Consider the following 136,910-nt stretch of genomic DNA (forward strand, 5'->3'; position numbering starts at 1 on the left):
TGCTGCTGATTGCAAACTGGGAGGAGTGGCTGATACACCAGAGGGCTGTGCTGCCATTCAGAGAGCCCTGGAGAGGCTGGAGAGGTGGGCGCAGAGGAACCTCCTGAAGTTCAACAAAGGCAAGTGCAGGCTGCTGCAGCTAGGGAGCAATAAGGCCATGCAGCAGGACAGGTTGGGGTTGGGGGTTGAGCTGCTGGAAAGCAGCTGTGCAGAGAAGGACCTGGGAGTGCTGGTGGACACCAAGTTAAGCATGAGGCAGCAATGTGCCCTTGTGGCCAAGGCGGCCAATGGGATGCTGGGCTGCATGAGGAAGAGTGTTGCCAGCAGGTGGAGGGAGGGGATGCTCCCCCTCTCCTCAGCCCTGCTGAGGCCACAGCTGCAGTACTGTGTCCAGTTCTGGGCTCCCCAGTACAAGAGGGATGTGGCACTACTGGAGCAAGTCCAGCGAAGGGCTACAAAGATGATTAGGGGATTGGAGCATCTCTCTTATGAGGAAAGGCTGCGAGAGCTGGGCCTGTTTAGCTTGGAGAAGAGAAGGCTGAGAGGAGATCTCATCAATGTGTACAAGTACCTGAAGGGAAGGTGTCAAGAGGATGGGACCAGACTCTTTTCAGTGGTGCCGAGTGACAGGACGCGAGGCAACGGGCACAAAGTGAAACACAGACAATTCCATCTGAACATGAGGAAAAACTTTTTCACTGTGAGGGTGACAGAGCCCTGGAAGAGGTTGCCCAGAGAGGTTGTGGAGTCTCCTTCTCTGGAGATATTCAAAACACGCCTGGATGCAATCCTGTGCATTGTGCTCTAGGTGACCCTGCTTGAGCAGGGGGGTTGGACTAGATGATCTCCAGAGGTCCCTTCCAACCTCAGCGATTCTGTGATAGTGAATTACCGGGGGATCAGCTCCAATGCAATATGTGGATGACTTGCTGAGAGCAAGTAAAGAAGAAAATACCTGTATAATAGACACTGTACATCTATGTACTGCTTTAGCAGAAAAAGGTCACCGTGCATCTCTGCCAAAACTCCAGCTGTGTCTAAAAGAGATGAAAGACTTAGGGTTCATTCTGAGAGAAGGGCAACGACTAGTAGACCCAGAAAGAGTAAATGCTATAATAAAACTCTCCCATCCAAGAACAAAGAAATTGGTACGAGGGTTCCTTGGAGCTGTGGGATTTTGCAGACCATGGATCCCTAAGTTGGGAGAATTAACAAAACCCCTGACAGAGGCAACTAAGGATGAAGAGGCAGAACCCATTGCATGGGGCCCTGAAAGAGAACAAACTTTCAGAATAGTAAAAGGAACTTTGGCGTCTGCACCTGTTCTCGGGCTCCCAGATTACACAAAGCCCTTCAATTTGTATGTACATGAATGTAAGGGGATTGCCAGCGAAGTAGTAACACAAAAATTAGGACCCCACCAGAGACTGCTACCATATTATTCTGCTCAACTAGATTCAGTTGTGGCAGGGGCACTCGCCTGCAGCAAATTTGTGGCAGCAACAGCAACAATAGTAGAGAGAAGCCACCCCCTCGTTCTGGGACACCTTGTAGCAGTTTATGTCCCACACAAAGTAGAAGTATTGATTAAACAATATGCAGCCCAAGCATTATCGCCGCAGCGAGCACATAGATACGAACTGATCCTTCTAATGGCAGATAATGTAGTCTTGAAAAGGTGTAACGCTTTGAATCCGGCAACTTTACTCCCTTTGCCTGATGATGGAGAGGAACATCACCAATGTGAGCAGGTGACGTGTACCTCAAGCAAACCGAGAACCGACTTATCTGATACTCCTTTGCAAGACCCAGGTCTAACTCGATTTGTAGATAGCTCATCCTACTACCTACACGGGCAACAAAGAACTGGGTGTGCAGTAGTCAGCCAGGGACAAGGAACAGAAGCTGGGTCACTTCCCACCCGAATGAGTGCACAAGGAGCAGAATCGGTAGCGTTGACTCATGCAGTGCACCTGGGAAAAGGGAAGCGAGTCAACACCTCCCAATATGTCTTTGGAGTATGTCATGCTACGGGAATGCTGTGGAAGGAAAGAGGATTTTTCTTATGTTGGCCAAGAAAATGATTGCTAACAGACAAGAAGTGCAAGAATCGTTAAAGGCGCTTGAACTTCCTAAGGATATTGCTGTAATACACTGCCCAGCCCATACTAAGGACACCGCAGAAGTTAGTAGAGGGAATGCTTCAGCTGATGCTGCTGCAAAGGCTGCAGCCCAACAACCTCTGAAGGAATGGATGGTTGCAATTCCAAGGGGGAAGCAGAGCGAATGGCCAAATTTAATAGAACCCCAAACCACGTATGAAAAGGACTGCTCAGCAAAAGAGAAGAAACAGTGGGAAAAGTGGGAAGCAAAACAAAATGAGGATGGAATATGGACAACTGGAGGAAAACCAATTCTACCAAAAAAATATGTAGTTACTGTAGCTAGATGGTTCCATGATAAAGCTCATGGGGGAGCAGAGGCGGTAGCTAACCAGGTACAAAAAGTATGGGCAGCTCCAGGAATTTACGCTCCTGCAAAAAGGATAACCAAGAGCTGCCCAACCTGCCAAAAGTTCTCAAGCAGCAAACCAAGCTCAGAGTTAGGGCGACGACTGTGGGCCTACTTCCCTTTTCAAAGGCTACAAAGAGATTACGCAGATATGCCATCCGTCAATGGGTGCAAACACTTGTTAGTGATAGTAGATCAGTTATCAGGCTGGCTAGAAGCTTTCCCAACAAGGAAGGCCGACTCCGGAGGGGTAGTAAAAGCCTTCCTAAAAGAAATCAGACCCAGGTATGGGGTTCCAGAAGCCATCGAGTCAGACAGGGTGCCCATTTTACAGCAAACAGAATCGATCAATTATATAAATCACTAGGGATAAAAAAGAAACCTACATACCCCTTATCACCCACAGTCTTCAGGACAGCTAGAAAGAAAGAATAAAAGGAAAAAAGAGCAAGAGTATGCACACACGCTAGTCTAAAATAGCCAGAAGCACTGAACTTAGCCCTATGGGATGTTTGAAATGCTCCGCGACAACCCATAGGACTAACACCAGCAGAAATTCTCTTTGGGAGACATTTGGCCATACGAGGGACAATGAAGGAACCCAATGGAGAAGGGGAAGACCCCAGATCTGAATATGACTCTTGGTCCGAAGTCTTGCATGAGGGGTGGGGAACTTAGATTGTAAGGGTATAATTGCGCAGGGCTGTCCTTGTGCGGGGTCCCTCTGCGGAGGCACCCAGCTCGAGCTGTTATTTGATGCTGAACCACTTCCAGTAAACCAGTTTGTGATATTCTGTGTCTGAGACTCTGCTTCGGGAAACCGAGGGTCAAGGAACTTCTTTAAGAATCTCGCACTGACGCCCCACCCCGTGGCTGTGGGGGCATCCCAGGGGGGTCCGAGGGGCTGTGGGGAGGGGGCCAGGGGTTGTGGGGAGCCTTTGGGGGCCCCCTCAGGAGTTGGGGGGATCGCGGGGGGACCCAGGTTGTGGGGGGGGGGGGGGTCCAAGGGGTGTGAGGGGCCTTGGGAGGGCGCTCAGGAGCTGGGGAGGGGTCCGAGGGGGATCGGGGGGGGGTTCTGAGGGTACGGAGGGAGCCCAACGACTGGGGGGATCCCGGGGACGGTCCCGGGGGGTGTTGGGGGTCTGCTGGTGTTCCGGGGGGGGGCTCTAGGGCTGCCGGAGGGGCCCGGACAGCGTCCCGAGAGGAGCCCGGGGGCAGCGCGGGGACTGCGGGGTGCCGTTGTGGCGCCGGGGGGACACGGCGGTGCGGAGGGGACCGGGCCGGGGGTCCCGGGGGGGCCGGGCCGTGCTCCCCCTCCCCCCCCCCCGCCTCACCGCTCGCGCCTTTCGCTTTCGCTTCTCCTAACCTGCCGCGGCGGGATCTGCCCGGCGCCCGGTGACGTCCACGACGGCGCGAGCCGCCATTGGCGGGCGGTCTGGAGCGCAGCCAATGGCGGCGCGGGAGCGAGGCCCAAGTGTGGATCGGTGCTGGGTGAGGGCGATGGCGGCGACAGGCCCGGGCCCGGGGCGGGTGATGGAGCCGGGGCGAGCGATGGGGCCGGGGCTGCTGCTGGCGCTGGCGCTGGTGCTGAGGGGCGGCGGGGCGGCGGTGGTGAGCGGTGAGTGCGGGCGGGGACCCCCGGGCCACCCTCTGCCCCCCCTCTCCCGGGGTCCCCATCAGCAGCCCTCCATGGACACCCCAAACCGCCCCCTGTGCCGTGCTGCCCCCTCCGGACCCCCCCCCGACCTGCCCCGCAGGACCTGCTGCCCCCCCCAAATCCCCCCCCGACCCTGCCCCGGGGGGTGCTGCTTCCCCAGACCCCCCTCGACACCCCACCGGGATGTGCTGCCCCCCTGAACCGCCCCCGACCCCCCCGGGACCTGCTGTCCCTCTGGACCCCCACGTCGTGCTGCCCCCCCCAGACCCCCTCGACACGCCCCCGCGACCTGCTGCCCCCCATCCCCCCTACCCCCTCCATCGTGCTGCCCCCCTAGCCCCTCACCGCCCCCCACCTTGTGTCCCCGCAGGCCCCCACTCCCTGCGCTACTTCTACACCGGGGTGTCGGAGCCCAGCCCGGGGCTGCCTGCATTCGTGGCCGAGGGGTACGTGGACGGAGAGACCATCGTGCACTATGACAGCGAGACGCGGAGGAAGGTGCCCCGTGCGGCCTGGATGGCGGACAACCTGGACCAGCAGTACTGGGATCACAAGACTGAAAGATGTAAAAACTGGCAGCAAATTTTCCATGTGGGCCTGGACACGCTGCAGAAACGCTACAACCAGAGCGGGGGTGAGCGCGAGCCGGGCCAGGGCTCTGCGGCCCCACGGGCTCCCTGAGGCCTTGCCCTGCCGCGGGCCGATGCCTCGGGAACGCCAGCCCTTGCCCGGCTGGTGTCATGGGACGTCCCAAAAGGGGAGAGAGCCCCGGGGGCCCCTCACTGTCCCCAGGACACGGGGGCAGCCCCATCGTGCAGCCCCAGGGTCTCCTGGCCGCCCCATCGCAGCCCCTTGCCATCCTTGGCTGCCAGCGCTGGGGGCTGTGGGGCCAGGGTGCCCCCATCCCTGTGCTGGGTGCTGGGGGATCTGGGGCAGGAGTTTGTGTGACGCCCCGAACGCTTCTGGCCCTGGGGGAGAGGCCAAGCTGCTGCGGTGCCAGCGATCAAAGCCGCGGGACACCCTGTGCCAGCGCCCAGCTGGGGCCCAGCTCCCCTGTTGGCTGCGCAGGGCTGGAGCAGGGGCTGCTGCCAAGGGGTGTCCGAGCCCCTCTGAGGGTCCGGGACTGTCCCTGAGCCCCCATCTCCCTGCTTGCGTCTCAGGGTATCACACAGTGCAGGGAATGTATGGCTGTGACATCCTGGAGAACGGAGGGATCCAGGGGTTTGAGCAGTATGCCTACGACGGGAGGGACTTCATCGCCCTCGACAAGGACACGCTGACGTTCACCGCGGCGGATGCCGGGGCAGAAATCACCAAGAGGGAGAGGGAGGCTGCAGCTGAAGCTGAGAGATGGAAGCGCTACCTGGAGACCGCCTGCATTGAGGAGCTGCGGAAATACGTGAAGTACGGGAAGGCCACGCTGGAGAGGAGAGGTGAGGGCAAGGCGGGCACCCCCGGACACAGGGACGGGCCCTGGGCTTTGCGCTGGGCCAGGGTGACGGAGGGCGCTGCCTGAGCTGGGAGCAGGTCAGGTGCGTGAGTGCATCTGGGGTTGGGCGTGAGCTGCCTGACCTGCCCCCCTGCCTCGCGCCACCTCCCCAGAGCGCCCCGCTGTGCAAGTGTCGGGGAAGGAGAGCCACGGGCTCCTGACCTTGTCGTGCCGGGCTCATGGCTTCTACCCACGGCCCATCGACATCAACTGGCTGAGAAAGGGCCGCGTCCAAGCCCAGGAGACCAAGCGGGGCAGCACCGCACCCAACAGCGACGGCACCTACCACGCCTGGGCCAGCATCGAAGCCCTCGCAGCAGAGAAGGACGAGTACCAGTGCCGCGTGGAGCACGCCAGCCTGCCGGAGCCCGGCCTCTTCTCCTGGGGTGAGCGCGGGCGCCCGGAGCTCGCAGAGCGCCGGCTGGGGGGCGGCTCTGTGCCCCTGCTCACGGCCCCGCTCTCTTCCAGAGCCAGAGAGCAACCTGCTGCCCATCGTCATTGGAGTTGTCATCGCTGCGCTCATCATCGTTGTGGTGATCGCCAGCTTTGTGTTCTGGAAGAGCAGATCGGGTAAAGCGCCGGGGCCAGTGCATCGGGGGGAGGAAGTCCGGGCCTCGGGGGGCTGCTGGCGGCCGGGAGGAGAAGGGGTCACAAGGCAGGGCCCCTGCGGGCGGAGCGGAGCCCAGGTGCGAGCTGCCGCTTTGGCTGACGCCTCTTTCTTCCTGCAGGGAGGAGAGAGAATGGGTACGCACTGGCCACAGGTGAGTACTGGGGGGCAGCCGCATGCCAGGCCGGGCCCAGCAGTGGGGTGGGCTTCGGTCTCTGGTTTCTAGCGGCCGTGGGGCTGGCGTTTCCTGGGCCCCGACTGCCCTTGTTGCTCCTCTCCCGAGCCTGCAGCTTTTACCCCGGCCCCACGGCTGGGGTAAGGGTTCCTGTCCTGCCGCTGGAGGCTGAGGCGCTCAGGCGCTGCCCTCTGCTCCTGGCGGCCGTAAGGCGGCTCCAGGGCTGGGTCCCGGCCGGGGGGCTCTGCCCCGGCCCAGCTCTCCCCACAGACAGCGCAGGGCCCGCGGTCCCCTTAGCACAGGGCCGGGGCTCACTGCCGCTCCTCTCTTGCAGCCCACGATGGGGAATCCAGCAGCTCCGGAACGGGTAAGGGCTCGTGCTGGGAGGGGAGTGGAGGGCTCTGGCCCGGTGCCCTTCCAGGACAGCACCCTGTGCGGGACTGCTGGACGCTCCAGCTGGTTCCCCTCGGGTCTTTTGCCCACTGCCCTGGCTCTGGGAGGTGGGATTGAACCCCACCGAGCAGCCCCGATGCGGGATGGTGACGTGGCGCTGGGACCCGCAGGGCTGGGCGCGGCTGGGGGTGCTGTGACCCCCCTAAAAAACTCTCCCTTATTTCTCTTTCCCCTCTCGTCCTTGCAGGGAGCGACTGATGCTTTTAAGCCGGGAACGAGGCCAAATTTCCTTTTGCTGTTTACTGGGGAAACAGAGAACTGGTGGGGGTTTCCCCTGCCTGGTGTTAAAGAATATTGGAGTGAAGCTGCCTAGAGTTGATCTCTTGGCATATCTTGCTTAGTGTTAGTAGCTGAATTTGCTGAAGCCTTAGGATGCAAGCTGTGAACTTTCTCCTGGATATTACCTAGGTAAGTGAAAGAGGGTCCCGGAGCTGGTACAAGCCGGGAAGATGAAGAAGTTGCAACCGAGAGCAGAAGCTGCAACCTTGCAAATAAGAAAAGCAGCAGCCTGGCTAGAGACAATGAAGGAACCCAATGGAGAAGGGGAAGACCCCAGATCTACATATGACCATTGGTCCGAACTCTGGCATGAGGGGTGGGGAACTTGGATTGTAAGGGTATAATTGCGCAGGGCTGTCCTTGTGCGGGGTCCCTCTGTGGAGGCGCCCAGCTCGAGCTGTTACTTGACACTGTACCACTTCCAGTAAACCAGTTTGTGATACTCGGCGTCTGAGACTCTGCTTTGGGAAACCGAGGGTCAAGGAACTTCTCTAACAGTTTGGCGACCCAGGTGGGACCCTAGGTCACCACCATTGGACCTTCCCGTCTCCAAACATCTAACTGCCGGCAGCAGGTGAGTTCACCTGAGATCTTTTAAGCAGGCGGTGCCGAGTAGGTGAGTGTTAAAATTCCCTGAGCAGATTCGGAAAAGTTATTAGAGAGGGTTCGAGTCCCCCTAGGTAGGAGTATTAGGGCGGGTTCAGGACCCTCCCTTGCTGCAGCCTTAAGGGTGCGTAGCCCGACCAGCATAAGGTGCACTGGACAATGGAAAATGCAGCCAGCGTGGAGAAGGGGACGCCCTTAGCCATGGTACGGGAAAATGGGAAAAAGATTGGTGGTATTCTCTTCAGTTTCCTCTTTCCTTTCACCCTCTGTTCGCTATGTACGGATGACCACCCTAGAAGAAGATGAACTCTACAGAAACGGGATTGAACCGAGTGTTGGAGCCACGGGGTGGTGTAAGAGCCTGAGCTGAAAGAGTTCATGTCTCAAACACCCGGCAGAAGAAGAAAAGAATATTACAATACTCACGAAAGAAGGTGCGGCTAGAAAAGAGGGTCTTGTGAAGGCAGCATAGCGCTTTTCTGGGGCCAACTCCCTTATTTTGGGTAACTGCCTCAAAACACGGCTGAGAGCGCTGTATCTTTTTTGTATGTTATGGGCCGTTCAGCCCTTTATAAGGTTCCAGGTTGAAACAGCTCCTGCCATAAATCAAACTCTTCAATTGATCGTTTGGTGTCATGTCACCTTAATTTAGCCCAAGGGTTTTCTGACCATTGGTTGTCTCGGCGTGGGTTGTCCAGCACAGCCCTCTTGGGACCTGACACCCCCAAGCTGGCGCTGGCACTGCCGCGCTCGCTGGGCTCGTGGGGTGCCGCCGGCGCTGGGGTGGCTCTGGCCCCACGAGGATGAGGACTGTGGGGTGCCGGGATGAAGAGCCCGGGCTGCCGGCGTGAAGCGGAGGCTGAGACCAGGCACAGCTCGGCGCAGGCGTCTCCCCCGCCCTCCGCCACAGCAGGGAGCAGGCTCCCCCAGCACCCTGGGGTGCACACCAGTCAGCACCAGTGCTCCCAGTCCAGCACCCCAGTCCCGGCCCCGCACCCAAGAGCGCACACCAGTCAGCACCAGTGCTCCCAGTCCAGCACCCCAGTCCCTGCACCGCACCCAAGAGCGCACACCAGTCAGCACCAGCGCTCCCAGTCCAGCACCCCAGTCCCGGCCCCGCACCCAAGGGTGCACACCAGTCAGCACCAGTGCTCCCAGTTTGGGCTCCCCGTCCCTGCCTGGGCCTCAGCGAAGGGCTCCGTGCTGAGGCGGCACCTGGAGCATCTCCGCGGGGAGGCGAGGCTGGGCGAGCCAGGCCCGTGCAGCCGGGGGGGCGTGGCCTCGCGGGGAAGGGGCGGGGCCGGGGCGGGAAAGGGTGGGGGCGGGGCCTCGCGGGGAAAACCGGGGCTGGGCCGGGGCCGCGCGGGAAAGGGCGAGGCATGGCAGGGAAAGGGCGGGGCAGGGGCGGAGCGGCGCCGGGCCGGGGGCAGGGATGAGTCAGGGGCGGGGCCTGGCTGTAGCCGGGGGCGGGGCCTGGCGGGGCCGGGCGCCACGCCTCCGCTGCCGCTGCCGCTGCCGCTGCCGCTGCCGCTTTCGGTTTCCGAGAAACGGCGGGACCGGGAGTCATGGGGCCGGCAGCGATGGGGCCGGCGGCGATGGGGCCGGGCCGGCGGCTCCTGAGCTCGCTGCGCCCGGAGCGGCGGCGCTGCGCGGCGGTGGCGGCGCTGCTGGCGACTTCGGCGCTCGGTGGGGGTCGGGAGGGGGAGAGAGCACCGGGAGGGGGGCGGGGGGGGGCGGGGAGGGGCGTAGCACCGGGGTTGTGCGGGGAGGCACCGGGGGGGGGAGGCCGGGGACGGAGGGATAGCGGGGGGGGGGCAAAACCGGCCGGGGGTCTTGCAAGATGGGCATGGTGGGGGGCAGGATGGGCATGGGTGGGGCGGGGTGAGGGGGCGGAACCGGGTTTGGGGGGCAGGTTGGATGGGGGGGCAGGATGGGTGTGAGGGGGCAAGATGGGTAGGGGGGGCAGGAGCAGGCATGGGGGGCAGGATGGGTATGGGGGGTAGCAGGCATGGGGGGGCAGGATGGGCATGGGGGGGCACATTGGGCATGGTGGGAGCAGTTATGGGGGGGCAGCACCAGCCATGGGGGGCAGGTTGGGCATGGGGGGAGCAGTTATGGGGGCGCAGGAGCAGGAATGGGGGGGCAGGATGGGCATGGTGGGTGGGGAAGAACCGGGTATGGGGAGCCAGGACCAGGCACTGGGGGTGCAGCACCCGGCGGGGGGGGCGTTCAGCCGCCCCTGCTGGGGACCCAGGTGTCCTGACTGCCCCACCCCATCCCCGGCGGCGGGTGCTGCAGCGGAGATGGCCATCCCCTACTACACGGGGCGCGTCACCGACTGGATCTCTGGTGAGGACGACCCAGCGGCCTTCACCCGCGCCATCCGGGCCATGGTGCTGCTGGCCCTGGGCAGGTACCGCCGGCGGCACTGGGGACCCCCCCAACCGGCCCTCCCCCCTCAACCCTGGCCCTGAGGCTCCCCGTCCCTCCGGCAGCGCCATCACCGAGTTCGTCTGCGACCTGCTCTACAACAGCACCGTGAACCGGGTCCACTGGCGGCTGCAGAGCGACGTCTTCGCCGCCGTCCTGCGCCAGGAGCTCGGCTTCTTCCAGGCCAACCGCGCTGGTGAGCGGCCGGGGAGGGCGGGCAGTGCGGGGCGCCGGGGCACTGGGTGCCACCCGCCGTCCCTCTCCTCCCCTGCGTCCTCCCTGCCGTCGCGGCGCAGGCGACATCAGCTCGCGGGTGACACGGGACACGGACACCATGAGCGAGGCACTGAGTGAGAAGCTGAGTCTGCTGCTGTGGTACCTGGCGCGGGGCGCCTGCCTCTACGGCGCCATGGCTTGCGTGTCCCCCCGGCTGGCCCTCGTCACCACCCTGGCGCTGCCTGTCATCGTGGCGCTGCCCAAGGCCTCCGGCAAGTTCCACCAGGTACTGGGTGTTTGGGCCCCTTGGGGCAGCCCGCTTCTTGCGGTGGCCTCTGTGCACCCATGGTGGCTTCCATGCACCCTGCTCCCCGTGGTCCCCTCCATGCAGCCATGGTGGCCTCCATGCACCCATGGTCCCTGCTGTCCCCTCCATGTACCCATGGTCCCCTCCATGCAACCTGTCCCCTCCATGCACCCATGGTCCCCTCCATGCACCCCATCCCCCGTCCCCTCCATGCACCTGCTGTCCCCTCCATGCACCCATGGTCACCTCCATGCACCCTGCTCCCCCTGGTCCCCTCCATGCACTCACAGTCCCCTCCCTGCACCCCTCTGTCCCCCCATCCCAGTGCCTGCGCTCACTCCACTGTTCCGCAGAGCCTGGCGCGGCGGGTGCAGGAGTCGCTGGCCTGGGCCAACGAGGTGGCCCTGGAGACCTTCCAGGCCATGGCCACCGTGCGCAGCTTCGCCAACGAGGATGGGGCAGCCAGGTGCTACCGGCGCCGCCTCCACGACACCTACCAGCTCCACAAGCAGGAGGCTGCTGCCTACGCCGCCTCCCTCTGGACCAGCAGTGTACGGGGCGCAGGGGCGTGCTGGCATGGGGACATGGTGGCCTGGGGCTCTGGGACGCAGGGGGCGTGGTGGCACTGGGGACATGGCAGCACTGGGGATGCGGTGGCTTGGGGATCCAGGATATGGGGGGCGTGGTGGCACTGGGGACCTGATGTCATGGGGTGCGGGGATGCGGGGGGGGTGTGGTGTCACTGGGGACACGATGGCATGGAGGCTCTGGGATGTGGGGGATGTGGTGACACTGGGGACATGGTAGCATGGGGCTCAGAGATGTGGGGGACATGATGGCACTGAGGGCAAAATGGCATGGGAGCTCCAGGACACAGGAGATTTTGTGGCACTAGGGACACAATAGCACTGGGGATGCAATGGTGTGGGGACTCTGGGACACAGGGGACACACAGTGGCACTGGGGACACAGTGGCACAGGGGCTCTGGGACATGGGGATGTGACGGCACAGGGGACGTAACACAAGGGCTCCAGGATGTAGGGGACATGATGGCCTGGGGGCTCTGGGACATGGGGACGCGATGGCATGGGGGATGCGATGGCACGAGGGCTCCAGGACGTTGGGGACACGATGGCATGGGAGCTCTGGGACATGGGGACGTGATGGCATGGGGGACATGACAACATGAGGGCTCCAGGATGTTGGGGATGTGATGGCATGGGGGTTCCAGGGAGGTGACAGCAGGGCCGAGACTGCAGTGTCACCACCAAGGGGTGACGGCGGCACTGTGGGGAGGAGGGACAGGGGAATAGAGGACAGACCGGTCCCCACGGTGATGTCCCCGCCACGTCCCCAGCTCTCAGGGCTGGCGCTGCGAGTGGGGATCCTCTACCACGGGGGCCAGCTGGTCACTGAGGGACACATCAGCACCGGTGACCTCGTCACCTTCGTCCTCTATGAGATGCAGTTCACTGAGGCCGTGGAGGTGAGGGGATGGTCCCCAGGCCCGTCCCACCATGTCCCCATGTCCTCCCCTCTGTGTTCCCCCTCCGTGTCTCTGTCCCTCCATGGTGTCCCTGCGCCCTCTTCACCGTGTCCCCATGTCCTCCCCACTGTGTCCTCCCCACCGTGTCCTCCACTCTCTGTCCCAGTGTCCTCCCCTCTGTGTCCCTCTGTACTCCCCACCCTGTCCCCATATCCTCCCATCCATGTCCTTGTGTCCTCCATGCTCTGTCCCCATGTCCCCTTGGGCGCTGACCCCCTCCGGCCTCCAGGTGCTGCTCTCTTACTACCCCAGCGTGAAGAAGGCTGTGGGCTCCTCGGAGAAGATCTTCGAGTACCTGGAGCGGGAGCCGCAGATGGCCCTGTCGGGGACGCTGGCACCCAGCTCCCTGCGAGGCCACCTGCAGCTCCGGGATGTCTGGTTCTCCTACCCTGGCCGTGATGAGCCTGTACTCAAGGTAGGTGGGGGACAGGGACGCCCTGGGTGGCATGATACCGTGGGTGATGTGATGCCCCGGGTGACACCATGATGCCCCGGGTGACACCATGATGACCCAGGTAATGCAATGCTGTGCCACCCTGGGTGCCGCTGCAATGCCCTGGGTGCCACCATGATGACCCAGGTAATGCAATGCTGTGCCGCCCTGGGTGCCACTGCAACACCCTGGATGCCACCACAACACTCTGGGTGCCACCATGATGCCCCGGGTGATGCTATGCCATGCCACCATGATGCCCCGGGTGATGTGATGCCACGCCACCCCGGGTGCCACCACGATGCCCTGGGTGCCACCACAACACTCTGGGTGCCACCATGATGCCCCGGGTGATGTGATGCCACGCCACCCTGGGTGCCACCACGATGCCCTGGGTGCCACCGCGACACCCTGGGTGATGTGACGCCATGCCACCCTGGGTCCCACCATGACGCGCCCCCCAGAGTGACATGGCACCGCCCCGCAGGGCGTCTCGCTGGAGCTGCACCCTGGCGAGGTGCTGGCGCTTGTGGGCCCCTCGGGCAGCGGCAAGAGCACCCTGGTGTCCCTGCTGCAGCGCTTGGGCGAGCCGGCGCACGGGCGCCTGCTCCTGGACGGCCACGACCTGCACGACTACGAGCTCCGCTACCTGCGGGCCCAGGTGAGCGGCGGTGGTGGTGGCCGGGGTGGCAGCATGGCCACCGTGAGTGGTGTCCCCATCCGTCCCCTCTTGGGCGCAGGTGGCAGCGGTGAGGCAGGAGCCAAAGCTCTTCGCCCGCTCGCTGCACGACAACATCGCCTACGGGCCGGGGCACTGGAGCCGCGATGAGGTGGAGAAGGCTGCCCGCCGCGCCAACGCCCATGACTTCATCACCCGCCTGCACCATGGCTATGACACAGGTACGGCCCGTCCCCATCCCCGTCCCTGGTGTCCCCCCTCTCCCCGGTAAGGCGCTGAGCCCCCCTGCTCCCTGCAGATGCTGGCGAGATGGGCGGCCAGATCTCCGGTGGGCAGCGGCAGGCGGTGGCCATCGCCCGCGCCCTGGTGCGGGACCCCCGGGTCCTCGTCCTCGACGACCCCACCAGCGCCCTGGACAACAAGAGTGAGCTCCAGGTGGGACCCTCTCAGGCTCTGCAACTCCTCGGTCCCCACTCCTGGTGGCCCTTGGTCCCCATGGCCCCTTGGTCCCCACTCCTGGTGGCTCTTGGTCCCCATGGCCCCTTGGTCCCCACTCCCAGTGTCTCCTTGGTCCCCATTCCTGGTGGCCCTCAGTCCCCAGTGTCCTCTCAGTCCCCGTTCCTGGTGGCCCTCAGTCCCTATGGCCCCTCAGTCTCCTCTCCTGGTGGCCCTCAGTGCCTGCTTGGTCCCAGGTCCTGGTGGCCCCTAGGTCCCGGATCCCCCTGTCCCCAGTGTCTCCTGGGTCCCCACTTCCTGTGTCCCCTCTGTCCCTGGTCCCAGGTCCCCCTGGTCCCAGGCTTCCTCTGTCCACTGGGTCCCCAGGCTCCCCATTTCCTGTGTCCCCTCTGTCCCTGCTCCTAGTGCCCTCTCGGTCCCAGGTGCCTCTGTCCCCTGGGTCCCCTGGATCCCCATTTCCCATGTTGCCTCTATCCCCGCTCCCGGTGCCCACAGGGTCCCAGGGTCCCGTGTCCCCCTGTCCCCTAGGTCCCCAGGGTCCCCACTCCTGCTGCCCCCTTGGTCCCAGGTGCCCCTGTCCCCAGGGTGCCCCTGTCCCCAGGGTCCCCTGGCTCCCCATTTCCTGTGTCCCCTCTGTCCCCACTCCTGGTGCCCTCTCAGTCCTGGGTGCCCCTGTCCCCTGGATCCCCTGGATCCCTGCTTCCCATGTCCCCCCTGTCCCCAGTCCTTGGTGCCCCTGTCCCCAGGGTCCCAGGTGCCCCTGTCCCCTGGGTCCCCTGTATCCCCAGGGTGCCCCCGTCCCCAAGGTCCCCGTTCCCGCAGCCCCTCCGGCCCCGCTTCCCAGCCGGGTGCCGTCTCGGGGAGCATCAGGCCGGGCCAGGGTGGGGTCGGGGCCAAGGTCCCAGCGTGCCCCCTCTCCCCCCCTGCTCATGGCCAACGGGGTTTGGGGGGGGCCCCGGCGCAGGTGCAGCGGGAGCTGGCGGCGGGCGGGCGCACGGTGCTGCTGGTGACGGCACGGGCGGCGCTGGTGGCGGCCACCGACTGGGTGGACCGGGTGGCGGTGCTGGAGGGGGGCTGCGTGGGCGAGCAGGGCCCCCCCGACGAGCTGCTGCGCCGCCGCGGGCGCTTCTGGAGCCTGCTGCAGGCGGGTGCCGCCGGGGACCCCCCGCCCTGACAGGGCCCCGTGGCGGCGGCACCCGGCTCCGTCCGTCTGTCTGTCTGTCCCATCCCCCCCCCCCGGCTGGGCAAGAGCCCCTGCTTGCAGGCAGCAATAAAGATGTGGTTTTGTACCCCGCGTGGTGCCAGTTGGGGGGCTGGGGGGGGCAGGGGTGCAGGGATGGGGGTGTGGGGCACCCAGGGGTGCAGAGGCAGCAGGGTGCAGGGATGGGAGGGGCGCAAGGATGGGGGGTGCAGGATAGGGGGGTGCAGGGATGAGGGGGGAACCCAGGGGTGCAGGGAGGGGGGATGCAGGGAGCCCAGGGGTGCCAGACAGGGCAGTGCAGGGGGCCCAGGGGTGCAGGCATGGGAGGGGTGCAGGGACTGGGGGGTGCAGGGACTGGGGGGTGCAAGGATGGGGGTGAAGGGATGGGGGGGGTGGGGAACCCAGGGGTGCAGGGATGGGGGGGGAAGGAGTCCCAAGGGTTCAGGACAGGGGGGTGCAGGGGATCCAGGAGTGCAGAGATAGCAGGGTGCAGGGATGGGGGGTGCAGGGAGGGGAGTGCAGGGGACTCAGGGGTGCAGGACAGGGAGCTGCAGGGAGGGGGGGGTGCAGGGGACCGAGGGGTGCAGAGATAGCAGGGTGCAGGGACTTGGGGGGGTTGCAGGGAGGAGGCGTGCAGGGAACCCAGGGGTGCAGGACTGGGGGGTGCAAGGAATTGAGGGGGGTGCAAGGACTTTGGGGGTGCAGAAATGGGGGGGTGCAGGGGACCCAGGAGTGCAGGGATGGGCAAGTGCAGGGGGTGGGGGGTGCAGGGACGAGGAGGTGCGGGGTTGGGGGGGGTGCAGGGGACACAGGGGTGCAAGAACGGGGGATGCAAAGACGTGGGGTGGTGACTGGGGGGGTGCAGAGCACCCAGGGGTGCAGGGACAGGGGGCTGCATCCCCCCCCTCCAGCAGCCCGGGCGCTCCGGGCCCCCCCGCTCTCCGGGCGCTGCGCACACACACCCCCTCCACCGGAGGAGCGGGCGCTCATTGGCCGAGCCGGCGGCGTCACCGGTTGCCGGGCAGATGGGCCCGGAGCAGCTTGCCGCGGCCGTAGCCCCGCGCGGGGGGAGAGGGGCGGGGCAGGGGGCGGGGTCGGGAAGCGAAAGCGAAAGTGCCGCGGAGGTGCCGGGACGCGGGACCGCGCGCGAGCGGCAGAACCGGCCCAGCCCGAACCGAACCGAACCGAACCGGCCTGGATCGGCGGGACCGAGGGGCGCCGGGCTGGAGCGGACCAGGCGGGACCGGGGGGCCGGGCAGGAACTGGGGCCCCGGGAGGGGGGAGCAGAACTGGGAGCACAGGGGAGAGCCCACGAGGGACTGGGAGGCCAAACTGGGAGGACTGGGAGAGCCCGAGGGGGCCGGGTAGGGTCTAGGGGAGCAGGGCAGGGACTGGGAAGGCTGGACTGGGAGCACTGGTGCTGACTGGTGTGTGCTCTAGGGTGCTAGGGCAGGGTATAGGGGAGCCAGGCAGGGACTGGGAAACCAAACTGGGAGTACTGGGGTGTGCCCAAGGCTGGTGGGCAGGGTGTAGGGGACAAGGGCAGGGACTGGGGTACTGGACTGGGAGCACTGGTGCTGACTGGTGTGCACCCTAGGGTGCTGGGCAGGGTCTAGGGGAACCAGGTCAGGGCCATGGCCCCGGAGTCCCTTGCCATGTGGGTGCCACCAGCCCTGCGCCTCGCCGGCGCCCTTTTCCTGGCCGACATGGCGCTGCTGGCGGCACTGGCCCAACTGGGCCCGAAGCTGGCCCAGCTGGGCCTGGCGGCCGCCTGGCTGGAGGCCGGGCTGCGCTTCCCGGCGCTGGCCATGGCCGGGCGGCTCCTGGCCCCCGGCGGGCCCCGGGTTACCGCGGCCTTGCTCTGCCTGGCCCCTGCCGCCTTCCTGGCCCTGCGGGCCTGCCTGGCCCTGCCTGGGGCCCCCCCGGCCCTGCTGGCCACCGCCTCGCCAGGGTGGCTGGTGCTGGCCTACGGGGCGTCCGGGCTGGCCCTGCTGACCTGGCGAGCGCTGGGCCATGGGGCACCCGCCGACGCTGGCACCCCCGAAGGAAAAGCCACCCTGCGCCGGCTGCTGGCCCTCACCTGGCCTGAGTGGCCCTACCTCTGCGGGGCCTTCATCTTCCTGACGCTGGCCGTGATCGGTGAGTGGGGGCTCGCCGGGCGGGCGACCACCTGGGAAGTCTGGGGTCCTGGGTCAGCGCTGCCCGTCCCCTCCCTATGCAGGTGAGACCTTGGTCCCCTACTACACTGGGAGAGTCATCGACATCCTGAGCAACAGTTTCAACGCTGACTCCTTCACCACCGCCATCTGGCTGATGTGCCTGGCCTCTGTGGGCAGGTAGGACCAGCAAAAACCCCCCACATGCCCTGTCCCCCATCCCAGCAGTGCCCAGGTGGCCTCAGCCCCCTTTGGATGGTTTTGGTGTGTTTTCCCCCCCCCCCCCCCATCTCTGCTCCAGCTCGCTGTTCGCTGGCTGCCGCGGGGGCTTCTTTATCTTCATCATATCCCGCCTCAACTTTCGTACCTGCGACCAGCTCTTCTCCCACCTGGTGCGCCAGGAGCTGGCCTTCTTCCAGCAGGTGAAGACAGGTGGGTGTCCCTGTCCCCACACCCCCATGTCCCCTGGCCAGAGGCTCAGCCCCGTGTGTCTTCCCCTTTCCCCGCAGCTGACCTCACATCCCGGCTCGCCACGGATGTGCCCGTGATGAACAGGGTGGTGCCCATGAATGCCAACGTCTTCCTGCGGAACCTGGTGAAGGCCCTGGGGCTCTACGGCTTCATGGTGGGGCTGTCGTGGCGCCTGACGCTGCTCACGCTGCTGGAGCTGCCCCTTGCCATCGCTGCCCGCAAGCTCTACGACGTTCGGCACCAGGTACCAGCGAGGCTGGGCGGGTGGTGGGGCCATGCCCGGGCCATCCCATGCGCCCCTGATGCCCACCCGGCCCTCCCCAGGCCCTGCTGCAGGCCATCCTGGAGGCCAGGGCGCGCGCCGAGGTGGTGGTGCAGGAGGCCGTCTCCTCCATCGAGACGGTGCAGGGCTTCGGCGCTGAGGAGGAGGAAGCGTGCCGCTATGAGCGGGCGCTGGACGAGACGCGGCGGCTGAAGGACCGGCGGGACCTAGAGCAGGCCCTCTTCGTGCTCTTCCAACGGGTGAGGGGGGTGCAGGAGGCGGCCGGGCACCCCACGGCCCTTGGCGCCGCTCACCCTCGGCTCCCTTGGTCTCTTCCAGATGCTGCAGGTGGCCATGCAGGCGCTGATGCTCTACTGTGGGCGCCAGCAGATCCACGAGGGCGTCCTCACCACAGGCAGCCTGGTCTCCTTCCTCCTCTACCAGGGCAACATCAGCCATCATGTGCAGGTGAGGCCCCGCAGCACGGCCTCAGCCTCGCCCTTGCGGCGGCCCGATCGCTCGGCCCCGGGTCTGACCTGCTCTGCCCCTGCCCAGGCGCTGGTGTATATGTACGGGGACCTGCAGAGCAACGTGGGAGCCGCCTGCAAGGTCTTCGAGTACCTGGACCGAGAGCCGGCAGTGGGCACGGCTGGCACACAGGCGCCCACCACACTGCGGGGCCACGTCGCCTTCCGGAATGTCTCCTTTGCCTACCCGGCGCGTCCCAAGGAGCTCGTGCTCCAGGTAAGGGCGCGGGAGGCGCCGGCCGGCCTGCCTGGCCCCGGGACCGACCCCGGGGCTCTGAGCGCCGCCCGCCTTCCCAGGACGTCTCGTTTGAGCTGCGCCCCGGGGAGGTGACGGCGCTGGTGGGGCTGAACGGCAGCGGGAAGAGCACCTGTGTGGGGCTGCTGGAGCGTTTCTATGAGCCTCAGGCTGGGGAGGTGCTGCTGGACGGGGTGCCGCTGCGGGAGTACGACCACAAGTACCTGCACCGCCAGGTGAGGGCAGCGGAGGGCGGGCGGTGTGCCTGTGGTGAGTTGGGCCTGGCCTCAGCCTCCACCTCTCGTGGCAGGTGGCACTGGTGGGCCAGGAGCCCGTGCTCTTCTCCGGCTCCATCCGCGACAACATTGCCTACGGGCTGGAGGGCTGCGGGGAGCAGGACGTCAGGGCTGCAGCCCGAGCCGTCGGCGCCTTGGACTTCATCTCTGCTCTGGACAACGGCTTTGACACGGGTGAGGCAGTGCGGCGGGGCCCTGGGGCAGCTGGGAACTGAGACGTCCATGCTGCCCTCATGCCTGCTCCTCTTCTTCCTTCCTGCAGATGTGGGGGAGAAAGGGGGGCAGCTCTCGGCGGGGCAGAAACAGCGGGTCGCCATCGCCCGGGCCCTCATCCGGTGCCCCTCCGTCCTCATCCTCGACGAGGCCACCAGCGCCCTGGATGGGGACAGCGAGCTGGCGGTGAGCAGAGGGTGGTGGTGGGAGCAGAGGTACTGGGGGGCAGCCAGATGCTGACGGGGTGCCGGTGTCTCCGCAGCTGCAGCAGTCGGTGCTGCGCGGCGGCGCCCGCACTGTGCTGCTCATCGTGCACCGCCCGCGGATGGTGGAGAGCGCCGACCGCATCGTGGTGCTGGAGCGTGGCGCCGTGGCTGAGACGGGGACGCACGCCGAGCTCCTGGCCCGCGGTGGGCCCTACTCCCGCCTGGTGCGGAGTGAGCGCCATGAGTGACAACCCGCTGGGGGGGGTCGGCTTTGGGCTCACGCCCGGCCACGGGCAGGCAGAGGAGCCTTCTTTTGCAGCTGGTGCTGCAATTTGTGTGAAATAAATGGGACTTGCTCCAGTGAGGAGGTTTCTGGTCCTTGGGGGCAAACGTCTTCGTCAGGGCCCTGGATGAAGGGGCAGAGTGCACCTGCAGCAAGTTTGCTGATGCTCCCAAATGGGGAGGAGTGGCTGATACCCTGGGGGGGGCTGCGCTGCCACTCAGAGGGACCTGGACAGGCTGCAGAGGTGGGCAGGGAGGAACCTCGTGAAGTTCAAGAAGGGGAAGTGCAGGGTGCTGCACCTAGGGAGAAGTATCTCCATGCACCAGGACAGGTTGGGGGTTGAGCTGCTGGAAAGCAGCTGTGCGGAGAAGGACGTGGGAGTGCTGGTGGACACCAAGTTAAGCATGAGGCAGCAATGTGCCCTTGTGGCCAAGGCGGCCAATGGGATGCTGGGCTGCATGAGGAAGAGTGTTGCCAGCAGGTGGAGGGAGGGGATGCTCCCCCTCTCCTCAGCCCTGCTGAGGCCACAGCTGCAGTGCTGTGGCCACTTCTGGGCTCCCCAGCACAAGGGAGACATGGCATGACTGTAGCAAGTGCAGTGAAGGGCTACAAAGATGATTAGGGGACTGGAGCATCTCTCCTCTGAGGAAAGGCTGGATAAGAGAAGGGGGGGGGGGGAATCTTATCAATGCATATAGGTATCAGAGGGGAGGGTGTCAAGAGGGTGGGGCTGGGCTCTTCTCTGTGGTGCCCAGTGACGACGAGAGACAACGGGCACAAACTGAAACACAGGAAGCTCTCTCTGAACATGAGAAAAAAACTTTAGTGTGAGGGTGACTGAGCACTGGAACAGGTCACCCAGAGAGGTTGTGGAGTCTCCGTCCTTGGAGCTGTTCAAAAGCCACCTGGACGTGGTCCTGGGCACTGTGCTCTAGGTGACCCTGCTTGAGGAGGGAGGGTTGGACTAGATGATCTCCAGAGGTCCTTTCCACCCTCAACTGTTCTGTGACTATGGGAAATGCAGGCGGTGACGTTGGCTCAACCCTGACCCACATCAATCCCGGGGCTTGGCCCTCGCTCTGCAGGGTGAGACGCACCCGAGTGCGGCTGCGGTGGTGCTGGCAGCATCCAGGGGCTGCCCCACAGGGCCGGGCCTTGAAGGATGCACAGACCACAAGTGGGTACAAGAATTTATTGTGCCCTTTGGCCAATTTAGAAAACTTCAATTAATTATAATCACAAAAGCAAAATATTTATTCTAAAGTGAGGCCTGGAGAGGTAGAAGTGCTGAAAACAATTCTTGCTCGCTTTTTTTTTCCTGAAGCAAACAGCAGAAGCAGATGAGCACACAAACAGGGCCGGTTTAGACACCATAGGGACATCGGGGGGCTGCTGCTGCTCTGGGGCTGCCGGAGCGAAAGGGCCTTGGTGCCGCAGTGAGAACACAGCGAGCAGTGGGAGTGGGCTTGGTCCTGGGCTGCCTGCCAACCGGGTCCAGCTACAGCCCCTGCCCGCACACAGGGCAGCCAGGCCCCTCGCTTACCAAGGCACAGCGCTTAATTGGTGGTGTTGCTCCCTGCAAGGACAAGAGGGGAAAGAGAAAAAAGGGAGAGTTTTTTTTTTTGGGGGGGGGGAGTCACAGCAACCCCCGCTGCACCCAGCCCTGCGGGTCCCAGCACCACGGCACTGCCCCACATTGGGGCTGCTCGGTGCGATTCAATCCCACCTCCTGGAGCCAGGGCAGTGGGCAAAAGCCCCGAGGGGAACCAGCCGGAGCGTCTGGCAGCCCCGCACAGCGTGCCGTTCTGGGAGGGCACCGGGCCAGGACCCCCCACTCCCCTCCCAGCACGAGCCCTTACCTTTTCCGGAGCTGCTGGATTCCCCTGTCGTGGGCTGCGAGAGAGGAGCGGCAGTGAGCGCGGGCCCTGGGCTAAGGGGACCGTGAACCCTGCGCTGTCTGTGGGGAGAGCCGGGCTGGGGCAGAGCCCCCCGGCCGGGACCCAGCCCTGGAGCCACCTTACGGCCGCCAGGAGCAGACGGCAGCACCCGAGTGCCTCAGCCTCCAGCGGTGGGACAGGAACCCTTTACTGGCTCCGCAGTTGGGGTAAAAGCTGCGGACTTGGGAGAGGGGCGACAAGGGCAGTCGGGGCCTGGGAAACGCCAGCCCCACGGCCGCTAGAAACCAGAGACCAAAGCCCGCCCCACTGCTGGGCCCCATCTGGCACGCAGCCGCCCCCCGGTACTCACCTGCGGGGACCACATACCCCTTCTCCTTCCTGCAGGAAGAAAGAGGCATCAGGCAAAGTGGCAGCTTGCACCCAGGCTCCGCTCCACCCGTGGGGGCCCTGCCTCGCACCCCCTTCTCCTCCTGGCCACCAGCAGCCCCCCAAGGCCCGGCCTTCCTCTACCCAACGCACCGGCCCCGGCGCTTTACCTGATCTGCTCTTCCAGACCGCAAAGCCGGCGATCACTGCAATAACGACAAGCGCAGCAATGATAACCCTGATGACGATGGGCAGCAGGTTGCTCTGGGGCTTTGGAAGAGAGCGGGGCCGTGAGCAGGGGCATGGAGCTGCCCCCCAGCTGGCGCTCTGCGAGCTCCGGGCGCCCGTGCTCACCCCAGGAGAACAGGCCAGGCTCCGGCAGGCTGGCGTGCTCCACGCAGCACTGGTACTCGTCCTTCTCCGCTGCGAGGGCTTCGATGCTGGCCCAGGCGTGGTAGGTGCCATCGCTGTTGGGCGCGGTGCTGCCCCGCTTGGTCTCCTGGGCTTGGATGCGGCCGTTTCTCAGCCAGTTGATGGTGATGGACCGTGGGTAGAAGCCGTGAGCCCGGCATGACAAGGTCAGGAGCCCGTGGCTCTCCTTCCCCGACACTCGCACAGCGGGGCGCTCTGGGGAGGTGGCGCGAGGCAGGGAGCCAGGTCAGGCAACTCGCGCCCAACCCTGCACACATGCACCTGACCCACTCCCAGCTCGGGCAGCGCCCTCCGTCACCCTGGCCCAGCGCAAAGCCTGGGGCCCGTCCCCGTGTCCGGGGGTGCCCGCCTTGCCCTCACCTCTCCTCTCCAGCGTGGCCTTCCCGTACTCCACGTATATCTGCAGCTCCTCAATGCAGCTGTTCTCCAGGTAGTGCTTCCAGCCCTCAGCAATGGCCTCATCAGCCTCCCACTTCCTCTTGGTGATTTCTGCTGCAGCATCCGCCGCGGTGAACGTCAGCGTGTCCTTGTCGAAGGCGAGGAAGTCCCTCCCATCGTAGGCATCCTGATAAAATCCCCGGATTCCCCCATCCTCCAGGAGGTCACAGCCGTACATGGCCTGAACTGTGTGATACCCTGAGACACAAGCAGGGAGACGGGGGCTCAGGGGCAGCCTGACCCCTCAGAGAGGCTTGGACACCCCTTGGCAGCAGCCCCTGCCCCTGCCCCGCACAGCCAACAGGGAGCTGGGCCCCAGCTGGGCGCTGGCACGGGGCACCCTGCGGCTTTGAGCACTGGCACTGCAGCAGCTTGGCCTCTCCCCCAGGGCCAGAAGCATTCAGGGCGTCACACAGACCCCTGCCCCAGACCCCCCGGCACCCAGCACAGGGACAGGGGCACCCTGGCCACACAGCTCCCAGCGCTGGCAGCCGGGGACGGCGAGGGGCTGTAATGGGGCGGCTGGGAGCCCCCGGGGCTGCGCGATGGGGCTGCCCCAGCATCCTGGGGACAGTGAGGGGCCCCCGGGGCTCTCTCCCCTTTCGGGACGCCCCGTGATACCAGCTGGGCAAGGGCTGGCGCTCCCGAGGCATCGGCCCGTGGCAGGGCAAGGCCTCAGGGCGCCCAAGGGGCCACAGAGCCCCGGCCCTGCCCGCGCTCACCCCCGCTGTGGTTGTAGCGTTTCTGCGCCGTGTCCAGGTTCAAGTGGAAAGTCTGCTGCCAGTGCTGGTAAAACTGGGTCTCGCTGTCCCAGTACTGCTGGTCCAGGTTGTCCGCCATCCAAGCCGCGCGGGGCTCTGCTCTCTGCATCTCGCTGTCATAGTGATCGATGGTCTCCCCGTCCACGGACCCCACGGCCACGAACGCAGGCAGCCCCGGGCTGGGTTCCGTCACCCCGGTGTAGAAATAGCGCAGGGAGTGGGGGCCTGCGGGGACACGGGGGGGTGAGGGGCTGGGGGGGGCAGCACGATGGGGGGGGCCGTGGGGATAGAGGGGGGCAGCAGGTCGCAGGAGGGTGTCGAGGGGGCTTGGGGGTGCAGCACGGCCCAGGGGGTGGTTTGGGGGGTCCATGGGGGGTTGCTGACGAGGACCTCGGGGGAGGGGGGAGGAGAAAGGGTGGCCCGGGGTCCCCGCCCGCACTCACCGCTCGCCGCCGCCCCGCCGACCCCCAGCGTCAGCGCCAGCGCCAGCAGCGGCCCCGGACCCATCGCTCGGCTCCGACTCGTTACCCCCCGCCGCGTTACCCCCCGCCGCGCCGCACAGCCCCCGCGCGGCCATTGGCTGCGCTCAGGCCCGCCCGCCAATGGCGGCCCGCTCCTGTTGTGCGTCACCGGGAGCTGGGCAGATCCCGCCGCGGCAGGTTGGGAGAAGCGAAAGCGAAAGGCACGAGCGGTGAGGCGGGGGGGGAGGGGGAGCCCGACCCGGGACCCCCGGGACCCCCGGCCCGGTCCCCCCCGCACCGCCGTGTGCCCCCAGCACCACAGCGACGCCCCGGAGTCCCCGCGCTGCCCTAGAGCCCTCCCAGGACCCCCCTCCGGGATCCCCCCAGTCCCTGGGCTCCCCCCAGACCCCCAACACCCCCCTGGATCCCCCCAGACCCCTTCTCGGGGTTCCCCCAGTCTCTGGGCTCCCCCCAGACCCTCGACACCCCCCTAAACCCCCCGGACCCCTTCTCGGGGCCCCCCTAGTCCCTGGGATCCCACCAGACCCCCAACACTCCCCTGGACCCTCCCCCTGACCCCTCCCCAGATCCTGAGTGCCCCCCCCAGGCCCATCCTCAAACCAACGCCAGCCCCTGTCCCCCCCCAGCACCCCCTATGCCCCCAGGCTCCCCCCAACACCCCCCCGGACCTCTCCAGGACCCCTGCCAGGGAGCCCCCCAGCTCCTGAGCACCCTCCCAAGGCCCCCCCACACCCATTGACCCCCCTCACAACCTAGGTCCCCCCGGGACCCCTTCCCCCAGCCCTTTGTCTCTCCCCAGTCCCCCCAAACCCCTTGGAACCCCCAGGATCCTCCCGGCGACCCCCCAACTCCTGAGGGTGCTCCCCAATGCTCCCCACACACCCCTGGGACCGCCCCTCACAACCTGGAACCCCCGAGACCTCCCCAACTCCTGAGGGGGCCCCCCAAGGCTCCCCACACCCCATGGCCCCCTCCCTACAGCCCCTCAGACCCCCCCAGGATGCCCCCACAGCCCTAGCACCCCCTGGCCCCTGTCTTGTCCCCCTCCCCCAGGGTGCCCTGCTGTGGACCCAGGTGTCCTGCCCCTGCCTAGGTCACCCCTGGAGACCCAGGCATCCTCCTCCCCCAAGATGTCACTCGCATCCAGGCAGCTCTCGCGCTGGTGCACAGTGTCACTCGTGTCTGGGCAGCTCTTGCACCAGTGAGTGATTGTTAAAGAAGTTCCTTGACCCTCGGTTTCCCGAAGCAGAGTCTCAGACACAGAGTATCACAAACTGGTTTACTGGAAGTGGTTCAGCATCAAATAACAGCTCGAGCTGGGTGCCTCTGCAGAGGGACCCCGCAGAAGGACAGCCCTGCGCAATTATACCCTTACAATCTAAGTTCCCCACCCCTCATGCGAGACTTCGGACCAATGGTCATGTTTAGATCTGGGGTCTTCCCCTTCTCCATTGGGTTCATTCATTGTCCCTGGTATGGCCAAATGTCTCCCAAAGAGGATTTCTGCTGGTGTTAGTCCTATGGGTTGTCGTGGAGCATTTCGAACATCCCATAGAGCTAAGTTCAGTGCTTCTGGCTATTTTAGACTAGCGTGTGTGCCTAGTCTTGCTATTTTTTCCTTTTATTCATTCTTTCTGCCTGTCCTAAAGACTGTGGGTGATGAGGGGTATGTAGGTTTCTTTTTTATCCCTAGTGATTTATATAATCGACCGATTCTGTTTGCTGTAAAACGGGCACCCCGTCTGACTCGATGGCTTCTGGAACCCCATACCTGGGTCTGATTTCTTTTAGGAAGGCTTTTACTACCCCTCCGGAGTCGGCCTTCCTTGTTGGGAAAGCTTCTAGCCAGCCTGATAACTGATCTGCTATCGCTAACAAGTGTTTGTACCCATTGATGAACGGCATATTCGCGTAATCTCTTTGTAGCCTTTGAAAAGGGGAGTAGGCCCACGGTCGTCGCCCTAACTCTGAGCTTGGTTTGCTGCTTGAGAACTTTTGGCAGGTTGGGCAGCTCTTGGTTATCCTTTTTGCAGGAGTGTAAATCCTTGGAGCTGCCCATACTTTTTGTACCTGGTTAGCTACCGCCTCTGCTCCCCCATGAGCTTTATCATGGAACCATCTAGCTACAGTAACTACATATTTTTTTGGTAGAATTGGTTTTCCTCCGGTTGTCCATTTTTCATCCTCATTTTGTTTTGCTTCCCGCTTTTCCCACTGTTTCTTCTCTTTTGCTGAGCAGTCCTTTTCATACGTGGTTTGGGGTTCTATTAAATTTGGCCATTCGCTCCTCTTCCCCCTTGGAATTGCAACCATCCATTCCTTCAGAGGTTGTCGGGCTGCAGCCTTTGCGGCAGCATCAGCTGAAGCATTCCCTCTACTAACTTCTGCGGTGTCCTTAGTATGGGCTGGGCAGTGTATTACAGCAATGTCCTTAGGAAGTTCAAGCGCCTTTAACGATTCTTGCACTTCTTGTCCGTTAGCAATTGTTTTCTTAGCTGACGTAAAAAAAATCCTCTTTCCTTCCACAGCATTTCTGTAGCATGACATACTCCAAAGACATATTGGGAGGTGTTGACTCGCTTCCCTTTTCCCAGGTGCACCGCATGAGTCAAAGCTACCGATTCTGCTCCTTGTGCACTCATTTGGGTGGGAAGTGACCCAGCTTCTATTACTTGTCCCTGGCTGACTACTGCACACCCAGTTCTTTGTTACCTGTGTAGGTAGTAGGATGAGCTATCTACAAATCGAGTTAGACCTGGATCTTGCAAAGGAGTATCAGTTAAGTCGGTTCTCGGTTTGCTTGAGGTACGCATCACCTGTTCATGGTGGTGATGTTCCTCTCCATCATCAGGCAAAGGGAGTAAAGTTGCCGGATTCAAAGCGTTACACCTTTTCAAGACTACATTATCTGCCATTAGAAGGATCAGTTCGTATCTATGTGCTCGCTGCGGCGATAATGCTTGGGCTGCATATTGTTTAATCAATACTTCTACTTTGTGTGGGACATAAACTGTTACAGGGTGTCCCAGAATGAGGGGGAGGCGTCTCTCTACTATTGTTGCTGTTGCTGCCGCAAATTTGCTGCAGGCTGGTGCCCCTGCCACAGCTGAATCTAGTTGAGCAGAATAATATGGTAGCAGTCTCTGGTGGGGTCCTAATTTTTGTGTTACTACTTCGCTGGCAATCCCCTTACATTCATGTACATACAAATTGAAGGGCTTTGTGTAATCTGGGAGCCCGAGAACAGGTGCAGACGCCAAAGCTCCTTTTACTGTTGTGAAAGTTTGTTCTCTTTCAGGGCCCCATGCAATGGGTTCTGCCTCTTCATCCTTAGTTGCCTCTGTCAGGGGTTTTGTTAATTCTCCCAACCCAGGGATTCATGGTCTGCTAAATCCCACAGCTCCAAGGAATCCTTGTACCTGTTTCTCTGTTCTCGGATGGGGGAATTTTATTATAGCATCTACTCTTTCTGGGTCTACTAGTCATTGCCCTTCCCTGAGAATGAACCCTAAGTCTTTCACTTCTTTTTGACACAGCTGAAGTTTTGGCAGAGATGCACGGTGACCTTTTTCTGCTAAAGCAGTACATAGATGTACAGTGTCTATTATACAGGTATTTTCACCTTTACTTGCTCTCAGCAAGTTGTCCACATATTGCATTGGAGCTGATCCCCCTGGTAATTTGCTATCCTTTAAACCTTTCCCCAATATTCGTGAAAAAATGGTGGGAGACCCTGTGAACCCTTGTGGGAGGTGCGTCCATGTTAATTGTTGCCTTTTACATGTAAAGGCAAATAAGGGTTGGCTACTTTCATCAAGTGGGATACTAAAGAAAGTGACAGTTAGATCAATTACGGCAAAACATCTTCCCCAATGTGGTGTTTGTAAAAGTATAGTGGAAGGATCAGGTACCACTGAGTGAGGAGTCACCACATGTTGATTGATGGTCTGCAAATCTTGTACAAAGCGGTTTTCTGGATCTCCATCTTCGTCTAGTTTGTTCTGTTTTACAGTGAGCATGGGAGTATTATATGGCGAAATACATATTTTTAGAACGCCTTGGGCCAGATATCAGTCTATCTGCTTTTGTATGCTTTTTTCGGCTTCTTGGGGCATAGGATACTGTTTTATAGCTGGTGGTGCTCCTCCCTTTGTTTTTATAGCTACAGGTTGGGCTGAGGCCAACAGTCCAACGTCTGTGCCGGTTTTACTCCGTAATGTTGCTGCTACAGATTTCAGCACTTCTGGTAGTTATTTTTACTTTGGGGTTTGGGCTTTCTGGAATTACACTCATCCCCGTAATTATTAGATCCATTCCTTCAGGCAATAAGCGCAATTCTACATCTAGGGTTTGCAAAAGATCCCTTCCTAGCAAACATGCTGGAGATTCTTCAGCTCCTACAGATTTCCCCTGTATGCTTTTGTTTCCTATCGTTACCAAGAGAGGTTTACTTAACCTCTTTTCCCTTCTTCCTGCAATTCCGTGTATTAGAACCTTATCTTTAGTTCTGGATCTTTTGGGGTAAAATTTAAAAGAGATAATGTGGCTCCTGTATCTACTAAAAATTCGACTTCCTGGCCTTCCACTTTGCCTACTATAAGTCCCTTTTGGTCTAAATGAATTCCCCACATACCAAAAATTCCCAATCCTACTGCCTCCTCAGGGTTGTCAGGGCTCCCTTCCTCCGGTCATTGTGAGTGGTTATCTCCTTGGACTAACTCTTTGCATTGGTAGTTCCCTTCTCTAGTCAGACCTCACGGCCGAAGGGGACAATACAGAATCACAGAATGGTTGGGGTTGGAAGAGACCTCTGGACATCATCTAGTCCAAACCCCTGCTCAAGCACAGCTCACCTAGAGCACGTTGCCCAGGATTGCGTCCAGGCAGCTTTTGAATATCTCCAGGCAAGGAGATTCCATAACCTCTCTGGGCAACCTCTTCCAGGGCTCTGTCACCCTCACAGGGAAGAAGTTTTTCCTCATATTCACATGGGACTGTCTGTGTTTCACTTTGTGCCCGTTGCCTCGTGTCCTGTCACTCGGCACCACTGAAAAGAGTCTGGTCCAGCCTCTCGACACCCTCCCTTCAGATACTTGTACACATTGATGAGATCTCCTCTCAGCCTTCTCTTCTCCAAGCTAAACAGGCCCAGCTCTCTCAGCCTTTCCTCAGAGGAGAGATGCTCCAATCCCCTAATCATCTTTGTAGCCCTTCGCTGGACTTGCTGCAGTAGTGCCACATCCCTCTTGTACTGGGGAGCCCAGAAGTGGACACAGCACTGCAGCTGTGGCCTCAGCAGGGCTGAGGAGAGGGGGACGATCCCCTCCCTCCACCTGCTGGCAACACTCTTCCTCATGCAGCCCAGCATCCCATTGGCCACAAGGCCACATTGCTGCCTCATGCTTAACTTGGTGTCCACCAGCACTCCCACGTCCTTCTCCGCACAGCTGCTTTCCAGCAGGTCAGCCCCCAACCCCAACCTGTCCTGCTGCATGGCCTTATTGCTCCCCAGGTGAAGGACCCTGCACTTGTCTTTGTTGAACTTCAGGAGGTTCCTCTGCGCCCAGCTCTCCAGGGCTCTCTGAATGGCAGCACAGCCTTCTGGGGTCTCAGCCTCTCCTCCCATTTTGCGATCAGCAGCAAACTTGCTGAGGGTGCCCTCTGCCCCTTCATCCAGGTCACTGATGAAGAAGTTGAACAAGACTGGACCCAGTCCTGACCCCTGGAGGACACCGCTAGCAACAGGCCTCCAACTAGACTCTGCGCTGCTGAGCACAACCCTCGGAGCTCTGCCATTCAGCCAGGTCTCAAGCCACCTCACTGTCCACTCATCTAACCCTCTCTTCCTCAGCTTCCCTAGGAGGATGTTATGGGAGACAGTGTCGAAAGCCTTGCTGAAGTCAAGGCAGACAACAGCCACTGCTCTCCCCTGATCTCCCCAGGCACTCATTCCATCCCAGAAGGCTATCAGATTGGTTAGGCATGATTTCCCCTTGGTGAAGCCATGCTGACTACTCCTGATCACCTTCCTGTCCTCCACATGCTTGGACATGGCCTCCAAGATGAGCTGCTGCATCACCTTTGCAGGGATGGAGGTGAGGCTGACTGGCCTGTAGTTTCCTGTGTGCTCCTTCTTGCCCTTTTTGAAGGCTGGGTTGACATTGGCTTTCTTCCAGGCTTCAGGCACCTCTCCTCTTCTCCATGACCTTTCAAAGATGATGGAGAGTGGCCTAGCAATGACATTTGCCAGCTCCCTCAGCACTCGTGGGTGCATCCCATCAGGGCCCATGGATTTGTGGGTGTCAAGTTTGCCTAAATGATCTCTAACCCAATCCTGTTCAACCAAGGGGAAGTCTTCCTTTCTGCAGACTTTCTCTCTTGCCTCCAGGGTCTGCGATTCCTGAGGGCTGGCCTCAGCAGTAAAGACTAAAGCAAAGAAGGCATTCAGTAACTCTGCCTTCTCTGCATCCTTCGTCACCAGGGCACCCACCCCATTCAGCAAAGGGCCCACATTTTCCCTAGTCTTCCTCTTGCTACTGATGTATTTGAAGAAGCCCTTCTTGTTGTCCTTGACATCGCTTGCCACATTTAATTCCAAATGGGCCTTAGCCTTCCTCCTCGCATCCCTGCATACTCTGACAACGTTCCTATATTCCTCCCAAGTGGCCTGTCCCCCTTTCCACTTTCTGTATACTTCCTTCTTCTGGTTGAGTTTGGCCAGGAGCTCCTTGCTCATCCATGCAGGTCTCCTGCCTCCTTTGCTTGACTTCCTACTCATAGGGATGCTCCGCTCTTGAGCTTGGAGGAAGTGATGCTTGAATATTAACCAGATCTCTTGGACCCCCCTTCCTTCTAGGGCCCTAACCCATGGGGTAAGCCCTGCGTGGGGGGAGAGGGATGGGGCCGGGGGCGGGGCCTGGAAGTGAAAGCGAAAGTGCCGCGGAGCTGTCTGGACGCGGGACCGCACGCGAGTGGTGGGACCGGCCCGGATCGAACTGAACCGGCCCGGACCGGTGGGATCGAGGGGCGCCGGGCTGGAGTGGACCAGGCGGGACGCGGGGGCTGGGCAGGGACTGGGGCCCCCGGGGGGGGCCCGAACTGGGAGCACAGGGGAGAGCCCATGAGGGACTGGGAGGCCAAACTGGGAGGACTGGGGAGAACCCGAGGGGGCCGGGTAGGGTCTAGGAGAGCAGGGCAGGGACTGGGAAGGCTGGACTGGGAGCACTGGTGCTGACTGGTGTGTGCTCTAGGGTGCTGGGCAGGGTGTAGGGGAGCCAGGCAGGGACTGGGAAACCAAACTGGGAGCACTGGGGTGTGCCCAAGGCTGGTGGGCAGGGTGTAGGGGACAAGGGCAGTGACTGGGGTACTGGACTGGGAGCACTGGTGTTGACTGGTGTGCACCCTAGAGTGAAGGTCAGGGTCTAGGGGAGCCGGTTTGGGGCCACAGCCCCAGGGTCCCTCGCCATGTGGGTGCCGCCAGCCCTGCGCCTTGCCGGCGCTCTTTTCCTGGCCGACATGGCGGTGCTGGTGGCGCTGGCCCGGCTGGGACCGGTGGCCACCTGGCTGGAGGCCGGGCTGCGCTTCCCGGCGCTGGCCATGGCCGGGCAGCTCCTGGCCCCTGGTGGGCCCCGGGGTACCGCGGCCTTGCTCTGCCTGGCCCCTGCCGCCTTCCTGGCCCTGCGGACCTGCCTGGCCCTGCCCGGGGCACCCCCGGCCCTGCTGGCCACCGCCTCGCTGGGGTGGCTGGTGCTGGCCTACGGGGCGTCCGGGCTGGCCCTGCTGACCTGGCGAGCGCTGGGCCACGGGGCGCCCGCCGACGCTGGCACCCCCGAAGCAAAAGCCACCCTGCGCCGGCTGCTGGCCCTCACCTGGCCCGAGTGGCCCTACCTCTGCGGGGCCTTCGTCTTCCTGACGCTGGCCATGATCGGTGAGTGGGGGCTCGCTGGGCGGGCGGCCACCCAGGAAGTCTGGGGTCCCGGGTCAGCGCTGCCCGTCCCCTCCCCACGCAGGTGAGACCTTGGTCCCCTACTACACTGGGAGAGTCGTTGACATCCTGAGCAACGGTTTCAGTGCCGATTCCTTCACCACCGCCATCTGGCTGATGTGCCTGGCCTCTGTGGGCAGGTAGGACCAGCAAGAGCCCCCTGCGCGCCCTGTCCCCCATCCCGGCAGTGCCCAGGTGGCCTCAGCCCCCTTGGGATGGTTTTGTTTCCCCCCCCCCCATCTCTGCTCCAGCTCGCTGTTCGCTGGCTGCCGCGGGGGCTTCTTTATCTTCATCATATCCCGCCTCAACTTTCGTACCTGTGACCAGCTCTTCTCCCACCTGGTGCGCCAGGAGCTGGCCTTCTTCCAGCAGGTGAAGACAGGTGGGTGTCCCTGTCCCCGTGCCCCCATGTCCCCTGGCCAGAGGCTCAGCCCTGTGCATCCCCCCCCCCCTTCCCTGCAGCTGACCTCACATCCCGGCTCGCCACGGACGTGCCCGTGATGAACAGGGTGGTGCCCATAAACGCCAATGTCTTCCTGCAGAACCTGGTGAAGGCCCTGGGGCTCTACGGCTTCATGGTGGGGCTGTCGTGACGCCTGACGCTGCTGACGCTGCTGGAGCTGCCCCTCGCCATCGCTGCCCGCAAGCTCTACGATGTTCGGCACCAGGTACCAGCGAGGCTGGGCGGGTGGTGGGGCCATGCCCGGGCCATCCCATGCGCCCCTGATGCCCACCCGGCCCTCCCCAGGCCCTGCTGCAGGCCATCCTGGAGGCCAGGGCGCGCGCTGAGATGGTGGTGCAGGAGGCCATCTCCTCCATTGAGACGGTGCAGGGCTTCGGCGCCGAGGAGGAGGAAGCGCGCCGCTACGAGCGGGCGCTGGACGAGACGTGGCGGCTGAAGGACCGGCGGGACCTGGAGCGGGCCCTCTTCCTGCTCTTCCAACGGGTGAGGGGCACGCGGGAGGCAGCTGGGCACCCACGGCCCTTTGCGCCGCTCACCTTTGGCTCCCTCGGTCTCTTCCAGATGCTGCAGGTGGCCATGCAGGTGCTGATGCTCTACTGCGGGCGCCAGCAGATCCACGAGGGCATCCTCACCACGGGCAGCCTGGTCTCCTTCCTCCTCTACCAGGGCAACATCAGCCATCATGTGCAGGTGAGGCCCCATGGCACGGCCTCAGCCTCGCCCTTGCGGTGGCCCGATCGCTCGGCCCTGAGTCCGACCCGCTCTGCCCCTGCCCAGGCGCTTGTGTACATGTACGGGGATCTGCAGAGCAACGTGGGAGCCGCCTGCAAGGTCTTCGAGTACCTGGACCGAGAGCCGGCGGTGGGCGCAGCTGGCACACAGGCGCCCGTCACGCTGCTGGGCCACGTCACCTTCCAGAATGTCTCCTTTGCCTACCCGGCACGTCCCAAGGAGCTCGTGCTCCAGGTAAGGGCGCAAGAGGTGCCGGCCGGCCCGGCCCCGGGACTGACCCCGAGGCTCTGAGCTCTGCCCACCTTCCCAGGACGTCTCGTTCGAGCTGCGCCCCGGGGAGGTGACGGCACTGGTGGGACTGAATGGCAGCGGGAAGAGCACCTGTGTGGGGCTGCTGGAGCGTTTCTACGAGCCCCAGGCCAGGGAGGTGCTGCTGGACGGGGTGCCGCTGCGGGAGTATGACCACAAGTACCTGCACCGCCAGGTGAGGGCAGCGGAGGGCGGGCGGTGTGCCTGTGATGAGTTGGGCCCGGCCACAGCCTCCGCCTCTCGTGGCAGGTGGCTCTGGTGGGCCAGGAGCCCGTGCTCTTCTCTGGCTCCATCCGTGACAACATTGCCTACGGGCTGGAGGGCTGCGGGGAGCAGGAGGTCAGGGCCGCAGCCCGAGCTGCCGACGCCTTGGACTTCATCTCCGCTCTGGACAAGGGCTTTGACACAGGTGAGGTGGTGCGACAGGGCCCTGGGGCGGCCGGGAACTGAGGCGTCCAGGCTGCCCTCATGCCTGCTCCTCTTCTTCCTTCCTGCAGATGTGGGGGAGAAAGGAGGGCAGCTCTCGGCGGGGCAGAAACAGCGGGTCGCCATCGCCCGGGCCCTCATCCGGCGCCCCTCCGTCCTCATCCTCGACGAGGCCACCAGCGCCCTGGATGGGGACAGTGAGCTGGCGGTGAGCAGAGGGTGGTGGTGGGAGCAGAGGTACTGGGGGGCAGCCAGATGCTGACGGGGTGCCGGTGTCTCCGCAGCTGCAGCAGTCGGTGCTGCGCGGCGGCGCCCGCACTGTGCTGCTCATCGCGCACCGCCCGCGGATGGTGGAGAGCGCCGACCGCATCGTGGTGCTGGAGCGTGGCGCCGTGGCTGAGACGGGGACGCACGCTGAGCTCCTGGCCCGTGGCGGGCCCTACTCCCGCCTGGTGCAGCGTGAGCGCCATGAGTGACGACCTGCCGGGGGGTCGGCTTTGGGCTCACACCCGGCTGCGGGCAGGCAGAGGAGCCTTCTTTTGCAGCTGGTGCTGCAATTTGTGTGAAATAAATGGGACTTGCTCCAGTGAGGAGGTTTCTGGTCCTTGGGGGCAAACGTCTTCGTCAGGGCCCTGGATGAAGGGGCAGAGTGCACCCGCAGCAAGTTTGCTGATGCTCCCAAATGGGGAGGAGTGGCTGATACCCTGGGGGGGGCTGCACTGCCACTCAGAGGGACCTGGACAGGCTGCAGAGGTGGGCAGGGAGGAACCTCGTGAAGTTCAAGAAGGGGAAGTGCAGGGTGCTGCACCTAGGGAGAAGTATCTCCATGCACCAGGACAGGTTGGGGGTTGACCTGCTGGAAAGCAGCTCTGCTGAGAAGGACCTGGGAGTGCTGGGGGACACCAGGTTAAGCATGAGGCAGCAATGTGGCCTTGTGGCCAAGGTGACCAATGGGATGCTGGGCTGCATGAGGAAGAGTGTTGCCAGCAGGTGGAAGGAGGGGATGCTCCCCCTCTCCTCAGCCCTGCTGAGGCCACAGCTGCAGTGCTGCGTCCAGTTCTGGGCTCCCCAGCACAAGGGAGACATGGCACGACTGGAGCAAGTCCAGCGAAGGGCTACAAAGATGATTAGGGGACTGGAGCATCTCTCCTCTGAGGAAAGGCTGGATAAGAGAAGGGGGCAGGGAAATCTTATCAATGCATATAGGTATCAGAGGGGAGGGTGTCAAGAGGATGGGGCCAGGCTCTTCTTTGTGGTGCCCAGTGATAGAACAAGAGACAATGGGCACAAACTGAAACACAGGCAGCTCTGTCTGAACATGAGAAAAAACCTGCTTTACTGGGAGAGTGACTGAGCACTGGAACAGGTCACCCAGAGAGGTTGTGGAGTCTCCATCCTACCTGGACATGGTCCTGGGCACTGTGCTCTAGGTGACCCTGCTTTGGAGGGGGGGGTTGGACTAGATGATCTCCAGAGGTCCCTTCCACCCTCAACTGCTCTGTGACTGGGGGAAATGCGGGCGGTGACACTGGCTCAACCCTCACCCACATCAAAGCCCAGGCTTGGCCCTCGCTCTGCGGGGTGAGACGCACCCGAGCGTGGCGGCGGTGGTGGCAGCAGCATCCAGGGGTTGGCCCACAGGGCCGGGCCTTGAAGGACGCACAGACCACAAATGGGTACAAGAATTTATTGTGTCCTTTGACTGATTTACAAAACTTCAATTACAATCACAAAAGAAAAATATTTATTCTAAAGAGATGCCTGGATGGGTAAAAGTGCTGAAAACAATCCTTGAGCATTTCTCTGAAGCAAACAGCAGAAGCAGATGAGCACACAAATGGGGCCGGTTTAGCCGCCATGGGGATGTCGGGGGGCTGCTGCACTGGGGCCGGCGGAGCGAAAGGGCCTCGGCGCCGCAGAGAGGAGACAGTGAGAGGTGGGAGCGGGCTCGGCCCCGGGCTGCCCATGCGGCTGGGTCCGGCCTCAGCCCCTGCCTGTGCACAGGGCAGCCTGGCCCCTTCCTTAGCAAGGTGCAGTGCTTAAATGGTGGGGTTGCTCCCTGCAAGGACAAGAAGGGAAAGAGAAATAAGGGAGGGGTTTTGGGGGGGGGGGGGGGGGGGTGTCACAGCACTCCCAGCTGCGCCCAGGCCTCTGGGTCCCAGCGCCGCATTGCCATCCTGCATCGGGGCTGCTCGGTGGGGTTAATCCCACCTCCTGGAGCCAGGGCAGCGGGCAAAAGCCCCAAGGGGAACCAGTCGGAGCATCCAGAGGCCCCGCACCGGGTGCTGTCCTGGAAGGGCACCGGGCCAGGGCCCCCACTCCCCTCCCAGCATGAGCCCTTACCCGTTCCGGAGCTGCTGGATCCCCCATCATGGCCTGCGAGAGAGGAGCTGCAGTGAGCGCGGGCCCTGTGCTAAGGGGAGCGCGGGCCCCGCGCTGTCTGTGGGGAGAGCCGGGCTGGGGCAGAGCCCCCCGGCCGGGACCCAGCCCTGGAGCCGCCTTACGGCCTCCAGGAGCAGAGGGCAGCGCCTGAGCGCCTCAGCCTCCAGCGGCAGGACAGGAACCCTTACCCCAGCCGTGGGGCCGGGGTAAAAGCTGCAGGCTTGGGAGAGGGGCAACAAGGGCAGTCGGGGCCTGGGATACGCCAGCGCCAGGGCTGCTAGAAACCAGAGACCGAACCCCGCCCCGCCTGGCATGCAGCTGCCCCCCAGCACTCACCTGCAGTCGGCTTGTACCCCTTCTCCCTCATCCCTGCGGGAAGAAAGAGGCATCAGCCAAAGCGGCAGCTCGCACCCAGGCTCCGCTGCGCCCACGGGGGCCCCACCTCACGCTCCCTTCTCCTCCTGGCTGCCAGAAGCCCCCCAAGGCCCGGCCTTCCTCTCCCCAATGCACCGGCCCCGGCGCTTTACCCGATCTGCTCTTCCAGAACACAAAGCCAGCGATGGCTGCAATGATGACGAGCGCAGCGACGACAACCCCGATGATGATGGGCAGCAGGTTGCTCTCTGGCTCTGGAAGAGAGCGGGGCCGTGAGCAGGGGCACGGAGCTGTCCCCCAGCCAGCGCTCTGTGAGCTCTGGCTGCCTGCACTCACCCCAGGAGTAGAGGCCGGGCTCCGGCAAGCTGGCGTGCTCCACGCGGCACTGGTACTCATCCTTCTCTGCTGCGAGGGCTTCGATGCTGGCCCAGGCGTGGTAGGTGCCGTCGCTGTTGGGCACGGTGCTGCCCCGCTTGGTCTCCTGGGCTTGGACGTGGCCCTTTCTCAGCCAGTCGATGGCGATGGAGCGTGGGTAGAAGCCGTGAGCCCGGCACGACAAGGTCAGGAGCCCGTGGCTCTCCTTCCCCGACACTCGCACAGCGGGGCGCTCTGGGGAGGTGGCGCGAGGCAGGGAGCCAGGTCAGGCAACTCGCGCCCAACCCTGCACACATGCGCCTGACCCGCTCCCAGCTCGGGCAGCGCCCTCCGTCGCCCTGGCCCAGCACCAAGCCTGGGGCCCGTCCCCATGTCTGGGGGTGCCCGCCTTGCCCTCACCTCTCCTCTCCAGCGTGGCTTTCCCGTACACCACGTATTTCCGCAGCCCCTCAATGCAGGTGTTCTCCAGGTAGTGCTTCAGTCTTTCAGGCTCGGCTGCAGCCTCCCACTTCCTCTTGGTGATTTCTGCCGCAGCATCCGCCGCGGTGAACGTCAGTGTGTCCTTGTCGAAGGCGAGGAAGTCCCTCCCGTCGTAGGCATGCTGATAAAACCCCCGGATCCCCCCATCCTCCAGGAGGTCACAGCCATACATTCCCTGCACTGTGTGATACCCTGAGACACAAGCAGGGAGATGGGGGCTCAGGGGCAGCCTGGCCCCTCAGAGGGGCTCGGACACCCCTCAGCAGCAGTCCATGCCCCTGCCCCAGCCCCGTGCAGCTGACGGGGGAGCCGGGCCCCAGGCAGGCACTGGCACAGGGCGCCCTGTGGCTTTGAGCGCTGACACTGCAGCAGCTTGGCCTCTCCCCCAGGGCCGCAAGCGTTCAGGGCGTCACACAAACCCCTGCCCCAGACCCCCCCGGCACCCAGTGCAGGGACAGGGGCACCCCGGCCACACAGACCCCAGCGCTGGCAGCTGGGCACGGCGAGGGGCTGCGATGGGGCAGCTGGGAGCCCCGGGGCTGCGCGACGGGGCTGCCCCAGCGTCCTGGGGACGGTGAGGGGCCCCCGGGGCTCTCTCCCCTTTCGGGACACCCCGTGACACCGACCGGGCAAGGGCTGGCGCTCCCAAGGCATTGGACCGCGGCAGGGCAAGGCCTCAGGGCGCCCGAGGGGCCGCAGAGCCCTGGCCCGGCCTGCGCTCACCCCCGCTCTGGTTGTAGCGTTTCTGCAGTGTGTCCAGGTCCACGCGGAAAGTCTGCTGATCGCCCTGTGCGATCTGGGTCTGGCCATCCCAGTACTGCTGGTCCAGGTTGGCCTTCATCCAGGCCGCGCGGGGCTCCACTCTCTGCTCATTGCCGTAGCGCATGATGGTCTCTCCGTCCACGTACCCCACGATCACGAACGCGGGCATCCCCGGGCTGGGTTCCGTCACCCCGATGTGGAAGTAGCGCAAGGAGTGGGGGCCTGCGGGGACACGGGGGGGTGAGGGGCTGGGGGGGGGAGGCAGCACGATGGAGGGGTCCGGGGGGATAGAAAGGGACACCAGCTCCCGGGAGAGGAGGTCGGGGGGTCCGGAGGGGGCAGCACGGCCCAGGGGGCGGTTTGGGGGAGTCCATGGGGGGCTGCTGACGGGGACCCCGGGAGAGGGGGGGGGAAAGGGTGGCCCGGGGGTCCCCGCCCGCCCGCACTCACCGCTCGCCGCCGCCCCGCCGCCCCCCAGCACCAGCACCAGCGCCAGTAGCGGCCCCGGCCCCATCGCTCGCCCCGGCTCCGGCCCCACCACTCGGCTCCGACTCCGCCGCGCGCGCCGCGTTACCCCCCGCCGCGCCCTGCGCCGCACCGCCCCCGCGCGACCATTGGCTGCGGTCCGGACCGCCCGCCAATGGCGACCCGCGTCGTTGTGGGCATCACCGGGCGCCGGGCAGATCTCGCCGCGACAGGTTGGGAGAAGCGAAAGCGAAAGGCGCGAGCGGTGAGGCGAGGGGGGGGGAGGGGGAGCCCGGCCCGGTCCGGCCCCCCCGGGACCCCCGGCTCGGCCCCCCCCGCACCGCCGTGTCCCCCCGGCACCACAACGGCTCCCCGCAATCCCCACGCTGCCCTAGAGTCCCCCCGGAACCGCCTTCCGTAATCCTCCCAGTCGTGGGGCTCCCCCCACACCCCCAACACCCCCCCGGACCTCCCCCGGACCCCTTCTCGGAGCCCCCCCCAGTCCCTGGGATGCCCCCAGACTCCCAACATCCCCCTGGAACCCTCCGGACCCCTTCTCGGGTCCCCCCCGGTCCCCGGGCTCCCCCCACACCCTCAACACCCCTCCGGACCCCTTCCCGGACCCCTTCTCGGAGCTCCCCCCAGTCCCTGGGCTGCCCCCAGACACCCAACACCCTCTTCACCCCCCGGACCCCTTCTCGGGGCCCCCCCAGTACCTGGGATCCCTCCAGACCCTCAACACCCCCTTGGACCCCCCCCCGGATCCCTCCCCAGCTCCTGAGTGCCCCCCCCGGGCCCATCCTCAAACCAATGCCAGCCCCTGTCCCCCCCCCCAGCACCCCATATGCCCCCAGGTTCCCCCCAACACCCCCCTGGACCTCTCCAGGACCCCTGCCAGGGAGCCCCTCAGGTCCTGAGCGCCCTCCCAAGGACCCCCCCACCCCTTGCACCCCCCCCCCACAACCTGGGTCCCCCCGGGACCTCCTCCCCCAGCCCTTCGGCTCTCCCCAATCCCCCAAAACCCCTTGGAACCACCAGGATCCTCCCTGGGAACCCCCCAACTCCTGAGGGCGACCCCCAAGGCTCCCCACACCCCCTGACCCCCTCCCCACAGCCCCTCGGACACCCCCCGGCATGCGCCCACAGCCCCGGCACCCCCTGGCTCCTGTCTTGTCCCCCCTCCCCCAGGGTGCCCCGCTGTGGACCCAGGTGTCCTGCCCCTGCCTAAGTCACGCCTGGGGACCCAGGAGTCCTGCCCCCCCCCCCCAGATGTCACTCGCATCCAGGCAGCTCTTGCACTGGTGCACGATTTTTAAAGGAGTTCCTTGACTCTCGGTTTCCCGAAGCAGAGTCTCAGACACGGAGTATCACAAACTGGTTTACTGGAAGTGGTTCAGCGTCAAATAACAGCTCGAGCTGGGTGCCTCCGCAGAGGGACCCCGCACAAGGACAGCCCTGCGCAATTATACCCTTGCAATCTAAGTTCCCCACCCCTCATGCAAGAGGTTGGACCAATGGTCATATTTAGATCTGGGGTCTTCCCCTTCTCCATTGGGTTCCTTCATTGTCTCTAGGCAGGCTGCTGCTTTTCTTATTTGCAAGGGTGCAGCTTCTGCACTCAGTTGCAACTTAGTCATCTTCCCGGCTTGACCCAGCTCCGGGGCCCTCTTTCACTTACCTAGGTAATATCTAGGAGAAAGTTCACAGCTTGCGGCCTAAGGCTTCAGCAAATTTAGCTACTAATACTAAGCAAGATAGGCTGAGTGATCAACTCTAGGCAGCTTCAGTCCAATATTCTTTATCAGTTCTCCCTTTGTTTTTATTAAGCATTCCTGCTAATATGTTAAGCAGAGTTCCCAAAGTCTTTCGAGGCATACTAACATTCTCCATAATTTTATGTACAATATGATTGTAAATAATAGGCATAAGAAGGTTAAACTTTACACAACTACTGTATGGGAAAGTGCGGAAGAATGTCGAGGAGACAGGTGATGGGAGCTGGCCAGACCATTCCGTGGGAAAAGGAGCATTAACAGGGCATGCTGACCCATAGCCACGTAGCTGGGCCTGCGCAGCGTGGCGCTGCACCTGGACTTTGACTCGAGATTAGCGATGAGCTCAATGTGCTTCCTGCGCGTGTGTATAGTAACAAAACCCACGTATAGTGCCCCCCCCCCCCACAGTGTTCCTCACCATGGACCGACGCTTGGCAGTGCCAGGGACTCTCCTGCTCCTTTATTGCCTCGACCAGGAAATGGCTTGGGAACCGTGGCTCAGATGCAGAGGTAATAAACGTGCAGTATGGACCTTAGTGTGCCTTGTGTTTGTGTATCTGTCCCTGCCGGGAGTGCAGGTGTCATCCCCGCCGGACCCTTACAATTAGCGTAGTCGGCAGGATACACAAAGGACAATGCCGTGGCCGAGGAGAGTGAAGGGGGAGGGCGAGAGCCACGGAGGGACTGCTCACCTGCAGCTGCCAGGATGGCCCCAGACTGAGCGGTGGGGGCCAGTAGCTGCATTGCTTGCTGCCCTGGCAGTCCCCAAGGACTGGCCAGAGTTGGCACAGGGGGAAAATGTTACCACGAAGGCGATTGAATCCTCTTTACAGGCTATGCCCTTCCATGCCACTTCGGAAGCAGCTTGGAAGCTAGCCAGGCAATTAGGGTGGATGCTGTTGACAGGTGTTCGAGCCTTAGTTAATGAAGTATCGTCTTTGCAGCAATGAGTAAAAGATCTGGAGAAGGAGATTGGAGATTGGCGGGACGCGAAGGCAGTAGCACAGGAGTTGATCATGAGCCAAACTGCAAAGAGTCGGGAATTAACCCATAGGGTAGAGCGATGAACTTTACGAGTGGCTAATGAATGCCATGGGTGCTGTGGTAAAGCCCCAGCTACAGTTGCCCAGGTGAGAGCACTAATAACTAGACCCCCCTGGGACCCAGAGGAGTGGGATGGTAATATTTGGAGTACTTCCTCTGACTCGGAGATTGAATTTGGATTGGAAGGAGAACTGGCTACTCCCCAGGTCCCACCTCTTGTGCAATTGAAGGGGGAGAGGTGAGTAGACAGGAATACGGTAGAGCAATCTAGGACGTATACCCTGAAGGAATTACGTGAATTTTTAACTGCTTTCCAGCAGCAGCCCCCATGGGAAGTCTTTGTTAGCCTGGTTAGTGAGAGCATGGGATGCAGGTGCCGGATCGCTTAGTGTCGTAAGAGAGGAGCTGAATTTAATGGGCCCCTTATCAACTGATGCTCAAGTACAGTATTATCTTACTCAATTAACTTCAGCACGGGATGGGGCAGGAAATGTTATTGTAGCTCCAACATTATATCAATGGTTGTGCGCTGCTGTGGTAGGTGCTTCCCCATCCACCGGTGAGTTAGCTGCTGCAGTAGGAGCATGATGTGCTTTTGAGGAAGGGATCAACGTGTGGCGGCAGCTGGGGGCAGCAATTGGATTAGCAGATGGAGAAGGACAGGATGGTGTGGAAATAACGCGGCAGATGAAAACCCAGTTATGAAGGAGGGCTTCAAGTGCCTTAAAGCCATTACTGCTTAGCAAAGTAACGCCTGCAACTGGGACAGCAGGGGCTTTGGTAAACAACACAAGGGCTTTGGCACTTGTTGGTGAACCAGATACTAAGCAAGTGAGAGCAGTTCAGAATTCTAGAGTGAGAAAATTGGCAGGGAACTATTAAATCGAGTGGAAAGGTAACAAGGCAGCAGATGTGGGCTGATTTGCTGCAGGCAGGGGTATTACGTGAGGAGATAAATGGTCTTTCTACTGCTGACTTATTCAAGTGGTGGCGGTGGTTACATGCTGATCAGCAATATCAAACACAAGCTGCCGCCCCCCCTGCTCCAGCCACAGTGTGGAAACTGCCAGCCAAGAGACAACGAGGGGGAGATAGGACCCCCACAATACGAGCATCTGTTGCGGCTTACCATGGGGAGGGGACCGATGTCCTTATGTACCCCTGCAAATTCGCTGGTGCTCTGGAGGAGAAATTGCTGTGCTCACTTTAGTAGATACTGGAGCAGAAGCTCCTGTACTACATAACGTGGTAGCTCTGGGGAAGGCCACTACCCACATACGTGGGTTAGGAGGATCGGCCACCCCAGCGATACAGGCTGGAGTTACGTTAGCAATTGGCAACCCCCCCCCCCCCCCCATTTTCTGCCATGGTTTTATTAGCATCGATTCACGAGTACATCTTGGGGATGGACGTGCTACTGGGCAGAGATATTCAGAGCCTGCAAGGATTGTTCTCCTCTGGAAAAAGTCCTGCATTACCGCAGTTGCGATCCATTACTTTGATTAGAGGGTATCCAAAATGGGACCCAGTGGATTTACTGGTTCCCCCCACTGTGGTGCAAGTGAAGCAATATAGAATTCCTGGTGGGGAAAAGAGATTCAGGAAACTATAGATGCTTTGTTGCATACTCAAATAATACGCCCTGCCCTGTCAGCTTTCGATAGTCCTATTTGGCCTGTTCGGAAGCCTGATGGCTCATGGCGTATGACTGTGGATTACAGGGAGCTAAATAACATTGCCCCACCATTAGCAGCCGTAGTACCTGACATGGTAACACTGCTGGAAGGCATAGGGAAACATCTGCAGGAATGGAAAGCTGTCATTGATTTGGCGAATGCATTCTTCTCCGTCACTATCTCCCCGCAATCGTAGGATCAATTCGCGTTTACATGGGATGATAAGCAATATACGTTTCAAGTCCTTCCTCAGGGCTATAAACGTAGCCCCCCATTTGCCACCAGATGATCTCAGCTGATCTCCCTCCCCTCCTTCCAGAGTGTACCATCCATCATTATATCGATGATATTTTGATAATGGGACCTTCTGAAGAGCGAGTAGGTGAGCAGTTATCATTGCTGGTACAGACCCTACAGGAGTGGGGGTGGGCTGTAAACCCTAAGAAGGCCCAGGGGCCGGACATCAGCATGCAATCCTTAGGGATAGTCTGGAGGGGGCAGACGAAAGCTATCCCTGAGAAAGTGCACAATACTATTCAACAGCACCCTGTTCCCACTGCTGTGAGACAACTACAAGCTTTTTGGGGCCTTTTGGGGTTCTGGCGGACCTTCATACCCCACTTAGCATATTGAATGCGGCCGCTACAGCATTTGTCCAAAAGAAAGTAGCCAGTAGCGATGGACTAAAGAACAGCAGCAAGCCTTTGACCTGTGCAAAGAGGCAGTGGTCCAACATTGTGAACTATTCACCCCGTCTGAGGGACAACCTTTCGAGCTGGAGGTAATGGTCACGGGGGATACGGTGTCTTGGGCAGCAATGTGCCCACGCAAGTTGGGAACCTATAGGTTTCTGGTCCCGTTCCCTCCCTGCAAGGGGCCACAACAAATCATACACGTCTGGAGAAACAGCTTTTGGCTGTGGTGTGGGCTTTGCAGGATAGCGAACAAGTTACAGGAGGTGACCTGGTGACTGTATACACCCCCATCCCCATTCAGGCATGGGTGACGCATGATACCGTCAGGGCCCACCTGGTTACCAACACGGGCCGCCGCACAGTGGAAGATACATGATAAGGAACTCTGGGGGAGCCCCTTGTGGGAAAGGCTTTGGGACACTGTGCAAGCTAAAGCTGTGTCTGTGCGACATGTTGATGCCCATCAGAAGCAGGAGACCCTCGAAACTCAGCATAATACAGCAGTCGACCAGATGGCAACGCCCTCAGAGTTAAAGCAAGCTTGGCAAGTGCATGAACGATCAGGGCATCATGGCCCCATCACAGCTCAGGCTTGGGATCTATCACCAGGCCATCCCATGTTAGCGCTACGCTGGTATAAGGCAGCATGTGTCAACTGTCCCGTTTGTATGAAGCTAACAAAAGTGCCTTTCACCAGCACATATGGTCACATCAAGCGGGGCAAACAACCCTTTGCAACCCAGCAAGTAGATTATGTAGGCTCATTGCCCCCTCACAGGGACGAAAGTGTATATTGACTGCTGCAGACACTTACCCAGGCCTTATGTATGCATATCCTACCTCCCATGCAAATCAATCCTCTCCTGTACGGGGCTTAGAGCAACTCATGTGTACTTATGGTCTACTAAAAGAAATACGGAGTGACCAAGGTACTCACTTTGCAGACCATGTAGTACAAGAATGGGCAAAGGACTTGGGGATCACCTGGCTCTTGCATGTACCGTACCACCCTCCAGCTAGTGGATTAATGGAGAGAATGAATGGCCTGCTAAAAGAACAAATCCAAACACTTAGCACCACGCAAATGTCAAGGGGGTGGGTGAGCATGCTCCCACAAGCGCTGTTTATGCTTAACAACAGGCGTGTTGGAATGCAGGAGTAGCAATCTTGAAGATAAGAAAAGCAACAGCCTGGCTAGAGACAATGAAGGAACCCAATGGAGAAGGGGAAGACCCCAGATCTAAATATGACTCTTGGTCCGAACTCTCGCATGAAGGGTTGGGAACTTTAGATTGTAAGGGTATAACTGCACAGGGCTGTCCTTGTGCGGAGTCCCTCTACGGAGGCACCCAGCTCGAGCTGTAATTACCACATGTGTGTCATTAAATTTTATTTCTCTCCAATCTGACTTTGAACTTCTGCCTCAGCAGGAACCTAGGGTCAGAGCCTGTTATGGTGGCTGGCGAGCCTCATTTTCCATAACAGTTTAGCAACCCTGGTGGGACCCTAGGTGACCATTGTCAGGGCCTCTCGTCTCCAAACGATCATCTGGCACCATCAGGTGAGTTCACCTGGCATCTTTGGCAACGGGAGGCACCGAGAGGGTGAGTCTTAAATTCCCACCTAAATTCTAAATTCTGGCTTGGTAACAAAGTGCACTGTAAGGGGCACGCAGGCTGATCACCGTAAGGTGTACCAGGTAAGGGGCACGCAGGCTGATCACCGTAAGGCGTGCCAGGTACTACATTTCAGGGAGAGTGGGTTCAAGTCCCACCCCCAGGGTCTGAGAGGGTTCGAGTCCCATCTCACTCCAGCTGGAAGAGGGGAGTGCGCAGCCTGATCAGCCTAAGGCGCACCACGAGACTAACTTAGTCACTAACTTAGAGTGGATACTGGTACCGTGACTAGTGTGAGTGCGTATGACCTTGGAACCAAAGGGGCACCCGTTGGCTGACAGAGCTGCCCACTGCGAAGGGACAGCAGTCCTGGCAGTCAAAGACTCGGGTGGTGAGTGTGGTTCCCAGAGAGAGAGAGAGAGAGAGTGTAATCATGCCAGCTGCAGGGGGTAATGAAAATCTAAATTCTGGTGTTGCTGTGGGGCGGAAAAAAAAAAGGTATATTATAAGGAAGTGTGCTGCCTGATCAGCATAAGAGGCACTTTTCAGGGACTCAATATGGGAAATAAGTTCGGCATAGAAAACGGGACATCCTTAGCCAAAATTTTGCAGAACTAGAGTAAGATTGATGGTACCAAGAACCTAGGAAAAAAAAGGTTGATCCAACTATGTCAGGAGGATTGGCCGTTCCTGACAAAGGCTGTTAACCCGGCAGAACGATGGCTGCTGCAGGGAACCTTTGATCATCAGGAGTTAACTTTCCTGCATCACCATCTGGAGGATTGGTTCCCCAGGCAAATGGATTATTGGTATGTATGGGACAGTTGGGCTTTTGCTAGACGAAAAGAGGCACCTAGAAAAGAAAGAAAAAGTTTTTCTCAGAATGCTGAAAGTAGTGCAGCTGCTAAAATGCTTGCGGAAACGGCTCCGCCCTATGCGTCATCCTCTGTTTCAACTTCTCTCTACACTCCCCCCCCCCCTTGCCTTCCACTGCTGCCTTTCAAACTGTGTCGTTCCTGTGCCAGGAGTGCCCCCGCCAGGTCCAGACGGGTAGCTACAACGCGAATTTACCGACCCTGGGGACAGCCCCAAGATTATATTGCATGGAGTCAACAAACTCCCAGGCTTAGGGAAGATCCCGAGAAAGTGTTACAAATTGTACAAGGAATGCTGCGGGCATCTGATCCTACCTGGGGGGAGGTGAAAATGCTCCTTGAAGCCTTGTTCACTCCAGATGAAAAACACTCAATTCTGGATGCAAACCATCGTTGGGCAGAACAGGGGGGTGCTCTAGCTGCTCGAACAGCCTGGCCGATTGTGGACCCCAGGTGGAATTATAATGTAGAGGCAGATTACAGGCAGTTGCAATTAGCCAGACAAGGCTTAGAAGAAGCTGTACGTTTGGCAGGACAAAAGAGTGTGAATTGGTCTAAAATAAGGGAGTGTCAGCAACAACTTGAGGAATGGCCCTCAGCTTTCCTTTCTAGACTATTTTAACAAATCTGAATGTTTGGAGGGGGGATAGACCCAGAAGCCGAGGCTAACAGGCCTCTAATAGTTTCAACATTTGTAGATCAAACGGCCTCAGACATTAAAAAGTATTTTTCTAAACATGTTCCTGACTGGCCAGGGAAGTCTATGGACAAAATAGTACATTTAGCCACATTTGTATATAACAGTCGAGATGAAGAGAAGGTGAAAGAAGAGACAACAAAAGAAAGAAGTGAGTGTTTTAGTGGCTGTGTTAAGAGCCAGGTTGAAAGAAACTAGAGGAAGGGGGTGAGTAAGGGCCAGAGGAGATAGACAGAATCAAAGCAAACATATTGTACGCTTGGGAGTTAATGATTATTGCCATTCTTGCAGGGAACAAGGGCACTGGAAGTGGGAATGCCCGGTGAAGCCCCGCGTGCCCAGGAACAGAGAAGACAGCATGAGACAGTCGAGTACTGGGAATGACAGCAGGCAATTCCCAGCCAGTGCACAATGACAGGAGATGGGAGACCCAGAAAATACTGTGGGAATTGGGGTGAATTCATGGATATAGATTTGGATTTCAGGGGGCAGATAATGGCAAAAATAGAAGGTCAAGAGATTCCCTTCTTAGTGGATACTGGAGCTACCCTTTCCCTTCTGAATTTTGAGCCTAAAGGATGTAAGTCATCAGCTAAAATAACAGTACAGGGAGTAATGGGAAAAGGCGAATGGACGTTAACTAAGCCCTTATTGCTCACTCTTGGAGGTAAAGGAGTGTGGGGATGTTTCGTAATTTCCATGGATTCACCCTTTTGCCTTTTAGGGAGAGATCTCTTACAAGCCTTGGACACTCAGATCTGCTTACAGCCGGAAGGGATGAAATTAATAATAATGGGCTCGTGTGTTCTGGCTGAGACACCAGAACCAGAGTCAACTAATCTGCAACTTCCAACAGGTTTCGAATCAGTTCCTGGAAAGTTATGGAGCTCTTCAGGAATGGATGTTGGACTATTGAAATCAGCTAGTGCAGTCTCCATCAAAACAAAGGGGGGATTACCTCCCGCGGTTAAACAATACCCTATCCCAAAGGATGTAGAGAAGAGTATGCAAAAGCAAATTGATCACTATTTAAAGTTGGGTATCCTCAGAGTTTGTGAATCCCCATTCAATACCCCGATTCTGCCAGTGAAAAAGAATAGGCAGGATTCTGATGGCGATCCAGAGTATCGGTTTGTACAAGACCTAAGAGTTATAAACCAACATGTAATTGCTCCACATCCAGTAGTTCCTGACTCGTCAACTATATTAGTACAGATACCCCATTGGGCAACTTATTTTACCGTGACTGATTTACCGGCAGCCTTTTTTAGTATAGAGGTAGCTGAGGACAGCCAAGATCTTTTTGCCTTCACTTGGAAGGGACAGCAATTGACTTGGACTAGGCTACCACAGGGATTTACTGGGTCTCTGACTATTTTTTTGCGTATACTTATAAATGGTCTTGCGGATATCAAACTTCCAGGACGTTCAGTGTTAATACAATATGTGGATGATTTGTTATTAGCCAGTAAAGATTAAGAGACATGTTTGAAAGACACTCTTTCTCTATGAAACGCTCTTGCAGAGAAAGGGCATCGAGCATCTCCGTCCAAGCTCCAGCTGTGTCAACAAGAGGTAGAATATTTGGGGTTCATCTTGAAGGAAGGGCACAGATTGATTGATCCCGAAGGAGTAAAGACAATTCTTGATATGCCCCGTCCTAGAACAAAAAAGCAACTCAGGGGATTTTTAGGAGCTGTAGGGTTTTGCCAACCATGGATTCCCGGGTTGGGAGAATTTACCAAACCTTTGGTGCAGGCAACAAAGAAGGAGGAGACAGAGCCTTTGACCTGGCATCCAGGAAAAGAGAAAGCTTTCACATCTGTAAAAAGGGCATTGGTCTGAGCCCCGGCTCTAGGACTACCAGATTATAGTAAGCCATTTGAATGATTTGTTCCTGAACGACAGGGAGTAGCAAGTGGAGTACTCCCTCAAAAACTAGGTCCTCACCGTAGGCCAGCGGCCTAGTACTCCACCCAGCTAGATGCAGTAACCAAAGGCACTCCAGGATGCATCAGAGCGATAACAGCTACAGCAGCCCTTATTGAAAAAATGCGACCTGTAGTTTTGGGTCACCTAATGACTGTGTATGTTCCACATGAGGTAGAACTGTTAATGAAACAATACGCTACTCAAGCACTGTCCCCACAGAGAGCTCACGGCTATGAACTAATAATACTACATGCAGATCATGTGACCTTAAAGAGCTGCTGCAACATCTTAAATCCAGCGACATTATTGCCCCTACCTGAAGATGGAGAGCCTCATCATTCCTGTGAACAGGTGGTTGTCAACTCGAGCAAGCCCCGGGAGGATCTCCAAGATGAACCTTTGGGAAACACAGACTTAGTTCTGTTTACAGATGGATCAGCCTATGATTTGGATGGAAAACACCATTCAGGTTATGCTGTTACCAGCCTCTGCGGTACTTTAGGCTAATTCCTTATCTCCATCTGTAAGCGCTCAAGGGGCAGAACTAATAGCATTAACCCAAGCAGTGAAGAGGGGTAAGGACCTGCAAGTAAATGTATATACTGACTCTAAATATGCATTTGGAGTATGTCAAGCAACGGGAATGCTGTGGGAAGAAGGCTGAAGGAAATGACTTGGCAGACAAGACAGCTAAAGCCATTGCTAGACAGTCTCTCCTTGTAGCTGCTGCAGATCCAGTACGAGAATGGCCAGGTGTATTGAATACAGCAGAAATGTATGAAGATACACCACACAAGAAGAAAGAGAATTGGAAAAAATGTGAAGCGGTTCAAGATGAAAAAGGAATTTGGACTATCGGGGGTAAGCCCATCCTTCCTTTAAGGTATTTACTTTCTATGGTTAGGTGGTATCATGAGTATGGACATGGAGGAGCATCGACTGTCGCCTCATGTATTCTACAAACCTGGGCAGCTCCCGAGTGCATGTGGTTGTGAAATGCATAACAACAACCTGCCCAACTTGCCAAAAATTTAACGATCAACGGGTGTGACAACGATATTCATCCAAAGATTAACAGAGGAGGCCGCCCATGGGCTTATTTTCCCTTCCAACGCTTACAGATTGACTATGCTGACATGCCAGCAGCAGAAGGATTTAAACATCTCCTTGTGATAGCTGATCAACTAAGTGGATGGGTGGAAGCCTTTCCTATCCGCAAAGCAGATACGGCTGCAGTGAGTAAAGCCTTGTTAAAAGAAATTGTCCCTAGGTATGGAGTCCCAGAAACTATAGATTCAGGTAGGGGTTCTCACTTTTCAGCAGGAGTTTTTACGGAAATTATATCAAATGCTAGGAATTCATAGAGAATTACACACACCTTATCATGCCCAGTCTTGAGGGCAAGTTGAGAGAATGAACAGAACTATTAAAAACAAGTTAGCACGGGCATGTACACAGAGAGGTCTCACATGGCCTAATGCCTTAACTTAGTGCTGTGGGAAATTAGAACAACCCCTATACAACCGGTAGGATTATCCCCAGCAGAAGTCTTGTTTGGGCATCAATTGGCTACAGGAACTTATATCCCAGCTAAGACCAGCCTGTTGGGCGGAGATGAATGGCTAACCCACTATGTTCTAGGTATACAAAAAAGGTTTGAAAATCTTTAAAAATTTATTTATTTATTTATTTGTATGTGAGAGTAACACTATCAAAGCTCAAGACATTTGTTTTGACACTGAACAAAATGTCATTTTGAAATACATCCCAATGAAACCCCTGAAACCGTACTTGTATATATTGGAAAAGGATGTGTCTGTATGAGAACCCTCTGTGATCTTCTATTTGTAGATAACATTACTGTAGACACAAGTAATCACTCAAATATTTGTGTTTGTAATTTTACTAAAATTAGGGGATGTGACTTAATTATTCAGCTCCTGTTGTGTCTTGTCAATTATTACAATCTAAATATATCTTAAGTCAAGATTTATTGCCTACCCCCATCAGAATGAATCTTACATTGGTAAAGAAATTACTACAACATGATAAGCTGTATCAGCTGTTAAAACACATCTGAAAAAATGGACAAAAAACTCTAATCACCGTTCATCATGATACAGAAGAGATACACGACATCTTGGAAAGAGCGAAGAAGGATGGAGAATATCATTGGTGGGAGACTCTTCTGGGATGGTCACCAACCACAATGGGGATCTATAATCACGTGTTGCACCCAGTAGTAGTTGTGTTAAGTTTAACTGTGCTCTGCCTATTACTTACAATCATATTGCACATAAGATTATGGAGAGTGATAGTACGGCTCGAAAGGCTTCGAGAACTCTGCTTAACGTATTAGCAGGGATGCTTAATAAAAACAAAGGGAGGACTGTTAGAGAATATCGGACTGAAGCTGTCTAGAGTTGATCGCTCAGCATAACTTGCTTAGCGTTAGTAGCTAAATTTGCTGAAGCCTTAGGCTGCAAGCTGTGACCTTTCGTCTAGATACGTTGAACTTTTACCAGGGTAAGTAAAAGGGGTCCCCGGAGCCAGTTCAAGCTGGAGAGATGAAGAAGTTGCACGGACAGCAGCAGTAGCAATCTTGAAGCTAAGAAAAGCAGCAGCCTGCCTAGAGACAATGAAGGAACCCAATGGAGAAGGGGAAGACCCCAGATCTAAATATGACTATTGGTCCAACCTCTTGCATGAGGGGTGGGGAACTTAGATTGTAAGGGTATAATTGCGCAGGGATGTCCTTGTGCGGAGTCCCTCTACGGAGGCACCCAGCTTGAGCTGTAATTACCACATGTGTGTCATTAAATTTTATTTCTCTCCAATCTGACTTTGAACTTCTGCCTCAGCGGGAACGTAGGGTCAGACCCTGTTATGGTGGCCGGCGAGCCTAATTTTGCATAACAAGCGGATGGTCCAGGAGCCACTGCTCTAGTTCTTCCTGATGGTGATACCATGCCTTTCTATCGTTCCCTCAAGAGGTTAGAACGCTGGCATCTGTAAGTTGCTGTTGGAATGTTGCCTCTTGTTGACCACGACAGATGCCGTCAATCTACAAGACCATCCAGCTTCCCATGTAAATGCATGGATTTGGCTCGCACAAAGATCCGCTAACCTCTCTGCTTTCTGTATTGCAGGAGGACGATCAGTGGATGATGTCTTAACTACGTGTCACATAGGTGTACCAGCTCCACTCGCGGTATTACAGACTTATATATTAAAAAAAAAAAAAAAAGAGAGATTTCTGTTACTCCCATGAATTTATACAATTTGGGTATTGTTTCCCAAAAGATGACACCTTGGACTTACTCTTTTCCTATAGCTAACATATCTAAAGCAGATATTTGCTTGCGCTTTGTAAATGCTGCCCCTGTTCTGCAGCACGTAACGAATACACAGTTAATTTGTAATGACACTATAAATGTTGCCTATGCATCTGCTCACCTTATACCACCATTAGGGTGGTTCCTTCTGTGTGGCACTACAGCATATACATGTGTGCCGGCCAACGCCACAGGTGGCCCATGCACTGTAGGTCATGTTACTTTAAGCATCCTTCCCTTTATAACAGAGCGGCGAAGGACACCGCGGCATATCCTAGATGCCACCTGTAACCTCCATGTAAGCTTATTTTCCCATGCAGAAGCCTTAGGCCTATTGCTAAGCCTCATAGGGATCCCAGGGGTGGTGGTGCATAATTGTAAACAGTTAGAGCATGTTGCCTGTGCTTTAGCTCAAGGCTTAAATTGGACATCTAGAGCCATTGCCTCTCTTTGTAAATTCCCTTGCCCTTATACCCCATGACTGGAATGGCCTGTAACTAGCTTTCCATCACAGGGGTGGAGTGTACGGGAAAGTGCAGAAGAATGTTGAGGAGACAGGAGATGGGAGCTGGCCAGACCATTCCATGGGAAAAGGAGCATCAACAGGGCATGTTGACCCATAGCCACGTAGCCGGGCTTGCGCAGCGTGGCGCTGCACCTAGGCTTTGACTCGAGATTAGCGATGAGCTCAATGTGCTTCCTGCACATGTGTATAGTACACAAAACCCACGTATAGTGTCCCCCCTCGGCGTTCCTCGCCATGGACCAACGCTTGGCGGTGCCAGGGACTCTCCTGGTCCATTATTGCCTCGAATGGGAAATGGCTGGGGAACCGTCACTCAGACACAGAGGTAACAAATGCTCAGTATTGACCTTAGTGTGCCTTGTGTTTGTGTATCTGTCCCTGCCGGGAGTGCAGGTGTCGCCCCCGCCGGATCCTTACCACTACTACTGGCTGCAAGACGCGATTATAAGTCCCTGTAGCGGTTGGTGACCATCCCAAGAGAGTTTCCCACCAATGATTTTTTTTTTTTTTGTGTCCTTTATTACTCCTTCAAGTACACGATGCATTTCTTTTGTATCATGGTGGACAGTAATTAGAGGGTTTTGTCCATTATTTTGTATATGTTTTAACAATTGATACAAATCATCATGTTGTAGTAGTTTCTTTACCAAAGTAAGATTCATTCCGACAGGACTAGGCAATAAATCTCAACTTAAGGCATAATTTCATTGCAACAACTGATAAGACGTAACAAGGGCTGAATAATATAGCCCTTCTTGCTTTCCTTGACATCGCTTGCCACATTTAATTCCAAATGGGCCTTAGCCTTCCTCCTCGCATCCCTGCATCCTCTGACAACGTTCCTAGATTCCTCCCAAGTGGCCTGCCCTCCTTTCCACCTTCTGTCTACTTCCTTCTTCTGTTTCAGTTTTGCCAGGAGCTCCTGCGCATCCATGCAGGTCTCCTGCCTCCTTTGCTTGACTTCCTACTCATAGGGATGCTCCGCTCTTGAACCTGGAGGAAGTCATGCTTCAATATTAACCAACTCTCTAAGACTCCCCTTCCTTCTAGGGCCCTAACCCATGGGATTCCTCCAAGTAGGTCCCTGAAGAGGCCAAACTTTGCTCTCCTGAACTCAAGGGTTGCCATCCTACTTCTTGCCCTGCCTCTTCCTCACAGGATCCTGAATTCCACCATCTCATGGTCACTGCAGCCAAGGCTGCCCCCAACCTTCACGTCTTCAACTAGCCCTTCTTTTTTTGTTACTACAAGGTCCAGCAGCACACCTCTCCTTGTTGGCTCCTCCACCACCTGTGTCAAAAAGTGATCATCAGTGCTCTGCAGGAACCTCCTGCACTGTTTGTGCCTAGCTGTGTTGTCTCTCCAGCAGATATCAGGGTGCTTTAAGGCCCCCACGAGAACCAGGGCCTGTGATTGTGAGGCTACTTCCAGTTGTCTGGAGAAGGCCTCATCGACTTCCTCATCCTGATCAGGTGGCCTATAGTAAACACCCACAACAGGGTCACCCATGCTACCCTCTCCTTGAATCCTTACCCAGAAGCTCTCAACTTGCTCTTCATCCACCCCTAGGCACAGCTCCATACATTCCAGTTGCTCTCTCACATCAAGAGCAACTCCAGCACCTCGCTTTCCTGGCCTCTCTTTCCTAAAAAGCATGTAGCCATCCACGACAGCACTCCAGTCATGCGAGCTATCCCACCATGTCTCTGTAATGGCAATGAGATCATGGCCCTGCGACCACACACACATCTCTAGTTCTTCCTGTTTATTCTGACTCTGCACTTCAGCCCTGCCTCATCAAAAACTCTCAAGCGCGTATACATCTTTCCATCGGAGCATCCCCAGGCTAGGCCATAGGGAGGGGTGTACCAAGCAGTTTTACAATTGTACTGATTGGAGTGTGGCAAAAGTATGGCATCAGAGAGCCTGTCCGCGGGCGCTCCTTCTTCAGGAAAGTGCATTAAGGGTATTCCGCACTCTTCTAGGGTACCATCCTATTCACCCATTGTCGTCCCATTACAATGCAGGTCAGAGTTTTTAAATCCCATAGAGGGATACCCCCAGCATGGGCACATATCTCGGATGAGAATTCTGAGTTCCGCGAGGTACCATGTCTCTGGGGGATCCCCAGGGCCATGGGTACAGTTGATAACCTTTGTGCAATTAAACAAGGGCTTATCCGGGAGTGTTGGTCTTGCATCGGGGGGTGTATCTATCCCTTGCGTTTGGTTTTGTCTAAGTTGCTTTACGGACCAGGCCCACTGGTAATGTGTCCTGTCCTTAAGAAGGGTCCAGTCACAGACGTTTGGGAGTTGGATGCACCACCCCGAGTTCCAACTGAAATCATAGTCAAGTACAAATTCATCACTGGTTGTATAAACAGAGATGAGTTTCTCTGTTCCCCCCTCAACAGAAAGAGAAGATTTATGGAAAGCAGTCCCATTTTAATTCCCTCCTGAGTCGACCTAGGGAGGGCCACACATGCGCCTTGGTCAGGAAGATTCCATACTCGTATAAATCCTTGTATCAATTCCCAAGCTAAATTTGGGGATTCTTCCCCTCCTGTGTTACCAACAATGTTGAGGGTGATGAGTGTTATTGAAAATAAGGCTCGCTGGCCACCATAACAGGCTCTGACCCCAGGTTCCCGCTGAGGCAGAAAATCGAAGTCCGATTGGAGCAAAATTAAATTTAATGACACACACATGCGGTAATTACAGCTTGAGCTGGGGGCCTCCGCAGAGGGACCCCACACAAGGACAGCCCTGGGCAATTATACCCTTACAATCCAAGTTCCCCACCCCTCATGCCAGAGTTCGGACCAATGGTCATATTTAGATCTGGGGTCTTCCCCTTCTCCATTGGGTTCCTTCACTGTCTCTAGCCAGGCTGCTGCTTATCCTATTTGCAAGGTTGCAGCTTCTGCTCTCAGTTGTAACTTCTTCATCTTCCCAGCTTGAACCAGCTCTGGTGCCCTCTTTCACTTACCTAGGGAATATATAGGAGAGAGTTCACAGCTTGCAGCCTAAGGCTTTAGCAAATTCAGCTACTAACGCTAAGCAAGTTATGTCAAGTGATCAACTCTAGATAGCTTCAGTCCGATATTCTCTAAAAGTCCTCCCTCTGTTTTTATTAAGCATCCCTGCTAATATGTTAAGCAGAGTTCTTGAAGCCTTTCGAGGCATACTATCACTCTCCATAATCTTATGTGCAATATGATTGTAAGTAATAGGCAGAGCACAGTTAAACTTAACACAACTACTACTGGGTGCAACACGTGATTATAGATCCCTGTTGCGGTTGGTGACCATCCCAGAAGAGTCTCCCACCAATGATATTCTCCATCCTCCTTCACTCTTTCCAAGATGTGGTGGACCTCTTCTGTATCATGATGAACGGTGATTAGAATTTTTTCTCCATTGTTTCAGATGTGTTTTAACAGTTGACACAGGTCATCACGTTGTAGTAGTTCCTTCACTAATGTAAGATTCATTGCGATGGGGGTAGGCAATAAATCTTGATTTAAGGTATATTTAGATTGTAATAATTGATAAGACACAACAGGAGCTGAATAATTAAAGTCACAGCCCATAATTTTAGTAAAATTACAAACACAAATATTTGAGTGATTACTTGTGTCTACAGTAATGTTATCTACGAATATGAGATCACAGAGGGTTCTCATACAGACACATCCTTTTCCAATATATACAAGTACGGTTTCCGGGGTTTCATCAGGATGTATTTCAAAATGACAAATATTTTGTTCAGTATCAAGACAAATGTCCCCCTGCCTTCTGCCGGGAGCCCAAGTCGGGTTCTCAGCACACTGAAGGCATGCTGCAAACACAGCCGTGATGCCCAGGTGGAGCTCCCTTTGCACCTTAGCAGAGGTGGGTCAGGGCCTCCAGCTCCGTCACAGCCTCACCCCTCCGCTCTTCACCCCTCTAAACAACATCCCTTTCCAACTAGATGGTTCCTCCCTTCTCCCGTTAGGATTTTACCTCTCTTCTTAAACAGACGAACACTGAAGAGAATTAAACCAAGCATCAACACTAACAGAGCCACCAGCATCACTGCCAGAGCCACCTTCCAGGGATGGGCATCATGGAAAAAGGGAGCTAAGAAAGCAAAAGGAAAGGCTCATTTTACACTTCAAGGCCTGAGGAAAACCCCATGTTTCCCAAATGACTAAAAACAAAAGAAGAAAAGAAGAAAGAAAACCCAAATCCAGAAAAGTGCAGCTGGGTGCAGCTGTGCTCCAGGGCAGAGGAGGGCTCCAGCTGTTCCCATGGGGTCCCTCTCCATTGAGCTCCTCTCTCTCTCTCTCTCACCACTCAGCACCACCGCTGGCATTCATCTCCCCTCCACACAGCTCCGAAGGGGACGTTCTCCCCCCGCTCCCTGAGTGCCACTGCAGGGAACTCACCTGAAATGTGCAGAGACGACTCCTTCTCTTGGCCAAGGCGGCTGTTCCTCACCACACACGACAAGTTCCCGTCTGCCTCCCCTGTCACACTCAGGCTGTGTTCTATTTCAAACAGGCCCCGCTCGTTGTGGGAATGTCTCTGAGAGACCGAGAGGAGATGCTGCCCCTGAGGATCCTTCCACAGCACCTCAGGCTCTGGGAACCAGCCAGACGATCGACACACCACCTGGATCCCTCCGCCCTGGTAACCCTCCAGCGAGACGAGTGGGGAAGAGCCTATGGCTGGGATGAAAAGGTGGTATCCTGGCTTGAGGACCGAGAGCATCTGGTTCAAAGGGGAAGTACTTTACTATGCTCTGTGTAGATAGCATCCACATCCCTGTCCAGCCAAGTCCGGAAGGGGCTGCAGGACCAGGCGTTCACACACCCGTGGCGCTAGGCACACAAGAACCACCCGCCGTTGCATCAGCACCTTCAGGTCCCTGCACAAAGTGCCAACAGCCCTAAATCTCCTGTCATCCTCCACAGCAGAGGAAGACCGGGCTCATGAGCTGTCAGCATCCCAAGGCCCTGTCCGAGCACCCACACTTGTTTAGTTAACCCCAGACATTTCCTGGCCATGAGTCAGGTCTCCTATTGCACAAAAAGCAAACCCAAAACAAAGATCCCAGCTAGCTGGACCTAGAAAGAGCTCTCCTCCCAACTCCAGCCATTCTAACCACACAACCCACACCCAGGCCACCAATGACCCTGCTCATGCAAGATGTGTGCTCCCTCCTGGGCATGGGTTCAGATGCTGAAGGGAAGAGCCCTCTTGGCCTCCTCCTGTTTCAAAGACTCTTCTCTTCCAGCCATAGAGCACCAACTCCCTCGATGCATGGGCAATTCCCCCATTCCCTGGGGAGCATTTTCCTACCCCTTTGAGTAAGCTGTACTTAGTGGCCTTGTCCAAAACTACCATCATGGAAAGGCAGCTAAGGTGGAAATGGCAGCTGAGCCACCAACACACCTGCCACTTGCAGTTCCACTGTAGCTTCTGCATAACCAGCAGCACCTTCAACAGTGCAGACGTACGTTCCATCATCGGAGGGTCTGACACTGGCAATTTGCAAGTCCAGGCTTCCCCTTTTGAGGCCATCATGAGACAACTCTGTCCTCCCTTGATATTCTCTCATCTGTTCTGCAAACTGGTCCTCTCCATCCCGGTAATGATGCACTGTTTTGGAGTTGTGGTGCCGGATCCACCTGACAGCCATGCTCTGCGCATTCAAGCTGGGGGAGAGCTGACAGGGCAGCACAATGTCCTGCCCCACAGTGGCAGTGAGAGGCTGGCCTGGTCCCACCACCTTCAGCTGGGCTGTGAAATGGAGAAGGACACAGAGGAAAAGCAGACAGACACTGAGCTTTTGCAGATGTGACTTGAATGATCTGCATGAAAGGGGGATGAGTTTTGTGCGAGTGGTTGGGTGAGGGCATTGTAGCATCAGAAGGGAAAAGCAAAGACACTAGAGAAACGCGGGGAGGGAGTGGGAAGACATGAAGGAGAAGGAGGTTTCCTGGAAAGATCCTCCTGATCTCTCTGGAGTTGGAATCAGCCTGTAAAGGGCTCTCCTCCTCCTGCTGATCATGTTCACAGAGCAGGAACTCTCCATAAACATACAGTTCAAGAAGGTCTTAAAGAACAGGACTGAAAATCTAGCCCAGCCAATGCACAGCCTCCACAGAAGAACAAGAGGGAAAATGGAACCGCAACCGGGGCTGTGCTCCAGGCTCACATCTCCTCCCTGACACCTCCTCCCCTCTCCCAACTGACACAGGTGCCTGGGCACAGGGACACACATCTGGCAGACACAGCTGGGCAATGCCCATTTCAGCCCTGCAGCATCTGCCATGGGTCACGGCATTCCTACCTGATCCCAGATGGAGAACATGGAGAGTCACAAGATAACACAGGACACCCCACAGATGGTTGGCGAGGCTGGAATAGCCAGAGCCCAAGAGAAACTGCATCTCCCCTGAGGCTCTACCTGGAGAAGACGGAGGAGAAAAGGAAAAATGAGGGGAATGGAGGGGCAGCTGGGGCCAAGGGACAGCACTTCTCCAGCACACAGACTCCAGAAATCCCACTGAATCCCAACCACGAACACGCAGCCAACACAAACTCCTCACTTCACAAAGTGGGAGCAGGCAGCCAAGCGGGCGAGTTAGGCTGAGCAGGGAGCAAGATGAGGCTTGGATGGAGGGAAGGGGGCAAGGTCATGGCTTGCATTTCTGCCTGCGGAGGAAAGTAGCAGAGCCCAGAGCTGCAGTCGTGGACCGGGAGCCTCCCTGCGACAGTCTCACACAGATGGTGTTGCAGGGGACAGCAGCCCGGGAGCTGCCTGGGGAGAGGAAGGTGTCCGGGCTGCCCAGGGCCTCGCAGAGCCCACCATGCCCTCCGGGCCACCACCCAGCTCACCCCTCCCCACAGCCCAGGCTCTCGCTGGCCCTGCCTCCTCCACATGCTCCGCTTGCTCCCTTACTCTCACACTTCCTTCCACATTCAAAGCCTCCCTTCCTTGTCCAGACCCCAGCACAATGCCCACCCCACACACCCCACCCAGCAAAAATGGCAGCATGGGCAGGGCCATTGCAACTCCTGACCAAGGAGGAAACAGTTGTTCAAGGTCAACACGGAACTGCACCCAGCTACCTGGCAAGATCCCCGGCTGCAGGCGAGCTCTGCAGCCCCACACACTGCCCCATGCTCCCTCACCAGCCTCCCCCGGGGGCAGGGGGATGCCACAGAACTGAGCCAGTGCCCAGCCCCACCACCCAGGCCACGGGCAAGAGCAAAGGATGGGGGCACTCAAAGCCAGGAGTGGGGTCCAGCAGGGCAGGAGCAGCCTTTCCAAAACTGCACCACCCAAACCACTGCTCTTTGCTTCTAAAGAGAGAAAGGAGCTTTTCTACGCAGCCGTCTGGACTGGGAAACTCCAGCACTGCTGCTAGGAACAAGAGGAGACTGGATCGTGCTGGTGCTGCTCAGTGGTAGGCAGGCCACGGGCCTGCCTCCACTCACTCACCCACCGTGGGTTTGTAGCCCTTCTCTGCTCTCCCTGCAAAGACGAGGCAGGCATCAGCAAAAGCCGCTCCCCGGCAGCAATCGGCCCGGGGCTAAGCCGCACTTCCCAGCACGGCTCACGTGTCCTCCAGAACAGCCCTGCTCCCACCCCAGGGCTCCCCACGCCTCCCTTGCCCAGTACCCGGCACCCCACAGACCCCGCGTCTCACCTTCCTCCCCGCTCCGCACCCGCCGCCAGCACAGCGCCCACCGACGGCTGGACAGCCCCTTGCTTGAGCTCTTCTTCCGGACCACGAAGCCGGCAGCCACCACGATGGCAGTGAGGACAGCAGCCAGCACCGCAGGGATGAGGAGGAGCAGGGTGTTCTTCGGCTCTGGAACCGCCACCAGCCCCCGCGCCGCCGCTGAAAGGCTGCGGGGCGCCGAGAGCAGCGCGAAGGCGGAAAGACGCAGCCAATGGCGGCGCGGTGCGCCTCTGTCGTCACCGCTCGCCAGGCGAATCCCGGCCGCCAGGGTTGCGCCCGAGCGGGAACGAGCCCGAAAGCGAAAGCGAAAGCGGCACGGCGCGGCACGGCACTGCCCGGGGCCTCCCCCGCCGCGGCCGCGCAGGATGCGGCCGCGCTGAGCCGCCGGCAGCGGCAATTCCAAGCGGGCGGCGATGGCCGGGCAGGGAAGAGCGGCAGCGGCAGCAGCAGCAGCAGCAACAGCAGCAACAGCAGCAGCAGCAACAGCAGCAACAGCAGCAGCAGCAGCAGCAGCAGCTTGGGGCCTGTTGCACCAGCGCGGCTGCGGTGGCAGAGCGTGGGACAGCGGCACCCCAGTCAACGCAGCGTCCGTTCTGCCGGCAGCTCCCGCAGCAGGGCCGTCACCAGCACAGTGCACACCTGGCCCAAGGCAGGGCGAGCAGCTCAAGCCTCCCAGGCCTCGTTTATCCCGTTTCCCCCACGTTTCCACCACATTTGCTCCTGCGCAGTGCATGTTGATCCCTCCCTTTCCCCACCTTTGGTCCTTCCCCTAAACATCCCCTCCTCAGTTCTGCACTTTCCCACAATCCCCTTAAAAGATCCGAAGAGTAAGTTTGGCACAATCCCCCAACTTTCCTTGGCTCTGTATTCCGTAGCGAGGAAAGCCTCCCCCACCAGGGTAGTGTGGCTGAGTGGTCTAAGGCGCTGGATTAGGATGAAGGCTCTAGTCTCTTTGGAGGTGTGGGTTTGAATCCCACTGCTGCCAGGTCCCTTTTAGGCCCTTGAGAGGCAGTTGGAGGGGATGGAGTCACTTCTTCTCTCTGTGCAGTGCTGGTCGATGCCACATCTGGAGTACAGGCTGTGTCCAGCTGTGGGCTGCCCAGCACACAAACCACAGACAGACTAGACTGGAGCGGTGAATGCAAGGATGGAGTGGAGAAAGAGCCAGACTCTTCCTCTTCCCGGTGGCATGCAGTGCAAGGCTACCCCTCTCCCAAGGGGCAGAAGCTGAAATCCAGGGAATTCCTCAGGAGGAGGAGAAACAAATTTTGCCCAGCACAGAGGAGACCATCCAAGCTGTGCCCATCGCTGTCCTTGACAGGACCTCAGGGCTGACCTGGGACGGGGCAGATGGTCAGGAGAGTTGCCTTCTGTCCCCCTTTATTGATGGCAAGGTTGAAATAGGGGCGCAGCGGCTCCGAGAAGCTGCTGGTGAAAGTGAAGAGGTGGGACCTGTCAGTGAGGCTGTAAAACGAGACCTCACCTGCCTCAGAGTTGAGGAAAATTCCCACCACTTGGGTGCTGTGGTCACAAGCAGAGTGGTTGAGGGGGAAGGTCCGTGGGAAGACCAGGAGGCAGAGTCCCAGCATGGACACACGCTCCTGCATTCCTGCCCAGCTTTGGGAGGTCCACGTGTGTCTCCAGGAGATCCCTGCAGACAGTCCAGGGCTCCCTCTCGCAGGCACAGGGAGTCCCAGTGTCACAGCCAGGAGGTTTTGGCCCTGAGAGACAATCAAGTGGTGTCCCAGCAGAATTTGAACTTGCAAGAAGAAATGCACTGCATCCTCAAGACTTGACCTGCAGTTTGGGCTTGTTCCAACTACACACAGAATCAGTTATGTATGACACTTCAAGAAGCAAAGGAGAAAAAATGGAACACAACCTCAGTCATTGTAAACTGTGACTAAGCTTTTTTGCCAGCACTTCTCCATCCCCTTTTCACCCTTCCCAAATCTTGCATGGTCCATGTCTCACCACAGGCAAATCAGCAAGGCACTTTCTAAACTTCCTTCCGGGAAAAAAGCCTCTACAATCAAATGCAGCGAAATAATGAAAGAGCAGAGAGTGCTTCTGAAGGGAAGTCTTCTTTGAAGGTCAGCTTGTGCTGGAAATCTGGACCTCACTAGGATGACTTTTATTCCTGTAAAAGCTTATTTTGTAAATGCTGGTTTCCACGTATTTACTTTCCCACTCCTGCTGGGTTCACTGGTATTATTGGAAACAGAGGAACACAGAGTATCCAGGCTCGGTTGGATGGTAGATGCAGGGTATCTACCACAAAGAAACAGCTGATACTTTTCCAAGCATCCCAAAGTAACACGAAATCGAGATGTAAACTGCTTCCTACCCACCAACGCCAGGAGGAAAAAAAATCTATTTGACTAGGACAAGTCTTCTGCCTTGAAGCCTCGATCAGGTTACTCAGTTCTGTGTCCTACCAAGATCTAAATATCTCCGAAGACGGAGATCTCCCATGCCTCTGTCCCCATATTTGACCATCCTCAGGATGAAGGGGGGAGGTTCCTCCCTTATATTTAATCAGAATTTCCCATCTTGCAAATTCTGCCCATTGCCTTTCACCCTGTTGCTGGGTACCTCCAAAAGCCTGTCTCCAGGTGCTCTACAACCCCATTAGGCAGTGGCAGAGAGCGATTCAATCCCCCTTTGCTGTCTCCTCTCCACGCTGGACAAAGCCACCACCCTCAGCCTCTACCTGTCCATCCGGACCTCCGGCTGCACCAACTTGGTGGCCACCACTGGGCTCACTCCAGCCTGTCCCTGTCTGCCCATTAACTTCTCATGGGCAGACAGCTCATGTAATGAATATTTGATCATTGATCAAGGCTTTTGCAAATAAAGCTACTAATGCTAAGCAAGATATGCCGAGTGATCAACTCTAGGCAGCTTCAGTCCAATGTTGTTTAACAGTCCTCCCTTTGTTTTTATTAAGCATTCCTGCTAATATATGAAACAGAGTTCCCAAAGTCTTTCGAGGCATACTAACATTCTCCATAATTTTATGTACAATATGATTGTAAATAATAGGCATAAGAAGGTTAAACTTTACACAACTACTGTATGGGAAAGTGTGGAAGAATGTCGAGGAGACAGGTGATGGGAGCTGGCCACACCGTTCCATGGAAAAAGGAGCATCAACAGGGCATGCTGACCCATAGCCACGTAGCTGGGCCTGCGCAGCGTGGCGCTGTACCTGGGCTTTGACTTGAGATTAGCGATGAGCTCAATGTGCTTCCTGCGCATGTGTATAGTACACAAAACCCACGTATAGTGCCCCCCCCGGTGTTCCTCACCATGGACCGACGCTCAGCGGTGCCAGGGACTCTCCTGCTCCTTCACTGCCTTGACCGGGAAATGGCTGGGGAACCGTGGCTCAGATGCAGAGGTAATAAATGCTCAGTATCGACCTTAGTGTGCCTTGTGTTTGTGTATGTGTCCCTGCTGGGAGTGCAGGTGTTGCCCCCACCGGACCCTTACAACTGGCATAGATGGCAGGAAACACATAGGACGATGCCGTGGCCGAGGAGAGTGAAGGGGGAGGGCGAGAGCCACGGAGGGACTGCTCACCCGTGGCTGCCAGGATTGTCCCAGGCTGAGCGGTGGGGGCCGGTAGCTGCATTGCTTGCTGCCCTGGCAGTCCCTGAGGACTGGCAAGAGTTGGCACAGGGGGATAATGTTCCTTCGAAGGTGATTGAATCCTCTTTACAGGCTATGCCCTTCCGTGCTGCTTTGGAAGCAGCTCGGAAGCTAGCCGGACAATTAGGGTGGGTGCTGTTGACGGGTGTTCAAACCTTAGTTAATGATCTATCGTCTTTGCAGCAATGAGTAAAAGATCTGGAGAAGGAGAATGGAGATTGGCAGGATGCAAAGGCAGTAGCACAGGAGTTGATCAAGGGCCAAACTGCAAAGAGTTGGGAATTAACCCATAGGGTAGAGCGATGAGCTTTACGAGTGGCTAACGAACGCCGTGCGCGCTATGGTAAAGCCCCAGCTACAGTTGCCCAGGTGAGAGCACTAATAACTAGACCCCCCTGGGACCCAGAGGAGTGGGATGGTAATATTTGGAGTACTTCCTCTGACTTGGAGATTGAATTTGGATTGGAAGGAGAACCGGCTACTCCCCAGGTCCGACCTCTTGTACAATTGAAGGGGGAGAGGCGAGTAGACGGGAATACAGTGGAGCAATCTAGGACGTATACCCTGAAGGAATTGCATGAATTTTTAACTGCTTTCCAGCAGCAGCCCCCATGGGGAGTCTTTGTTAGCCTGGTTAGTGAGAGCATGGGATGCAGGTGCCGGATCGCTTAGTGTCGTAAGAGAGGAGCTGAATTTAATGGGCCCCTTATCAACCGGTGCTCAAGTACAGTATTATCTCACCCAATTAACTTCTGCGCGGGATGGGGCAGGAAATGTTATTGTAGCTCCAACATTATATCAATGGTTGTGCGCTGCTGTGGTAGGTGCTTCTCCATCCACCAGTGACTTAGCCGCTGCAGTGGGAGCATGACGTGCTTTTGAGGAAGGGATCAACGTGTGGCGGCAGCTGGGGGTAGCAATTGGATTAGCAGATGGAGAAGGACCGGATGGTGTGGAAAATACGGGTCGGATGAAAACCCAGTTATTAAGGGGGGCTTCAAGTGCCTTAAAGCCATTACTGCTTAGCAAAGTAACGCCTGCAACTGGGACAGTGGGGGCTTTGGTAAACAACACAAGGGCTTTGGCACTTGTTGGTGAACCAGATACTAAGCAAGTGAGAGCAGTTCGGAATTCCAGAGCGAGAAAATTGTCAGGGAACTACTAAATTGAGTGAAAAGGTAACGAGGTGGCAGATGTGGTCTGATCTGCTGCAGGCAGGGGTATTACGTGAGGAGATAAATGGTCTTTCTACTGCTGACTTATTCAAGTGGTGGCGGTGGTTACATGCTGATCAGCAATATCAAACACAAGCTGCCGCCCCCCCTGCTCCAGCCACAGTGTGGAAACTGCCAGCCAAGAGACAACGAGGGGGAGACAGGACCCCCACAATACGAGCATTGGTTGCGGCTTACCGTCGGGGGGACCGATGTCCTTTTGCACCCCTGCAAATTCGTTGGTGCTCTGGAGGAGAAATAGCTGTGCTCGCCTTAGTAGATACTGGAGCAGAAGCTCCTGTACTACATAGCACGGTATCTCCGGGGAAGGCCACTACCCATATACGTGGGTTAGGAGGATCGGCCACCCCAGCGATACAGGCTGGAGTCACGTTAGCAATTGGCACCCCCCCCCCCATTTTCGGCCACAGTTTTATTAGCACTGATTCATGAGTACATCTTGGGGATCGACGTGCTACTGGGCAGAGATATTCAGAGCCTGCAAGGATTGGTCTCCTCTGGAAAAAGTCCTGCATTACTGCAGTTGCAATCCATTACTTTGATTAGAGGGTATCCCAAATGGGACCCAGTGGATTTACCGGTTCCCCGCACTGTGGTGCAAGTGAAGCAATATAGAATTCCTGGTGGGGAAAGGAGATTTAGGAACCTATAGATGCTTTGTTTCATACTCAAATAATACGCCCTGCCCTGTCGGCTTTCGATAGTCCTATTTGGCCTGTTCGGAAGCCTGATGGCTCATGGCGTATGACTGTGAATTACAGGGAGCTAAATAAAATTGCCCCACCATTAGCAGCTGTGGTACCTGACATGGTAACTCTGCCGGAAGGCATAGGGAAACATCTGCAGGAATGGAAAGCTGTCATTGATTTGGCGAATGCATTCTTCTCCGTCGCTATCTCCCCGCAATCGCAAGATCAGTTCGTGTTTACATGGAATAATAAGCAATATACATTTCAAGTCCTTCCTCAGGGCTATAAACTTAGCCCCCCCCATTTGCCACCAGATGATCTCAGCTGATCTCCCTCCTACCCTTCCAGAGTGTACCATCCATCATCATATCGATGATATTTTGATAATGGGACCGTCTGAAGAACGAGTAGGTGAGCAGTTATCATTGCTGGTACGGACCCTACAGGAGCGGGGGTGTGCTGTAAACCCTAAGAAGGTCCAGGGGCCGGACATCAGCATGCAATCCTTAGGGATAGCCTGAAGGTGGCAGACGAAAGCTATCCCTGAGAAAGTGCACAATACTATTCAACAGCACCCTGTTCCCACTGCTGTGAGACAACTACAAGCTTTTTGGGGCCTTTTGGGGTTCTGGCGGACCTTTATACCCCACTTAGCATATTGAATGCGGCCGCTACAGTGTTTGACCGAAAAATGTAGCCAGTGGCGATGCACTAAAGAACAGCAGCAAGCCTTTGACCTGTGCAAGGAGGCAGTGGTCCAACATTGTGAACTATTCACTCCATCTGAGGGACAACCTTTTGAGCTGGAGGTAACGGTCATGGGGGATACGGTGTCTTGGGGGCTGTGGCAGCAATGTACCCACGCAAGGCGGGAACCTGTAGGTTTCTGGTCCCGTTCCCTGCAAGGGGCCACAGCAAACTATACACCTCTGGAGAAACAGCTTTTGGCTGTGGTGTGGGCTTTGCAGGATAGTGAACGAGTTACAGGAGGTGACCCGGTGACTGTACACACCCCCCTCCCCATTCAGGCATGGGTGACGCATGATACCGTCAGGGCCCACCTGGTTACCAACATGGGCCACCGCACAGTGGAAGATACATGATAAGGAACTCTGGGGGAGCCCCTTGTGGGAAAGGCTTTGGGACATTGTGCAAGCTAAAGCTGTGTCTGTGCAACATTGATGCCCATCAGAAGCAGGAGACCCTCGAAACTCAGCATAATACAGCAGTTGACCAGATGGCAACTCCCTCAGAGTTAAAGCAAGCTTGGCAAGCACATGAACAATCAGGGCATCATGGCCCCATCACAGCTCAGGCTTGGGATCTATCACCAGGCCATCCCATGTTAGTGCTACGCTGGTATAAGACAGCCCATGCTAACTGTCCCGTTTGTATGAAGCCAACAAAAGTGCCTTTCACCAGCACATATGGTCGCATCAAGAGGGGCGAACAACCCTTTGCAACCCGGCAAGTAGATTATGTAGGCCCATTACTCCCCTCACAGGGACAAAAGTATATATTGACTGCTGCAGACACTTACCCAGGCCTTATGCATGCATATCCTACCTCCCATGCAAATCAATCCTCTCCTGTACGGGGCTTAGAGCAACTCATGTGTATTTACGGTATACCAAAAGAAATACGGAGTGACCAAGGTACCCACTTTGCAGGCCATGTAGTACAAGAATGGGCAAAGGACTTGGGGATCACCTGGCTCTTGCATGTACCGTACCACCCTCCAGCTAGTGGATTAATAGAGAGAATGAATGGCCTGCTAAAAGAACAAATCCAACACTTAGCACCACGCAAACGTCAAGGGGGTGGGTGAGCATGCTCCCACAAGCGCTGTTTATGCTTAACAACAGGTGTGTTGGAATGCTTACTCCCTATGAGCGAGTAGAAGCCAAACTGACTCTAGCAACCCCTGCTCGGATATCCGTAATGGAAGGGGGATCGTGCCCCGCATACTTGCCTCCGGGGAGGTAGAATTCTATACATCTGAGCAACATATGATTACTGAACAAAGAGTTATAAGCTTACACTTAAGCCTTGCCCGCCCTTCACAGTGTGTATGGCTGTTTACACCTTTGATACCTGTTCAAATAGCCCCACTCTCATTGACCTCTTCTCCAGATTTATCTTTCCAGGTATCCATATCCATGCCAGCGAATGTCTCACAGGGAGCACTGATACCGCAAGGAATACTGATCCACAGTGCCGGAGTGCCTCAAGTTCAGCTACACCCTCGACACAATCTTTAGCCAGTGTGTGGATACTAACTCCTCAAAAGGAGAAGCGGCCTGGTGCTGTTCTGGCATGTTAGAGAATATCGGACTGAAGCGGTCTAGAACTAATCGCTTAGCATAACTTGCTTAGCGTTAGTAGCTAAATTTGCTGAAGCCTTAGGCTGCAAGCTGTGAACTTTCTCCTGGATATTACCTAGGTAAGTGAAAGAGGGCCCCGGAGCTGGTTCAAGCTGGAGAGATGAAGAAGTTGCAACTGAGAGCAGAAGCTGCACCCTTGCAAATAAGAAAAGCAGCAGCCTGCCTAGAGACAGTGAAGGAACCCAATGGAGAAGGGGAAGACCCCAGATCTAAATATGACCATTGGTCCGAACTCTCGCATGAGGGGTGGGGAACTTCGATTGTAAGGGTATAATTGCGCAGGGCTGTCCTTGTGCGGGGTCTCTCTGCGGAGGCACCCAGCTCGAGCTGTAATTACTGCATACATGTCATTAAAAAACTATTTTTTTCTGATCTGACTTCAAACTTCTGTTAGAACCTAGGGTCAGAGCCTGTTATGGTGGCCGGTGAGCTTAATTTTCCTTAACAGCACCCACGGCCATGGGGCGGGGGGTGGCCGAACCCCACCAACGGCAGGCTAGCTGCCTCGAACGCTCTTCAGCACTGAAGAAAGGAGTTTGAACAACTGCCAACGACTGCTTGACTCTCGCAGTGGGGTCCCAAGGAGAGATCTCATAGCTGGGGTAAGAAGGAGGCAATTCCAGGCCGCAGTGGGGCCCCAGCCCTGAAAGGAGGTGTTGTCTCCCAAGGTCCTGATGAGCAGGAGACAGTCCTGAACGTGTGGGCTCATAATAATACTTTTGAGACGGTCTTTAGTATCCAAGTCTCCTTTTTTATATGGCTGGGACTCTGGGCAAATACTGTTTTCGCTGACTTCTGCGAGTTTCATAACAACAGGGCTGTTTGTCTGCTCGGAAGGACTCTGCTAGCGAGGCAAGACCAGAATGCCTCCGTATCACTTCCTCCCTCCCTGCGGGTCCATGCAGACTCCTTAGTTAGCAGACTTTTTCAGTCCTGTTAACCCTTCACTCGCTCGACACCTGACCACTGCCATTAACACTGCCCCGGCGGTGAGAGGAGGCTTTTGTTTCTCAAGGTCCAGGCGCCCAAGCAGGCCTTATCTCAAAGTCTCGACATCCTCCATTTTGGAGTGTAAAGCACAGGAAATCAGGCTACTTGTAACCAGCACCAGATGTGTATGGAGGAGGGGGGGAAGCTGGGAGCATCCCCCCACAGACCCCTATGCAGAAGTGCCATAAGAAGTGAAGAACCCACCTGGAAACTACGGAAAGGAGCAGCTGGGAGCTGGAAGACCCCAACCTCTACTATTATGACTGGTTCAGAACTATGGGGTGGACACTAGGCTGGAAGGGTATCATTACCCAGGGATTTGTCCCAACGGGGTCCCTCTGCGGAGGCCCCCAGCTCGAGCTGTAATTACCGCACGTGTGTCATTAAATTTTATTTCTCTCCCATCTGACTTCAAACTTCTGCCTCAGCGGGAACCTAGGGTCAGAGCCTGTTATGGTGGCCGGCGAGCCTCATTTTCCATAACAGTTTGGCCACCCAGATGGGACCCTAGGCGACCAGTATTGGGGCCTCTCATCTCCAAACGATCATCTGGCGCCATCAGGTGAGTTCAACCTGGCATCTTTGCAACAGGAGGCACTGGGAGAGAGAGAGTGAGAGAGAGAGGGAGAGAGAGATCACACCAGCTGCAGGGGGTAATGAAAATTTAAATTCTGGTGTTGCTTAGGAAAAAAAAAAAAGGGAGGGGGGAGAGGGTATATTATAAGGAAGTGCGCTGCCTGATCAGCAGAAGAGGCACATTTCAGGAACTCAATATGGGAAATAAGTTTGGCATAGAAAAGGGGACGCCCTTAGCTGAAATTTTGCAAAACTAGAGTCAGATTGATGGTACCAAGAACCTAAGAAAAAAAAGGTTGATCCAACTATGTCAGGAGGATTGGCTGTTCCTGACAAAGGCTGGTAACCCAGCAGAACGATGGCCGCTGCAGGGAACCTTTGATCATCAGGAGTTAACTTTCCTGCATCACTATTTGGAGGATCAGTTCCCCAGACAAATAGATTATTGGTATGTATGGGACAGTTGGGCATTTGCTAGATGAAGAGGCACCTAGAAAAGAAAGAAAGAGTTTTTCTCAGAATGCTGAAAGTAGTGCAGCTGCTAAAACACTTGTGAAAACTGCTCCACCCTATGCGTCATGCTCTGCTTCAACTTCTCTATACCCCTCCTTGCCTTCCACTGCTGCCTTTCAAGCCCCTTTGCAGGTTGTTCCTGTGCCAGGAGCGCCCCTGCCATGTCCGGACTGGGCACCTCGGGCACAAACTCCCAGGCTTAGGGAAGATCGCGAGAAAGTGTTACAAATTGTACGAGGAATGCTGTGGGCATATGATCCTACCTGGGGGGAAGTGCAAATGCTCCTTGAAGCCTTGTTCACTCACTCAATTCTGGATGCAAACCATCGTTGGGCAGAACAGGGAAATGTTGTGGCTGCTCGAACAGCCTGGCCGGCTGTGGACCCTGGGGGGGATTATAATGTAGAGGCAGATTACCGGCAGTTGCAATTAGCCAGACAAGGCTTAGAAGAAGCTGTACGTTTGGCAGGACAAAAGAGTGCGACTTGGTCTAAAATAAGGGAGTGTCATCAACAACCTGAGGAACAGCCCTCAGCTTTCCTTTCTAGACTATTTAAACAAATCCGAATGTTTGGAGGGGGGATAGACCCAGAAGCCGAGGCTAACAGGCCTCTACTAGTTTCCACATTTGTAGATCAAACGGCCTCGGACATTAAAAAGTATTTTTCTAAACATGTTCCTGACTGGCCAGGGAAGTCTATGGATGAAATAGTACATTTAGCCACATTTGTATATAACGATCGAGACGAGAAGGTGAAAGAAAAGAGACGACGAAAGAAAGAGGAAGTGAGTGTGTTAGCAGCTGTGTTAAGAGCTGGGTTGAAAGAAACTAGAGGAAGGGGGCAAGGAAGGGCCAGAGGAGATAGACGGAATCAAAGTGAACATATTGTACACTTAGGAGTTAACGATACTCTATCCGATAGAACATAGAGCGTGGGCCCAACACAACAGAAACGTATGGTAAAGTGTTGATGTTAACACGTGTTGTATGGGAACAACAAGGATTTGTTTACGAGAGTAATACCATCAAAACTCAAGATATTTGTCTTGATACTGAACAAAATATTTGTCATTTTGAAATACATCCTGATGAAACCCCTGAAACTGTACTTGTATATATTGGAAAAGGATGTGTCTGTATGAGAACCCTCTGTGATCTCATATTCGTAGATAACATTACTGTAGACACAAGTAATCACTCAAATATTTGTGTTTGTAATTTTACTAAAATTATGGGCTGTGACTTTAATTATTCAGCTCCTGTTGTGTCTTATCAATTATTACAATGTAATTATACCTCAAGTCAAGATTTATTGCCCACCCCCATCGCAATGAATCTTACATTAGTGAAGGAACTACTACTACATGACAACCTGTGTGAACTGTTAAAACGTATCTGAAACAATGGACAAAAAAACTCTGATCACCGTTCATCGTGATACAGAAGAGGTCCACCACATCTTGGAAGGAGGATGGAGAATATCATTGGCGGGAGACACTTCTGGGATGGTTACCAACCGCAACAGGGATCTATAACCACATGTTGCACCCAGTAGTAGTTGTATTAAGTTTAACCATGCTATGCCTATTGCTTACAATCATATTGCACATAAGATTATGGAGAGTGATAGTACACCTTGAAAGGCTTTGAGAATTCTGCTTAACATATTAGCAGGGATGCTTAATAAAAACAAAGGGAGGACTGATAAAGAATATCGGACTGAAGCGGTCTAGAACTAATCGCTTAGCATAACTTGCTTAGCGTTAGTAGCTAAATTTGCTGAAGCCTTAGGCTGCAAGCTGTGAACTTTCTCCTAGATATTACCTAGGTAAGTGAAAGAGGGTCCCGGAGCTGCTTCAAGCCGGGAAGATGAAGAAGTTCCAACCGAGAACAGAAGCTGCACACTTGCAAATAAGAAAAGCAGCAGCCTGGCTAGAGACAATGAAGGAACCCAATAGAGAAGGAGAAGACCCCAGATCTAACTATGACTATTGGTCTGAACTATCACTTGAGGGGTGGTGAACTTGGATTGTAAGGGTATAATTGCGCAGGGCTGTCCTTGTGCGGGGTCCCTCTGTGGAGGCACCCAGCTCGAGCTGTAATTACCACATGTGTGTCATTAAATTTTATTTCTCTCCAATCTGACTTCAAAATTCTGCCTCAGCAGGAACCTAGGGGCGGAGCCTGTTATGGTGGCCAGCAAGCCTCATTTTCCATAACAGTTTGGCAACCCAGATGGGACCCTAGGCAACCACCGTCGGGGCCTCTCATCTCCAAACGATCATCTGGCACCATTGGGTGAGTTCACCTGGGATCTCTGCCAACGGGAAGCCCCGAGAGGGTGAGTCTTAAATTCCCGCCTAAATTCTAACTTCTGGTTTGGTAACAAAGTGCACTGTAAGGGGCACGCAGGCTGATCAGCGTAAGGCATACCAGGTACTACATTTCAGGGAGAGTGGGTTGGAGTCCCACCCCCAGGGTTAGAGAAGGTTCGAGTCCCATCTCACTCTGGGGTTTGAGAGGGTTCGAGTCCCATCTCACTCCGGCCGGAAGGGGGAGTGCGCAGCCTGATCAGCCTAAGGTGCACCGCAAGACTAACTTAGAGTCCCCATGACTAGTGTGAGTGTGGATACCGGTACTGTGACTAGTGTGAGTGCGTGTGACCTGGGAACAGAAGGGGGCACCTGTCGGCAGACAGAGCTGCCCACTGCGAAGGGACAGCAGTCCTGGCAGTCAAAGACTTGGGTGGTGAGTGTGGTTCCCAGAGAGAGAGAGAGAGAGAGAGTGTGATCATGCCGGCTGCAGGGGGTAATGAAAATCTAAATTCTGGTGTTGCTGGGGGGGGGAAAAAAAGGTGTATTATAAGGAAGTGCGCTGCCTGATCAGCATAAGACGCACTTTTCAGGAACTCAATATGAGAAATAAGTTTGGCATAGAAAAAGGGACGCCCTTAGCCGAAATTTTGCAGAACTAGAGTAAGATTGATGGTACCAAGAATGTCGAGCAAGTGAAGGGCTAACAGGACTGAAAAGGTCTGCCAGCTAAGGAGTCTGCATGGACCCGCAGGGAGGGAGGAAGCGATACGGAGGTGTTGTGGTCTTGCCTTGCTAGCAGGGTCCTTCCGAACAGACAAACAGCCCTGTTGTTATGAAACTCGCAGAAGTCAGCGAAAGCAGTATTTGCCCAGAGTCCCAGCCGTATAAAAAAGGAGACTTGGATACTAAAGACTGTCTCAAAATTATTATGAGTCCACAAATTAATGAAATTAGAGAAGTTGGGGATTGAGTAATGAGTGTGGTCGGGTCAAGCTGTCTACATGAAGATGGTGGCGAGACAAACGAGGCGAAGGAGGAAGCGATGTGAAGACATTGCAGTCCACCTCCCTGTTTCGCAAGGAGCAAAAGACCATGATCACAGAACTTAACTCTGACCAATGATACCCTTCAGCTCATTACACCCCATTTTAATATTATCTCGCACCGCCCCTCCTAATTAGCATATCAGGAAGAGGCGGGAAACAAATAATAAAGCAAAAAAAAGGCCAGTGAGAAGCGGCTGTATGAATATGCAACTATGCATGAATCAGCATGGATGACATTTGCCCAGAGTCCCAGCCAGGTATAAAAAAAGGGTCACCGAGCAGGAGAGTTTGAGCAGGGACGGGAACGTGACCTGACCATCCTCTACAGCTGGACTGTGAGTATTTCCCCCCCTCCCCTTTTCCTGGGATGCTGGGTTAAGGTAACTCCTTGCGAGGTTGAGAGCCCTCTCATTAAGAGAGTGAGCCAAAAGGCTGGCCAGTAGTAACTCCTCAAGGCTGAGCGCCCTCTCACTAAGAGAGTGAACAAGAAAGCTTGCAAGTAGGGATAAGCAGTGCTTTCAGTTACTAGCGCAGTAACTGACTATTTCAGGTTATCCTTTCTAAATCAGTAATTGCATTGTTTTGCGTTATCCTTGTGAATCAATAATCGATGATTTCGGGCTATCCTTTCGGGCTATCCTTTCTAAATTAGTAATCGCATTATTTTAATGGATGTTACTAATCTAAGAGCTTGCGTGTGGAAGTAAACATAGTTTTTTATTATATTACTGTCTCAGTTGTTACTATCAAACTGTCGTAGCGTGACAAAGAACCTAAGAAAAAAAAAGGTTGATCCAACTATGTCAGGAGGATTGGCCGTTCCTGACAAAGGCTGGTAACCTGGCGGAACGATGGCCGCCGCAGGGAACCTTTGATCATCAGGAGTTAACTTTCCTGCGTCACCATTCGCAGGATCGGTTCCCCAGGCAAATGGATTATTGGTATGTATGGGACAGTTGGGCATTTGCTAGACGAAAAGAGGCACCTAGAAAAGAAAGAAATTTTTTTTCTCAGAATGCTGAAAGTAATGCAGCTGCTAAAATGCTTGTAGAAACTGCTCCACCCTATGCGCTATCCTCTGTTTCAACTTCTCTCTACCCCCCCCCTTGCCTTCCACCTCTGCCTTTCAAACTGTGTCGTTCCTGTGCCAGGAGTGCCCCCGCCAGGTCCGGACGGGTGGCTACAATGCGAATTTACTGACCCTGGGGACAGCCCCAAGATTATATTGCATGGAGTCAACAAACTCCCAGGCTTAGGGGAGATCCCGAGAAAGTGTTACAAATTGTACGAGGAATGCTGCGGGCGTCTGATCCTACCTGGGAGGAGGTGAAAATGCTCCTTGAAGCCTTGTTCACTCACTCAATTCTGGATGCAAACCATCCTTGGGCAGAACAGGGGGGTGCTCTGGCTGCTTGAATGGCCTGGCTGATTGTGGACCCCAGGTGGAATTATAATGTAGAGGCAGATTACCGGTGGTTGCAATTAGCCAGACAAGGCTTAGAAGAAGCTGTACGTTTGGCAGGCCAAAAGAGTGCGACTTGGTCTAAAATAAGGGAGTGTCAGCAACAACCTGAGGAACAGCCCTCAGCTTTCCTTTCTAGACTATTTTAACAAATCCAAATGTTTGGGGGGGGGGGATAGACCCAGAAGCCGAGGCTAACAGGCCTCTACTGGTTTCCACATTTGTAGATCAAACGGCCTCGGACATTAAAAAGTATTTTTCTAAACATGTTCCTGACTGGCCAGGGAAGTCTATGGACAAAATAGTACGTTTAGCCACATTTGTATATAACGGTTGAGATGAAGAGAAGGTGAAAGAAAAGAGACAACAAAAGAAAGAGGAAGTGAGTGTGTTAGCAGCTGTGTTAAGAGCCAGGTTGAAAGAAACTAGGGGAAGGGGGTGAATAAGGGCCAGAGGAGATAGACAGAATCAAAGTGAACATATTGTACGCTTAGGAGTTAATGATTATTGCCATTCTTGTGGGGAACAAGGGCACTGGAAGCGGGAATGCCCAGTGAAGCCCCGTGTGCCCAGGAATGGAGGGGACAGCAGGAGACAGTCGAGTACTGGGAATGACACCAGGCAATTCCCAGCCAGTGCACAATGACAGGAGATGGGAGACCCAGCAAATACTGTGGGAATTGGGGTGAATTCATGGATATAGATTTGGATTTCAGGGGGCAGATAATGGCAAATATAGAAGGTCAAGAGATTTCCTTCTTAGTGGATACTGGAGCTACCCTTTCGCTTCTGAATTTTGAGCTTTAGAGGATGTAAGTCATCAGCTAAAATAGCAATACAGGGAGTAATGGGAAAATGCAAACGGACATTAACTAAGCCCTTATTGCTCACTCTTGGAGGTAAAGGAGTGTGGGGATGTTTCGTAATTTCCATGGATTCACTCTTTTGCCTTTTAGGGAGAGATCTCTTACAAGCCTTGGACACTCAGATCTGCTTACAGCTGGAAGGGAAGAAATTAATAATAATGGGCTCATGTGTTCTGGCTGAGACACCAGAACCAGAGTCAACTAATCTGCAACTTCGGACAGGTTTAGAATCAGTTCCTGGAAAGTTATGGAGCTCTTCAGGAATGGATGTTGGACTATTGAAATCAGCTAGTGCAGTCTCCATCAAAACAAAGAGGGGATTACCTCCCGTGGTTAAACAATACCCTATCCCAAAGGATGCAGAGAAGAGTATCCAAAAGCAAATTGATCACTATTTAAAGTTGGGTATCCTCAGAGTTTGTGAATCCCCATACAACACTCTAATTCTGCCAGTGAAAAAGAATAGGCAGGATTCTGATGGCGATCCAGAGTATCGGTTTGTACAAGACCTAAGAGTTATAAACCAACATGCAATTGCTCCACATCCAGTAGTTCCTGACATGTCAACTATATTAGTACAGATACCCCACTGGGCACCTTATTTTACCGTGATTGATTTACCGGCAGCCTTTTTTAGTATAGCGGTAGCTGAGGACAGCCAAGATCTTTTTCCCTTCACTTGGAAGGGACAGCAATTGACCTGGACTAGGCTACCACAGGGATTTACTGGGTCTCTGACTATTTTTTTGCGTATACTTATAAATGATCTTGCAGATATCGAACTTCCAGGATGTTCAGTGTTAATACAATATGTGGATGATTTGTATTAGCAAGTAAAGATTAAGAGACATGTTTGACATGTTTCTCTATGTAATGCTCTTGCAGAGAAAGGGCATTGAGCATCTCCGTTCAAGCTCCAGCTGTGTCAACAAGAGGTAGAATATTTGGGGTTCATCTTGAAGGAAGGGCACAGATTAATTGATCCCAAAGGAGTAAAGACAATTCTTGATATGCCCTGTCCTAGAACAAAAAAGCAGCTCAGTGGATTTTTAGGAGCTGTAGGATTTTGCCGACCATGGATTCTCGGGTTGGGAGCACTTACCAAACCTGTGGTGCAGGCAACAAAGAAGGAGGAGACAGAGCCTTTGACCTGGCATCCAGGAAAAGAGAAAGCTTTCACATCTGTAAAAAGGGCATTGGTCTCAGCCCCGGCTCTAGGACCACCAGATTATAGTAAGCCGTTTGAATGATTTGTTCCTGAATGACAGGGAGTAGCAAGTGGAGTACTCGGTCAAAAACTAGGTCCTCACCGTAGGCCAGTGGCCTACTACTCCACCCAGCTAGATGCAGTAACCAAAGGCACTCCAGGATGCATCAGAGCGATAGCAGCTACAGCAGCCCTTATTGAAAAAACATGACCTGTAGTTTTGGGTCACCCAGTGACTGCCTATGTGCCACATGAGGTAGAACTGTTATTGAAACAATATGCTACTCAAGCACTGTCCCCACAGAGAGCTCACGGCTATGAACTAATAATACTCCACGCAGATAATGTGACCTTAAAGAGCTGCTGCAACATCTTAAATCCAGCAACACTATTGCCCCTACCTGAAGATGGAGAGCCTCATCATTCCTGTGAACAGGTGGTTGTCAGCTCGAGCAAGCCCCGGGAGCATCTCCAAGATGAACCTTTGGGAAATGTAGACTTAGTTCTGTTTACAGATGGATCAGCCTATGATTTGGATGGAAAACACCATTCAGGTTATGCTGTCAGCAGCCTCTGTGGTACTTGAGGCTAATCCCTTATCTCTGTCTGTAAGCGCTCAAGGGGCAGAACTAATAGCATTAACCCAAGCAGTGAAGAGAGGTAAGGACCTGCATATTAGCAGGGATGCTTAGTAAAAACAAAGGGAGGACTGTTAGAGAATATTGGATTTAAGCGGTCTAGAGTTGATCGCTCAGCATAACTTGCTTAGCGTTAGTAGCTAAATTTGCTGAAGCCTTAGGCTGCAAGCTGTGACCTTTCTCCTAGATACGTTGAACTTTTAGCTAGATAAGTAAAAGGGGGCCCCAGAGCTGGTTAAAACCGGAGAGATGAAGAAGTTACACGGACAGCAGGAGTAGCAATCTTGAAGCTAAGAAAAGCAGCAGTCTGGCTAGAGACAATGAAGGACCCCAATGGAGAAGGGGAAGACCCCAGATCTAAATATGACTATTGGTCTGAATTATTGCTTGAGGGGTGGTGAACTTGGTTTGTAAGGGTATAATTGCCCAGGGCTGTCCTTGTGCGGGGTCCATCTGTGGAGGCCCCCACCTTGAGCTGTAATTACTGCACACGTGTCATTAAATTTTATTTCTCTCCAATCTGACTTTGAACTTCTGCGTCAGCGGGAACCTAGGGTTGGAGCCTGTTATGGTGGCCGGCAAGCCTCATTTTCCATAACAAGCAGATGGTCCAGGAGCCGCTGCTCTAGTTCTTCCTGATGGTGATACCATGCCTTTCTATTGTCCCCTCAAGAGGTTATCACGCCGGCATCTGTAAGTTGCTATTGGAATGTTGCCTCTTGTTGACCACGACAGATGCCGTTAATCTACAAGACCATCCAGCTTCCCATGTAAATACATGGATTTGGCTCGCACAAACATCCGCTAACCTCTCTGCTTTCTGTATTGCAGGAGGACAATCAGTGGATGATGTCTTTACTACGTGTCACATAGGTGTACCAGCTCCACTCGCGGTATTACAGACTTATATATTAAAAAAAAAAAAAAAAAGATTTCTGTTACTCCCATGAATTTATACAATTTGGGTATTGTTTCCCAAAAGATGACACCTTGGACTTACTCTTTTCCTATAGCTAACATATCTAAAGCAGATATTTGCTTGCGTTTTGTAAATGCTGCCCCTGTTCTGCGGCATGTAACCAATATACAGTTAATTTGTAATGACACTATAAATGTTGCCTATGCGTCTGCTCACCTTATACCACCATTAGGGTGGTTCCTTCCCTGTGGCACTACAGCATATACATGTGTGCCGGCCAATGCCAGAGGTGGCCCATGAGAGCCCATGCGAGGTGGTGGAGTTGCTCTTTATGTGAGAGAGCAACTGGAATGTATTGAGCTGTGCCTAGGGGTGGATGAAGAGTGAGTTGAGAGCTTCTGGGTAAGGATTCAAGGAGAGGGTAGCATGGGTGACACTGTTGTGGGTGTTTGCTACAGGCCACCTGATCAGGAAGAGGAAGTCGATGAGGCCTTCTACAGACAGCTGGAAGTAGCCTCACGATCACAGGCCCTGGTTCTCGTGGGGGACTTCAGGCACCCTCATATCTGCTGGAGAGACAACACAGCTAGGCACAAACAGTGCAGGAGGTTCCTGCAGAGCACTGATGATCACTTTTTGACACAGGTGGTGGAGGAGCCAAGAAGGAGAGGTGTGCTGCTGGACCTCATAGTAACAAAGAAAGAAGGACTGGTTGATGATGTGAAGGTTGGGGGCAGCCTTGGCTGCAGTGACCATGAGATGGTGGAGTTCAGGATCCCGGGAGGAGGAGGCAGGGCACTAAGTAGGATGGCAACCCTTGACTTCAGGAGAGCAAAGTTTGGCCTCTTCAGGGACCTACTTGGAGGAATCCCATGGGTTAGGGCCCTAGAAGGAAGGGGCGTTCAAGAGAGATGGTTAATATTCAAGCATCACTTCCTCCAAGCTCAAGAGCGGTGCATCCCTATGAGTAGGAAGTCAAGCAAAGGAGGCAGGAGACTTGCATGGATGAGCAAGGAGCTCCTGGCAAAACTCAACCAGAAGAAGGAAGTATACAGAAAGTGGAAAGGGGGACAGGCCACTTGGGAGGAATATAGGAATGTTGTCAGAGGATGCAGGGATGCGAGGAGGAAGGCTAAGGCCCATTTGGAATTAAATGTGGCAAGAGATGTCAAGGACAACAAGAAGGGCTTCTTCAAATACATCAGTAGCAAGAGGAAGACTAGGGTAAATGTGGGCCCACTGCTGAATGGGGTGGGTGTCCTGGTGACGAAGGATGCAGAGAAGGCAGAGTTACTGAATGCCTTCTTTGCTTCAGTCTTTCCTGCTCAGGCCAGCCCTCAGGAACCCCAGACCCTGGAGACAAGAGAGAAAGTCTGGAGAGAGGAAGACTTTCCCTTGGTTGAGCAGCATCAGGTTAGAGCTCATTTAAGCAAACTTGACATCCACAAATCCATGGGCCCTGATGGGATGCACCTACAAGTGCTGAGGGAGTTGGCAGACGTTATTGCTAAGCCACTCTCCATCATCTTTGAAAGGTCATGGAGAAGAGGAGAGGTGCCTGAAGCCTGGAAGAAAGCCAATGTCACCCCAGTCTTCAAAAAGGGCAAGAAGGAGGACCCAGGGAACTACAGGCCAGTCAGCCTCACCTCCATCCCTGCAAAGGTGATGGAGCAGCTCATCCTGGAGGCCATCTCCAAGCATGGGGAGGACAAGAAAGTGATCAGGAGTCTTTAGCATGGCTTCACCAAGGGGAAGGGGCAATCCTGCTTAACCAAGCTGATGATAGCCTTCTATGATGGAATGACTGGCTGGGTAGATGAGGGGAGAGCAGTGGCTGTTGTCTGCCTTGACTTCTGCAAGGCTTTCGACACTGTCTCCCATAACATCCTCCTAGGGAAGCTGAGGAAGAGAGGGCTAGATGAGTGGACAGCGAGGTGGATTGAGACCTGGCTGAATGGCAGAGCTCCGAGGGTTGTGCTCAGCGGTGCAGAGTCTAGTTGGAGGACTGTAGCTAGCGGTGTCCTCCAGGGGTCAGGACTGGGCCCAGTCTTGTTCAACTTCTTCCTCAATGACCTGGATGAAGGCACAGAGGGCACCCTCAGCAAGTTTGCCGATGATAAAAAAATGGGCGGAGTGGCCGATAAACCGGAGGGCTGCGCTGCCATTCAGAGAGCCCTGGAGAGGCTGGAGAACTGGGTGCAGAGGAACCTCCTGAAGTTCAACAAAGGCAAGTGCAGGCTGCTGCACCTAGGGAGCAAGAAGGCCATGCAGCAGGACAGGTTGGGGTTGGGAGTTGAGGTGCTGGAAAGCAGCTGTGCGGAGAAGGACGTGGGAGTGCTGGTGGACACCAAGTTAAGCATGAGGCAGCAATGTGCCCTTGTGGCCAAGAAGGCCAATGGTATCCTGGGCTGCATCAGGAAGAGTGTTGCCAGCAGGTCGAGGGAGGTGATTCTCCCCCTCTCCTCAGCCCTGCTGAGGCCACATCTGGAGTACTGCGTCCAGTTCTGGGCTCCCCAGTACAAGAGGGATGTGGCACTACTGGAGCAAGTCCAGCGAAGGGCTACAAAGATGATTAGGGGACTGGAGCATCTCTCTTATGAGGAAAGACTGCGAGAGCTCGGCCTGTTTAGCTTGGAGAAGAGAAGGCTGAGAGGAGATCTTATCAACGTGTACAAGTATCTGAAGGGAGGGTGTCGAGAGGATGGGACCAGACTCTTTTCAGTGGTGCCGAGCGACAGGACGCGAGGCAACGGGCACAAAGTGAAACACAGACACTTCCATCTGAACATGGGGAAATACTTTTTCACTGTGAGGGTGACAGAGCCCTGGAAGAGGTTGCCCAGAGAGGTTGTGGAGTCTCCTTCTCTGGAGATATTCAAAACATGCCTGGACGCGATCTTGTACAATGTACTCTAGGTGAACCTGCTTGAGCAGGGGCTTTGGACTAGATGATCTCCAGAGGTCCCTTCTAACCTCAGCGATTCTGTGATTCTATGCACTGTAGGTCGTGTTACTTTAAGCATCCTTCCCTTTATGACAGAGCAGCGAAGGACACCGCGGCATATCCTAGATGCCACCTGTAACCTCCATGTAATTTTATTTTCCCATGCAGAAGCCTTAGGCCTATTGCTAAGCCTCGCTGGGATCCCAGGGGTGGTGGTGCATAATTGTAAACAGTTAGAGCATGTTGCCTGTGCTTTAGCTCAAGGCTTAAATTGGACATCTAGAGCCATTGCCTCTCTTTGTAAATTCCCTTGCCCTTATACCCCATGACTGGAATGGCCTGTAACTAGCTTTCCATGGCGGGGGTGGAGTGTACGGGAAAGTGCAGAAGAATGTCAAGGAGACAGACGATGGGAGCTGGCCAGACCGTTCCATGGGAAAAGGAGCATCAACAGGGCATGTTGACCCACAGCCACGTAGCTGGGCTTGCGCAGCGTGGCGCTGCACCTGGGCTTTGACTCGAGATTAGCGATGAGCTCAATGTGCTTCCTGCACATGTGTATAGTACACAAAACCCACGTATAGTGTCCCCCCTCGGCGTTCCTCGCCATGGACCAACGCTTGGCGGTGCCAGAGACTCTCCCGGTCCATTATTGCCTCGACTGGGAAATGGCTGGGGAACCGTCACTCAGACGCAGAGGTAACACATGCTCAGTATTGACTTTAGTGTGCCTTGTGTTTGTGTATCTGTCCCTGCCGGGAGTGCAGGTGTCGCCCCCGCTGGACCCTTACAAGTACTACTGGCTGCAAGACGCGATTATAAGTCCCTGTAGTGGTTGGTGACCATCCCAGGAGAGTTTCCCACCAATGATTTTTTTTTGTGTGTCCTTTATTACTCCTTCAAGTACACGATGCATTTCTTTTGTATCATGGTGGACAGTAATTAGAGGGTTTTGTCCATTATTTTGTATATGTTTTAACAATTGATATAAATCATCATGTTGTAGTAGTTTCTTTACCAAAGTAAGATTCATTCCAATGGGACTAGGCAATAAATCTTCACTTAATGCATAATTTCATCGTAACAGTTGATAAGACGTAACAAGGGCTGAATAATTAGAATCGCATCCATACTTGTAGTGAAGTTACAAACACAAACAATTGAGTGATTCCTGGGATCTACAGGAATGCTATCTGCTAACATAAAATCACAGAGGGTTCTCAAACAAATACATCCTTTTCCAATATATACAAGTACAGTTCCAGGGGTTCCATTGGGATGTATTTCAAAATGACAATATTTTGTTCAGGGTCAAGACAAATGCTTTGAGCTCTGATATTGTTACTCTCACAAATAACTCTTGTTTAAGATTTTCAAACTTTTTTGGCATCCATAGGACATACCGGGTCAGCCGTTCATCCCCCATCCAACAGGTTGGTCTTAGCTGGGGTATAGGTCCCTGGAATGGCTGAATGTCTCCCAAAGAGAATTTCTGCTGGTGATAGTCCTGTGGGCTGTCATGGAGCATTTTGAACATCCCATTGAGTCAAGTTCAATGCCTCAATGCTTAAGTGTCGGGGTTGCTCTCTGCAAGGACAAGAGGGGAAAAAGAAATAAGGGAGAGGTTTTGGGGGGGGTCACAGCACCCTCAGCTGCACCCAGCCCTGCAGGGCCCAGTGCGGCATCGCAGTCCCGCATCGGTTCAATCCCACCTCCCAGAGCCAGGGCAGCAGGCAAAAGCCCCCGAGGGGAACCAGTTGGAGCGTCCGGCAGCCCCGCACCGGGTGCCGTCCTGGAAGGGCACTGGGCCAGGGCCCCCGCTCCCCTCCCAGCACAAGCCCTTACCTGTTCCGGAACTGCTGGATTCCCCGTCGTGGGCTGCAAGAGAGGAGCGGCAGTGAGCGCGGGCCCTGTGCTAAGGGGACCGTGGACCCCGCGCTGTCTGTGGGGAGAGCCGGGCCGGGGCAGAGCCCCCCGGCCAGGACCCAGCCCTGGAGCCACCTTACGGCCGCCAGGAGCAGAGGGCAGCGCCCGAGCGCCTCAGCCTCCAGCGGCGGGACAGGAACCCTTCACCGGCCCCGCGGCCGGGGTAAAAGCTGCAGGCTCGGGAGAGGGGCAACAAGGGCAGTCGGGGCCCGGGAAACGCCAGCGCCACAGCTGCTAGAAACCAGAGACCGAAGCCCGCCCCGCTGCTGGGCCCCATCTGGCACGCAGCTGCCCCCCGGTACTCACCTGTGGCCGGCTTGTACCCATTCTCCCTCCTCCCTGCGGGAAGAAAGAGGCATCAGCCAAAGCGGCAGTTCGCACCCAGGCTCTGCTCCGCCCGCGGGGGCCCCTCCTCGCGCCCCCTTCTCCTCCCGGCCGCCAGCAGCCCCCCGAGGCCCGGCCTTCCCCCCCCCCCCGACGCACCGGCCCCAGCGCCTTACCCGATCTCCTCTTCCGCAACGTAAACCCGGCGACGGCGGCAACGACGACGAGCGCAGCGACAACTACCCCGTTGTTGATCGGCAGCAGGTTGCTCTGGGGCTCTGGAAGAGAACGGGGCCCCGTCACCTCGGGTGGCCCAGGGGTCCCCCTTGCTTGCCATCGGCCCGCCGCTCCTCAGCAGCAGCACCAGCGCCACCGCCAGCGCCGGCACCAGCACCAGCGCCAGTATCGGCCCCGGCCCCATCGCTCGCCCCGGCTCCGACTCCACCACTCGGCTCCGACTCGGCCGCGCGCGCCGCGTTTCCCCGCGCCACGCCCCGCCGTGCCCCGCCCCCGCGCGTCCATTGGCTGCCCTCCGGACCGCCCGCCAATGGCGACCGGCGCCGTCTCGGTCGTCACCGGGCGCCAGGCAGATCCCACCGAGGCAGGTTGGGAGAAGCGAAAGCGAAAGGCGCGAGCGGTGAGGCGAAGGGGGGAGGGGGAGCCCGGCCCGGCCCTCCCCGCACCGCCATGTCCCCCCGGCACCATAACGGCGCCCCGGAGTCCCTGCGCTGCCTTAGACCCCACGCCGGGACCCCCCTCCGGAATCACCCCAGTCCCTGGGCTCCCCCCACACCCCCAATACCCCCCTGGACCCCACCCCCGACCCCTTCTCAGGGCCCTCCCCAGGCCCTGGGCTCCCCACGGACCCCAAACAGCCCCCTGGACCCCCCCCCCCCGGATCCCTTCCCAGCTCCTGAGTGCCCCCCCAGGCCCATCCTCAAACCAACGCCAGCCCCTGTTCCCCCCCCAGGACCCCTGCCAGGGAGCCCCCCAGTTCCTGAGCACCCTCCCAAGGCCCCCCAAACCCCTTGGACCCCCCCCCCACACTATGGGACCCCCCAGGACCCCCCCAACTCCTGAAGGGGCCCCCCAAGGCTCCACACACCCCCTTGCCCCCTCCCCACGACCCCTGGGAACCCCCCCGGGACCCCCCCCTACCCCTCCAGCTCTCCCCAGCCCCCCAACATCGCCTTGGAACCCCCAGGACCCTCCCTGGACCCCCCTAAATCCTGAGGGGGCCCCTCAAGGCTCCCCACACCCCCTGGCTCCCTCCTCACAACCCCTCCGACTCCCAGGGATGTCCCCACAGCCCTGGCCCCTGTCTTGTCCCCCTCCCCCAGGGTGCCCCGCTGTGGACCCAGGTGTCCTGCCCCTGCCTAGGTCACCCCTGGGGACCCAGGTGTCCTCCCCCCCAGACGTCACTCGCATCGGGGCAGCTCTCGCGCCGGTGCATGATGTCACTCGAGTCGGGGCAGCTCTCGCACCAGTGCACAATTGTTAAAGAAGTTCCTTCACCCTCGGTTTCCCGAAGCAGAGTCTCAGATGCTGAGTATCGCAAACTGGTTTACTGGAAGTGGTGCAGCGTCAAATAACAGCTCGAGCTGGGTGCCTCCGCAGAGGGACCCCAAACAAGGACAGCCCTGGGCAATTATACCCTTGCAATACAAGTTCCTCACCCCTCATGCAAGAGGTTGGACCAATGGTCATATTTAGATCTGGGGTCTTCCCCTTCTCCATTGGGTTCCTTCATTGTCTCTAGGCAGGCTGCTGCTTTTCTTATTTGCAAGGTTGCAGCTTCTGCCCTTGGTTGTAACTTCTTCATCTTCCCAGCTTGAACCAGCTCTGGGGCCCTCTTTCACTTACCTAGGTAATATCTAGGAGAAAGTTCACAGCTTGCAGCCTAAGGCTTCAGCAAATTTAGCTACTAACGCTAAGCAGAATCACAGAATCACAGAATCGCTGAGGTTGGAAGGGACCTCTGGAGATCATCTAGTCCAAAGCCCCTGCTCAAGCAGGTTCACCTAGAGTACATTGTACAAGATCGCGTCCAGGCATGTTTTGAATATCTCCAGAGAAGGAGACTCCACAACCTCTCTGGGCAACCTCTTCCAGGGCTCTGTCACCCTCACAGTGAAAAAGTATTTCCCCATGTTCAGATGGAAGTGTCTGTGTTTCACTTTGTGCCCGTTGCCTCACGTCCTGTCGCTCGGCACCACTGAAAAGAGTCTGGTCCCATCCTCTTGACACCCTCCCTTCAGATACTTGTACACGTTGATAAGATCTCCTCTCAGCCTTCTCTTCTCCAAGCTAAACAGGCCCAGCTCTCGCAGTCTTTCCTCATAAGCGAGATGCTCCAGTCCCCTAATCATCTTTGTAGCCCTTCGCTGGACTTGCTCCAGTAGTGCCACATCCCTCTTGTACTGGGGAGCCCAGAACTGGACGCAGTACTCCAGATGTGGCCTCAGCAGGGCTGAGGAGAGGGGGAGAATCACCTCCCTCGACCTGCTGGCAACACTCTTCCTGATGCAGCCCAGGATACCATTGGCCTTCTTGGCCACAAGGGCACATTGCTGCCTCGTGCTTAACTTGGTGTCCACCAGCACTCCCACGTCCTTCTCCACACAGCTGCTTTCCAGCAGATCAGCCCCCAACCCCAACCCATCCTGCTGCATGGCCTTATTGCTCCCTAGCTGCAGCAGCCTGCACTTGCCTTTGTTGAACTTCAGGAGGCTCCTCTGCGCCCAGCTCTCCAGCCTCTCCACAGCTCTCTGAATGGCAGCACAGCCTTCTGGGGTCTCAGCCACTCCTCCCAGTTTGCGATCAGCAGCAAACTTGCTGAGGGTGCACTCTGTGCCTTCATCCAGGTCATTGAGGAAGAAGTTGAAGAAGACTGGGCCCAGTCCTGACCCCTGGGGGACACCACTAGCTACAGGCCTCCAACTAGACTCTGTGCCACTGATCACAACCCTCGGAGCTCTGCCATTCAGCCAGGTCTCAATCCACCTCACTGTCCACTCATCTAGCCCTCTCTTCCTCAGCTTCCCTAGGAGGATGTTGTGGGAGACAGTGCCAAAAGCCTTGCTGAAGTCAAGGTAGACAACAGCCACTGCTCTCCCCTCATCTACCCAGCCAGTCATTCCATTATAGAAGGCTATCAGTTTGGTTAGGCATGATTTCCCCTGGAGGAAGTTATGCTGAGCAATCAACTCTAGGCAGCTTCACTCCAATATTCTCTAACAGCTGGGATATAAGTCGCTGGTACGGCTGAATGTCTCCCAAAGAGAATTTCTGCTGTTTGTTAGTCCTATGGGCTGCCACGGAGCGTTTCAAACATCCCATAGGCATGCTTTTGAGGAAGGGATCAACGTGTTGTGGCAGCTAGGGTAACAATTGGATTAGCAGATGGAGCAGGACCGGATGTTGTAGAAATAATGCGTCAGATGAAAACCCACTTATTAAGGGGGGCTTCAAGTGCCTTAAAGCCGTTACTGCTTGGCACAGTAATGCCTGCAACTGGGACAGTGGGGGCTTTGGTAAACAACACAAGGGCTTTGACACTTGTTGGATAACCAGATACTAAGCAAGTGAGAGCAGTTTGGAATTCCTAGGTGAGACAACTGGCACGGAGCTACTAAGTTGAGTGGAAAGGTAACAAGGCAGCAGATGTGGGCTGATTTGCTGCAGGCAGGGGTATTACGTGAAGAGATAAATGGTCTTTCTACTGCTGACTTATTCAAGAGGTGGCGGCAGTTACCTGCCGATCAGTAATACTGAACACAGCCTGCTGCCCTCCCTGCTCCAGCCACAGTGTGGAAACTGCCAGCCAAGAGACAACGAGGGGGAGATGGGACCCCCGCAATATGAGCATCTGTTGCGGCTTACCATCGGGGGGACCGTTGTCCTTAGGTACCCCTGCGAATTCGCTGGTGCTCTGGAGGAGAAATTGCTGTGCTCACTTTAGTAGATACTGGAGCAGAAGCTACTGTACTACATAGTGAGGTAGCTCCGGGGAAGGCCACTATCCATATATGTGGGTTAGGAGGATCGGCCACCCCAGCGATACAGGCTGTAGTTACGATAGCAATTGACAACTGCCCCCACCGCCCCATTTTTGGCCACGGTTTTATTAGCACCGGTTCACGAGCACATCTTGGGGATTGACATGCTACTGGGCAGAGATATTCAGAGCCTGCAAGGATTGGTCTCCTCTGGAAAAAGTCCTGTGTTACCACAGTTGCGATCCATTACTTTGATTAGAGGGTATCCCAAATGGGACCCAGTGGATTTACCGGTTCCCCCCACTGTGGTGCAAGTGAAGCAATATAGAATTCCTGGTGGGGAAAAGAGATTCAGGAAACTATAGATGCTTTGTTGCATACTCAAATAACACGCCCTGCCCTGTCGGCTTTCGATAGTCCTATTTGGCCTGTTCGGAAGCCTGATGGCTCATGGCGTATGACTGTGGATTACAGGGAGCTAAATAAAATTGCCCCACCATTAGCAGCCATAGTACCTGACATGATAACTCTGCTGGAAGGCATAAAGAAACATCTGCAGGAATGGAAAGCTGTCACTGATTTGGCGAATGCATTCTTCTCCGTCGCTATCTCCCCGCAATCGCAAGATCAATTCGTGTTTACATGGAATAATAAGCAATATACATTTCAAGTCCTTCCTCAGGGCTGTAAACGTAGCCCCCCATTTGCCACCAGATGATCTCAGCTGATCTCCCTCCCCTCCTTCCAGAGTGTACCATCCGTCATTATATTGATGATATTTTGATAATGGGACCTTCTGAAGAACGAGTAGGTGAGCAGTTATCATTGCTGGTACAGACCCTACAGGAGTGGGGGTGTGCTGTAAACCCTAAGAAGGTCCAGGGGCCGGACATCAGCGTGCAATCCTTAGGGATAGTCTGGAGGGGACAGACGAAAGCTATCCCTGAGGAAGTGCGCAATACTATTCAACAGCACCCTGTTCCCACTGCTGTAAGACAACTACAAGCTTTTTGGGGCCTTTTGGGGTTCTGGCGGACCTTTATACCCCACTTAGCATATTGAATACAGCCACTACAGCGTTTGTCCAAAAGAAAGTAGCCAGTGGCGATGCACTAAAGAACAGCAGCAAGCCTTTGACCTGTGCAAGGAGGCGGTGGACCAACATTGCGAACTATTCACTCCGTCTGAGGGACAACCTTTCGAGCTGGAGGTAACGGTCATGGGGGATACGGTGTCTTGGGGGCTGTGGCAGCAATGTGCCCACACAAGGCGGGAACCTATAGGTTTCTGGTCCCATTCTCTGCAAGGGGCCACAGCAAATTATACACCTCTGGAGAAACAGCTTCTGGCTGTGGTGTGGCCTTTGCAGGATAGCGAACGAGTTATGGGAGGTGACCCGGTGACTGTATACACCCCCCTCCCCATTCAGGCATGGGTGACGCATGATACCGTCAGGGCCCACCTGGTTACCAACACGGGCCGCCACACAGTGGAAGATACATGATAAGGAACTCTGGGGGAGCCCCTTGTGGGAGAGGATTTGGGACACTGTGCAAGCTAAAGCTGTGTCTGTGCGACATGTTGATGCCCATCAGAAGCAGGAGATCCTCGAAACTCAGCATAATACAGCAGTCGACCAGATGGCAACACCCTCAGAGTTAAAGCAAGCTTGGCAAGCGCATGAACGATCAGGGCATCGTGGCCCCATCACAGCTCAGGCTTGGGATCTATCACCAGGCCATCCCATGTTAGTGCTACGTTGGTATAAGGCAGCATGCGTCAACTGTCCCGTTTGTATGAAGTCAACAAAAGTGCCTTTCACCAGCACATATGGTCACATCAAGGAAGGCGAACAACCCTTTGCAACCCAGCAAGTAGATTATGTAGGCCTGTTACCCCCTTCACAGGGACAAAAGTATATATTGACTGCTGCAGGCACTTATACAGGCCTTATGTATGCATATCCTACCTCCCATGCGAATCTATCCTCTCCTGTATGGGGCTTAGAGCAACTCGTGTACTTACGGTATACCAAAAGAAATACAGAGTGACCACAGCACCCACTTTGCAGGCCATGTAGTACAAGAATGGGCAAAGGACTTGGGGATCACCTGGCTCTTGCATATATTGTACCACCCTCCAGCTAGTGGATTAATAGAGAGAATGAATGGCCTGCTAAAAGAACAAATCCAAACACTTAGCACCACGCAAACGTCGGGGGGGGGGGGTGGGGTGGGTGAGCATGCTCCCACAAACGCTGTTTATGCTTAACAACAGGCGTGTTGGAATGCTTACTCCCTATGAGCGAGTAGAAGCCAAACCGACTCCAGCAACCCCTGCTCGGATATCCGTAATGGAAGGGGGATCGCGCCCCGCATACTTGCCTCCGGGGAGGTAGAATTCTATACATCTGAGCAACGTATGATTACTGAACAAAGAGTTATAAGCTTACACCTAAGCCTTGACTGCCCTTCACAGTGCATATGGCTGTTTACACCTCTGATACCTCTTCAAATAGCCCCACTCTCATTGACCTCTTCTCCAGATTTATCTTTCCAGGTATCCATATCCACGCCAGCGAACGTCTCACAGGGAGCACCGATACTGCAAGGAATTCTGATCCACAGTGCTGGAGTGCCTCAAGTTCAGCAAACACCCTCGACACACTCTTTAGCCAGTGTGTGGATACTAACTCCTCGAAAGGAGAAGCGGCCTGGTGCTGTTCTGGCATGTTAGAGAATATTGCACTGAAGTGGTCTAGAATTAATCGCTTAGCATAACTTGCTTAGCATTAGTAGCTAAATTTGCTGAAGCCTTAGGCCGCAAGCTGTAAACTTTCTCCTAGATATTACCTAGGTAAGTGAAAGAGGGTCCCGGAGCTGCTTCAAGCCGGGAAGATGAAGAAGTTACAACCGAGAGCAGAAGCTGCACACTTGCAAATAAGAAAAGCAGCAGCCTGCCTAGAGACAATGAAGGACCCCAATGGAGAAGGCGAAGACCCCAGATCTAACTATGACTATTGGTCTGAACCATCACTTGAGGGGTGGTGAACTTGGATTGTAAGGGTATAATTGCTCAGGGCTGTCCTTGTGCGGGGTCCCTCTGCGGAGGCCCCCAGCTCGAGCTGTAATTACCACATGTGTGTCATTAAATTTTATTTCTCTCCAATCTGACTTTGAACTTCTGCCTCAGCAGGAACCTAGGGTCAGAGCCTGTTATGGTGGCCAGCAAGCCTAATTTTCCATAACAGTTTGGCAACCCAGATGGGACCCTAGGCAACCACCGTCGGGGCCTCTCATCTCCAAACGATCATCTGGCACCATTGGGTGAGTTCACCTGGCATCTCTGGCAACGGGAAGCCCCGAGAGGGTGAGTCTTAAATTCCCGCCTAAATTCTAACTTCTGGTTTGGTAACAAAGTGCACAGTAAGGGGCACGCAGGCTGATCAGCGTAAGGCATACCAGGTACTACATTTCAGGGAGAGTGGGTTGGAGTCCCACCCCCAGGGTTTGAGAAGGTTCGAGTCCCATCTCACTCTGGGGTTTGAGAGGGTTCGAGTCCCATCTCACTCCGGCCGGAAGGGGGAGTGCGCAGCCTGATCAGCCTAAGGTGCACCGCAAGACTAACTTAGAGTCCCCATGACTAGCGTGAGTGTGGATACCGGTACTGTGACTAGTGTGAGTGCGTGTGACCTGGGAACCGAAGGGGGCACCCGTCGGCAGACAGAGCTGCCCACTGCGAAGGGACAGCAGTCCTGGCAGTCAAAGACTTGGGTGGTGAGTGCGGTTCCCAGAGAGAGAGAGAGAGAGAGAGAGAGTGTAATCATGCCAGCTGCAGGGGGTAATGAAAATCTAAATTCTGGTGTTGCTGGGGGGGGGGGGGGGGGGGGAAGGTGTATTATAAGGAAGTGCGCTGCCTGATCAGCATAACATGCACTTTTCAGGAACTCAATATGAGAAATAAGTTCGGCATAGAAAAAGGGACGCCCTTAGCTGAAATTTTGCAGAACTAGAGTAAGATTGATGGTACCAAGAATGTCGAGCAAGTGAAGGGTTAACAGGACTGAAAAAGTCTGCCAGCTAAGGAGTCTGCATGGACCCGCAGGGAGGGAGGAAGCCATATGGAGGTGTTGTGGTCTTGCCTTGCTAGCAGGCTCCTTCCGAACAGACAAACAGCCCTGTTGTTATGAAACTCGCAGGAGTCAGCGAAAGCAGTATTTGCCCAGAGTCCCAGCCGTATAAAAAAGGAGACTTGGATACTAAAGACTGTCTCAAAATTATTATTATGAGTCCACCAATTAATGAAATTAGAGAAGTTAGGGATTGAGTAATGAGTGTGGTCGGGTCAAGCTGTCTACATGAAGATGGTGGCGAGACAAACGAGGTGAAGGAGGAAGCGATGTGAAGACATTGCAGTCCACCTCCCTGTTTCGCAAGGAGCAAAAGACCATGATCACAGAACTTAACTCTGACCCACGATACCCTTCAGCTCTTTACACCCCATTTTAATATTATCTCGCACACCCCCTCCTAACTAGCATAGCAGGAAGAGGCAGGAAACGAATAATAAAGCAAAAAAAAGGCCAGTGAGAAGCGGCTCTATGAATATGCAACTATGCATGAATCAGCACAGATGACATTTGCCAGAGTCCCAGCCAGGTATAAAAAAAGGGTCACCGAGCAGGAGAGTTTGAGCAGGGACGGGAACGTGACCTGACCATCCTCTACAGCTGGACTGTGAGTATTTCCCCCCCTCCCCTTTTCCTGGGATGCTGGGTTAAGGTAACTCCTTGCGAGGTTGAGAGCCCTCTCATTAAGAGAGTGAGCCAAAAGGCTGGCCAGTAGTAACTCCTCAAGGCTGAGCGCCCTCTCACTAAGAGAGTGAACAAGAAAGCTTGCAAGTAGGGATAAGCAGTGCTTTCAGTTACTAGCGCAGTAACTGACTATTTCAGGTTATCCTTTCTAAATCAGTAATTGCATTGTTTTGCGTTATCCTTGTGAATCAATAATCGATGATTTCGGGCTATCCTTTCGGGCTATCCTTTCTAAATTAGTAATCGCATTATTTTAATGGATGTTACTAATCTAAGAGCTTGCGTGTGGAAGTAAACATAGTTTTTTATTATATTACTGTCTCAGTTGTTACTATCAAACTGTCGTAGCGTGACAAAGAACCTAAGAAAAAAAAAGGTTGATCCAACTATGTCAGGAGGATTGGCCGTTCCTGACAAAGGCTGGTAACCTGGCGGAACGATGGCCGCCGCAGGGAACCTTTGATCATCAGGAGTTAACTTTCCTGCGTCACCATTCGCAGGATCGGTTCCCCAGGCAAATGGATTATTGGTATGTATGGGACAGTTGGGCATTTGCTAGATGAAAAGAGGCACCTAGAAAAGAAAGAATTTTTTTTTCTCAGAATGCTGAAAGTAATGCAGCTGCTAAAATGCTTGTAGAAACTGCTCCACCCTATGCGCTACCCTCTGTTTCAACTTCTCTCTACCCCCCCCTTGCCTTCCACTGCTGCCTTTCAAACTGTGTCGTTCCTGTGCCAGGAGTGCCCCCGCCAGGTCCGGAAGGGTGGCTACAACGCGAATTTACCGACCCTGGGGACAGCCCCAAGATTATATTGCATGGAGACAACAAACTCCCAGGCTTAGGGGAGATCCCGAGAAAGTGTTACAAATTGTATGAGGAATGCTGCGGGCGTCTGATCCTACCTGGGGGGAGGTGAAAATGCTCCTTGAAGCCTTGTTCACTCCAGATGAAAAACACTCAATTCTGGATGCAAAACATCATTGGGCAGAACAGGGGGATGTTGTGGCTGCTCGAACAGCCTGGCAGGCTGTGGACCCCAGGTGGAATTATAATGTAGAGGCAGATTACAGGCAGCTGTAATTAGCCAGACAAGGCTTAGAAGAAGCTATACCTTTGGCAGGCCAAAAGACTGCGAATTGGTCTAAAATAAGGGAGTGTCAGCAACAACCTGAGGAACAGCCCTCAGCTTTCCTTTCTAGACTATTTTAACAAATCCGAATGTTTGGGGGGGGGGGATAGACCCAGAAGCCGAGGCTAACAGGCCTCTACTAGTTTCCACATTTGTAGATCAAACGGCCTTGGACATTAAAAAGTATTTTTCTAAACATGTTCCTGACTGGCCAGCGAAGTCTATGGACAAAATAGTACGTTTAGCCACATTTGTATATAACGGTCGAGATGAAGAGAAGGTGAAAGAAGAGACGACAAAAGAAAGAAGTGAGTGTGTTAGCAGCTGTGTTAAGAGCCAGGTTGAAAGAAACTAGAGGAAGGGGGTGAGTAAGGGCCAGAGGAGATAGATGGAATCAAAGCAAACATGTTGTACGCTTAGGAGTTAATGATTATTGTCATTCTTGCAGGGAACAAGGGCACTGGAAGCGGGAATGCCCAGTGAAGCCCCGCGTGCCCAGGAATGGAGGGGACAGCAGGAGACAGTCGAGTACTGGGAATGACAGCAGGCAATTCCCAGCCAGTGCACAATGACAGGAGATGGGAGACCCAGAAAATACTGTGGGAACTGGGGTGAATTCATGGATATAGATTTGGATTTCAGGGGGCAGATAATGGCAAATATAGAAGGTCAAGAGATTCCCTTCTTAGTGGATACTGGAGCTACCCTTTCCCTTCTGAATTTTGAGCCTAAAGGATGTAAGTCGTCAGCTAAAATAACAGTATAGGCAGTAATGGGAATATGCAAACAGACGTTAACTAAGCCCTTATTGCTCACTCTTGGAGGTAAAGGAGTGTGGGGACGTTTCATAATTTCCACGGATTCACCCTTTTGCCTTTTAGGGAGAGATCTCTTACAAGCCTTGGATACTCAGATCTGCTTACAGCTGGAAAAGATGAAATTAATAATAATGGGCTCATGTGTTCTGGCTGAGACACCTGAACCAGAGTCAACTAATCTGCAACTTTGGACAGGTTTCGAATCAGTTCCTGGAAAGTTATGGAGCTCTTCAGGAATGGATGTTGGACTATTGAAATCAGCTAGTGCAGTCTCCATCAAAACAAAGGAGGGATTACCTCCCGCGGTTAAACAATACCCTATCCCAAAGGAAGTAGAGAAGAGTATCCAAAAACAAATTGTTCGCTATTTAAAGTTGGGTATCCTCAGAGTTTGTGAATCCCCATACAACACTCTAATTCTGCCAGTGAAAAAGAATAGGCAGGATTCTGATGGCAATCCAGAGTATCGGTTTGTACAAGACCTAAGAATTATAAACCAACGTGTAATTGCTCCACATCCAGTAGTTCCTGACTCGTCAACTATATTATTACAGATACCCCACTGGGCAACTTATTTTACTGTGATTGATTTACCAGCAGCCTTTTTTAGTATAGCAGTAGCTGAGGACAGCCAAGATCTTTTTGCCTTCATTTGGAAGGGACAGCAATTGACTTGGACTAGGCTACCACAGGGATTTACTGGGTCTCTGACTATTTTTTTGGGTATACTTATAAATGATCTTGCGGATATTGAACTTCCAGGACATTCAGTGTTAATACAATATGTGGATGATTTGTATTAGCAAGTAAAGATTAAGAGACATGTTTGAAAGACACCCTTTCTCTATGTAACGCTCTTGCAGAGAAAGGGCATCGAGCATCTCCGTTCAAGCTCCAGCTGTGTCAGCAAGAGGTAGAATATTTGGGGTTCATCTTGAAGGAAGGGCACAGATTAATTGATCCCGAAGGAGTAAAGACAATTCTTGATATGCCCCGTCCTAGAACAAAAAAGCAACTCAGGGGATTTTTAGGAGCTGTAGGGTTTTGCCGACCATGGGTTCTCGGGTTGGGAGAATTTACCAGACCTTTGGTGCAGGCGACAAAGAAGGAGGAGACAGAGCCTTTGACCTGGCATCCAGGAAAAGAAAAAGCTTTCACATCTGTAAAAAGGGCATTGGTCTCAGCCCTGGCTCTAGGACCACCAGATTATAGTAAGCCGTTTGAATGATTTGTTCCTGAACGACAGGGAGTAGCAAGTGGAGTACTCCCTCAAAAACTAGGTCCTCACCGTAGGCCAGCGGCCTACTACTCCACCCAGCTAGATGCAGTAACCAAAGGCACTCCAGGATGCATCAGAGTGATAACAGCTACAGCAGCCCTTATTGAAAAAACACGACCTGTAGTTTTGGGTCACCTAATGACTGTGTATGTGCCACATGAGGTAGAACTGTTATTGAAACAATATGCTACTCAAGCAGTGTCCCCACAGAGAGCTCACGGCTATAAACTAATAATACTACATGGAGATAATGTGACCTCAAAGAGCTGCTGCAACATCTTGAAGCCAGCGACATTATTGCCCCTACCTGAAGATGGAGAGCCTCATCATTCCTGTGAACAGGTGGTTGTCAGCTCGAGCAAGCCCCGGGAGGATCTCCAAGATGAACCTTTGGGAAACCCAGACTTAGTTCTGTTTACAGATGGATCAGCCTATGATTTGGATGGAAAACACCATTCAGGTTATGCTGTCAGCAGCCTCTTTAATGTATTTGAGTCTAATCCCTTACCTCCGTCTGTAAGCGCTCAAGGGGCAGAACTAATAGCATTAACCCAAGCAGCGAAGATGGGTAAGGACCTGCATATTAGCAGTGATGCTTAATAAAAACAAAGGGAGGACTGTTAGAGAATATCAGACTGAAGCGGTCTAGAGTTGATTGCTCAGCATAACTTGCTTAGTGTTAGTAGCGAAATTTGCTGAAGCCTTAGGATGCAAGCTGTGAACTTTCTCCTAGCTATTACCTAGGTAAGTGAAAGAGGGCCCCGGAGCTGCTTCAAGCCGGGAAGATGAAGAAGTTACAACCGAGAGCAGAAGCTGCACCCTTGCAAATAAGAAAAGCAGCAGCCTGGCTAGAGACAATGAAGGAACCCAATGGAGAAGGGGAAGACCCCAGATCTAAATATGACTCTTGGTCCGAACTCTCGCATGAGGGGTGGGGAACTTGGATTGTAAGGGTATAATTGCCCAGGGCTGTCCTTGTGCGGGGTCCCTCTGTGGAGGCACCCAGCTTGAGTTGTAATTACCACATGTGTGTCATTAAATTTTATTTCTCTCCAATCTGACTTTGAACTTCTGCCTCAGCGGGAACCTAGGGTCGAAGCCTGTTATGGTGGCTGGCGAGCCTCATTTTCCATAACAAGCAGATGGTCCAGGAGCCACTGCTCTAGTTCTTCCTGATCGTGATACCATGCCTTTCTATTGTCCCCTCAAGAGGTTAGAACGCCGGCATCTGTAAGTTGCTGTTGGGATGTTGCCTCTTGTTGACCACGACAGATGCCGTTAATCTACAAGACCATCCAGCTTCCCATGTAAATGCATGGATTTGGCTCGCACAAAGATCCACTAACCTCTCTGCTTTCTGTATTGCAGGAGGACAATCAGTGGATGATGTCTTAACTACGTGTCACATAGGTGTACCAGCTCCACTCGTGGTATTACAGACTTATATATTAAAAAAAAAAAAAAGATTTCTGTTACCCCCATGAATTTATACAATTTGGGTATTGTTTCCCAAAAGATGACACCTTGGACTTACTCTTTTCATATAGCTAACATATCTAAAGCAGATATTTGCTTGCGCTTTGTAAATGCTGCCCCTGTTCTGCAGTATGTAACCAATACACAGTTAATTTGTAATGACACTATAAATGTTACCTATGCGTCTGCTCACCTTATACCACCATTAGGGTGGTTCCTTCCGTGTGGCACTACAGCATATACACATGTGCCAGCCAACGCCACAGGTGGCCCATGCACTGTAGGTCGTGTTACTTTAAGCTTCCTTCCCTTTATGATGGAGCGGCAAAGGACCCCGCAGCATATTTTCCGCATTCGTGACATTTGTAAGGCTTCTCTCCCATGTGGATCCACTGATGCACAATCAGGTTTGAGCTCTGGCCAAAACTTCTCCCGCACTCGCTGCATATGTACTTCTTCTCCCTGGTGGGGGTTCTGCACTGGGCTTTGGATTCCTTGAGGACTTTTACATTTCCGGCATGGGGGATGGATTGATCCACTTCCTTCCCTGCGTCGTTTCCTTCTGGTCTCCTCTCCCTCTCACGCGCTGCTTCCTGCTGAGCGCCCTCCACATCGCTCCATTCCCGTTTCACCGATACCATGCTGCACCCTTCCCCTCGCTCAGCACCTTCCCGGCTCGGGTCCGGCTCTGCCCTCGCCCTCCTCGTCACGCATCCTGCTGGGTTACAGACAAGAGAAATGGCTTTATTTCTGGAAGGGAAACAATGTCACGGTGTGTGGGGGGGTGGTAAACCAAAACACGCAGAGCGACGCATTGAGCTGCCTCACGTCTTCACTCTCAACACGGAGCACGCGACGGAGGACAGACCTGGGGAGCACGGGGAGATGGGGTGGCATGTCTCTAGGGGTGGGCTCCTTACCCGCCGGGGGGCTCCCGGAGCCTCCCCTTCTCGCGTGCCCTGGGCATCGGGCTCCGAGAGCTCTTCAGTCCGCTCCATGCTGCAGCCGAGCCCGCTCCGGGAGGGGAACCCCTGCTGCACGGGCTGAAATCAGCAGAGATCGCTGTAAGCGGGACCCGGGGACAGGGGGGACAGCTCGGGCGACCGAGCCAAGCCCGGGGGCGGCTCAGCGGCACCCGCGCAGCCGGCTAAGCGCCCGCGGTGCCGGGCGGGCTGCGAGCAGCGGCGCGGAGCCAGGCACGGCGGGACAGAGCCGCCCCCGCGGCGCCGGCGCTGCCTCTCCGGGGTCCCGGTGCTGCCCCTCCTTGGTTCCCGTGCAGCCCCCGGTGCTGCCTCTCCACCGCCCCGGTGCTGCCCCCGGCCTCCCCTCCGCGGCCCCCCGGTGCTGCCCCTCCGCCGCCCCGGTGCTGCCCCTCCACGGCCCCCGTGCAGCCCCCGGTGCTGCCTCTCCGCGCTCCCCGGTGCTGCCCCTCCGCCGCCCCTCGCTGCTGCCTCCGGCCTCCCCTCCACGGCCCCCGGGAGCCCCCGCGGTACCTGCGGCCGCGGCCCCCGCGCCGCCCGGGCAGCGCCGGGCTCGGCTCGGCTCGGCTCGGCTCAGGCCGCTCCAGGCGCGGCCGCTCGGCGCTGCTCCCGCCCCTTCCTGCGCGCCGGCCCGGCCCGACCCGACCCGGCCGCCCGGGCCCCAGCGCGGCCGCCCGGCTCTGTTGCAGCCCGGCTCGCGGCGCCGAGGCACAGGCAGGAGCCGCGGGGGCTGCGCGGAGCGAGCCGGCAAGGCGCTGGAGGAGCCGGCGGGAGGCCCTGCGGGCCGCGGGGCTTTCTCTGGAGGCACAAGCATCCTCCGGACCCCGGGAGCCAGGATGCGCCGCGCAGGCTGAGCAGGGGCTGCGCTGCAAGGGCTTTATGCCCCCCCTGTTTCTTCCCCTCGTTACCTGCTCAAGCAAATTTGGTGGGGCTGCAAGGCAGGGGCAGGAGCTGGCCGAGCAGGGGGATGGGACATAGTGCATGGGGGGAGCAGACCGACCCAGAGCAGGTGTAAAATCATGCCTTGGTGGGAGCAGGCCGAACAAGAGGCGCTCGTGCGTGTAGAGTCACAGCGGGTGGGAGGAGGCAGCACTAGGACACAGCCAGAGCAGAGCTGGGGGCAGAAGCGAGGCGCAGAAGCTTTGAGCAGCAGCATGTGGCGCTGCCACTGCAAGGAGGAATCCCTCCCTCTCTCCTTCTCGCTGGGCCAAATGAGTTGTTTGCTTGGTATGGCCCGTTAGCAGGGCTCACTGGATGTGCCGTGCTCGCGCAGCGCGCCACACCAGGCTGTGGCTCCTGGCCCCCGCAGCGTCCCCTGCGCCAAGCACTCCTACACAGCCTCTGAACTCTGAACCCCGCAGCCCCGCACCAGGTGCCGTCCTGGAAGGGCACTGGGCCAGGGCCCCCGCTCACCTCCCAGCACGAGCCCTTACCCATTCCGGAGCTGCTGGATCCCCCGTCACGGGCTGCGAGAGAGGAGCGGCAGTGAGTCCCGGCCCTCCGCTAAGGGGACCGTGAACCCTGTGCTGTCTGTGGGGAGAGCCGGGCCGGGGCAGAGCCCCCCGGCTGGGACCCAGCCATGGAGATGCCTTACGGCCGCCAGGAGCAGAGGGCAGCGCCCGAGCGCCTCAGCCTCCAGCGGCAGGACAGGAACCCTTACCCCAGCCGTGGGGCCGGGGTAAAAGCTGCAGGCTCAGGAGAGGGGCGACAAGGGCAGTCGGGGCCTGGGAAACGCCAGCCCCATGGCCGCTAGAAACCAGAGACCAAAGCCTGCCCTGCTGCTGCACCCGGCCTGGCACACAGCTGCCCCCTGGCACTCACCTGCGGCCTTCGTGTACTTGTTTTCCCTCCTCCCCGCGGGAAGAAAGAGGCATTAGCCAAAGCGGCAGCTCGCACCTGGGCTCTGCTCCACCTGCGGGGGCCCCTCCTCATGCCCCCTTCTCCTCCCGGCCGCCAGCAGCCCCCCGAGACCCAGTCTTCCTCCCCCCAACACAATGGCCCCAGCACTTTACCCGATCAGCTCTTCCAGAACACAAAGCCGACGATGGCTGCAACGATGGCGAGCGCAGCGATGACAACCCCAATGATGATGGGCAGCAGGTTGCTCTGCGGCTCTGGAAGAGAGCGGGGCCATGAGCAGGGGCACAGAGCTGCCCCCCCAGCTGGCGCTCTGCAAGCTCCGGGCGCCCGTGCTCACCCCAGGAAAAGAGGCCGGGCTCTGGCAGGCTGGCGTGCTCCACGCGGCACTGGTACTCGTCCTTCTCTGCTGCGAGGGCTTCGATGCTGGCCCAGGCATGGTAGGTGCCGTCGCTGTTGGGCGCGGTGCTGCCCCGCTTGGTCTCCTGGGCTTGGACACGGCCCTTTCTCAGCCAGTTGATGGCGATGGACGGTGGGTAGAAGCCGTGAGCCCGGCACGACAAGGTCAGGAGCCCGTGGCTCTCCTTCCCCGACACTCGCACAGTGGGGCGCTCTGCGGAGGTGGCGCGAGGCAGGGAGGCAGGTCAGGCAGCTCGCGCCCAACCCCGCATGCACGCACCTGAGTCCTGATCCCAGCTCGGGCAGCGCCCTCCGTCGCCCTGGCCCAGCGCAAAGCCCGGGGCCCGTCCCCGTCTCCGGGGCTGCCCGCCTTGCCCTCACCTCTCCTCTCCAGCGTGGCCTTCCCGTACTCCATGTATCTCTGCAGCCACTCAGTGCAGGTGTTCTCCAGGTAGTGCTTCATTCTCTCACCAATGGCCTCATCAGCCTCCCACTTCCTCTTGGTGATTTCTGCTGCAGAATCTGCCGCGGTGAACGTCAGCGTGTCCTTGTCGAAGGCGAGGAAGTCCCTCCCATCATAGGCACGCTGCGAAAACCCCCGGATTCCCCCGTCCTCCAGAAGGTCGCAGCCGTACATGAACTGCAGTGTGTGATACCCTGAGACACAAGCAGGGAGACGGGGGCTCAGGGGCAGCCCTGGCACCTCAGAGGAGCTCGGACACCCCTTGGCAGCAGCCCCTGCCAAACCGTGGTAATGCAGGACTTTTTCCAAAGGAGAAGCAGCTTTATGCCCCCCCTGTTTCTTCCCCTTGTTACCTGCGCAAGCAAATTTGGTGGGGCTGCAAGGCAGAGGCAGGAGCTGGCCAAGCAGGGGGATGGGACAGAGCGCATGGGGGGAGCAGACTGACCCAGAGCGGGTGTAAAATCATGCCTTGGTGGCAGCAGGCCGAACAAGAGGTGCTCATGGGTGTAGAGTCACGGCAGGTGGGAGGAGGCAGCACTAGGACACAGCCAGAGCAGAGCTGGGGGCAGAAGCGAGGGGCAGAAGCTTTGAGCAGCAGCATGTGGCACTGCCACTGCAAGGAGGAATCCCTCCCTCCCTCCCTCCCTCCCTCTCGCTGGACCAAATGAGTTGTTTGCTTGGTATGGCCCGTTAGCAGGGCTTGCCAGACGTGCCGTGCTCGCGCAGCACGCTGCACCAGGCTGCGGCTCCTGGCCCCTGCAGGGTCATCTGAGCCAAGCGCACCTACACGGCCTCTGAACTCTGTTGCCCCTCGTGCTGCCTCCCCTTGGAGCGCTTTGCAAAACCTGACCCACCTCTGCATCTCTCCAGGCCCTGCCCTTCCTTCTTGGATTTACCCCTACACACATGAAATAGCAACCTCAGATCTCAGAAGTCTTCTGAGTGGCTGTGGGGGAAGAGGGTGAATCTCTGGCACTCTGGTTTTCTTTCTTCACTGCGTGCTCCACCTGCAGTGGCCTTATCCTCAGCCAGGGCTGCCCCAGGTCACCTTCTCCAGGATGTGCCCCTTCTTTCCTTGGGCCTTTCCATTTGGGCAGAAGCCTCACAGGGAGGACGGCTGCAGTTGCCAAATACTCTTGGTTGGGTCAGGTGGGGCTCAGGGCTCTTCCATGGCTCCGTGCCTTGACGGTCCCCTGCCAACCTGGCTGCTGCGCCCCTACAGCTCACCCCAAGCTCAGTGCTACACCCATGAGCTCCCAGCCCTCTCTTTATCTCCTAGGACAGGAGGAGGCTTGTGTCACAGGCTCAGGCCCTACTACGTAACCAGGGCTGGTGTTCATCTCACCTAGCTTCTGATATCTGTGTTACAGGGGACTATAAGCGGTTTTATGGGATCTATTTGGCCAGTCCTTTATAACTTGGCCTTGCTGAGGTCACCTCAGCAGAGTGTGAGTCGTCGTCTTTGCGTGGATGGCTGCTGGAGATGTGCCAGTACCACACCTAGCAGCACCACCATGGAAGACGAAGTGCACTGCATCTGCCCCACAGCCCTCCGTGAAGGGCTAGACATCTGGAGATGGTCAGGGATGCGAGAGACAACAGACATCTGTAGAAACGCAGGTCTGTTCACTGGATGGAAGGAAATAAGGAAACGACACTTTTGTGCTTTGTGTGCTACAACAGAGGAGAGTTAACCCTGCCTCCCTCACCAGGGACAATCTGGAAATACAGAGGCAAATTAAAAAAAACAGCCACCTGGTGGAAATCAAAACCTCAGACGTCCCACAAGGTCTTTGTCCTGGCCCGTGGCATCCTGTTGGATGGTGCTGCCACCCACGTTCCTGTGGCCTGTGGACTGGCTCATAGCAAGCGGCCAGCATTGATGCTACACGTAGCAAGAGCAAATGTATTTCCTCTTTGACCCACCCTCTCTGAAATATCTACAGCCTTGCTTGTGTGCAGGCTAGCTCATTTTGAACAAAGTCTCATGTTCACCAAACAATTTCCAAACCTCTGCAGGTATCCCCCTCTCCCCTGCAAACCCACACATTCTTTGATGTGCATTTAAGTGCAAAGTATGTGTGAGACTTTCTGCTGCTGTCAAATATGCCACATATCTGTCTCCTGTGGACAGTCTCTGATATTTAACATGGCAGGATCTCACACTGAATGGCTTTCCACACCCGGAGCACTGATTTTTCTCCCCTGTGAGTTTTCTGGTGTACGGAAAGGTGTGAGCTCTGCCCAAAGCTTTTCCCACACTCGGAGCAGGTATAAGGCTTCTCCCCCGTGTGCACCCGCTGGTGTTGGATCAGCTTGGATCTCACGCTGAAGCACTTCCCACACTGGGAGCACTGGTAGGGCTTTTTTCCCATGTGTGTTCTCTGAGGGACAATGAGGTCTGGGCTCTGTATGAAGCTTTTCCCACAGTCCGGGCATTTATATGGTCTCTCTCCAGTGTGCTGCCTCTGGTGTTTAGTAAGGTTTGATCTTTTACTGAAGCACTTCCCATACTCGGAGCACTGGTAGGGCTTTTCTGCTGTGTGGGTCCTCTGGTGTGCCGTTAGCGTCACGCTCCGGGTAAAGCTTTTCCCACATTCAGGGCACTCGTACATCTTTTTGCCGGTGTGCACTCTCTGGTGTGTCACAAGGCTGGAGCTCCTGTTGAAGCACTTCCCACCCTCGGAGCACTGGTAGGGCTTCTCCCCGGTGTGGGTCCTCTGGTGGACGATAAGGTCGGAGCTCCGCATGAAGCTTTTCCCACATTCAAGGCACTTAAATGGTTTCTCTCCTGAGTCATCTCTTTGAGGTGTAATGAAGTCCAAGCCCCAGCTGGCCTTCTCTCCACATTCAGAGTTCAGCGAGCATCCGTCTGCAGGGTGGATGTCCTCCTGGACTGGTGCTTCTCTGAGGTGGTCATCACCTCCTCCACAGTGAGCCGTTCTCCTCTCCATCTTCTCCATTACTGGACTCCAGTGGCTCTCACAGGCTCTTGCCTGACCGGCGCTCTCGGCAGCCTTCTCTTCCAACATCAACGCTGATGTTACAGGCACTCTCACCTGCTCAGGATCGTGGTGTTGGGTACCCTCCTCCTCCTGAAGCTCCCTGTCTCTCCCAGCACCTGCGTGACACAGAGAAGCCAGACAGGTTATTTCTTAGGCCAGGTAGAAATAATATCTGGGGGAAGGGGTTAAAAAAAAATCTAATGCGCAAACTAATAAATCATGGAAATTGGCTGAGGGTGCAGCAATTCTGCTTCCATGGTTTCTCAGGGACAGAAGAATGGGAAGTCAACAGAGAGGAAATATCTTCTAATTTCCAGTCAGCATCAGTGGAACTGTATTGCATAGTAGGACACATCACATTTTGGCTAAAATCCTGGCATGGGTTTGGTAGGGTATGAAAGTTTATGCTGACGTAGACTGTCACGGTCTGTGTCAAAGGTCCCATATCCTCACCTGCGCATCGGCTGCAGAGTGTTTCTTTTTTCTCTGTTTCTTGAAGATCAGGGACCCAGAGCTCTTCCCCCTCTTCCACCTGGGTGAGCCAATCTGGTCTGGCAGTGGGAAAACCTGTTCCAGAGGGGGAAATCAGGAGATAATAGCATGAGTGGCTTCAGAACTGCAGAGTATTTGTAAAATTAAAGGAATGTTAACCTTTCCCTGGCCTGGCAATGGGAATATGGTCATCTTGGCTACCTGGGCTCTACGGGTGTCCGCACGAACATGATTCTTCCACCTAGCTCTCACAGAAGGCAAACACCGAACATTTGACCTGCACAGGCCAAAGCCAATCTTTGGGATGGGGCTAGTTCAGGTAAAGATCCTCATGGGGAAGAAAGATATTTCCATCCACTTGGAAAAAATATCAAAGAGAAGAAGAGAGAGCTTTTCTGTAAGGTTCCTTCTCACTCTATCTCACAGGAAGAGCTTCAAGGAGATGATCTGTCTCACTCCTGAGCACTGCAGAGCTCAATCCATCTGAAAACTGAGAGCAGCTAGACCATAAAGGTCCTGAGCAAAAGCTTCAGAGAGCTCTTGGCTCCTGGCACTCGAAGGCACAGGACTCCTCACCCAGTGATGTCATGTTCTCGTAATTCTCCAGCATGACGTCCACACAGAGAGTTCTCTGCCTTGGGTCCAGCAGGGCCCACTGCTCCTTGGTGAAATACACAGCCACCTCCTCAAAGGTCAGGGGCTCCTGGAAGAGCAAGAGACCCTCCTTTCAGTATCTGTTGCCTCAGCCCCACCATTTAAGAGGAAGAACCACCAAAACCCAGAGGTCCTGGGAGAGGAGGAAGCAGAGCTGCTCTAGCCTGTCCCAAGAAACCAAGAGAGCACACAGGGTTCAGATGGAGAAGCGAGGGCTTGCCGTTCCTCCCAGGAGATGGGGTGGATGAGGAGGAGACTCACAGACCTGAAAACAAACCTCCAAGTAAGACCCAGGGATGAAACCCCAAAAGGAAACCAAAGGTCTACTCAGTCCCACCTGGATGGCAGGCAGCGAAGGGTGGCTTTTCCCAGTGCACGTGCAGCTGCTTCTTGTCTAGCTCCCTGCAGCCTACATCTAGGGCATTGAAGCATCGGCAGAGAATGAGGCAAGTTTTTGTATCCACAAATAGGTGTTTCCTTTTCCCAAATGGCTGGTTTTCTGCTCTGATATACAAACGTTCTTGCTAACGGAATGTATTTTGTTTTCCTGCACATCATCCCTCTTTTTATTCTGTTGGTTTCCTCTCCCATCTCCAGAGTGAGCCCCCAAACATACCCCATTAAGTTGTCTACCTGAGCCAGTTTCAAGGTAGTCATCTCTTTTCTGGTGTTTCAGGACACTTGGTTATTCTGGAGTAAGACACAGCAGCCCATCAGTGCTAGAAAAGAAAAAGGCAGAGGCTTCAAAAAGCTTTTCTGCCAGCACTTCTCCATCCCCTTTTCACCCTTCCCAAATCTTGCATGGTCCATGTCTCACCACAGGCAAATCAGCAAGGCACTTTCTAAACTTCCTTCTGGGAAAAAAGCCTCTAAAATCAAAGACAGGGGAATAATGAAAGAGCAGAGAGTGCTTCTGAAGGGAAGTCTTCTTTGAAGGTCAGCTTGTGCTGGAAATCTGGACCTCACTAGGATGACTTTTATTCTTGCAAAAGCTTATTTTGTAAATGCTGGTTTCCACATATTTACTTTCCCACTCCCGCTCGGTTCACTGGTATTCTTGGAAACAGAGGAACACAAAGTATCCAGGCTCGGTTGTATGGTAGATGCAGGGTATCTACTGCAAAGAAACAGTTGATACTTTTCCAAGGATCCCAAAGGAACACGAAATCAAGATGTAAACTGCTTCCTACCCACCATCGCCAGGAGGAAAAAAATCTCTTTGACTAGGACAAGTCTTCTGCCTTCAAGCCTAGATCAGGTTGCTCAGTTCTGTGTCCCACCAAGATCTAAATATCTCCAAAGACGGAGATCTCCCATGCCTCTGTCCCCATATTTGACCATCCTCAGGATGAAGGGGGGAGGTTCCTCCCTTACATTTAATCAGAATTTCCCATCTTGCAAATTCTGCCCGTTGCCTTTCATCCTGTTGCTGGGTACCTCCAAAAGCCTGGCTCCAGCTGCTCTACAACCCCATTAGGCAGTGGCAGAGAGCGATTCAATCCCCCTTTGCTGTCTACCCTCCACGCTGGACAAAGCCACCACCCTCAGCCTCTGCCCATCCATCCGGACCTCCAGCCCCACCAACTTGGTGGCCGCCGCTGGGCTCGCTCCAGCCTGTCCCTGTCTGCCCATTAACCTCTCATGGGCAGACAGCTCATGTCATGAATATTTGATCGTTAGAAAATGAAATGAGAAAGATGAGAGACTGGGCAGAACTGGGCAGTGAGAGAGCAAGGGGCTAGTCTGCTAGTTGGCTACTTAAAGAAGTAATACTTATGCTGATAGCATGGCTATAAGGAGACGTTATCAACACCTAAGAATTAAGTAGAATGTTAAAGGTGATGGAGAACTGTTTGCCCTGTCACCTGCCCTCGTTAGGGACCTCACAGTGCTGGGGGTGACATGTCCCCTGCTGTCTCCACTGTCCCTTCCCTGAGCAGGAGGGGCCCATACCCAACCCAGGCCAGTGCAGGGAGGCCTGTACCCACCCCAAAAGGTGCCGGAGGGTCCATATCCAGCCCCAAAGGTGCAGGGGGACCCGGAGCCACCCCAGGGGAGGTGCACAGGATGCACCCGTACCCACCTCCAGAGGTGCCGGTGGGTCCATCTCCAGCCTGGGCTGCTGCAGGGGGATCCGCATCCAGCCCGGGGCCACTGCAGGGGGATCCGGACCCCCCCCCGAAGGCTCCGGCCCCGCCCCGCGCAGCCCCGGGTACCCTGACGGTTACCGGCGCTGCCGCATCGCAGCCGGATCTCCCAGCCCCGGGGCTGCTCGGGCTCCGCTTTGTTCTCGGCTCCGGCAGCCCCAGACCTTTCCTGTCCATTGCCCGCCCCTTCCCGTGGCCCCCCCCGCCCGGCCCGGCCCTGCCCGGCCCTCAGCCCCTGTCCGGCGCCGGCCCCGGTGGGTCCGTGCAGCCCCAGAGCCTGGCGGCAGCGGCAACACCCGAGGAGGGAAACTGCCTCCGGCTCCCAAATCTTCTTCACTCCAGTTGCAAAATTCTTTCACAGTGAGGAAAGATTCCATGACAAAAAAAGCACTGGGAGCCCCCACTGCCTCGCCTCCACGTTTGTGTGCAAACCTTTATTGACCACAGTTCTGCTGAACAGCAGCTTGGCAGGACAGAGCACGAGAGAAAGAAGAGCCCAGACACCCTCCCCCCATTCGGCTCCAAGCACATGTCAAGGAAACCCAGGCAGCTGGGGGACTCTGGGCACCTCGTGCCAGCAGAGTCCATTGAACTGCCCGTGCAAGGCCAGCGTGACGGAGGGGAGAGGAAGGTGGAGAGCCGGGGCAGGGCCTCTGCTCCTTCCTGGGCTCACGTGCACGGCCCCGAGAGGTGCCAGTGGGCGAGAGCAGGGTTTGTGTCCCAGCAAAGGCAGCACAGGGCAGGGGAGAGGCCAGGACACCTGGGCGATTCAGGCAGGGCCTCTCACCCTCCTCAGAGCCTCCCAAACCTCCTTCCCTTCTCCAGGACGAGGAATGGAGCCCCAAGCAGACCCTGTCCCCCTCAGCCACTGCCTGCTCCCTGGGTTTGGGCAGAGCTGAGCTGACCATCTGCTGCTGCAGGAGCAAGGAGGGGAGCAGAAGGAGCATCTGGGGAAGGACAGGAGGCCTCCTAGGCTGGAGATGAGGTGGGCTGAGGTGCGTGTGAGGGAGGGGTGCTGTTGCTGGGGCATAGCCACACTGCTCCTTTTTCCACACAAAACCAAGGGCGGATCCTCTCCCAGACCAATGGGACTGACCGGAACGTGTAGATCTCGGCCCCATTATCAGCATTGACAAATGTTACCTGCCCTCCTGTGCAGTCCAGACACACCCAGATCCTCTTGGGGACTGGGGACAAGGACAGGGGGGTGGGAGGGGATGTGAGAGCCTCAAACTTTCCCTTCTGGTACTGCACAGCCCAGATCCCTTCCTCAGGGCTTGGCTCAATCGGTCCCTTCCTCCTCAAGGACTCCCTGGCCACCCCTATGGACCAGTGTGACTCAGCACCCACCTCCCCCTCCACCTCCCACCAGTGCCTCCCCACAGTGAACCCCTCACGGCCCAGCACACAGAATGAAGAACAGAATTGCTTGTAGTATTTCAGAAGGTCCTGATGTGTCTCTCCCCATCTCACACTTTTGCAGTCCTCAGACAGGATGAGCTGGGGATGAGCTGTGTAAGGATCCAGGGAAACCTCCTCTACAGGCACAAGAAGAGTCAGAGTGTCAAGGGCAGAGGCTCAGCCCTGGGCAGGCTTTCCCCTCTTTCGGGAAGGGTCTGCCCCGCTGAGGTGGAGATGTGGCACCTCCTTCCACCAAGGAGAAACAAGGACTGGGGTCCTCAAGTTCATGGTGCAAGGTACAAGTTCTGCCCAGCCATGCACTGCCTGAGGACAGGGACTGCCCAGCACTGCCCCTGCACTGCCCAGACCCATTGCCCCCCAGGCACACAAAGAAAAAGAGCATGATACCCCTAGAAGGAAAGAACGGCGAGAGGATTAAACAACAAAATGGGTTTACCTTTGACTACAGGCAAAACAAGTCTTCTCCACGCTGCAAGGAAAGACGAGAGCTGGTTACAACACACAGCCTGTCCCCAGGCAGGGCCACACTGTGGACATGGGCAGGCGAGAGGGTCCAGCCCTGTTCTGGTCACCCAGAGGTGGCCACATTTCCCTGCACATCACACCGGGGTTTCCCCAGGGCCCAGCCACTGCACTGCTGGAGAGGATGGGCAAAGAGGGAAAGGGCTGAGCACCCGGAGCCTGGGCAGAGGCTCAGCTTGGTGACTAGAGCTCGTGACATGGGGAGACTCACCCAGTTCTGCAGCTTGTTCTCCTGGAAAAACACCAAAAGCAACATGTGATCAGAGCAGGGTCTTCTCCTGCCATGGCTGCTCCCTCAGGAGGGGAGAGAGCTCAGGTGTGGGTCCCGTGCACTAAAATCCCTTCTGTTTTGAGGGCTGGCTAATGTGAAAAGAGTGCGTGCTCCTGCAGAAGGGCTCCGTACCAGCCTGCCTCCTCCCAGACCCTCAGCAGCAGCCACGAAAACCAGCTCAAGGGCTTCCCAGACACTCCTGAGTTCATCCTCCCTCAGGACAGAGCTTTGGGGGCTCAGTCTGGAAGACTGACACCTTGCTTGGAAAGCACTGGACTTGGGACAACCATCAGGAAAAGCTACCTCTATTCAGGAGGGAACAGATTTTTGCAGAGTTTTTACAAGCGGAACCAGGAAAAAGAGACTCACTCAGCTCCATGGTCTTGGTCTCTGAAAAGCAAGAGAAAATAAAGATTCATCAGCAGAGGAGCTTCCCATCCCCAAGATATGACCCCAGGAGAAGGCATTGCTGGGGATGGTTCTGACCCCGCTGAGGATTTTATTTTCTCCCCCATACCCAGGGAACAGCTAATGCACAGACACTCCCAGAACATGCCCTGGGACCAGCCTACTGCACCCCAGTGCTCCATGGGCACACACAACCCACCGCCTCAGCCAGGCCTTCTTGTAACCCAAATCCTTGCTTCAGACAACACGCAAAAAGCATCAAGCCAGTCTCCATCCCAACGACACAACACTGTGGAAAAGTTTCAGAAGTGGAAATGCAGAAAAATGACTCACCCAGATCTCTGGACCATTCCTCTAAAAAGAAAAGGAGAAAGAAGAGGAGATTAGCCGGGGACCTGCCCTTGGGAGCACAAGCAACTCTGGAAGGGGCAGGCCCTGCTCTCTGTGTTCTTCCCCCCTTTCCCTTCCCGTATCCGGGGAACAGGTAATGCACAGACACTCACAGGCCACTAAGCCATCACACTCTTCAAGCTCTCAGGCAATAACCAAAACCAAGAAGCGAGTGTCCATCCCAGGCACACAGCTCTAGAAAGCTTTTTGAACTGGATCTGGAGGAAGAAGACTCCCTCATCTCTCTGCACTCTTTCTCTGCAAAGCAAAGGAAAAGGAAGAGGCCATGCACCACAGAGCTTCCCATCGCCGAGGGAAAACCGTAGGAGAAGGCATCGCTGGGCATGGCTGTGCTCCCCTCATTTTATTCCCCCCCCCCCCCCATATGCAGGGAACAGGTAATGCACAGACATTCCCAGAACATGCCCTGGGACCAGCCTACTGCACCCCTGTGCTCCATGGGCACACACAACCCACCGCCCCAGCCAGGCCTTCTTGTAACCCAAATCATTGCTTCAGACAACATGCAAAAAGCATCAAGCCAGTCTCCATCCCAATGACGCAACACTGTGGAAAGGTTTCAGAAGTGGAAATGCAGAAAAATGACTCACCCAGATCTCTGGACCGTTTCTCTACAAAGAAAAGGAGAAAGAAGAGGAGATTAGCCGGGGACCTGCCCTTGGGAGCACAAGCAACTCTGGAAGGGGCAGGCCCTGCTCTCTGCGTTCTTCCCCCTTTTCCTTCCCATACGCAGAGAGCAGCTAATGCACAGACACTCCCAGAACATGCCCTGATCCCAGCCTACTGCACCCCTGGTACTCCATGGGCACACACAACCCACCGCCTCAGCCAGGCCTTCTTGTAACCCAAATCATTGCTTCAGACAACATGCAAAAAGCATCAAGCCAGTCTCCATCCCAACGACACAACACTGGAAATGTTTCAGAAGTGGGAATGCAGAAAGACGACTCACCCAGATCTCTGAACTGTTGCTCTAAAAAGAAAAAGCAGAAGGAAGAGGAGATTAACAGGGGACCTGCCTTTGGGAGCACAAGCAACTCTGGAAGGGGCAGGCCCTGCTTTCTGCGTTCTTCCCCCCTTTCCCTTCCTATTACCAGGAAACGGGCAATGCATAGACACGCGCAGGGCTCTAAGCCCTCGCACTCTTCAAGCTCTCCCTGGTTATTCCACATCAGCAGCTCACAAGTGTGCAGGATCAGACTTAGCCCCTTTCCTTTCAATCAATACACAGAAATGGAACAAGCCTCTTCACCCTCCTTTCTTGGACAACTGTATATGAAGATGAATTCAAGCGAGTGTGGTGTATTTGCAAGGTTTGTGCATCAATACCAGCATAAGAGCTGCTCACAGCACCCTGGCCATGTGCTTTCCCAGGCTGCACACCAACACGCAACATCTCCCCTGCCGTGTCAGCCTGCTGGCAAACTCAGCTGGGACGCTGCTAGAGCAGCTCTCAGCACAAGGTGGATTTTCCCACAACTCCTGGCCCAAAGCCGTGCTCCCTCTCCTCCCGCTTTGTCCCCCTGCCTTCTGCCGGAAGGCCAAGTCAGGTTCTCAGCACGCTGAAGGCATGCTGCAAACACAGCCGTGATGCCCGGGGGAGCTCCCTTTGCACCTTAGCAGAGGTGGGTCAGGGCCTCCAGCTCCGTCACAGCCTCACTCCTCCACTCTTCACCCCTCTAAACAACATCCCTTTGCAACTAAATAGTTCCTCCCTTGCCCCGTTAGGATTTTACCTGTCTTCTTAAACAGATGAACACTGAAGAGAATTAAACCAAGTATGCACACTAACAGAGCCACCAGCATCACTGCCAGAGCCACCTTCCAGGGATGGGCATCATGGAAAAAGGGAGCTAAGAAAGCAAAAGGAAAGGTTCATTTTACACTTTGAGGCCTGAGGAAAACCCCATGTTTCCCACATGACTGAAAACAAAAAAGAAAGAAGAAAGAAAACCCGAATCCAGAAAAGTGCAGCTGGGTGCAGCTGTGCTCCAGGGCAGAGGAGGGCTCCAGCTGTTCCCATGGGGTCCCTCTCCACTGAGCTCCTCTCTCTCTCACCACTCAGCACCACCGCTGGCATTCATCTCCCCTCCACACAGCTCCTAAGGGGACGTTCTCCCCCCGCTCCCCGAGTGACACTGCAGGGAACTCACCTGATATGTGCAGAGACGACTCCTTCTCTTGGCCAAGGCGGCTGTTCCTCACCACACATGACAAGTTCCCGTCTGCCTCCCCTGTCACACTCAGGCTGTGTTCTATTTCAAACAGGCCCCGCTCGTCGTGGGAATGTCTCTGAGAGACCGAGGGGAGACGTTGCCCCCGAGGATCCTTCCAGAGCACCTCAGGCTCCGGGAACCAGCCGGACGATCGACACACCACCTGGATCCCTCTGCCCTGGTAACCCTCCAGCGAGACGAGCAGGGAAGAGCCTATGGCTGGGGTGAAAAGGAGGTATCTTGGGTTGATTGGGTTGAGGACTGAGAGCATCCAGGTCAAAGGGGAAGTACTTTGCTATGCTCTGTGTAGATACCATCCACATCCCCGTCCAGCCAAGTCCTGAAGGGGCTGCGGGACCAGGCATTCATGCACCCATGGTGCTACGCACACAAGAACCACCCACCGTTGCATCAGCACCTCCAGGTCCCTGCACAAAGTGCCAACAGCCCTAAATCTCCTGTCATCCTCCACAGCAGAGGAAGACCGGGCTCATGAGCTGTCAACATCCCAAGGCCCTGTCTGAGCACCCACACTTGTTTAGTTAACCCTGGACATTTCCTGGCAATGAGTCAGGTCTCCTATTGCACAAAAAGCAAACCCAAAACAAAGATCCCAGCTAGCTGGACCTGCAAAGAGCTCTCCTCCCATCTCCAGCCATTCTAACCACACAACCCCACCCAGGCCACCAACGACCCTGCTCATGCAAGACGTGCTCCCTCCTGGGCATGGGTTCAGATGCTGAAGGGAAGAGCCCTCTTGGCCTCCTCCTGTTTCAAAGACTCTTCTCTTCCAGCCATAGAGCACCGACTCCCTCGATGCATTGGCAATTCCCCCATTCCCTGGGGGAGCATTTTCCTACCCCTTTGAGTAAGCTGTACTTAGTGGCCTTGTCCAAAACTACCATCATGGAAATGCAGCTAAGGTGGAAATGGCAGCTGAGCCACCAACACACCTGCCACTTCCAGTTCCACTGTAGCTTCTGCATAATCAGCAGCACCTTCAACAGTGCAGACGTACGTTCCATCATCGGAGGGTCTCACACTGACAATTCGCAAGTCCAGTCTTCCTCTGCTGAGGCCATCATGAGACAACTCTGTCCTCCCTTGATATTCTCTCATCTGTTCTGCAAACTGGTCCTCTCCATCCCGGTAATGATGCACTGTTTTGGAGTTGTGGTGCCGGATCCACCTGACAGCCATGCTCTGCGCATTCAAGCTGGGGGAGAGATGACAGGGCAGCACAATGCTCTGCCCCACGGTGGCAGTGACAGGGTGGCCTGGTCCCACCACCTTCAGCTGGGCTGTGAAATGGAGAAGGACACAGAGGAAAAGCAGACACACACTGAGCCTTTGCAGACGTGACTTGAATGATCTGCATGAAAGGGGGATGAGTTTTGTGGGAGTGGTTGGGTGCAGGCATTGTAGCATCAGAAGGGAAAAGCAAAGACACTAGAGAAATAGGGGAGGGAGTGGGAGGATGTGAAGGAGAATGAGGTTTCCTGGAAAGATCCTCCCGCCCCCTCTGGAGTTGGCATCAGCCTGTAAAGGGCTTCCACCTCCTGCTGATCATGTTCACAGAGCAGGAACTCTCCATAACCATAGAGTTCAAGAAGGTCTTAAAGAACAGGACTGAAAGTCTAGCCCAGCCAATGCAGAGCCTCCACAGAAGAACAAGAGGGAAAATGAAACCGCAACCGGGGCTGTGCTCCAGGCTCACATCTCCTCCCTGCCACCTCCTCCCCTCTCTCAACTGACACAGGTGCCTGGGCACAGCGACGCACATCTGGCAGACACAGCTGGGCAATGCCCATGTCAGCCCTGCAGCACCCGACACGGGCCATGACATTCCTACCTGATCCCAGCTGGAGAACATGGAGAGTCACAAGATAACACAGGATGCCCCGCAGATGGTTGGTGAGGCTGGAGCAGCCAGAGCCCAAGAGAAACTGCATCTTCTCTGAGGCTTTACCTGGAGAAGACAGAGGGGAAAGGAAAAATGAGGGGAATGGAGGGTCAGCTGGGGCCAAGGGGCAGCACTTCTCCAGGACACAGACTCCAGAAATCCCACCAAATCCCCACCACGAACACGCAGCCAACACAAACTCCTCACTTCACAAAGTGGGAACAGGCAGCCAAGGGGGCGAGTTAGGCTGAGCAGGGAGCAAGATGAGGCTTGGATGGAGGGAAGGGGGCAACATCATGGCTTGCATTTCTGCCTGCAGAGGAGAGTAGCAGAGCCCAGAGCTGCAGTCATGGACCGGGAGCCTCCCTGCGACAGTCTCACACAGGTGGTGTCACAGGAGACAGCAACACGGGAGCTGCCTGGGAAGAGGAAGGTGCCCAGGCTGCCCAGGGCCTTGCAGAGCCCACCATGCCCTCCGGGCCACCACCCAGCTCACCCCTCCCCACAGCCCAGGCTCTCGCTGGCCCTGCCTCCTCCACATGCTCTGCTTGCTCCCTTACTCTCACACTTCCTTCCACATTCAAAGTCTCTCTTCCTTGTCAGGACCCCAGCACAACACCCACCCCACACACCCCACTCCTTTCCCCCAGCAGAAATGGCAGCATGGGCAGGGCCATTGCAACTCCTAACCAAGGAGGAAACAGTTGTTCAAGGTCAACACGGAACTGCACCCGGCTACCTGGCAAGATCCTCGGCTGCAGGCCAGCTCTGCAGCCCCACACACTGCCCCACACTCCCTCACCAGCTTCCCCGGGGGCAGGGGGATGCCACAGGACTGAGCCAGCACTCAGTCCTGCTCCCTGACCCCAAAACAGACCCAACCCTGCACAAGACTCTGTCCTGCAAGCCAGGACACACCACCAGGCTCTTCCCAATGGGGACGGAGCGCACCCTGCGATCCCTCCATCCACCTGCTGTGAGCAAGCTGGGCATGCAGGAGCTGGGGGTGCTGCAGACAGAAAAGGAGAGATTTGCGTTTAGAAGGGAGCTTTCCAGAAAGAGAAGTCACTCACCAGACGTGTCTGAGCTGCACAAGGTTCCAGGGTGCACCCAGCCACTCCAACCTTTGCCCCCTTGGACGCACCCTCCGATGGATTTTCCCCAGGAGGCAATGCGGCAGGCTCTCCAGATGCTGCAGGGCTGGGCTGCTTGCTTTGCACATAGCCCCAAGACTCCAGCAAGCATAAGGAACTGGTGTCTGGCAGAGGGATCCCAGTGCAGTTCAGTTGCCTTCCACCCCCACCACTGACCCAAAGCCCTCCCTGCAGCACGCATGGAAGCAGAGAGCCCAGGGGCACGGGGGGCTGAGCGGGCAGTGAGACACGGCCTGGGGAGAGGGCAATCAAGAGGGCCACATGCCAGTGGCATTTCCTCCTGGGGGGACAGCAGTGGCCAGAGAGGCTGGCCCTGCTGGAGCAGTCTCACCAAGGTGGCATCACAGGGGACGGCAGCGTGGGAGGCCCCAGCCCTTCCTTCCCACCACGCACACACGCAGCAATGGCAGGGTGTGCAGGGCAGCTGCAGCTTTGGATGAAGGAGGAATGGATGGTCCAAGGGCAGGTGGGGGCCACGAGGAGCTCCCGGGTGAGATCCCTGGGCAAGGTGATCTCTGCAGCCCCGGACACTGCAACACTCTCAGCTTCTGGTGTGAACGCCAGGAGGAAGGCAGAGAGCAGAGCCACAGCCTGGGCAAGGCTCAGTCCTGTACACTAGGACACACAGACGGGGTCTACAGCCAGGATAAACCATTCCTCTGGATCTTTCTGTCACCCCGCTGTCCACAAAGGCAGTCTGGGGCATCAAGCAAGTCCATGGGGAGGAGACAGGGCCAGGGAAACCTGGGAAGCCAGCCCACAGGATGGGGTCCAAACCAGCAAGGTCCATGGCCAGGCACATGCACAGCTGGGACCAAGCTGCAGAGCAGAGCAGTGCTCCTCCAACACAGCTGGGAAGGGGCTGGGAGCCCACAGCTGAGCTTCAATAGAGCCCAGGGCCATGGGCAGGGTATGGGTGGGGGTGCCAGGTGGAGCTGCTCAGGGCCATTAATGCCTATTAGTGTCCTTGGGGTGCTGACACAGGGGAGAGGGAAAGACTTCCTTTTAAAGGGGGGTTACGCAGAAAGATGAGTCACTGGTGCCAGAGAGCTACAGCTCCACACATTTATTGCGTTTCTCTATAAAGCTGATCTTTAGCATTTTCTAACTAGTTTTTCATTTTATGGTGTGCAGATTTTCCATTTCAACATCCTTTTTAAAAGTTTTCAAACTTCATTCCGATCTGAATCAGTAGCACGCTCAGCCTCAGCCGTTACAAGCATTTCCGGAAGTCAGCCCCTGCCTGAGAGAGAAAAAGCTGAAGAAAGATGTGCTGTGAGAGAGCAGAAGCCACAGCAGCTCTGTGCAACCAGAACAGCCCCAACATAACACATGGGAAAACGCTGAAGGGCCCATGGGTTGCACCAGAGGACTTTGGGCATGCATACCTGCTCTCCAGAGTACACCCGGGACCTTCCCTGCTGCACTGAGGGTCCCTCTACACTCAAACAACGCCCACCTCAGCACCCTCGCTGGGCCCCAGACCAGTCATATGATCCCCTTAGCTCCCTTTGGTTGTTGGTGCTTTTCCTCCCTCACAACACAGCTCTTCCTCAGAGCAGGTCCAGGGCGCAAGACGAGCTCCGGAGTAAAAGACCCACTGCTGGATGCTGCACACGTAAGACGGCGTGGTTACACTACAGCATTAGGCTTTGCAGGAGTGCAAAGGAGGCACCAGTGCTGCTGTCTGCTCCTTGGATCTCAAAAAGAGATAATGTTGCTTTCATCAAATTCCTTTCAGCTGCCAAGCAGGAGAGCAGGAGATGAGGTGCCAGCACACCTCCTTTCCTCCCAAACAGTCACATCCAGTAGCAGCACGAGCAGTGGGGTTCCGCCAGCCCCTTACCCACCAAGGCAAAGCTCTTAAATGGACGGGTTGCTTCCTGCGTGCAGAGAAAAGAAAAGGGTGAGTGTCACCGGGGCTCCCAACACCTGCACCTGACCCACCAGGAGCCCCAGCGCATCAGGCACTGCACGGGCGTCTTGGAGCCACGCCGCTGTCCCAACCCTCGCTGTCAGCCGCGCCACTCACCCGGAGCCTTGCAGACATGCAGGGTGCCTGCTTGTGGGCCCTGGGCCAGCAGCAGCCTTGCACTAGAGCTTCTGGATCCCCCATCGTGGGCCGGGTGACTGAGAGGAGCCCACAGCCAGGCTTCCTCCCCACCCTGTCTCAGCACTGTGCTTTCGCATGCAAAAAAGCCTTAGGTTTTTTGGTGGCCCAGCCCCACTGCCCAGGCAGCGGGCAGGAGCCTCCACTCACTCACCTGCTGTGGGTTTGTAGCCCTTCTCTGTTCTCCCTGCAAAGACGAGGCAGGCATCAGCTAAAGCCGCTTCCCGGCAGCAATCGGCAAGGGGCTAAGCCCCATTTCCCAGCACAGCTCACGTGTCCTCCAGAACAGCCCTGCTCCCACCCCAGGGCTCCCCGCACCTCCCTCGCCCAGCACCCGGCACCCCACAGACCCCGTGTCTCACCTTCCTCCCTGCTCCGCACCCGCCGCCAGCACAGCGCCCACCGATGGCTGGCCAGCCCCTTGCTTGAGCTCTTCTTCCGGACCACGAAGCCGGCAACCACCACGATGACAGTGAGGACAGCAGCCAGCACCACAGGGATGAGGAGGAGCAGGGTGTTCTTTGGCTCTGGAACAGAGCGGAGTTGTCAGTCATGCTGGCCAGTAGCCAACCCCCTCGCCTGCCAGGCCCCATCCGCTCCCAGGTCTCAGGACCCCGGCTCTGCGGGGACGTCGCAGGACCTCCAGCCCGCACGAGCTCCTCACTCAGGGCCCGTGTTCCCCCCTTGCCCAGTCCAGGACACCACACGGACCCTTCCAGTCCTCATCTCCCCCCCTCTCCACGCAGGCACTTTTCCCAAGATGGCCACATGCTACCACAGCCCCTGCCTTAGTTGGGAGAGGACCAGGCCCTACCTCAGGTGTGCAGGGCCAGGCCAGGGCTCTTGTCTGCCGTACGAGATGGCCTTGCCTCTCCCTCCCCACGTCCCCCCTCCTCAGCTCCCTTATGCCAGGAGAAGAGCCCCTAAATATCCCCTCATCACTTCTGCACTTTCCCACAATCCTCTTAAAAGATCCCAGAGTAAGTTTGGCACAATCCCCCAACTTTCCTGGGCGCTGTATTCCATAGCAAGGAAAGCCTCCCTCACCAGGGTAGTGTGACCGAGCGGTCTAAGGTGCTGGATTAAGGCTCCAGTCTCTTTGGAGGCATGAGTTCAAATCCCACTGCTGCCAGGTCCCTTTTAGGCCCTTGAGAGGCAGTTGGAGGGGATGGAGTCACTTCTTCTCTCTGTGCAGTGCTGGTCGATGCCACATCTGGAGTACAGGGTGAGGAGACCACATCTGGAGTAGAGGCTGCCTGTGTCCAGCTCTGGGCTGCCCAGCACACAAACCACAGACAGACTAGACTGGAGCAGTGAATGCAAGGATGGAGTGGAGAAAGAGCCAGACTCTTCCTCTTCCCAGTGGCATGCAGTGCAAGGCTACGCCTCTCCCAAGGGGCAGAAGCTGAAATCCAGGGAATTCCTCAGGAGGAGGAGAAACAAATTTTGCCCAGCACAGAGGAGACCATCCAAGCTGTGCCCATCACTGTCCTTGACAGGACCTCAGGGCCGAGCTGGGATGGGGCCGGTGGTCAGGGGAGTTGCCTTCTGCCCCCCTTTATTGATGGCAAGGTTGAAATAGGGGCGCAGCGGCTCTGATAAGCTGCTGGTGAAAGTGAAGAGGTGGGACCTGTCAGTGAGGTTGTAAAACAAGACCTCACCTGCCTCAGAGTCGAGGAAAATTCCCACCACTTGGTTGCTGGGATCACAAGCAGAGTGGTTGAGAGGGAAGGGCCGTGGGAAGACCAGGAGGCAGAGTCCCAGCATGGACACACGCTCCTGCATTCCTGCCCGGCCTTGGGAGGTCCACGCCTGTCTCCAGGAGATCCCTGCAGACAGTCCAGGGCTCCCTCTCGCAGGCACACAGAGTCCCAGTGTCACAGCCAGGAGGTTTTGGCCCTGAGGGACGATTAAGCGGTGTCCCAGCAGAATTTGAACTTGCAAGAAGAAATGCACTGTGTCCTCAAGATTTGACCTGCAGTTTGGGCTTGTTGCAACTACTTCAAGAAGCAAAGGAGAAAAAATGGAACACAACCTCAGTCATTCTAAACTGTGACTAAGGTTTTTTGCCAGCACTTCTCCATACCCTTTTCACCCTTCCCAAATCTTGCATGGTCCATGTCTCACCACAAGCAAATCAGCAAGGCACTTTCTAAACTTCCTTCTGGGAAAAGGCCTCTACAATCAAAGGCAGCGAAATAATGAGAGAGCAGAGAGTGCTTCTGAAGGGAAGTCTTCTTTGAAGGTCAGCTTGTGCTGGAAATTTGGACCTCACTAGGATGACTTTTATTCTTGCAAAAGCTTATTTTGTAAATGCTGGTTTCCACATATTTACTTTCCCACTCCCGCTCGGTTCACTGGTATTCTTGGAAACAGAGGAACACAAAGTATCCAGGCTCGGTTGGATGGTAGATGCAGGGTATCTACTGCAAAGAAACAGTTTTCCAAGGATACGTATCCAAGGATCCCAGAGGAACACAAAATCAAGACTGCTTCCTATCCACCAACGCCAGGAGGAAAAAATCTATTTGACTAGGACAAGTCATACGTCATATGACTATTTGATCATTAGAAGATGAAGTGAGAAAGACGAGAGACTGAGCAGAACTGGACAGTGAGAGAGCAAGGGGCTGGTCTGCTAGTTGGCTACTTAAAGAAGTGATACTTATGCTGATAGCATGGCTGTAAGGAGACATTATCAACACCTAAGAATTAAGTAGAATGTTAAAGATGATGGAGAACTGTTTGCCCTGTCACCTGCCCTCGTTAGGGACCTCACAGTGCTGGGGGCGACATGTCCCCTGCTGTCTCCACTGTCCCTTCCCTGAGCAGGAGGGGCCCATACCCAACCCAGACCAGTGCAGGGAGGCCTGTACCCACCCCAAAGGTGCCAGAGGGTCCATATCCAGCCCCAAAGGTGCAGGGGGACCCGGAGCCACCCCAGGGGAGGTGCAGAGGACGCACCCGTACCCACCTCCAGAGGTGCCGGCGGGTCCGTCTCCAGCCCGGGCCACTGCAGAGGGATCTGCATCCAGCCCGGGGCCACTGCAAGGGGATCCGGAGCCACCCGAAGGCTCCAGCCCTGCCCCGCGCAGCCCCCGGCACCCTGCCGGTTACCGGCGCTGCCGCATCGCAGCCGGATCTCCCAGCCCCGGGGCCGCTCAACTCCGCTTTGTTCTCGCCTCCGGCAGCTCCAGACCCTTCCTGTTCATCGCCCGCCCCTTCCCGTGGCCCCCCCCCGCCCGGCCCGGCCCGGCCTACAGCCCCCACCCGGCACCGGCCCCGGTGGGTGCACGCAGCCCCAGAGCCTGGCGGCAGCAGCAGCACCCGTGGAGGGAAACTGCCTCCGGCTCCCAAATCTTCTTCACTCCAGTTGCAACACTCTTTCACAGCGAGGAAAGATTCCATGACAAAAAAAGCACTGGGACCCCCCCCACTGCCTCGCCTCCACGTTCGTGTGCAATCCTTTATTGACCACAGTTCTGCTGAACAGCAGCTTGGCAGGACACAGCGCAAGAGAAAGAAGAGCCCAGACACCCTCCCCCCATTCAGCTCCAAGCACATGTCAAGGAAACCCAGGCACCTGGGGGACTCCGGGCACCTCGTGCCAGCAGAGTCCATTGAACTGCCCGTGCAAGGACAGCGTGACGGAGGGGAGAGGAAGGTGGAGAGCTGGGGCAGAGCCTCCGCTCCTTCCTGGGCTCACGTGCACGGCCCCGAGAGGTGCCAGTGGGCGAGAGCAGGGTTTGTGCCCCAGCAAAGGCAGCACAGGGCAGGGGAGAGGCCAGGACACCTGGGCGATTCAGGCAGGGCCTCTCACCCTCCTCAGAGCCTCCCAAACCTCCTTCCCTTCTCCAGGACGAGGAGTGGAGCCCCAAGCAGCCCCTGTCCCCCTCAGCCACTGCCTGCTCCCTGGGTTTGGGCAGAGCTGAGCTGACCATCTGCTGCTGCAGGAGCAAGGAGGGGAGCAGAAGGAGCATCTGGGGAAGGACAGGAGGCCTCCCAGGCTGGAGATGAGGTGGGCTGAGGTGCGTGTGTGTGGGGAGTGCTGTTGCTGGGGCCCAGCCACACTGCTCCTTTTTCCACACAAAACCAAGGGCGGATCCTCCCCCAAACCAAAGGGAATGACCGGAACGTGTAGATCTCGGCCCCATTATCAGCATTGACAAATGTCACCTGCCCTCCTGTGCAGTCCAGACACACCCAGATCCTCTTGGGGACTGGGGACAAGGACAGGGGGGTGGGAGGGGATGTGAGAGCCTCAAGCTTTCCCTTCTGGTACTGCACAGCCCAGATCCCTTTGTCAGGGCTCAGTTTAGTAGGTCCCTTCCTCCTCAAGGACTCCCTGGCCACCCCCACGGCCCAGTGTGACTCAGCACCCACCTCACCCTCCACCTCCCACCAGTGCCTCCCCCCAGTGAACCCCTCACGACCCAGCACACAGAATGAAAAACTGAATCTCTTCTGGGAGTTCGGAAGGTCCTGCCGTGTCTCTCCCCATCTCACGCTTCTGCAGTCCTCGGACAGGATGAGCTGGGGATGAGCTGTGTCTGGATCCAGGGAAACCTCCTCTGCAGGCACAAGAAGAGTCAGAGTGTCAAGGGCAGAGGCTCAGCCCTGGGCAGGCTTTCCCCTCTTTCGGGAAGGGTCTGCCCCGCTGAGGTGGAGATGTGGCACCTCCTTCCACCAAGGAGAAACAAGGACTGGGGTCCTCAAGTTCATGGTGCAAGGTACAAGTTCTGCCCAGCCATGCACTGCCTGAGGACAGGGACTGCCCAGCACTGCCCCTGCACTGCCCAGACCCATTGCCCCCCAGGCACACAAAGAAAAAGAGCATGATACCCCTAGAAGGAAAGAACGGCGAGAGGATTAAACAACAAAATGGCCTTACCTTTGTATATAGGCAAAACAAGTCTTCTCCACGCTGCAAGGAAAGACGAAAGCCGGTTACAACACACAGCCTGTCCCCAGGCAGGGCCACACTGTGGACATGGGCAGGCGAGAGGGTCCAGCCCTGTTCTGGTCACCCAGAGGTGGCCACATTTCCCTGCACATCACACCGGGGTTTCCCCAGGGCCCAGCCACTACACTGCTGCAGAGGACGGGCAAAGAGGGAAAGGGCTGAGCACCCGGAGCCTGGGCAAAGGCTCAGCTCTGTGCCCAGAGCTCGCGGCGTGGGGAGACTCACCCAGTTCTGCAGCTTGTTCTCCTGGAAAAACACCAAAAGCAGCATGTGATCAGAACAGGGTCTTCTCCTGCCATGGCTGCTCCCTCAGCAGGGGAGAGAACTCGGGTGTGGGTCCTGTGCACTAAAATCCTTTCTGTTTTGAGGGCTGGCTAATGTGAAAAGAGTGCGTACTCCTGCAGAAGGGCTCCGTACCAGCCTGCCTCCTCCCAGACCCTCAGCAGCAGCCACGAAAACCAGCTCAAGGGCTTCCCAGACACTCCTGAGTTCATCCTCCCTCAGGACAGAGCTTTGGGGGCTCAGTCTGGAAGACTGACACCTTGCTTGGAAAGCCCTGAACTTGGGACAACCATCAGGAAAAGCTACCTCTATTCAGGAGGGAACAGATTTTTGCAGAGTTTTTACAAGCGGAACCAGGAAAAAGAGACTCACTCAGCTCCATGGTCTTGGTCTCTGAAAAGCAAGAGAAAATAAAGATTCATCAGCAGAGGAGCTTCCCATCCCCAAGATATGACCCCAGGAGAAGGCATTGCTGGGGATGGTTCTGGCCCCCTGCGGACTTTCCTTCTTTCCCCCATACCGAGCGAACAGCTAATGCACAGACACTCCCAGATCATGCCCTGGGACCAGCCTACTGCACCCCTGTGCTCCATGGGCACACACAACCCCCCACCTCAGCCAGGCCTTCTTGTAACCCAAATCCTTGCTTCAGACAACACACAAAAAGCATCAAGCCAGTCTCCAGCCCAACGACACAACACTGTGGAAAAGTTTCAGAAGTGGAAATGCAGAAAAACAACTCACCCAGATCTCTGAACAGTTGCTCTACAAAGAAAGGAGAGGGAAGAGGAGATTAGGAGGGGACCTGCCTTTGGGAGCACAAGCACCTTTGGAAGGGGCAGACCCTGCTCTCTGCGTTCTCCTCCCCTTTTCCTTCCCATACCCAGGGAACGGGCAATGCACAGACACTCACAGGCCACTAAGCCCTCACATTCTTCAAGCTCTCAGGCAATAACCAAAACCAACAAGCGAGTGTCCATCCCAGGCACACAGCTCTAGAAAGCTTTTTGAACTGTATGTGGAGGAAGAAGACTCCCTCATCTCTCTGCACTCTTTCTCGGAAAAGCAAAGGAAAAGGAAGAGGCCATGTGCAGCAGAGCTTCCAAATCCTGAGGGACAACCACAGGAGAAGGCATCCGTGGGGATGGTTCTGGCCCCCTGCGGACTTTCCTTCTCTCCCCCATACCCAGGGAACACCTAATGCACAGACACTCCCAGAACATGCCCTGGGACCAGCCTACTGCACCCCGGTGCTCCATGGGCACACACAACCCCCCACCTCAGCCAGGCCTTCTTGTATTCCAAATCATAGCTTCAGACAACACACAAAAAGCATCAAGCCAGTCTCCATTCCAAGGACACAACAGTGTGGAAAGCTGTCAGAAGTGGAAATGCGGAAAAAACAACTCACCCAGACCTCTGGACTGTTTCCCTAAAAAGAAAAGCAGAAAGAAGAGAAGATTAGCAGGGGACCTGCCTTTGGGAGCAGAAGCACCTTTGGAAGGGTCAGGCCCTGCTCTCTGGGATGTTACCCCCTTTTCCTTCCCGTACCCAGGTAACGGGCAATGCACAGACACTCGCAGGCCACTAAGCCCTCACACTCTTAAAGCTCTCAGGCATAAGCAAAACCAACAAATCCCAGTGGCACAGCTCTAGAAAGATATTATTTGAAGTGGATATGGAGGAAGAAGACTCCCTCATCTCTCTGCACTCTTTCTCGGAAAAGCAAAGGAAAAGGAAGAGGCCATTGGCAACAGAGCTTCCCATAACCGAGGCACAACCGCAGGAGAAGGCATCCATGGGGATGGCTGTGCTCCCCTCGTTTTATTTCCCCCCCCCATACACATCGAACAGGTAATGCACAGACACTCCCAGAACATGCCCTGGGACCAGCCTACTCCACCCCTGTGCTCCATAGGCACAGATGACCTCCTCCTCAGCCAGACCTTGTTGTAACCCAAATCATTGCTTCAGACAACATGCAAAAAGCATCAAGCCAGTCTCCATCCCAAGGACACTACACTGTGGAAAGGTTTTGGAAGTGGAAATGCAGAAAGATGACTCACCCAGAAAACTGGACCGTTCCGCTAAAAAGAAAAGCAGAAGGAAGAGGAGATTAACAGGGGACCTGCCTTTGTCAGCACAAGCAACTCTGGAAGGGGCAGGCCCTGCTCTCTGCGTTCTTCCCCCCTTTTCCTTCCCATACCCAGGGAACGGGCAATGCACAGACACTCATAGTCCACTAAGCCCTCACATTCTTCAAGCTCTCAGGCAATAATCAAAACCAAGAAGCGAGTGTCCATCCCAGGCACACAGCTCTAGAAAGCTTTTTGAACTGTATGTGGAGGAAGAAGACTCCCTCATCTCTCTGCACTATGTCCTGGAAAAGCAAAGGAAAAGGAAGAGGCCATGCGCCGCAGAGATACCCATCCCTGAGGGACAACCGCAGGAGAAGGCATCCGTGGGGATGGTTCTGCTCCTCTCGTTTTATTCCCCCCCCCCCCCATACACATCAAACAGGTAATGCACAGACACTCCCAGAACATGCCCTGGGACCAGCCTACTGCACCCCTGTGCTCCATGGGCACACACAACCCACCGCCTCAGCCAGGCCTCGTTGTAACCCAAATCATTGCTTCAGACAACACGCAAAAAGCATCAAGCCAGTCTCCATCCCAACGACACAACACTGTGGAAAGGTTTCAGAAGTGGAAATGCAGAAAGACCACTCACCCAGGTCTCTGAACAGTTTCTCTAAAAAGAAAAGTAGAAGGAAGAGGAGATTAGGAGGGGACCTGCCTTTGGGAGCACAAGCACCTTTGGCAGGGTCAGGCCCTGCTCTCTGGGATATTCCCCCCTTTTCCTTCCTGTACCCCGGGAACGGGCAATGCACAGACACGTGCAGGCCACAAAGCCCTTGCACTCTTCAAGCTCTCAGGCAATAACCAAAACAAACAAGCCAGTGTGCATCCCAGGCACACAGCTCTAGAAAGCTTTTTGAACTGTATGTGGAGGAAGAAGACTCCCTCATCTCTCTGCACTATGTCTTGGAAAAGCAAAGGAAAAGGAAGAGGCCATGCGCCACAGAGATACCCATCCCTGAGGGACAACCGCAGGAGAAGGCATCCGTGGGGATGGCTGTGCTCCCCTCGTTTTATTTCCCCTCCCCATACACATCGAACAGGTAATGCACAGACACTCCCAGAACATGCCCTGGGACCAGCCTACTGCACCCCTCTGCTCCATGGGCACACGCAACCGCCCACCTCAGCCAGGCCTTCTTGTAACCCAAATCCTTGCTTCAGACAACACGCAAAAAGCATCAAGACAGTCTCCATCCCAACGACACAGTACTGTGGAAACATTTCAAAAGTGGAAATGTGGAAAGATGACTTACTTCGAAAGATGAACGCTTTCCCTAAAAAGAAAAGCAGAAGGAAGAGGAGATTAGGAGGGGACCTGCCTTTGGCAGCACAAGCAACACTGGAAGGGGCAGGCCCTGCTCTCTGCGTTCTTCCCCCCTTTTCCTTCCCATACCCAGGGAACGGGCAATGCACAGACACTCTTAGGCCACTGAGCCCTTGCACTCTTCAAGCTCTCAGGCAATAACCAAAACCAACAAGCCAGCGTACATCCCAGGCACACAGCTCTAGAAAGCTTTTTCTTAACTGGATATGGAGGAAGAAGACTCCCTCATCTCCCTGCACTCTTTCTCGGAAAAGCAAAGGAAAAGGAAGAGGCCGTGTGCAACAGAGCTTCCCATCACCAAGGGACAACTGCAGGAGAAGGCATCCATGGGGATGGCTGTGCTCCCCTCATTTTATTTTTCTCCCCCAGATCAAGGGAACAGCCAATGCACAGACACTCCCAGAACATGCCCCGGGATCAGCCTACTCCACCCCTCTGCTCCATGGGCACACACAACCCCCCACCTCAGCCAGGCCTTCTTGTAACCCAAATCATTGCTTCAGACAACACGCAAAAAGCATCAAGCCAGTCTCCTGCCCAAGAACACAACACTGTGGAAAGGTTTCAGAAGTGGAAATGCAGAAAAACAACTCACCCAGATTTCTGGACTGTTGCTCTAAAAAGAAAAGCAGAAGGAAGAGGAGATTAGCAGGGGACCTGCCTTTGGGAGCACAAGCAACTCTGGAAGGGGCAGGCCCTGCTCTCTGCGTTCCTCCTCCCTTTTCCTTCCCATACCCAGGGAACGGGCAATGCACAGACACGCGCAGGCCACTAAGCCCTCACACTCTTCAAGCTCTCAGGCAATAACCAATAACCAAAACCAAGAAGCGAGTGTCCATCCCAGGCACACAGCTCTAGAAAGCTTTTTGAACTGGATATGGAGGAAGAAGACTCCCTCATCTCTCTGCACTCTTTCTCTGAAGAGCAAAGGAAAAGGAAGAGGCCAAGTGCCACAGAGTTTCCCATCCCCAAGGGACAACCGCAGGAGAAGGCATCCATGGGGATGGCTGTGCTCCCCTCATTATATTTCTCTCCCCCATACCCAGGGAACAGGTAATGTACAGACACTCCCAGAACATGCCCTGGGACCAGCCTACTGCACCCCAGTGCTCCATGGGCACACACAACCCCCCACCTCAGCCAGGTCTTATTGTAACCCAAATCATAGCTTCAGACAACACGCAAAAAGCATCAAGCCAGTCTCCATCCCAACGACACAACACTGTGGAAAGCTTTCAGAAGTGGAAATGCAGAAAGACAACTCACCCAGACCTCCGGATATTTTCTCTAAAAGAAAAAGCAGAAAGAAGAGAAGATTAGCAGGGGACCTGCCTTTGGCAGCAGAAGTAACTCTGGAATGGTCAGGCCCTGCTCTCTGCGTTCTTCCCCCCTTTCCCTTCCCAGACCCAGGGAATGAGCAATGCACAGACACGCGCAGGCCACTAAGCCTTCGCACTCTTCAAGCTCTCAGGCAATAACCAAAACCAACAAGCGAGTGTCCATCCCAGGCACACAGCTCTAGAAAGTTATTTTGAAGTGGATATGGAGGAAGAAGACTCCCTCATCTCTCTGCACTCTTTCTTGGAAAAGCCAAGGAAAAGGAAGAGGCCATGCGCCACAGAGCTTCCCATCCCCGAGGGACAACAGCAGGAGAAGGCATCCCTGGGGATGGCTGTGCTCCTCTCGTTTTCTTTCTCTCCCCCATACCCAGAGAACCGGTAATGCACTGACACTCCCAGAACATGCCCTGGGACCAGCCTACTGCACCCCAGTGCTCCATGGGCACACAAATCCCCCACCTCAGCCAGGCCTTGTTGTAACCCAAATCGTTTCTTCAAAAAGGACGCAAAATCATCAAGCCAGTCTCCAACCCAATGACACAACACTGTGGAAAGGTTTCAGATGTGGAAATGCAGAAAGACAACTCACCCAGATCTCTGGAATGTTTCTCTAAAAAGAAGAGGAGAAGAGGAGATTAGCAGGGGACCTGCCTTTGGCAGCACAAGCAACTCTGCCCCAGGAGAAGGGAAGGGGCAGGCCCTGCTCTCTGCGTTCCTCCTCCTTTTCCTTCCCATACCCAGGGAACGGGCAATGCACAGACACGCGCAGGCCACTAAGCCCTCACACTCTTCAAGCTCTCAGGCAATAACCAAAACCAACAAGCGAGTGTCCATCCCAGGCACACAGCTCTAGAAAGCTTTTTGAAGTGGATATGGAGGAAGAAGACTCCCTCATCTCTCTGCACTGTTTCTCTGAAAAGCAAAGGAAAGGGAAGAGGCCATTCACCACAGAGCTTCCCCTCTCCGAGGGAAAACTACAGGAGAAGGCATCTGTGGGGATGGCTGTGCTCCCCTGGTTTTATTCCTCCCCCCCGCCCCCCCCCCCCATACCCAGGGAACAGCTAATGCACAGACACTCCCAGAACATGCCCTGGGACCAGCCTACTGCACCCCGGTGCTCCATGGGCACACACAACCCCCCACCACAGCCAGGCCTTGCTGTAACCCAAATCATTGCTTCAGACAACACGCAAAAAGCATCAAGCCAGTCTCCAGCCCAACGACACAACACTGTGGAATGTTTTCAGAAGTGGAAATGCAGAAAGATGACTCACCCAGATCTCTGGACTGTTCCTCTACAAAGCAAAGCAAAAGGAAGAGGAGATTAGGAGGGGATCTGCCTTTGGCAGCACAAGCAACTCTGGAAGGGGCAGGCCCTGCTCTCTGTGTTCTTCCCCCCTTTTCCTTCCCGTATCCAGGGAACGGGCAATGCACAGACACTCATAGTCCACTAAGCCCTCACATTCTTCAAGCTCTCAGGCAATAATCAAAACCAAGAAGCGAGTGTCCATCCCAGGCACACAGCTCTAGAAAGCTTTTTGAACTGTATGTGGAGGAAGAAGACTCCCTCATCTCTCTGCACTCTTTCTTGGAAAAGCCAAGGAAAAGGAAGAGGCCATGCGCCGCAGAGATACCCATCCCTGAGGGACAACCGCAGGAGAAGGCATCCATGGGGACGGTTTTGTTCCCTTGGTTTTACATCTCTCCCCCATACCCAGAGAACAGGTAATGCACAGACACTCCCAGAACATGCCCTGGGACCAGCCTACTGCACCCCTGTGCTCCATGGGCACACACAACCCCCCACCTCAGCCAGGCCTTCTTGTAACCCAATTCGTTGCTTCAGACAACACACAAAAAGCATCAAGCCAGTCTCCATCCCAAGGACACTACACTGTGGAAAGGTTTTGGAAGTGGAAATGCAGAAAGACCACTCACCCAGACCTCCAAACAGTTTCTCTGAAAAGAAAAGCAGAAGGAAGTGGACATTAGCAGGGGACCTGCCTTTGGGAGCAGAAGTAACTCTGGAAGGGTCAGGCCCTGCTCTCTGCGTTCTTCCCCCCTTTTCCTTCCCATACCCAGGGAATGGGCAATGCACAGACACTTGTAGGCCGCTAAGCCCTCACATTCTTCAAGCTCTCAGGCAATAACCAAAACCAATAAGCGAGTGTCCATCCCAGGCACACACCTCTAGAAAGCTTTTTGAAATGGATATGGAGGAAGAAGACTCCCTCATCTCTCTGCACTCTTTCTCGGAAAAGCAAAGGAAAAGGAAGAGGCCGTGTGCAACAGAGCTTCCCATCACCAAGGGACAACTGCAGGAGAAGGCATCCATGGGGATGGCTGTGCTCCCCTCATTTAATTTTTCTCCCCCAGATCAAGGGAACAGCCAATGTACAGACACTCCCAGAACATGCCCTGGGATCAGCCTACTGCACCCCGGTGCTCCATGGGCACACACAACACCCTGCTTCGGCCATCGCTTGTTGTAACCCTAATCCTTGCTTCAGACAACACGCAAAAAGCATCAAGACAGTCTCCATCCCAATGACACAACACTGTGGAAAGCTTTCAGAAGTGGAAATGCAGAAAGACGACTCACCCAGATCTCTGGACTCTTCCTCTACAAAGAAAAGCAGAAGGAAGAGGAGATTAGCAGGGCACCTGGTTTTCGCAGCACAAGCAACTCTGGAATGGTCAGGCCCTGCTCTCTGCGTTCCTCCTCCCTTTTCCTTCCCATACCCAGGGAACGGGCAATGCACAGACACGTGCAGGCCACTAAGCCCTCGCACTCTTCAAGCTCTCAGGCAATAAGCAAAACCAACAAGCCAGTGTCCATCCCTGGGGCACAGCTCTAGAAAGCTTTTTGAAGTGGATCTGGAGGAAGAAGACTCCCTCATCTCTCTGCACTCTTTCTCTGAAGAGCAAAGGAAAAGGAAGAGGCCAAGTGCCACAGAGTTTCCCATCCCCAAGGGACAACCGCAGGAGAAGGCATCCATGGGGATGGCTGTGCTCCCCTCATTATATTTCTCTCCCCCATACCCAGAGAACAGGTAATGTACAGACACTCCCAGAACATGCCCTGGGACCAGCCTACTGCACCCCTGTGCTCCATGGGCACACACAACCCCCCACCTCAGCCAGGCCTTCTTGTAACCCAAATCATAGCTTCAGACAACACACAAAAAGCATCAAGCCAGTCTCCAGCCCAAGGACACAACACTGTGGAAAGCTGTCAGAATCGGAAATAGGGAAAAATGACTCACCCAGAAAGCTGAACACTTTCCCTAAAAAGAAAAGCAGAAGGAAGAGATTAGCAGGGGACCTTCCTTTGGGAGCACAAGGAACTCTGGAAGGGGCAGGCCCTGCTCTCTGCGTTCTTCCCCCCTTTCCCTTCCCAGACCCAGGGAACGGGCAATGCACAGACACGCGCAGGCCACTAAGCCCTCGCACTCTTCAAGCTCCCAGGCAATAAGCAAAACTGACAAGCGAGTGTCCATCCCCGGGGTACAGCTCTAGAAAGCTTTTTGAAGTGGATAAGGAGGAGGAAGACTCCCTCATCTCTCTGCACTGTTTCTCTGAAAAGCAAAGGAAAAGGAAGAGGCCATTCACCACAGAGCTTCCCATCGCCGAGGGACAACCGCAGGAGAAGGCATCCATGGGGATGGATGTGCTCCCCTCGTTTTATTTCCCCCCCCCATACACATCGAACAGGTAATGCACAGACACTTCCAGAACATGCCCTGGGACCAGCCTCCTGCACCCCGGTGCTCCATGGGCACACACAACCCCCCCACCTCAGCCAGGCCATGTTGTAACCCAAATCCTTGCTTCAGAGAACACACAAAAAGCATCAAGCCAGTCTCCATCCCAAGGACACAACACTGTGGAAAGGTTTCAGAAGTGGAAATGCAGAAAGACCACTCACCCAGACCTCTGGACTGTTGCTCTAAAAGGAAAAGTAAAAAGAAGAGGACATTAGCAGGGGACCTGCCTTTGGGAGCAGAAGTAACTCTGGAAGGGTCAGGCCCTGCTCTCTGCGTTCTTCCCCCCTTTCCCTTCCCAGACCCAGGGAATGAGCAATGCACAGACACGCGCAGGCCACTAAGCCCTCTCACTCTTCAAGATCCCAGGCAATAAACAAAACCATCAAGTCGGTGTCCATCTCAAGAACACAACACTGTGGAAAGATTTCAGAAGTGGAAATGTGGAAAGACCACTCACCCAGATCACTGGACTGTTGCTCTAAAATGAAAAGCAAAAGGAAGAGGACATTAGCATGGGACCTGCCTTTGGGAGCACAAGCAACTCTGGAAGGGGCAGGCCCTGCTCTCTGCGTTCTTCCCCCCATTTCCTTCCCATACCCAGGGAACGGGCAATGCACAGACACTCGCAGGCCACTAAGCCCTCGCACTCTTCAAGCTCTCCCTGGTTATTCCACATCAGCAGCTCACAAGTGTGCGGGATCAGACTTAGCCCCTTTCCTTTCAATCAATACACAGAAATGGAACAAGCCTCTTCACCCTCCTTTCTTGGACAACTGTATATGAAGATGAATTCAAGCGAGTGTGGTGTATTTGCAAGGTTTGTGCATCAATACCAGCATAAGAGCCGCTCACAGCACCCTGGCCATGTGCTTTCCCAGGCTGCACACCAACACGCAACATCTCCCCTGCTGTGTCAGCCTGCTGGCAAACTCAGCTGGGACGCTGCTAGAGCAGCTCTCAGCACAAGGTGTATTTCCCCACAACTCCTGGCCCAAAGCCGTGCTCCCTCTCCTCCCGCTTTGTCCCCCTGCCTTCTGCTGGGAGGCCAAGTCAGGTTCTCAGCACGCTGAAGGCATGCTGCAAACACAGCCGTGATGCCCGGGGGAGCTCCCTTTGCACCTTAGCAGAGGTGGGTCAGGGCCTGCAGCTCCGTCATGGCCTCACTCCTCCACTCTTCACCCCTCTAAACAACATCCTTTTGCAACTATATAGTTCCTCCATGCCCCGTTAGGATTTTACCTGTCTTCTTAAACAGATGAACACTGAAGAGAATTAAACCAAGTATGCACACTAACAGAGCCACCAGCATCACTGCCAGAGCCACCTTCCAGGGATGGGCATCATGGAAAAAGGGAGCTAAGAAAGCAAAAGGAAAGACTCATTTTACACTTTGAGGCCTGAGGAAAACCCCATGTTTCCCACATGACTAAAAAAAAGAAGAAAAGAAGAAAAGAAGAAAGAAAACCCGAATCCAGAAAAGTGCAGCTGGGTGCAGCTGTGCTCCAGGGCAGAGGAGGGCTCCAGCTGTTCCCATGGGGTCCCTCTCCATTGAGCTCCTCTCTCTCTTTCTCTCACCACTCAGCACCACCGCTGGCATTCATCTCCCCTCCACACAGCTCCTAAGGGGACGTTCTCCCCCCGCTCCCCGAGTGACACTGCAGGGAACTCACCTGATATGTGCAGAGACGACTCCTTCTCTTGGCCAAGGCGGCTGTTCCTCACCACACACGACAAGTTCCCGTCTGCCTCCCCTGTCACACTCAGGCTGTGTTCTATTTCAAACAGGCCCCTCTCATCGTGGGAATGTCTCTGAGAGACCGAGGGGAGACGTTGCCCCCGCGGATCCTTCCACAGCACCTCAGGTTCCGGGAACCAGCCAGACGATCGACACACCACCTGGATCCCTCTGCCCTGGTAACCCTCCAGTGAGACAAGCGGGGAAGAGCCTATGGCTGGGGTGAAAAGGAGGTGTCCTGGGTTGAGGACTGAGAGCATCCAGTTCGAAGGGGAAGTACTTTACTATGCTCTGTGCAGATACCATCCACATCCCCATCCAGCCAATTCCTGAAGGGGCTGCAGGACCAGGCATTCACGCACCCATGGTGCTACGCACACAAGAACCACCCACTTCAGGTGCATCAGCACCTCCAGGTCCCTGCACAAAGTGCCAACAGCCCTAAATCTCCTGTCATCCTCCACAGCAGAGGAAGACCGGGCTCATGAGCTGTCAGCATCCCAAGGCCCTGTCCGAGCACCCACATGTGTTTAGTTAACCCCAGACATTTTCTGGCAACGAGTCAGGTCTCTATTGCACAAAAAGCAAACCCAAAACAAAGATCCCAGCTAGCTGGACCTAGAAAGAGCTCTCCTCCCCACTCCAGTCATGCAATTTGGTTCAAACCTCTGCGCAGGTCACAAGTCAGGCTCTGTGCCAAAGCAGCTGCTCAGCAGCCTCTCTCAAGCTTCAGCCTGTGTCTAGTGCCTCACAACACCATGAAAAAAACACCCGTAAATACAGCAGATTACAGGAATACAATCCCATCCATGCAACCCACACCCAGGCCACCAAGGACCCTTCTCATGCAAGACGTGCTCCCTCCTGGGCATGAGTTCAGATGCTGAAGGGAAGAGCCCTCTTGGCCTCCTCCTGTTTCAAAGGCTCTTCTCTTTCAGCCATAGAGCACCGATTCCCTCAATGCATGGGCAATTCCCCCATTCCCTGGGGGAGCATTTTCCTACCCCTTTGAGTAAGCTGTACTTGTTGGCCTTGTCCAAAACTACCATCATGGAAATGCAGCTAAGGTGGAAATGGCAGCTGAGCCACCAACACACCTGCCACTTCCAGTTCCACTGTAGCTTCTGCATAACCAGCAGCATCTTCAACGGTGCAGATGTACGTTCCATCATCAGAGGGTCTGACACCGACAATTCGTAAGTCCAGGCTTCCCCTTTTGAGGCCATCATGAGACAACACTGTCCTCCCTTGATATTCTCTCATTTGTTCTGCAAACAGGTCCTCTCCATCCTCGTACTGATGCACTGTTTCAGCGATGTGGTGCCGGATCCACCTGACAGCCATGCTCTGCGCATTCAAGTTGGGGGAGAGCTGACAGGGCAGCACAATGCTCTGCCCCACGGTGGCAGTGAGAGGGTGGTCTGGTCCCATCACCTTCAGCTGGGCTGTGAAATGGAGAAGGACACAGAGGAAAAGCAGACAGACACTGAGCCTTTGCAGATGTGACTTGAATGATCTGCATGAAAGGGGGATGAGTTTTGTGTGAGTGGTTGGGTGCGGGCATTGTAGCATCAGAAGGGAAAAGCAAAGACACTAGAGAAACTCAGGGTGGGAGTGGGAGGACATGAAGGAGAATGAGGTTTCCTGGAAAGATCCTCCCACCCCCTCTGGAGTTGGCATCAGCCTGTAAAGGGCTCTCCTCCTCCTGCTGATCATGTTCACAGAGCAGGAACTCTCCATAAACATACAGTTCAAGAAGGTCTTAAAGAACAGGACTGAAAATCTAGCCCAGCCAATGCAGAGCCTCCACAGAAGAACAAGAGGGAAAATGAAACCGCAACCGGGGCTGTGCTCCAGGCTCACATCTCCTCCCTGCCACCTCCTCCCCTCTCCCAACTGACACAGGTGCCTGGGCACAGGGATGCACATCTGGCAGACACAGCTGGGCAACGCCCATGTCAGCCCTGCAGCACCCGACACGGGCCACGACATTCCTACCTGATCCCAGATGGAGAACATGGAGAGTCACAAGATAACACAGGACACCCCACAGATGGTTGGTGAGGCTGGAGCAGCCAGAGCCCAAGACAAACTGCATCTCCTCTGAGGCTCTACCTGGAGAAGATGGAGGAGAAAAGGAAAAATGAGGGGAACGGAGGGGCAGCTGGGGCCAAGGGGCAGCACTTCCCCAGCACAGACACTCCAGAAATCCCACCAAATCCCCATCACGAACACGCAGCCAACCCAAACTCTTCACTTCACAAAGTGGGAACAGGCAGCCAAGGGGGCGAGTCAGGCTGAGCAGGGAGCAAGATGAGGCTTGGATGGAGGGAAGGGGGCAATGTCATGGCTTGCATTTCTGCCTGCAGAGGAGAGTAGCAGAGCCCAGAGCTGCAGTCGTGGACCGGGAGCCTCCCTGCGACAGTCTCACACAGATGGTGTTGCAGGGGACAGCAACCCGGGAGCTGCCCGGGGAGAGGAATGTGCCCGGGTTGCTCAGGGCCTCGCAGAGCACAATTCTCACAGTTCCTTCCACATTCAAAGTCTCCCTTCCTTGTCGGGACCCCAGCACAACGCCCACCCCACACACCCCACTCCGTTCCCCCAGCAGGAATGGCAGCATGGGCAGGGCCATTGCAACTCCTAACCAAGGAGGAAACAGCCATTCAAGGTCAACGTGGAACTGCACCCAGCTACCTGGCAAGATCCTCGGCTGCAGGCGAGCTCTGCAGCCCCACACACTGCCCCACACTCCCTCGCCAGCCTCCCCGGGGGCAGGGGGATGCCACAGGACTGAGCCAGCACTCAGTCCTGCTCCCTGACCCCAAAACAGACCCAACCCTGCACAAGACTCTGTCCTGCAAGCCAGGACACACCACCAGGCTCTTCCCAATGGGGACGGAGCGCACCCTGCGATCCCTCCATCCACCTGGTGTGAGCAAGCTGGGCATGCAGGAGCTGGGGGTGCTGCAGACAGAAAAGGAGAGATTTGCGTTTAGAAGGG

At 55.6% G+C, this 136,910-nt stretch overlaps 9 protein-coding genes and 2 long non-coding RNA genes across 13 annotated transcripts; 3 read left to right on the top strand and 8 right to left on the bottom strand.

The window, feature by feature from the left end:
* The first annotated feature begins 4,008 nt into the window (after positions 1 to 4,008).
* LOC106484881 (class I histocompatibility antigen, F10 alpha chain-like) lies at positions 4,009 to 7,613 on the top strand. The gene is made up of 8 exons (XM_067313788.1): positions 4,009 to 4,129; positions 4,539 to 4,802; positions 5,329 to 5,601; positions 5,771 to 6,043; positions 6,126 to 6,227; positions 6,386 to 6,418; positions 6,774 to 6,806; positions 7,080 to 7,613. The coding sequence occupies exons 1-8, from the start codon at positions 4,012 to 4,014 to the stop codon at positions 7,088 to 7,090; spliced, it is 1,107 nt and encodes a 368-aa protein (XP_067169889.1). The 5' UTR covers positions 4,009 to 4,011; the 3' UTR covers positions 7,091 to 7,613.
* A 1,684-nt stretch (positions 7,614 to 9,297) lies between these two features.
* LOC106492644 (antigen peptide transporter 2) lies at positions 9,298 to 34,561 on the top strand. The gene is made up of 22 exons (XM_067313654.1): positions 9,298 to 9,463; positions 10,076 to 10,190; positions 10,273 to 10,403; positions 10,504 to 10,709; positions 11,084 to 11,281; positions 12,089 to 12,217; positions 12,507 to 12,692; positions 13,198 to 13,371; positions 13,451 to 13,610; positions 13,688 to 13,824; positions 14,810 to 15,013; positions 16,663 to 17,185; positions 17,268 to 17,382; positions 17,504 to 17,634; positions 17,712 to 17,917; positions 17,998 to 18,195; positions 18,275 to 18,403; positions 18,491 to 18,679; positions 18,760 to 18,933; positions 19,008 to 19,167; positions 34,058 to 34,194; positions 34,271 to 34,561. Exons 1-22 carry the CDS (start codon positions 9,343 to 9,345, stop codon positions 34,460 to 34,462), a joined length of 3,915 nt encoding a protein of 1,304 aa, XP_067169755.1. The 5' UTR covers positions 9,298 to 9,342; the 3' UTR covers positions 34,463 to 34,561.
* Positions 21,252 to 24,097, bottom strand: LOC136994685 (class I histocompatibility antigen, F10 alpha chain-like). The gene is made up of 6 exons (XM_067313615.1): positions 24,034 to 24,097; positions 23,552 to 23,815; positions 22,752 to 23,027; positions 22,317 to 22,586; positions 22,130 to 22,234; positions 21,252 to 21,271 (listed from the first exon to the last, which is right to left on the bottom strand). The coding sequence occupies exons 1-6, from the start codon at positions 24,095 to 24,097 to the stop codon at positions 21,252 to 21,254; spliced, it is 999 nt and encodes a 332-aa protein (XP_067169716.1).
* On the top strand, positions 31,588 to 34,010 carry TAP2 (transporter 2, ATP binding cassette subfamily B member). Its single transcript, XM_067313617.1, is given in 9 exon segments — positions 31,588 to 31,999; positions 32,082 to 32,196; positions 32,308 to 32,438; positions 32,519 to 32,724; positions 32,805 to 33,002; positions 33,081 to 33,209; positions 33,297 to 33,485; positions 33,562 to 33,762; positions 33,810 to 34,010. Coding segments are annotated over 9 exon segments (1,782 nt in total).
* A 1,098-nt stretch (positions 34,562 to 35,659) lies between the features above and the next one.
* Positions 35,660 to 38,907, bottom strand: LOC136994721 (class I histocompatibility antigen, F10 alpha chain-like). 2 transcript variants are annotated; one of them, XM_067313793.1, is made up of 8 exons: positions 38,811 to 38,907; positions 38,322 to 38,582; positions 37,518 to 37,790; positions 37,080 to 37,352; positions 36,896 to 36,997; positions 36,705 to 36,737; positions 36,330 to 36,362; positions 35,660 to 36,045 (listed from the first exon to the last, which is right to left on the bottom strand). In XM_067313793.1, exons 1-8 carry the CDS (start codon positions 38,872 to 38,874, stop codon positions 36,026 to 36,028), a joined length of 1,059 nt encoding a protein of 352 aa, XP_067169894.1. In that variant the 5' UTR covers positions 38,875 to 38,907; the 3' UTR covers positions 35,660 to 36,025. The 2 variants fall into 2 exon arrangements, with proteins under 2 accessions (XP_067169894.1, XP_067169895.1); XM_067313794.1 differs by lacking the exon at positions 36,330 to 36,362.
* Positions 38,908 to 57,049: 18,142 nt separating this feature from the next.
* LOC136994734 (butyrophilin subfamily 1 member A1-like) lies at positions 57,050 to 60,917 on the bottom strand (the record flags this gene model as incomplete). Its single annotated transcript, XM_067313836.1, has 5 exons — positions 60,699 to 60,917; positions 59,336 to 59,452; positions 58,435 to 58,782; positions 57,426 to 57,707; positions 57,050 to 57,117 (listed from the first exon to the last, which is right to left on the bottom strand). Coding segments are annotated over exons 2-5 (798 nt in total), but the record flags the coding sequence as incomplete, so codon positions are not given.
* A 13,928-nt stretch (positions 60,918 to 74,845) lies between these two features.
* LOC136994759 (uncharacterized) lies at positions 74,846 to 98,251 on the bottom strand. 2 transcript variants are annotated; one of them, XR_010886663.1, is made up of 3 exons: positions 98,131 to 98,251; positions 96,769 to 96,892; positions 74,846 to 75,122 (listed from the first exon to the last, which is right to left on the bottom strand). It is a non-coding gene; the product is annotated as an uncharacterized lncRNA (long non-coding RNA). The 2 variants fall into 2 exon arrangements; XR_010886662.1 differs by lacking the exon at positions 74,846 to 75,122 and adding an exon at positions 93,531 to 93,807.
* Positions 98,252 to 100,933: 2,682 nt separating this feature from the next.
* LOC136994742 (class I histocompatibility antigen, F10 alpha chain-like) lies at positions 100,934 to 101,840 on the bottom strand. Its single transcript, XM_067313865.1, has 3 exons — positions 101,555 to 101,840; positions 101,115 to 101,387; positions 100,934 to 101,031 (listed from the first exon to the last, which is right to left on the bottom strand). The coding sequence occupies exons 1-3, from the start codon at positions 101,808 to 101,810 to the stop codon at positions 100,934 to 100,936; spliced, it is 627 nt and encodes a 208-aa protein (XP_067169966.1). The 5' UTR covers positions 101,811 to 101,840.
* Positions 101,841 to 103,758: 1,918 nt separating this feature from the next.
* Positions 103,759 to 107,862, bottom strand: LOC136994716 (zinc finger protein 436-like). The gene is made up of 4 exons (XM_067313779.1): positions 106,421 to 107,862; positions 105,710 to 105,836; positions 105,095 to 105,208; positions 103,759 to 104,757 (listed from the first exon to the last, which is right to left on the bottom strand). Exons 1-4 carry the CDS (start codon positions 106,442 to 106,444, stop codon positions 103,781 to 103,783), a joined length of 1,242 nt encoding a protein of 413 aa, XP_067169880.1. The 5' UTR covers positions 106,445 to 107,862; the 3' UTR covers positions 103,759 to 103,780.
* Positions 106,473 to 114,636, bottom strand: LOC136994687 (butyrophilin subfamily 1 member A1-like). Its single transcript, XM_067313618.1, has 7 exons — positions 114,138 to 114,636; positions 113,122 to 113,403; positions 112,705 to 112,821; positions 110,090 to 110,110; positions 109,793 to 109,825; positions 109,031 to 109,472; positions 106,473 to 106,506 (listed from the first exon to the last, which is right to left on the bottom strand). Exons 1-7 carry the CDS (start codon positions 114,610 to 114,612, stop codon positions 106,473 to 106,475), a joined length of 1,404 nt encoding a protein of 467 aa, XP_067169719.1. The 5' UTR covers positions 114,613 to 114,636.
* Positions 114,637 to 131,012: 16,376 nt separating this feature from the next.
* Positions 131,013 to 132,350, bottom strand: LOC136994766 (uncharacterized). The gene is made up of 3 exons (XR_010886672.1): positions 132,333 to 132,350; positions 131,671 to 131,691; positions 131,013 to 131,027 (listed from the first exon to the last, which is right to left on the bottom strand). It is a non-coding gene; the product is annotated as an uncharacterized lncRNA (long non-coding RNA).
* Positions 132,351 to 136,910: the final 4,560 nt, after the last annotated feature.

The sequence above is a fragment of the Apteryx mantelli genome, chromosome 32 (genome assembly GCF_036417845.1).
Source record: "Apteryx mantelli isolate bAptMan1 chromosome 32, bAptMan1.hap1, whole genome shotgun sequence".
Lineage (NCBI taxonomy): Eukaryota > Metazoa > Chordata > Aves > Apterygiformes > Apterygidae > Apteryx > Apteryx mantelli.

What these genes read in the sequence shown, in the direction of transcription:
- LOC106484881 (XM_067313788.1), top strand. Translation starts at nt 4,012, where the DNA reads ATGGCGGCGACAGGCCCGGGCCCGGGGCGGGTGATGGAGCCGGGGCGA. An exon ending in ACGCTACAACCAGAGCGGGG is followed by an intron (nt 4,803 to 5,328) that starts GTGAGCGCGAGC and finishes CTTGCGTCTCAG; the next exon opens with GGTATCACACAGTGCAGGGA. An exon ending in TGGGTACGCACTGGCCACAG is followed by an intron (nt 6,419 to 6,773) that starts GTGAGTACTGGG and finishes CCTCTCTTGCAG; the next exon opens with CCCACGATGGGGAATCCAGC.
- LOC106492644 (XM_067313654.1), top strand. Translation starts at nt 9,343, where the DNA reads ATGGGGCCGGCAGCGATGGGGCCGGCGGCGATGGGGCCGGGCCGGCGG. An exon ending in TCCGCTACCTGCGGGCCCAG is followed by an intron (nt 13,372 to 13,450) that starts GTGAGCGGCGGT and finishes TCTTGGGCGCAG; the next exon opens with GTGGCAGCGGTGAGGCAGGA. An exon ending in TGCCTGGCCTCTGTGGGCAG is followed by an intron (nt 17,383 to 17,503) that starts GTAGGACCAGCA and finishes TCTCTGCTCCAG; the next exon opens with CTCGCTGTTCGCTGGCTGCC.
- LOC136994685 (XM_067313615.1), bottom strand. Translation starts at nt 24,097, where the DNA reads ATGGGTCCGGGGCCGCTGCTGGCGCTGGCGCTGACGCTGGGGGTCGGC. An exon ending in GGCCACGCTGGAGAGGAGAG is followed by an intron (nt 22,587 to 22,751) that starts GTGAGGGCAAGG and finishes CCACCTCCCCAG; the next exon opens with AGCGCCCCGCTGTGCGAGTG. An exon ending in GGAGCCTGGCCTGTTCTCCT is followed by an intron (nt 22,235 to 22,316) that starts GGGGTGAGCACG and finishes CCCGCTCTCTTC; the next exon opens with CAAAGCCCCAGAGCAACCTG.
- LOC136994721 (XM_067313793.1), bottom strand. Translation starts at nt 38,874, where the DNA reads ATGGGGCCGGGGCCGCTACTGGCGCTGGTGCTGGTGCTGGGGGGCGGC. An exon ending in ACGCTACAACCAGAGCGGGG is followed by an intron (nt 37,791 to 38,321) that starts GTGAGCGCAGGC and finishes CTTGTGTCTCAG; the next exon opens with GGTATCACACAGTGCAGGGA. An exon ending in GGGGTACAAGCCGACTGCAG is followed by an intron (nt 36,363 to 36,704) that starts GTGAGTGCTGGG and finishes CCTCTCTCGCAG; the next exon opens with GCCATGATGGGGGATCCAGC.
- LOC136994742 (XM_067313865.1), bottom strand. Translation starts at nt 101,810, where the DNA reads ATGTACGGCTGCGACCTTCTGGAGGACGGGGGAATCCGGGGGTTTTCG. An exon ending in GGCCACGCTGGAGAGGAGAG is followed by an intron (nt 101,388 to 101,554) that starts GTGAGGGCAAGG and finishes CCACCTCCGCAG; the next exon opens with AGCGCCCCACTGTGCGAGTG. An exon ending in GCCCGGCCTCTTTTCCTGGG is followed by an intron (nt 101,032 to 101,114) that starts GTGAGCACGGGC and finishes GCTCTCTTCCAG; the next exon opens with AGCCGCAGAGCAACCTGCTG.
- LOC136994716 (XM_067313779.1), bottom strand. Translation starts at nt 106,444, where the DNA reads ATGACTACCTTGAAACTGGCTCAG. An exon ending in CTACCTTGAAACTGGCTCAG is followed by an intron (nt 105,837 to 106,420) that starts GTAGACAACTTA and finishes TTGCTCTTCCAG; the next exon opens with GAGCCCCTGACCTTTGAGGA. An exon ending in ACTCTGCAGCCGATGCGCAG is followed by an intron (nt 104,758 to 105,094) that starts GTGAGGATATGG and finishes TGTGTCACGCAG; the next exon opens with GTGCTGGGAGAGACAGGGAG.
- LOC136994687 (XM_067313618.1), bottom strand. Translation starts at nt 114,612, where the DNA reads ATGCTACAATGCCTGCACCCAACCACTCCCACAAAACTCATCCCCCTT. An exon ending in TGTTTTGCCTGTAGTCAAAG is followed by an intron (nt 109,473 to 109,792) that starts GTAAACCCATTT and finishes TTGTGCCTGTAG; the next exon opens with AGGAGGTTTCCCTGGATCCT. An exon ending in GCCGAGATCTACACGTTCCG is followed by an intron (nt 106,507 to 109,030) that starts GTCAGTCCCATT and finishes TTTCTTTTCTAG; the next exon opens with CACTGATGGGCTGCTGTGTC.